General features: G+C 34.6%; 23 protein-coding genes across 31 annotated transcripts in view; 14 read left to right on the top strand and 9 right to left on the bottom strand.

Annotated features, from left to right (window-relative positions):
• Nucleotides 1-7,249: 7,249 nt before the first annotated feature.
• Nucleotides 7,250-13,273, top strand: LOC18043294 (sphingosine-1-phosphate lyase). 2 transcript variants are annotated; one of them, XM_006437921.2, is made up of 15 exons: nt 7,250-7,625; nt 7,732-7,777; nt 8,386-8,537; nt 8,668-8,727; nt 9,439-9,663; nt 9,757-9,898; nt 10,135-10,185; nt 10,289-10,380; nt 10,844-10,970; nt 11,726-11,741; nt 12,097-12,204; nt 12,299-12,353; nt 12,431-12,577; nt 12,852-12,930; nt 13,068-13,273. In XM_006437921.2, exons 1-15 carry the CDS (start codon nt 7,423-7,425, stop codon nt 13,188-13,190), a joined length of 1,626 nt encoding a protein of 541 aa, XP_006437984.1. In that variant the 5' UTR covers nt 7,250-7,422; the 3' UTR covers nt 13,191-13,273. The 2 variants fall into 2 exon arrangements, with proteins under 2 accessions (XP_006437984.1, XP_024041678.1); XM_024185910.1 differs by lacking the exons at nt 7,250-7,625; nt 7,732-7,777 and having other exon boundaries at nt 8,440-8,530.
• A 1,668-nt stretch (nt 13,274-14,941) lies between these two features.
• On the bottom strand, nt 14,942-17,007 carry LOC18043293 (protein LAZY 1). Its single transcript, XM_024186498.1, has 3 exons — nt 16,116-17,007; nt 15,553-15,835; nt 14,942-15,172 (listed from the first exon to the last, which is right to left on the bottom strand). The coding sequence occupies exons 1-3, from the start codon at nt 16,995-16,997 to the stop codon at nt 15,153-15,155; spliced, it is 1,185 nt and encodes a 394-aa protein (XP_024042266.1). The 5' UTR covers nt 16,998-17,007; the 3' UTR covers nt 14,942-15,152.
• A 10,521-nt stretch (nt 17,008-27,528) lies between these two features.
• Nucleotides 27,529-28,573, bottom strand: LOC18043292. Its single transcript, XM_006437919.2, has one exon. It carries the CDS (start codon nt 28,460-28,462, stop codon nt 27,659-27,661), a length of 804 nt encoding a protein of 267 aa, XP_006437982.1. The 5' UTR covers nt 28,463-28,573; the 3' UTR covers nt 27,529-27,658.
• A 7,927-nt stretch (nt 28,574-36,500) lies between these two features.
• Nucleotides 36,501-38,313, bottom strand: LOC18043291. Of its 2 annotated transcripts, none has more exons than XM_024186483.1 (3): nt 38,198-38,313; nt 37,090-37,767; nt 36,501-37,000 (listed from the first exon to the last, which is right to left on the bottom strand). In XM_024186483.1, exons 2-3 carry the CDS (start codon nt 37,690-37,692, stop codon nt 36,782-36,784), a joined length of 822 nt encoding a protein of 273 aa, XP_024042251.1. In that variant the 5' UTR covers nt 37,693-37,767; nt 38,198-38,313; the 3' UTR covers nt 36,501-36,781. The 2 variants fall into 2 exon arrangements, with proteins under 2 accessions (XP_024042251.1, XP_006437981.1); XM_006437918.2 differs by lacking the exon at nt 38,198-38,313 and adding an exon at nt 38,032-38,071.
• A 3,828-nt stretch (nt 38,314-42,141) lies between these two features.
• LOC18043290 (heavy metal-associated isoprenylated plant protein 8) lies at nt 42,142-43,293 on the top strand. The gene is made up of 5 exons (XM_006437917.1): nt 42,142-42,150; nt 42,279-42,432; nt 42,574-42,752; nt 42,847-42,934; nt 43,031-43,293. Exons 1-5 carry the CDS (start codon nt 42,142-42,144, stop codon nt 43,291-43,293), a joined length of 693 nt encoding a protein of 230 aa, XP_006437980.1.
• Nucleotides 43,294-45,489: 2,196 nt separating this feature from the next.
• On the top strand, nt 45,490-48,863 carry LOC18044832. Its single transcript, XM_006437916.2, has 4 exons — nt 45,490-46,362; nt 46,840-47,080; nt 48,148-48,265; nt 48,355-48,863. The coding sequence occupies exons 1-4, from the start codon at nt 45,779-45,781 to the stop codon at nt 48,444-48,446; spliced, it is 1,035 nt and encodes a 344-aa protein (XP_006437979.1). The 5' UTR covers nt 45,490-45,778; the 3' UTR covers nt 48,447-48,863.
• A 465-nt stretch (nt 48,864-49,328) lies between these two features.
• LOC18044831 (50S ribosomal protein L18) lies at nt 49,329-50,827 on the top strand. The gene is given in 3 exon segments (XM_024186577.1): nt 49,329-49,475; nt 50,228-50,459; nt 50,462-50,827. Coding segments are annotated over 2 exon segments (342 nt in total). The 5' UTR covers nt 49,329-49,475; nt 50,228-50,413; the 3' UTR covers nt 50,758-50,827.
• A 5,638-nt stretch (nt 50,828-56,465) lies between these two features.
• Nucleotides 56,466-60,517, top strand: LOC112098971 (glucose-6-phosphate 1-dehydrogenase, chloroplastic). 2 transcript variants are annotated; one of them, XM_024185996.1, is made up of 10 exons: nt 56,466-56,863; nt 57,157-57,383; nt 57,476-57,570; nt 57,752-57,866; nt 58,432-58,637; nt 58,723-58,872; nt 58,946-59,066; nt 59,153-59,382; nt 59,486-59,686; nt 59,979-60,517. In XM_024185996.1, the coding sequence occupies exons 1-10, from the start codon at nt 56,689-56,691 to the stop codon at nt 60,226-60,228; spliced, it is 1,770 nt and encodes a 589-aa protein (XP_024041764.1). In that variant the 5' UTR covers nt 56,466-56,688; the 3' UTR covers nt 60,229-60,517. The 2 variants fall into 2 exon arrangements, with proteins under 2 accessions (XP_024041764.1, XP_024041763.1); XM_024185995.1 differs by having other exon boundaries at nt 56,467-56,863; nt 57,151-57,383.
• A 2,503-nt stretch (nt 60,518-63,020) lies between these two features.
• LOC18044829 (transcription factor TCP20) lies at nt 63,021-64,411 on the top strand. Its single transcript, XM_006437911.2, has one exon. It carries the CDS (start codon nt 63,214-63,216, stop codon nt 64,036-64,038), a length of 825 nt encoding a protein of 274 aa, XP_006437974.1. The 5' UTR covers nt 63,021-63,213; the 3' UTR covers nt 64,039-64,411.
• A 5,402-nt stretch (nt 64,412-69,813) lies between these two features.
• LOC18044828 (ACT domain-containing protein ACR4) lies at nt 69,814-73,429 on the top strand. Its single transcript, XM_006437910.2, has 7 exons — nt 69,814-69,980; nt 70,155-70,200; nt 70,328-70,442; nt 70,540-70,607; nt 71,319-71,918; nt 72,106-72,210; nt 72,294-73,429. Exons 1-7 carry the CDS (start codon nt 69,907-69,909, stop codon nt 72,636-72,638), a joined length of 1,353 nt encoding a protein of 450 aa, XP_006437973.1. The 5' UTR covers nt 69,814-69,906; the 3' UTR covers nt 72,639-73,429.
• A 1,431-nt stretch (nt 73,430-74,860) lies between these two features.
• Nucleotides 74,861-78,448, bottom strand: LOC18044826 (photosynthetic NDH subunit of lumenal location 5, chloroplastic). Its single transcript, XM_006437908.2, has 7 exons — nt 78,288-78,448; nt 77,989-78,207; nt 77,674-77,824; nt 77,461-77,549; nt 76,550-76,604; nt 76,152-76,237; nt 74,861-75,391 (listed from the first exon to the last, which is right to left on the bottom strand). The coding sequence occupies exons 1-7, from the start codon at nt 78,315-78,317 to the stop codon at nt 75,233-75,235; spliced, it is 789 nt and encodes a 262-aa protein (XP_006437971.1). The 5' UTR covers nt 78,318-78,448; the 3' UTR covers nt 74,861-75,232.
• Nucleotides 78,449-78,640: 192 nt separating this feature from the next.
• Nucleotides 78,641-81,805, top strand: LOC18044825 (4-sulfomuconolactone hydrolase). 2 transcript variants are annotated; one of them, XM_006437907.2, is made up of 10 exons: nt 78,642-78,926; nt 79,016-79,087; nt 79,280-79,359; nt 79,869-79,968; nt 80,069-80,122; nt 80,586-80,663; nt 80,873-80,970; nt 81,067-81,124; nt 81,207-81,328; nt 81,466-81,805. In XM_006437907.2, exons 1-10 carry the CDS (start codon nt 78,702-78,704, stop codon nt 81,614-81,616), a joined length of 1,038 nt encoding a protein of 345 aa, XP_006437970.1. In that variant the 5' UTR covers nt 78,642-78,701; the 3' UTR covers nt 81,617-81,805. The 2 variants fall into 2 exon arrangements, with proteins under 2 accessions (XP_024041096.1, XP_006437970.1); XM_024185328.1 differs by lacking the exon at nt 80,586-80,663 and having other exon boundaries at nt 78,641-78,926.
• Nucleotides 81,806-81,836: 31 nt separating this feature from the next.
• Nucleotides 81,837-90,624, bottom strand: LOC18044824. 2 transcript variants are annotated; one of them, XM_006437906.2, is made up of 11 exons: nt 90,137-90,624; nt 89,841-89,900; nt 89,677-89,747; nt 87,113-87,946; nt 86,896-86,989; nt 86,708-86,806; nt 85,807-86,583; nt 83,544-85,730; nt 83,416-83,467; nt 82,755-82,900; nt 81,837-82,507 (listed from the first exon to the last, which is right to left on the bottom strand). In XM_006437906.2, the coding sequence occupies exons 1-11, from the start codon at nt 90,210-90,212 to the stop codon at nt 82,176-82,178; spliced, it is 4,728 nt and encodes a 1,575-aa protein (XP_006437969.1). In that variant the 5' UTR covers nt 90,213-90,624; the 3' UTR covers nt 81,837-82,175. The 2 variants fall into 2 exon arrangements, with proteins under 2 accessions (XP_006437969.1, XP_006437968.1); XM_006437905.2 differs by having other exon boundaries at nt 85,807-86,577.
• A 2,484-nt stretch (nt 90,625-93,108) lies between these two features.
• On the bottom strand, nt 93,109-94,254 carry LOC18044242. The gene has a single exon (XM_006437904.2). It carries the CDS (start codon nt 94,252-94,254, stop codon nt 93,109-93,111), a length of 1,146 nt encoding a protein of 381 aa, XP_006437967.1.
• Nucleotides 94,255-97,795: 3,541 nt separating this feature from the next.
• On the bottom strand, nt 97,796-98,688 carry LOC18044241 (NAC domain-containing protein 2). Its single transcript, XM_006437902.2, has 3 exons — nt 98,421-98,688; nt 98,043-98,317; nt 97,796-97,924 (listed from the first exon to the last, which is right to left on the bottom strand). Exons 1-3 carry the CDS (start codon nt 98,686-98,688, stop codon nt 97,796-97,798), a joined length of 672 nt encoding a protein of 223 aa, XP_006437965.2.
• A 1,988-nt stretch (nt 98,689-100,676) lies between these two features.
• LOC112099183 (protein FAR1-RELATED SEQUENCE 5-like) lies at nt 100,677-102,895 on the top strand. Its single transcript, XM_024186301.1, has 4 exons — nt 100,677-101,180; nt 101,309-102,301; nt 102,395-102,466; nt 102,875-102,895. The coding sequence occupies exons 1-4, from the start codon at nt 100,677-100,679 to the stop codon at nt 102,893-102,895; spliced, it is 1,590 nt and encodes a 529-aa protein (XP_024042069.1).
• A 6,519-nt stretch (nt 102,896-109,414) lies between these two features.
• On the bottom strand, nt 109,415-110,694 carry LOC18044240 (NAC domain-containing protein 45). Its single transcript, XM_006437901.2, has 2 exons — nt 110,302-110,694; nt 109,415-109,927 (listed from the first exon to the last, which is right to left on the bottom strand). Exons 1-2 carry the CDS (start codon nt 110,576-110,578, stop codon nt 109,596-109,598), a joined length of 609 nt encoding a protein of 202 aa, XP_006437964.1. The 5' UTR covers nt 110,579-110,694; the 3' UTR covers nt 109,415-109,595.
• Nucleotides 110,695-112,524: 1,830 nt separating this feature from the next.
• LOC18044239 (expansin-A23) lies at nt 112,525-113,386 on the top strand. Its single transcript, XM_024186300.1, has 2 exons — nt 112,525-112,621; nt 112,745-113,386. Exons 1-2 carry the CDS (start codon nt 112,525-112,527, stop codon nt 113,359-113,361), a joined length of 714 nt encoding a protein of 237 aa, XP_024042068.1. The 3' UTR covers nt 113,362-113,386.
• A 1,737-nt stretch (nt 113,387-115,123) lies between these two features.
• On the bottom strand, nt 115,124-119,852 carry LOC18044238 (beta-glucosidase 40). Of its 2 annotated transcripts, none has more exons than XM_006437898.2 (13): nt 119,277-119,852; nt 117,909-117,975; nt 117,734-117,792; nt 117,543-117,618; nt 117,366-117,437; nt 117,192-117,279; nt 116,813-117,068; nt 116,578-116,693; nt 116,261-116,484; nt 116,100-116,131; nt 115,890-115,992; nt 115,682-115,790; nt 115,124-115,560 (listed from the first exon to the last, which is right to left on the bottom strand). In XM_006437898.2, exons 1-13 carry the CDS (start codon nt 119,415-119,417, stop codon nt 115,383-115,385), a joined length of 1,521 nt encoding a protein of 506 aa, XP_006437961.1. In that variant the 5' UTR covers nt 119,418-119,852; the 3' UTR covers nt 115,124-115,382. The 2 variants fall into 2 exon arrangements, with proteins under 2 accessions (XP_006437961.1, XP_006437962.2); XM_006437899.2 differs by lacking the exon at nt 119,277-119,852 and adding an exon at nt 118,099-118,242.
• Nucleotides 119,853-123,694: 3,842 nt separating this feature from the next.
• Nucleotides 123,695-127,116, top strand: LOC18044237 (COBW domain-containing protein 1). The gene is made up of 9 exons (XM_006437896.2): nt 123,695-123,944; nt 124,193-124,410; nt 124,563-124,677; nt 124,903-124,992; nt 125,186-125,359; nt 125,470-125,589; nt 125,869-125,979; nt 126,672-126,753; nt 126,876-127,116. Exons 1-9 carry the CDS (start codon nt 123,804-123,806, stop codon nt 126,938-126,940), a joined length of 1,116 nt encoding a protein of 371 aa, XP_006437959.1. The 5' UTR covers nt 123,695-123,803; the 3' UTR covers nt 126,941-127,116.
• Nucleotides 127,117-127,347: 231 nt separating this feature from the next.
• LOC18045073 (NAC domain-containing protein 83) lies at nt 127,348-128,799 on the top strand. The gene is made up of 3 exons (XM_024186509.1): nt 127,348-127,879; nt 127,992-128,278; nt 128,424-128,799. Exons 1-3 carry the CDS (start codon nt 127,681-127,683, stop codon nt 128,535-128,537), a joined length of 600 nt encoding a protein of 199 aa, XP_024042277.1. The 5' UTR covers nt 127,348-127,680; the 3' UTR covers nt 128,538-128,799.
• Nucleotides 128,800-130,093: 1,294 nt separating this feature from the next.
• LOC18045072 (protein KTI12 homolog) lies at nt 130,094-132,352 on the top strand. The gene is made up of 2 exons (XM_006437894.2): nt 130,094-130,355; nt 131,247-132,352. The coding sequence occupies exon 2, from the start codon at nt 131,265-131,267 to the stop codon at nt 132,174-132,176; it is 912 nt and encodes a 303-aa protein (XP_006437957.1). The 5' UTR covers nt 130,094-130,355; nt 131,247-131,264; the 3' UTR covers nt 132,177-132,352.
• Nucleotides 132,353-133,114: 762 nt separating this feature from the next.
• LOC18045071 (probable methyltransferase PMT5) overlaps nt 133,115-138,008 on the top strand; it is a 6,156-nt gene continuing 1,262 nt past the window's right edge. For 2 of the 3 annotated variants that reach the window (XM_024185925.1, XM_024185927.1), the window contains exons 1-7: nt 133,115-133,379; nt 133,659-134,639; nt 134,851-134,986; nt 135,223-135,463; nt 136,645-136,870; nt 137,131-137,288; nt 137,418-137,721. In XM_024185925.1, the coding sequence (XP_024041693.1) occupies nt 134,128-134,639; nt 134,851-134,986; nt 135,223-135,463; nt 136,645-136,870; nt 137,131-137,288; nt 137,418-137,721 (1,577 nt within the window). In that variant the 5' untranslated portion in view covers nt 133,115-133,379; nt 133,659-134,127. The remainder of the gene's footprint in view (nt 133,380-133,658; nt 134,640-134,850; nt 134,987-135,222; nt 135,464-136,644; nt 136,871-137,130; nt 137,289-137,417; nt 137,722-138,008) is intronic. The other variant, XM_024185926.1, reaches the window with a different exon arrangement.

Genomic DNA, 138,008 nt, shown 5'->3' with positions numbered 1-138,008 from the left:
TTTCTCATTATAAATATTAAGTAAAAAATTAAGAATCTTTTGCATTAAAGACAAAAATTCTAGTTTATTCAACCACGGTGGCCTAACTTCCAACTTTCATTTCTTGGCCAATAAAAACTCAGACATTATCTATCAAAATATGGGTGGGTAGTTTAATTAATTAGTTGAAGAGTGGGGTTTCAACAGTACAGTTAGTGGTCTTAATAAACGATGAACACGGGCACTAAAAAGTGTAAATCTCTAATTCAATAAATTATTTTTAGAGTCTTAACGTCAAAGAGTATTTGTCAGTAAATTGTGGAAACATCAGGAGTTATATTTGTATGTCTCAAATCAAAGTTGGTTGGTGTGAGTGATTCGACACTCTCACTCTTTAAGAGAGGTCAGGGGTTCAAACCCCGCTCTCGTATGGAGTCACCATTTTGGCCAGCACTTTACCCCTTACGGGCCGACCCGGTGCGAGCGGAGATTAGTCTGGATTGTGGTACGAGCTTAAAAGTGCCCCACAGTTGGGGCCCACTCAGGACCACCTCGTGGTTCAAACCAAAAAAAATATATGTATGTCTCACTTTCAAAAGTGTACGAGAAATCAATTAATTGTGCTTTCGTCAAATTTACCGAAAATTTATATCTATTTAAATTAATAATTTATTATGTTATTTAAGAACTTAATATTGCATCAAATATAAACTAATAATGCAACGCCCTAGATGGTGATGTGTGTGCTATATAAAGCTAGAAGAAAAATGTTTGGTCATCCCCCCTAAGCCAATGGTGAACGGAATTGAAGAGAAATGTTTCCAAATAGGGTGCAATTTGGGCTTTAAAGTTTCAACTCCGTCCATAAATATACTAGATAGAAAGCTAACATTCAAATCAGCTACGTGTGAGATGGGTAGTGAAATTTTCACCATATATTTTTCATAAAAGTTTGAGATCTGTAATTCTCAATTTCCGAGTTAGTTATTTTTATATGATTTAAGTCCGTGAGCTTTTTTTTAAGAGACTAAGAGGTTTTTTGAAATAAATTTTAAAACTGATTAAAGTATGTGTAGTAATATTTTCAATAACTTCTTAAACGATAATACTTTTATTGATTACTTATTGAGTTTTATGTAAGAGCGTCTCCATCACGTTATCATATAACCATTTAATTTCTATGCTGAATTAATGAGTTATTCATCAATATACACAGTAAAAGATAATTAATATGAACTCGATGAGCTATTTTTTTTTACCATTGTGTCATTGGCGGTGATTTGACAAGAAGTAGAACAACGACGATACTAATACTAATAAGTTGGTACAAATTTAGAATTTTAATACAACTTTTGAAAGTAAAAGACGCAATTATCTTAAGATTATCACAAACCAAACAAAACACCCTCATTTCTTTCAAGTTCAACACTGATGATGACAATGGCAATTGAATTAATGATCAATTTAAAAGAAAAAAAGAAAAAAATTCTCTGATTCTTTCTTTCTCCTGTTGGTTTGGCTTGGTTTGGTTTTACATAAGAGCGTCTCCGTCACGGTATCATATAACCATTTACTTTCTATGCTGAATCAATGGATTATTCATCAATACACGCAGTGAAAGACAATTAATATGGGGCTGCTCCCCGCCCCTATTATTAATTAATTTCTCCTTTGAATTGACTAAAGACACAACATCGGCAATTCTTTTACGTATGGAGTGTATCCATTAAAATTTCCAAGGGAGGTTGAAAGGAACATTCGAGCATACGTAGACAAAAGAGGATTCAAAGCTCGTTAATTTGTTTGTCATTTTTTGTTCAAATTGTCGCCAAATAAATTAAATGATCTACATTGCAACGTTCATGTCTAGATATTCCCTTGGTCCAAAGCACATGCTGCTTTAAGATAAAAAAAACAAACCTACGCACCCGCACGCTGTATGGCAAATTATTTGATCAGAACAAATCTATAATTTCAGGAGTCAAATTTAACGTGCTACAGCCCTGAATTCATCAGTTCAATTCAATGGACTGCTAAACAATGATAACATCAATGGGGGTCTGCCTATTCTTAATTACAAGAGCGATATATATAAATTGGCCGGTAACAGAGAAATGTGACATGATGGTGTGTTTACTTCATGGAATGAGGAATGGGAATGAAACTCATATTTACTTGGCAAAATGTAATTTGAGAATGAGAATAAAATGTGTGGGTCCCACATACTTTAGAAATAAGGTATAGGAATTTCATTCCCATGAGGGGTTGGGAATGAAAATGAGGGAATGAGAATGTAATATATATTTATTTTTGTATCCCTTTAATTTTTTCATATTTCCCAAATTACCATCATTCAAATCACAATTAATTTTATTATTTTAAATGTCATTAATAATAATAATTATTATTATTATAATTATAATAATAATTATTATTAAATTTTATTAACTTTATTATTTTAATTATTTTAATTAATATTATCATTATTAACAATAAAAATAATGATAAAAGTAATAATTAATAAAAATAATTAATTTATCATTATTAACAATATTATCATTATTGTTGTTATAAAAATAATAATAACAATAATTAATAATAACTAAAATAATAAAGTTAATAAAATTTAATAATAATAATAATGTAATTTTCATTATCTAGATACATGTATAAATATTATTATAAAAATGATATTAATTAAAATAACAGTAATAAATGTTAATAATGATAATATTAATAAAAATAAAAATAACAATAATTAATAGTAACTAAAATAATAAAGTCAATAAAATTTAATAGTAATAATAAATGTTAATATTAATAAAAATAATAATAACAATAATTAATAATAACTAAAATAATAAAGTTAATAAAATTTAATAATAATAAATGTTAATAATGATAATATTAATAAAAATTATATTAAAAATAATTAATAATAACTAAAATAATAAAGTTAATAAAATTTAATAATAATAAATGTTAATAATGATAATATTAATAAAAACAATATTAACAATAATTAATAATAACTAAAATAATAAAGTTAATAAAATTTAATAATAATAAATGTTAATAATGATAATATTAATAAAAACAATATTAACAATAATTAATAATAACTAAAATAATAAAGTTAATAAAATTTAATAACAATAATATTACTATTTATTTTTACCAAGTAAACATTGAAATCTCATTTTCATTCCTCATTTCCATTCCAACCAATTCTCATTCTCAACCCATTTTCATTCCATAAAGTAAACGCACCATGATTTCAATATTTACGGAAGCTATTTGATAATTTCGTTTATTTCGAGTCATCGACTTTACAGATACTGGTGGATTGCTACACTCAGTGAATCAATCTCCGTGATCCCTTGCTTACATCTGAAAAATGAAAAAAGGAGCAAAAATTGTCAAATATCAAATGGGGATGTTTTGAATTTTTGGTTTAGATTGATGTTGAAATTACATGAAAAGATTGGTGAAAGAGCATTTTCTTCTTCACATACATTACATCCATCGTCATCCGGAGCCATGGCTCACGTGTTTTTACGTAGCCAGTGACGATCTCTGATGTTTGACATCATCTTGTCATGCATAAAATTCAAACTTCCTAATTATTACAAATTTGTTGTTAAGGAGGGGGGGGGGGGGGGGTAGCAAAAATAATAATGTTAATTACACGCAGCCGCGTGTATGCATGCAATTGAGTTTTAATATTTCTGCTGATTCGATCTCCAATTAAGATAATTAATATTCACAAATAAATAAATAAATGGCCAATGAAGATAATGCGTTGCATAATTAACTAAGCTCGAAACCCCTCCATTTAGTAAAAGAAGTATTATTTAGCAATGTGTTCGTACTGAAATCGTAATTAAAATATCGGTACAAAATCTTTTTCTTGGAAGATGGAAATTTCAGATCTCTTAAGAATAATATTCAAGCCGAGGCAGTCAAATTTAATAATGCAAATAGAACACGTTATATACTATCTGTAGCAATCGATAATATTGGTTAATTAAGCGGTCAAGAGTTGAATATTTCCGTGGTGTCATCCTGTTCTAATTATAAATCATTCGTTCAAATTTCCTGAAGTTTCTGCGTTATGCAGCTCTCACTTTTATTGCCGCAAACATGGAACCCACATTCGTTAATTAATATTAATTCTGCATTAGGATTTTTGTATAATTATAGTTATCAATTATTTATCCAGACAAAAGCTCCGGGTTATTATTATTATTATTATTATTTTGAGGACAAGAGTAAAAATCTTGCACACATAAAGCTTGACAGAAGAAAGGTGAAAAGAAAGACACCTAATTCTGGCTATAATCGTTTGGTGTACTTTGACTAATATTGCCAAACTTGAGTTTACGTTTTTGTTTGTTTTTTTTTTTTTTTTTTGTCTTAACCACGAGGTATTCTGGGGAGGATACCAACTGTGGGAGGCACCTTTAAGTATGTACCATAACTCAGACTAAAAATTTCCACTCGAACCAAGAGACACGAGTTCTTCCAACAAATGCGACTTCCCTGCTACTCGAACTAGGGAGCAAACTCAATCAAATCATTTAATGAGACTCTATTACCAGTGGAATCAACACTTTGTTGGTCAATTTACGTTTCTTTATAATTTACTTCCAACAGACGTTTACATCTTACCAAATTTTTTGTTACAATTATAAAATTTTTAGTTATATACTTTGACTAAACAATGTATTATAATTTTAGTTTTTTCGTTACACGGCTTAAATTATAAGCACGAGAAAAACGTAACCCGTAACCAAAAATTCAAAAAAAAATATAACTACTAAAAGTTTAGTGAAATGTAACGTCCGGAGCCAAATTGCTTTTGGTCGCGGCATGGAAAGAAAAAGATACACCATCTTGACTCTCGAGAGGTAATTTTTGTTGTTTGAGGTTTAAAGCATTTTGCATGCCGTTGATAATGAAAACTTTTGATGCCGCCGTCAAGGCACGTGGATTGTGATTTTCGTTAATATTCGGTGAATAGAAATTTGTGGAATGAGAGTGAAGGGAATCAACGTGGCGAAATGACAGCTGACAATTAATTCAAGTGAACGAGAGCTTAGCTGAATTAGCTGCAAAGTATATTAATGTAACAGCACTAGACCCAAGCAGCACAGCAGTGTCAATTCAATTATTAGGCTGACCATATGGCCATGAACTCCACCTTTCCTATCAAAATCAATGCGTAAAAATCATCAGAAAAAAAAAAAAAAATCTAGTAATGCTGCTAAGGCCTAAAGCTCGAGCTTGTTGGCTGTTAGTATTTTCCAGTGAACTGACTAAGCATTGATGGGTGACTCAAAACACTTTTCAACTTAATCTGGATGTTTATAACATCGGCCTCGTTGCCCTGAATTTTTATTTTTAATCGCGTCCTGTCACTTATTTTACTTTTTATATTTTACTTTTTATACGCGGATATTATTTATTCACCTTTTTAAAGGCCGTGAAGGAACAAATTTTCTATGCAACATAGTTTTCTGGTAAGTTTAATTAACCTAGTTTCCGGGTTAGTTTAATCGAAATTTTGCTTTACTCAAAATCACGCCATAAACTACGTGACACACGTCTCTAATCTTTTCTGTTCGAATGTTTCCGAATATGGGCTCCGTTAAGGAGGCCCAGCTGTTTCCGGACACGACCCAATGGTCTTTGTTGCAATTGTCTGATTTCTGAATTCTGAACCTCTCTTCAAACCCAAACCCTCTTTTGGGTTTTATAATCATTTTGAAGAATCATGATTCGATGTCATGTGCTAATGCCTCATCTTTGGAGCTATTTATTTTAATATTTAAGTTTCATTTTGAGTTTTGATTGATGTGAAATTCATTCATTACATGGTTTTTAAGTAATTTTACAATTTACAAAATCCGTCATCCAATAAATAAAAGATACATGATATTGAAATATGACTCAAATATTAAAATCTCTAATATTAATGGTATCCTTTTAATCGGGACCGACTCGATAAGAGAAAAGAAACACATATGCTATTACTATATAATTGTCTAATAATTTTCTGAATAGTTTCAACTGTTGAAGCAATCATAAATTTCCCAAAAATTCCTAATGTGATCGGTTATTTGTAGAGCTTTGTTGCTTGAATAACCCTAACTTGAAACTACAACATCTCGTCATTTCTTAGAGTCAAGCCTAAATTTTAAAGTCGATTTGAATTCTCTTCCATTTATTAGTGTATACATTTTACTATTATTACTCAATTTAATAATCAATAGTCGACTTTAAAAAAAAAAAGAAGAAAAATATAGCATTATGGCCAATATTTTTATAGCGAAAAATTATTTAGTGCATACAAGTAACTTCTGATTTTATTTTTGTTTATAGGTCGTTGCACTTAACTACTTGATCTCAAGATAGCTATAGTAAAAGGGTCTGGTCAAGGGCCCACCCACTAATTTTTTATTTTAAATTAATTATTTTGTTATATTAAAGAAGGTAACTTCTATTAACCTACTTCATATTTATTAGTCCATCTCACCGCCTCAATATAAATTTGCATGTGATCTAAAAATATGTAATTTTTTTTTTTAAATACAAACTTATGTGGACATTTGCACCGATGAAGATTCTATATAACATTATCTTTCAAATAGAACTTATCCAAGGAAGGGTTTTACTAATAGATTTTTTCCTAATAGTTGTTAATGACAATATTTTTTTAAATTTATAAAATTATTTTAATAGACAAGGTTTTAAAGTTACGGTTTGAAATAATGAAATTTTAGACAATTGAAGTTTTAAAAGACCTCTACTTCCAAAAATAAAAAATTTGAATTTTTTTGTTAACAAATGCAAAATAACTTACTTAATCTTTAAAAGTTCTAATCAAAATAAAATAAAAAAACCATAAAAATTTTAAAAGAGTTTTTAGAATTAAATAAATACTTATAACTATTAGATAAATTATATTAACCAGTCACTTATTTGTATGGGTTTTCAAAAAAAAAATTATTATAGTTATTATTATGTTTTTTATTTGTTTAAAAGAAAACAAGAACATCTGAGCGTTTTTATAAAAAGAAAATGGATTTCTTACACGATGAGAAACGCTTGAAATAATTTATCGAGAAGGTTTTTTCTCGATATTTCAATTTTCTTTTTATAAAAAAAAAATTTTAATTAATAATTGGCCTCGTACGCCAAAATAGAAATCTGTTTCGTAATAACACCAATTTAACCAATCATAATTTTTACTTTTTTAGCAAAAAAAAGAAGAAAGAAAATTTACCCCGCCAAAAAAACCAATTCGACGTACCTTGCACGCGATAATAACGGAAACAAAAGATCAAAATTGACTCATCTATAAGTATATAAATACGAATCTCTTTGATATTCAAGAAGCTCTCTGTTATTGATCATTCTGTTCTCGTTTACTTTGACAAAATGGATTTTTCTTTTGCGAAATCGTCTTTGATTCGTTTCAGAGCTTCTGCCAATTCATTTTTGTCGCAGTACGAACCTGTCATTCTGCTTCTCGCCCCACTCCTCACTCTCCTCGTCGCGCGTGTACTTCAATCGTTCCTTGACGCCGTTCGCGAGAAAGGATTCAAGCAAACTTTCGTGGCGTTCTTCATGAGCTCAATCAAGTAATTCATCATCACACTGATTCAATTTCTTCATTATTTTTATATTTGTTACTTCTAAAAAAAAAACTTCAACGATAAAATTTTAATTCCATTTTGTGCATGGCAGGTTGGTTCCTGGTGTTAATAAATACATTGAAGCGGAGAAACAGAAGGTTTCTTGATTTTATATTTTTTAATTAATTGTTGTGAATGCACTTTTTGTTTAATTTAATTTCTTTGTTGGTAGAAATGTGCAGTTTGCGTGCTACATGCTTTATGATTTTCTCATTCTTGGTGGGGTGTTTTGATTTCAGATCAAACTTTTATGACCTGCTGTCATTTGATTATTGTCTTTATCTGAATGAAACCTACTATAAAATTGAGGGACTGAATTCAACAGTCTGATTAAAACTGATTTGTGGATAATGTGCATGGCTGAGTTTAACTTTTTTGAATTCAAAACAAGCAGAACTTAATTCTAATTATTACTTGATGTTAGCTGGTCAAATTCTTTGATGCTATCAGTCTCTATTTTAAGGTGATTTATCATTCACTAGAAAGTCATGAATGATTATGATCCCCCCATCCCACCCCCCCCCCCCCGCGGGGTTTATTTAATTTTACTTTATTATGATTCATGACTCTAATTCTGTGGCCTTTGGAGGTTAATGCTTATATTTGATCTATGCTTTTCATTTTTCATTTCTTTTTTTTTTCTGTTTGTTTCTGAATCTAGTATTTTGAATGGTGAATAAATCTAATTTGTAAATGTGTTCGTCAGGTTGTGGACAAGATGCAGTCTGGTGTTAAATCCAAAAGAGAGGGCTGGTGGACAGAGTTACCTAGGGCAGGGTTAGGAGTAGGAGTCATAGAGAAACTGAAAGAGGAAAAGGGAAAAGATGTTGTTTGGCAAGGAAAATGTTCTGGTACAGTGTATGTTTTTTTAACTATTAGCATGGTGACAGTTTATTAGTTTAGACGTGTTCTCATGCCCTAATAATGGACATTAGATTCTGCTTCAATTATGCTTGAGCTTGATATGCTCTGGTTGCTTTTATTGCAGCTATATTGGAGGAAGTGAAGCTGAAGGACATTTTTCCTTGATCAATGAGGCGTGTTCAATGTTAGTAAGATTCCAATATATATGATTTGCATTTAGTATTCCCTTGAGCATCTACTTGAAGTTGCTTGTATACAGCTGGGTCTTGAATTTATCTTCTTAAGATATAACTGGTGAAAATATATTTAAGTTGGGGATAATATGAATACAAACTTATATGTCCACTGATTAAAGCTTTCTCCCCTGTATGTGCTGTATTTGGGTTGAAACCTATAAGCCATGGAGGAGCTTGCTCCTACTATGTTTCATACTTCTCTCAGAAAGGAAATGATTTTTGGTTTATTTAGTTAATGCATACTTCAGTGGTGATAGCTTAAATATGTGACACTGCTGTTATGGTGTCCAAATTTTCTGAATGCTGTATCGAAGCTTGCAAATTTTAAATTTGGATGTTTCTAAAGTACAATAGTTCCACATTCAGCAAAAAGTTTCTCAAGTGTTTATTATTAAGAAAACTTCTGAATTTGCTGAGATGTTGCAAACAATGACCTTTGGGGTATTTCAATTCTATTAAGGATTGTGGCATATGTTGCCACCATCATGGTTAGGAATTGCTTGAGCAAATGTCTGTATGGTGCTTTTGTCACCCTCTTTAGCAGGGTTGCAATATAATAATTCAAGTTAATAATTTGATAATGTCAGATCAGCCACCCATCCTTGCAGTCAAAATCCTCTTTTTACCTCTTATCTATCTTTCTTTAAATCCATTTTCAGGTTTGCACATACCAATCCATTGCATTTAGATATATTCCAGAGTGTAGCTCGATTTGAGGCAGAAGTTATTGCAATGACAGCTGCTCTCCTTGGCAATAAAGAAAAGGCTTCTGGAGGACAAGTGTGTGGAAACATGACATCAGGAGGAACTGAAAGTATACTATTAGCTGTGAAATCATCACGTGACTATATGAGAAATAAGAGGGGGATTACGAGGCCTGAAATGTATGGAAAGTTTTCCAACTTTATACTTTCACTTTGTACTGTTCTCCAAATTAGATAATTATAACTCTCAAATGCTTCTTTTCCCAAGTACAGGATCATACCTGTTTCTGCACATTCAGCTTATGACAAAGCTGCTCAGTATTTTAATATCAAGCTGTGGCGTGTACCTGTTGATAAAGAATTTCGAGCTGATGTCAAAGCAATAAAGAAATATATAAACAGAAACACCGTTTTGGTATGGATTTCTACATCATCCTTTGGAGCAATACTTCATTTCTTTTACATTATCTTTTCTAAGTAGTCGGTGATTTCCTCTTAATCCAAACTAGCTTTCTTGTTCCAAACTATTTACTGAGAAGAAAAAATAAAATGAGATAGCCTCTTGTAAGGTTATATTTCCATGTTAAGGTTGCAATTTACAGCATGCTTTTTCTCAGCTAGTAGAGCTGACCTAATTTCATGATACTACAGATTGTTGGATCTGCACCTGGATTTCCTCATGGAATCATCGACCCTATTCAGGTGTGTGGTTGCCTTTATATTTTTTGCTAGTGATGATAACTAAGTTGAAAGTTTGGTATGCACGTGTGTTCACACCTCTATTTGAGGAAATCTTCTCTTGTAGGAGCTTGGTGAGCTGGCTTTAAGTCATGGAATGTGTCTCCATGTTGACCTTTGTCTTGGTGGCTTTGTGTTACCTTTCGCTAAAAAACTGGGGTATGTTTGACTTAGTTCGTTATTAGCAGTTCATCTCACAATTAATGGTTGGAGAATGTTTTGCCATGTCCTTGCAATCACTCATTTCACAACACCTCTTTTCTCTGTTTTTGAAAATTGTTACTTGCACTCATGTCTCATGTTTTGTGGATATATTTTCTGTCATTTTTCCAATTACTAAATAGGGCAGAATGTGTGACTTTTCAGGTACATTCCTTAGACTTACTCTTGCAAGCTGTAGGATTTTATTCTGAATTTGAAGCATACATTAAGTAGACAATATGATTGGCTCGTATATATCCCTCCTTCAAATCCATACTCATTTGCATGTGCACTTTATGATTTCTGAATTAAACAATACTGTGTGGAGGAGAAACTTTTAACAACGTTCTCTAGTTTGCCTGGCATCCTCATTTTCTGGCTCTGCTGCTTTGGCTATTGTTGGATTTCTTTTCCTTCTCAGGTATCCGATTCCACCATTTGACTTTTCTGTCCAAGGGGTAACCTCAATATCAGTGGATGTGCATAAATATGGATTGGCTCCAAAAGGAACAAGCGTAGTCCTGTACAGAAATCGCGAAATTAGAAAGGTAATGTTGAATATCTGATATTTTTAGATAATTCTGTTGGACTATGATTACAGGTTGGCTTGGAGAATTATCCTCTCTTTTATGAAATTAGAATCCTCAACCGTCTGTATCAATAATCATATTATTGTTTTCTTTCAGAAAAGAAAAGATAATCATGCTAATCAAGTGCTTGGTGCAGATGAGATCATTTTATAATGATTGAATGAAGTTTTATAGTGTGTTTCAAAGAGAAACTTTCTTAACGGAATTGATATCATCTTTATGTAGATAGGAATAATTTGCAACCTTTTCACATTGCATGTGTCTTCCAATATGAGTGTTCTTTCACATTATCACATATTTTTTTGGACTAGAGCACAATTCTGTGGTTTTGCTCCCCATAAAGTGAAATTATATAGGGAATTCTGGGAAGTATTGCCAAGTTGATCTTTCCATATCAACTTTTTGTAGATATTAAAACGCAGGGGAAAAATAAGGTCTTGGAAATATTCTACACATGCCTAGAAAGTAACGATTAGTTTAGCGTTTGCAGATTGATCATAAGATTCCAGCATTTCTGTTGTCACACTGGTTATTATATGTGGCCATGCATGCTAGTCGGCATTGTGAAGATGATGTCATGTATAATGTATGTTGATAATCATTTTATTGTTTCTTTCCTTTCATTCTTTCTGATGCTTTTACTGTCTTGGCTTCTTGTTGGGATGTGAATTTTACTTTGGATCCGGGTTCCTGGCTTCCCCATTTTCCTACAGCATCAATTTGTTGCTGGTAAGTTACTCGACCCAAATAGAAACACATGCAAACACGCATTCAAACACACGGAACCACAACTCCTTATAATAATTGAAGTCAAATCTTTATTTATTTATTTTTTCTGCCTTAGTTAATGCATTTATGGAAGCAACAAATTAAAAGGCTGTAGCCTGATCTCACAGATCCCTACATCCTTTCTCACCATTTTTCCAATTTTCAGATATTGCTTGACTGCTTGTGCGCGATCATCTTATTATATTTATCCACACGCATCCTAGTTTAAAAATTTTATTTTTTCCAACAAGCAGCCATGGTTTAAAAACTCATGATTTAAAAATTCTATGCTGTTTTGTTTGTGTCCTTGCGGCAGTTACTGAGTGGTCAGGTGGATTATATGTGTCTCCAACCGTAGCTGGAAGTAGGCCTGGGGGTTTGATTGCTGGGGCTTGGGCAGCACTGATGTCTCTGGGGCAAGAAGGTGTGAAAATGGAATTATCAGTCTGCATTCCCGAAATATATATATAAATAAAATATTCTTTTATGCTGATATAATCTTTTGTTACAAACTACAGGATACTTGGAAAACACCAAGGCTATCATGGAAGTGTCGGAGAGCATACAGAAGGGGTTAGTGTTGTTTCCAATGTTCTTGCCTCCCCTTTTTTGAAATTTTGAACAACCCGTAAGTGCTACTGTATGTGCAGAATAAAGGAGATTCCTGAGTTATTCATCATTGGAAGACCAGACATGACAATTGTGGCATTTGGATCTGATGTTGTCGATATATTTGAAGTCAACGATATCATGTCTTCCAAAGGCTGGCATTTGAATCCATTGCAAAGACCCAACAGGTGAGAATGACTCCGCATCTATCTCTTTCTTTCTTTTATCATTATTTTATCTTTTTCTATCTTTACCCCTGGAATGGTGGTCGCCTCAAATTGCCTGTGAAATCATTAACACTGATATTATTTATTTTTGACCATTCAAATAATCATTTCTCAATTTAAATTGATATTGTTTATATGAATTACTTTTGATTTTACTTGCATTTTACAAACATCTAGCCTTGATCTATTTTGGAGGCTGACATTATTTACTTTTTTTCAATTGTGCTTAAATCAGCATTCACATCTGTGTTACCCTTCAACATGTAGCTGTTGTTGACGTTTTCCTTAGAGATTTAAGGGAATCTGTTGAAACTGTAAGTTGTTCTTCATCAAACAAAGCAGCATTTTATCTCTGCTATTCGGTGGAGGGAATATTATATGTTGGTGCTGATGCTTAATCCAGTGCAATGACCTAATATATGTCAATACTCATTTCATTTATTCTTGTCAGGTAAAACAAAATCCCGGTCCTGCAAATGGTAGTCTAGCTCCCATATATGGTGCTGCAGGGAGAATGCCAGATCGAGGCATGGTTAATGAATTGTTGGTAAATTACATGGATAGTACATGCTAATGGAATCCTCTGCAACTTCTTAGTTTCATTCTATTGATTCGAATACTCCTGATTTTTATAAAATATTCTCTTTTGAGTTTGAATTGCAATGAACTACCATTTGATTAATGTTCGTCATTACTCGCACAATAGCTCTGACTGCGAATATTTAGGTTCAGAAAGTGGGACAATTTATGCATGTTCGCATCATTGTGAACCATTGTCTTATTGAAGCACAAATAGTTAGTTGACTTTTGCTGCGTTGTGTTGCTACTATTATTTAAAAGTTAAAACCATCGGCGGGTGGTAAAAAATTAATTAAAAAAAAAAATGGGTTGTAAAACTCGGCAATCGGGAAACCATGAAAATCATTTCTCTAGAAGAAAGGTGACTGAATATATATATATATATATATGTATGTATGGAGGAGGGTGAACGTCTAATAGTTGTATTTGTAAAGACAGTGCATTGTATACTCATTTTAAACCGACTCATTTGGTCCTCGCGTAACACGTCAGTTAGTCAACAGTTAGTTAGGGATGGTAATGGGCACCACCTGCAATGAATTTGTTATTATTAAATCTACACCGTATTAAATTTAAATTATTAAACTCACTTGTAACTCATTACAGGTTTTTTTTTTTTAAAAAAAAAATCACTCACTGTGTCTTTTGACAACTACCAAACTCACAATAGTATCTGGCGGATTTTTTGTGGGTTCTCACATTTAAAATCATAAATGGCAATATGTAAATTATAATAATAACTTCAAATTGAACATAATATACTCAAGTCTAAATTTAATCAATATAAATAAAAAATTAAAATTTCAACATTAATTCCATACAAATTCTTAAATTGAAGTATAAAATACACAAATAAAAAATAAATAAATAAATTACAAATTAGTATTTAAAAGTAACAATTATCATTTCATATTATCATTTAACACAAGCTCCAAGAGAAGATTTTCATTTCATTCACCACCATTAACACCCATCCAACACGATTCTTACAATAATAATTAAAATTAATATTTTATAAAGAATAATGCTCTTTGAATACTAATCCAAAGAACAAAATTATCATAATGAAATAATTCATGCATTAAGTTAAAGAAAATTCAATCCAAATTATAATCGGTATATAAGTATATTTTTAGATTTAAATATTTTTCAATTAAAATTAAATTAAAAAATAATTAAAAAAAGCTTAGGGTTGTACATTCGCCAGATATTTGACTAATACCAAACCCACTTGCAACCTAGTGGGGGTTTCAATTTATGATACTAAACATCCAAACTCGCCTGCAACCTAGAAAATTACCTTCAGCGGGTAGATTTTGACAGGTGGATTTGGGCAGGTTTGTGGGTTTGCAGATAACATTACCATCCCTACTGTTAGTGTCTTTACTGTATATTGATATATGCTTTTTTGTAGTTATTTAGTATAATTTTTATTTTTTAAATCCAATTTTAATAAATACGACAAATAGAAAATGAGGAAGAAAGATGGATTTCTTTTTTCTTTCTAATTGTAAAAAGTAAAAGGCAGAAGAAGATAATTGTTAGCCTCAGATGAGTGCACAATTTCCACTTCTGTTATTGATAAAGCCACTTGTCTGATCATTCATGAAGCTAAGATAATGAAATATTAGGCAGCTTGCAGGAACATACATTTTTTCTCTTATTCTAGTCTTCTGAATATATATGATGAGTTGCAACAAAATATAATTAAATATCAAAAATATGTTCAGCAAGCAAGTATATGCCTTTATTACATACATTTGTCTCACAAGGTACTTACTTATTGGTTCCATTCAAGCTTGTCATATAACTTATGCACTCACTCAAATATTACTACCAAATGCCAATAAGCCAATAACCACTCACAAGGAGTTGATACAAACACAATAATGCTGCTTATTTATCTTAGATGATTAAGAAGAGATTGTAGTTTGATCTTGACTGCTGATTCTGCCTCTTAGAGCTCCAACACCAGGTCTACAGTGTAAACATATAAAATACAATTGAATTATAATTAGTCACACTGAAAAATTATATAACTATTATAAACTAAGTATCGCAGTATGCATATGTTGAAATTTGAATCTATATTCACATTCTTCCTCATTGGGAAGAAGACTTGGTTTGTTGTTTTCAGAAATGCAATTTAAAAGCTCCACGTGAATAACGCTGAAACTATGGATTAGTCAAACAGTGTAAACATTGTCACGTAGCAGTGCCACTAACCATAATATCAGCAACATTGCCCATTGTATTATTACTGATTTTCCTTTGAATAAGCGAGCAGCAGAGAACAAGAAAGCGAAACTGTAAAGTTATCAATCATGGTGTACCGAATGCAAGTGTATGGTACTTACAGTCTGCGTCTGTTTTGATCCAGAACTCTCGGTTTCCATTGGAATCGCTGCCGCTAATCGTGAATTGGGGTGGGTTTGATTGGCTCTTGTAGCGTCTTATTTTCTCTTTTGAAAGGTTTGTCTGTGGGTCCTCATCTGCAGGAACCAATATCTGTCCTCCATTGTCCTGGACTGCTTCATGATGGCTGCTGCTCTTCCTGTTCTCCCTTTTCATGGGCTTTCCATTCTTTTTTGTTGCTGCTGAGCTTTCAGGGTGAACTTTTCTGTGGAACATGTGCAGGATCTACACATACCATGGACCGTGGACATTTACAGAAATGAGGAAACTCACAAAAATGTCAGAAACATAATGTCAGATTAAACCCGGATGTTCCTGGAAACTATAATCCTTTTCGAGACGGGTACATTATTAGACGACATATGTGTGGGCGGGGCCAAAGATTTACTTTTTCTTTTACTAAATATCAATCATATACCAATCACAGTTTAGAACCCGAGAGAATTCTGGTCCAAATTGAAATAACTTATCAGTCATACAATTTCACAGTAATTTTTCAACATACCTTGTGCAGTTTTGTTTCTGCTGAAGACGAATCAACAGTCCCACCAGCAGTTGCATTGGAGCTCCTGGAAGCATGGAGCATTTTCTTCTTCAGAATCTTTTTCATGATATGCAGACTAGATTTATCAGCTTCTTTGTCAATTCGCTTCTCCTGATCTCTCTCGCATTTACTGCCAGGATTCTCCTGATCTGATAGTTTTGTCCTCTGAAACAGCTCTCCAAGGGAGGTCCTGTGTTCCTTCTTTGCCACTGCTGTTGTCGTTTCAGACAACTCAATTGCTGACCCAAAAAGATAGCCCTGCAGTGGACACACTGTGAAGCCATTTCCATTTGTCTCAGGACCTTCAATTGGCTTTCCACTGAGTGTAATAGTGCTGCCATGGCTGCTTCTCCCATTGCTCACATGACTGTTTCTTCCAGACGAGTCATTGCAACCATCTTCTTTATTAGCTTCAGCCCCGAGAACCTTCTCCAACTCATCATTAATGAGCTTAAGTTCATTCTCCGTCACTTCAGTTTCCTGTTCAGTTATATTTTCAACTGATATGCCAAACGTTGGGGTTGAAGGATTGAGGATGTTGGTGTCCGAATTACCAAGAGTACCAATTGCAAGAAAGCCATGAAATAGCTCAGATATTGCAGATGATGAGTCTTCTTGATCATAGTCCAATTCTGAATCTTCTGCTCGAGCTGCTGCTTCTAGACCGGCAAAAGACTTTCGAAGGTATTGATCTTTCTGAGCTTGCTGCTGCTGCCTGAACGGTTTGTTACCATAGGTTGGCTTTGGGTAGCATTGCTGGTCATCCAGTGATGGCTGCCCTGTAAGACAGTTACAAGCATTCCCTGGCATAGAATATGTCAAGCAAACATTAAAAAAGTTCATTCATGCAGAAACGATAGTAAATATTATATTGTTTCTCCTATGCTAGTTAATTTGAAGTACAAACTCGTGTGAGCTTGTTATGTCATGCAACAGAAAGAGTATGGTTTGAAATAGAGGTCTTTTTCAAGTGACTCTATTATTATGAATGTAATAATATAACACATATAATGTGCTGATTCTTATCGTGAGCCAAACCCTCCAAATCTCCAATGATAGGAAAGCTTTCACGCAATAACATGTTCGCTTCTTGTAGTAACTAACGTGTGTATATTGGAAAGCTTTCATGCATGCAAGAACACGTTTGCTTCTTGCGGGCGATAACTAATGGCAGAGCAAGACTTACCAATTCCAAAGTCTTTGAGTGGTTCACTGCTATTTTGCCGAAACTTACGGTGCATCCAACCTAGTAACTGGAACATATAAAGAGAAGCAGGAAAAAAAAATGAACAAATTAAATATAGCACTGAGGAAGAAAAATTTCTCCAAATCAAACGAATAGCTAGCAATTATGGTCTGATGATCTTACCTTCATACTTTCTTCTCTCTTCAGGAAAACTCAACTTTGATCACTTAATTGGTTGTGTTGAAATGATCAATAAATGCTAGACTGTTTATTAGTTTGATATAAAACAGCTTTCCTTGAAGCCACCAATCCACCATGGTCTGAGATAATGCTGGGAAGAGAAAAACACGGAGATAGCTACAAGATTTTGGTTGGCAACCCATTCATTGTCAAGATCAAATCACGGGGCCAATTTGAAAGTGGGTCCTCAAATCCCTTGCTCGCCAGGATGCTAGCTAATTAAGCTATATCTATATGCATATATTCTTCTAAATACTCATGTGCGTGGTTGGCAGTGGCACTGAGCTTATGTACATGTACGTGGGAGGTTTGTACATTCATCGATCGGCATAATCATAATACGTATGCGGAAAGGTATACACGTCATGATTCCTTTAATTGGGTGTGTGTACAACTGATTTCTCGTTCTCTTAAAGTTATTAATTATTTTATCTTTTTAGATTATTTGGTTTCATAATTACAATTAAACAATCTTTTGACAAACACACACACACACACACACACACACACACACACACACACACACATATATACACATCATATTTATCACATGTCGATCGAATTATATATCTCTATATCTTAGATGCAGTATTTATATTTAAGGACGTTCAATATTTGTCCTTTTAATAAAAAATTATATTTGCTTTATTGCTGTGTATGTCCAAAAGTGCAAGTTGATATGTAATTAAGTGAATGTACATGCAGCTGATCATCAACTAAGTTCATATAACTAGGTATTTGGCTGGAAGATTTCACATCGAATAATAAAATAGTGTAGGAAATAAAGAGAATAATTTAGCCGACGCTAATAGATTCAAAGATAATGTGACAAAGAAGATCTCTTTCTAATCAACTGGGGAATTCAAAAAGTTGGATCATCCTGTGTGCTTTCTAGTTTTGTTGGTCCACTTCTACTTTGTGTATTTTTCAAGTGAATTCATCGAAGATCTTGTCTGATGGACAACGTCAGATTAATTAATGATTATTCCTTATCTGATAATCTGATAAAAATATCTTCTTAATATTCAGTGTATTATTATGATAGTTAAGCTCTGCTTTTTGTTGCTTCGGAATACTATTGCTTGGAGCCATGCACCTGCACCATTTTGGAATTTGGAATACAGCGAGCTCTGATGGGATTTCTTGCATGTTTAATTCTATATTTTACATGATAGCTTTCCTGTTCACATGTCTCTTTGTACCTCATGGGCAATATGGCATATTGCTCTGAGAAAATATGAGCCGTAATTTTCATTTTTATGACCCCTCGTTTCATGATAGTTCATTTCAATATGCATATGTACAGGTATTGGACAGACGCACTTGATGATATATACATATATACATAGATACATACATACATAAATATATATATATATAAATGTTCCAGTCATGAATTTTAAAGTATGGAAAAGTGCGGGAAACTTTTAAAATCGCATGGTTTTAAAGGCTTAAAACTGTAACCCTTTAAAACCGTGTGGTTTTAAAATATATAACTAATCACACTATTTAGCTAAACAAACTGAAAATATATATATATATATTCCATGATTTTATTCTCATTCATGAAATTATTTCCCTAACATAGATGATTATAACTTGGTAACATGAAATAAACGCTACTAAAATGGAAGATAAAACCGAAAAATAAATACAATATGTGATTAGAAAAAGAAATAATATGAAATTAATTAAAAACTAGAAATAGAGCAAGAAAAACCCCGATACCTATAATAGACAATGTTCTTAAAACATGTTTGCCTCTTAATGTTTGGCGCTCAAGGATGTATGGTGTCTGTCTCCTAGGATACAGTGAGAATAAATAGAAAAATTGCACCGCTAAACTATTTTCAGCGAAGTTCAATTGTATTTATACTTTATTACACTGAATAAACAAATTTCTAAACTCTATTACTCCACTATTCCAAAATTTAATTTTAGGTTACCGGTTAAAAATAAAACAACAAACCAAAGCCAATCTAAGTTGGAATTGCATTCTCAAGTAAGGGCATGCAAAAGAAAGCAATCGTGTTTACATTCTTACCTAACAACATTTGTAAAATCATATATATCCAACTCATGTCTTAGCTTAATTCCTCTCCCATGTTGACTAGTTATTTTTCCTTTGATTTTTGGATCCAATGGGGTGTACCTTAAGCATCAATTTCTCAATCACTCAAGTATCATTTTGAGTATACAAGTATATTGTTTTGAAGTACTCGCACAAGAGAATTCAAATCAATCATGACCTTTCACTTACATAAAGTCAGTCCCACTCAAAATAGCATTTACCGCTGTTTTCCAAAACTACTTTTAAAGTAATGTTTGTAGGCTCCGAGATAATTGACACAGGAGTATACTCTTCCTTCATTATTAGCCTGTCATGTTCATTTTTGCTATCATTTACAGAAGTATGTTCTTTCTCAGAAGAGCTCATCTGGACCAGGGTGCTGTTGGCCTTGACAAACCTGGTGGGGTGGCTGCCCTACAACTCACTTTTACATTCTAATGAATAAGACTCAGCTGGAAAACTAGAAACGGGGTTCATAGCTTAAAGACAAACAAGGTAATGGAGCCATTGTTGACGAGAACAAGTATCTTTCCATACTAGTCGTCGCAACACGGGAGCCGTTATCTGTATTATTGAATGATCTGTAATAATAAAGGATTTAGTCACGAAGTGGTGCAATAAAACAAGAGTACCTAAGTTATTTCTTCATTAAGAAAGTTTTAAGTGGTATGTATTTCTTTATTCATTTTTCATATCAAGAAATTTCTAAGTTATATTAGGATTTATTTACGAATTGTTTGATTGATTACCCCCGTCGATTAAATTGTGAGAAGGACCAAAAAATCTGAATTAGGCGGTCTTGACCATTACTCATCACTGCTAGTACCACCATCTACCCCATATTGAAAAATTATTCTCAGATATTGGTACGAGGAGGAAGAATGAAAATAATTGATCTTTCAACCACTTGCTTATACTATAACAAGACAAATCAAAAAGTTTAAGTTATCTTTTAAAAGCCTTGCATAATGTGCGTATTTATGCATAGAGTGTCTATTTGGTCCAGAATCTTAAACTTAAAAAAAAAAATTAAGGAAAACTGTTATGAGATAAGCTGTAAAAATGTGGTGTAACAATTTTTTTGAACTTTAATAATTTTGTTTGACGGTATGGGCTGTATTGGTCACGAACGAGAACAACCACGTTGTGCCAGCCGAGTGCCGACTAATAAACCAGCAACGTGGTCTATAAATGAAAAAGCTCAAGGCAAAATACAGACACGAACCAAACCGTATGTTTGAAAATTTTGATCCTTAAATATATTATCATAATTGTAGGGCCAGGTGAACTTTCGAGGCAAATCTCTTTTCGATAACCAACACGAAACTAGAATACGAACTTTTGGACAAGTTTGCTACCACAGATCATGATGGGAACTCACACTCTGGGAGACATAGTTTTAAAGGCAAAATTCATCCCAACACTCTCTATCATAAGTCAATGTCGATGAAAACTTGTTGTTGGCTTGTAGCCATCGCATATCAGTGGCCTTCGGTACAATATTGAAAACTGATGTAACTATCGGTCTCCATGTTTACATGTATAAACTTTAATCAAATTAATTGTGGGTCCTATCTTCACCCCTTTTGTTTAACTAAAATAAATTGAGGTCTTGTTTGGTACTGTAGTTAGACAGTTGTAGTGTAAAAGTTATAACAATAACTACTGTGTCTTGAAAGGTAAGTTAATTTTATTATACATTTGTATGATGAAAAATCTATAACATTTTTACTATTTTTATCAAACATATTATTTAAAAATTATATTTACAATAATATATCAATATTTATTTTATAACTGTAATTTTTTCTCTAAAATCACTGCAGTGTTTGTTTTAAGTCATATCATCTTAATATTAGACAAGAACTAAGAATTATTCTCGAGAGTCCCGAGTAATAATGGAGAACATAAAATAGGGCAAACAGAAAGAGACAAGTGCGTGCATGTGGTGACCTATTGTTCGGATTGATTAACAATATCTAAGTGAATGATCGATGCTGATTCTACAAACGTAAGCGAATGTTTCTCCACTAATCAATTAAACTTCGTTGATTGTAGGACACACAAGTATATCATCTCCAAGATGCATTTGCTTTGTGGATAAGAGGTGATGGCAATTTGATGCCTTACGCTTGTAAGGTCACGAATAGGCCTGCAAATGCGAGACTGAACATGAGTTTGGTGCTTGCTGCGTATCAAAACCTCATACAGGAACCCGCGCTAGACGTGTAAAGTGTGCAATATCTAATTGAATGATCGATTTGCTAGTTTTTCGAGTTTCTAACCTTGTTGCTAGTAATAACCTGCCTTAATTTCTTCTACACGGATTCTTTTATATAATCTTCACTTGTATCCGCAAAATCTCCGTTAACTTGCCATATTTCTCTGCCAATATCCGATAAAAATGTAAAAGCATTTGAGTCTTAACTGTACACATGCACGTGTGACCCGATATTTTTAGAAATTGAATACTCTTTAGATGCGTTTGGCAGCTTGTGTCATATTGTATTGCAACGCATTAAAACAATATTCTTATACTAACCTATATATGTTTTACTACAATTTTCATACCAATCAGTTAAGTTGCCAAATGTAGTAAAATAGATGATGAGCGGTTTCTCACCATGACGTTTGACGAATTTGAAGTTAACCTACATATCATTCAAATCCATCCAAAATTCACCCTGTTATAAAAAAAATATTACAAAAATTTGAATTTGTTTAATTTTCCACCCATTGTTTACAATTTATGTTAATTATTCATCAAAAGAACGAAATTACGCTTACAAAATAATTACCATTATAACTTGCGTTTACTTTTGTTTTGTCATTTTAAATGTAATCATGTGTTTTGAGTGTATGGTTAATACAAGTTGCATACATTGGGTGCAAAACTGAACAAATTAAAAATTTTGTAGTTTGTTTCTTACAATGGGGTAAACTTAGGATGGATGACTAATAGTTTTCCTTCAAAGTAATTAAGCCTTTGGAATTTCCCACTTACCATGGTGGAAATTGCAAAAGGGTACTTATAGACAATTAAAAAAAAAATTCCTTAATTGGAATTGTAATGAATAAACAACGTATCAAGATCAACTTGACAAAAAACTGGATACATATTGTCAGGAGTGGACAGCAACTCGCCTAACCAATGAAACTGACCTAACTCCCATGATTTTTTTAGGTTTGGGTTGTTAAATTCTCAACTCGTGCTATTATTCAACTCAACCCAGCCTGCCAACCAATATATATATATATATTTGTGTGTGTATAATTATTATGATATAAATTTCAATATTTGATAAATCAATAATGGAATGATCTTCATCAAACTCTTGCTACTACTATTATTTAGACTTTTGATGTTTTGTATTAAACATAATTTTAAAATTTTGAACTCGTTTTTTTTCTTCATTAACCATGAACTAACAATTTGATCGTTAGACTTAGCAATGTTGGATTTGTCCTAATGATGTTAATGTTTGTGTTTTTGTAGTTTTTTTTTCAATTAATTGATTTATTTTTTAAAATTTTATACAATAGTAAATTAGACTATAAAACTAGGTCTTTTTCAAAAACCCAACACAGTCAACCCAACTTGTTCCAGACTACGACGGTTCTGTGAGTAGGGTTGAGTTGTATACAAACCCAACACGATCAGACCCGTGCCCGTTCCCACATTTAGTCAAAATTTTATAACTCAATTTTCGATAAATTTCATTTTACCCCAATTAGAATAACAATTAACAAACCTCTATTTATCTTTATCTTTTGCCAAAATAATTTTTTTATAATATTGAATATAGTTCAGAGATTTTAGTCACGGGCTGCCTTTATTAAAAATAAAGAAATAAATAAATAAATCACGGACTGCTAGGTTCCCTTTTTCTTTCCGTCATTTTTAAGTGTATATAGCTCATGGCTCATCCTCCGATGCAATGCGTAATTTTATTACATTTTCGGCCACTCAATTTTGTAAGCCCAATTTTGGGAACAATGGACTACTGACAGTTTGATACCCATTTTTTGTAATCCTTAGACCACCCTTTTGAATTTTATTTCTTGAATAAATATTTTCTCTCCAAAAACATGTAGTTCTTTTAAGTTTCTATTTATAAAATACATATAAATCTTAAAACATTAAATGATTTTTTCTTATTACATAATTTCTATCTCCGTAACAGTAAATTCTTGTAATTTTTCTCAAAGAAATATTTTTAAATTAAAAATTAAAATATAAACACAAATTATGAGATGGGAGTGTAAAAAAAGGGTTAAAAAATCATTTATTTAAGTATTTAATTAAATTCTGTTGAAAATAAAAATGAATTAATTTGTCTTTCATTATTTAAGTAATTTTAATTTAAAATGAGTTTTGTGAGGAGTTTTAAGTGTTTCAAAAGGCTTACTCTTTTATAAATCTCTATCCCTTTTTCCTTTATTTATCTCATTTATCTTTTCTTTTCTCCAATTAAGAATAAGTTTTATTTTACTGATTCGACTTCAATACTTTTTCAATTTTGTTGTAGTGAATAACCTCGTTATTAAAATTTAAAAGAAAATGACATGTCTTTGAAAATATTTTGGTTATTAAATAGATCGAAAACATTTTGTTTGACCTTGAACTGAGCACCGAATCAATGGTCAATAATTTCTTAGAGCCCACATAAGATAATTACTGATCATTGATCATGTGCTCAGCACAAGCTCGGCTGAGCACCGGACCTGTTTCCCAAAAACAAAGGGGAGGGAAATTAAATAGCCTCCGAATCAACAATATTAAGTTTTTATAACCTTAGCATGGATGCTTGTTCTAATTATATCATACTTATCTTTACTTGGAAGTAGAATTTATTATATGCGTTCGCTAAAACTCACGCCAGGTAATGAGATTTTTTTTGGCTCGGATTTCAAATAAGAAGTAAAAGTAGAAACTACTCCTTTGCGAGATGGGAAGGCAAATCACTTCCCTCCTCACGTATTTTCATTTCATCAATTACTGATTTTGGGTGCTTCTGCTCAGACTGTTGTGCCAAGTATTTTGTCAGTCTCAAAGCAAACAAAAAGGAAGGAGACAATCAAAGTGCCCATGAATTTAATTGTTTGCGTTTGTTTACCAACTTTAGCCGAGGATCGATCCAAAAACACCCTATCACATTCAATGGGGATAAGGCAGGCACCAGAAGCTACTCACTTCTCAGTTCCCGGCAACTGTCTGTACTGTGACTTTTGCCAATGGCCTAGCTTCATTTGTCATTTGCTTGTTTGCTAGCCACCATCCAATCCATACATAAAGCACAAACGATAAGATATCATTACGTGTCCTTCACCTATGTAACCAGTGGCGGACCCAAAAACTAAAATGAGGGAGGGTTTAGTTCAAAAAATTTTATTTAATTTAAATTTTTTTAATATTTACTCAAATACATTTTAAGTCTTATAAACTCAAATTTTATTACTTTTTTTTAATTCTAAATAATAATAGTAATAAATTATTATTTTTAAATGCGTAAAAATATCATTTTTTGAAGTAGTATTTTAAATGCGTGAAAATATTATTTTTCGAAGTAGTTTCTACAAAATATTTAAAAAAATAAAATAATGTGGCAAATGGGATTTGAACTAAGATTTTAAAATCATTAAATAACACTCTTACCATTGAACCACAAGTCTTTCAATATATGAAAAATGTGTTCAAATTCTTTTATTTAACTTTTTCAGAAGGGCCTTGGGGTACATTTAAAAGAAAATTTAACGGTCCAGGGGGGGGCCGAAGTCCCTCCTGAACCTTAATTGGGTCCGCCCATGTATGTAACCCAAACTACCATGGTGAAACTGTTTGCTTGTGGTTCTATTTGGGATTGAGATACTGTAACTTTTAAATTATAATTGTTGTAGAAAAAAATTATAATTATAAAATAAATATTAATAATATATAGTAAATATAAAATTTAAATAATATTTTTGACAAGATTACTAAAAATATAAAAGATTTTTCATCATACAAGTGAAAAATCATATCTACATATCTTTCAAACTACAAAAACTACCGTTTACCAAACACTTTAATACTGTAACTTTTAAGGTACAGCTGAGTAACCTAGTTGCGTTTATCATGAGTTTACGAGTATTACAAGCAAATTATTGTTCCAAACTAACTGCATGCTTATAATATTACAATGCACAACGTCTCACCTCATCTCTTGATAGAATTTTTTTTTTTTAAAAAAAAAATTACATTATAGTATACTTATATTTATGATAAATAAAAAAAATTCAATAGGACTTTGTCTAAATAGCAACACTATTATGGCCAAGTTGGAGTGGCTGGACCTATGAAATAGGAGAATCCGCCCCCAAGTAGTTAGTAGAAAATAAACTCACGTATGAGGAGAGAGATGTGACTTGTGCTCTTATAGACGTATACTAATTAATGGGTGGTTCCCAGTTTCTTATGAGGTTAACCAATCATCTTCGGTTGGTATTTCTTTGATTCAGGGGGATCGGTCGCCATTAATTCTGGGGGTCACATTCGCGTGTAAGTTAAGAACAAATGGGAATATATATGGTCAAGCCACAAAAGCAGGTACACTATTATATTATCTTCATCGAAGGATACTCGATGCAAACTACCAAAATAAAAAAAAAAAAATCCGATATGCTTTGGGTCCCCAATCGGGTACGCTGTCATGATAACACAAAAAAGATATGAATGCGAACTTTAATAATTGCTTTTAGAATTTGACTCCCATGCGACATGTTTACTGATTACATGTTATACGTGACATTTTAGATTATATATGATTCTGATTTATTAGATTCTAAGTTTAGCACATCAACCATAAAAATTGATAAATATTTGTTAGTACTTATATTTTAAATTTTTTTTTTTATATTTTAAAAAAATACCCCTATTATTAAACATATTACACTCTCATCCTTGTTTTATTTGCCATAATTTGTTTTTTACATAATATTCTAAGAAAAATAATAAGAAAATAATAATTTTTTTAAAAAAATAATTATTAATAAAATTATTGTAAGGATATTAAATATTACTTTAAGTTGATTAATATTAATTTACTTATATGTAAATATTAGTAAGATAGTTGTACATGCAAAAAAAAAAAAAATTTATTTCTACACTGATATTTATTGTTAATTTATAAATTAAAAATATTGTTAAAAAGTATAATTACAATAAAAAATATAAAAATTAAATAAATATTATAAGGCGAAACGAACGTTGACTCAAACAAGGCACAAGGAGAAAAAGGGTATTTAAGGGAATTCAAGCTTGCTATTCCTGTCGGCTAATAATCATAGGCGCCCTCGATGCCATCCACATAGGGCACCTAAACCCCAAATTAGAGGTCTTAAAGAAAGCATAAAATAAATTTGAACACAAAATATTTATCACTTGAAAGAGGGTTCGGGGTTCCAGATCCTCCACCCAAAACATAGAGAATCGCATCCATTGACAATTTTTTTTTTTTCAAAAGGAGAATCGAATAAAATAAAGTAAATATTTTGCACCGAATAATAATAAATTCCCAGGTTAGTAAATAATATCGAACACCTTGTCCATAAAAAATAATCTTTCCACTAACAAGCAAAACTCACGTTTCAATTTGCCCCCACCCCACCCCAGATACTATCTCCACCTAATCACGATACTTTATAGCTAAGCTAGTATTAAATCATCCCCAAAGTATTTGTTTTAATTTTATATACATTTTTCTAAAGCGACCTCCTGCCGGCAAAGCACATATTATCCAGCCAATAAATTAAAATGATAAAAAAAAAAAAAGGAAAAAAGAGGGAAATAAAATTTAAAAAAGAAAAGAGTAAAATACTTGCTATATTCGGGCACGGAATTTGATTAACCAAGGATTAAAATTAGAATTTCTTCATTTTTTTTTTTTCAAATAAGCTGGGAAAATTACATGAGAGGGAACCAAAAAATAAAAAAGAAAAAGAAATTTTTTTTGGTAATTTCCCTTCGCCCTAAGCGTTTGGACTCCAAAGAGACCACAAACGAGAATTGAATAAACCTAACACGTCCGGCAGCACCTTCCTAGCCAAACCCTTGTGCGGAGAGCTGGTCGCCGGCGGCGAAGACGCTGTCTGCCCCTCCTCCACCACCGCAGAGGACTCAGCGGAGACCTCCACCACCACCTCATTCTCCTCAAGCCGTTGAGCCTCGTTCTCAGGAGAAGTCAGCGGTGCAGGAGGCACGACATTTTCAGGCGAAGACTCAACAGGAGAGGGAGCAGCAGGGCCCGATGACCATTCATTGGTTTCTTCAACCAGAAGTTGTTTGTTGTTGTCTGAAGAACGACGTGCCGTTTTGTCTCTCCTCTTGGCTTTGCCATTCTTCTTATTGGACAGCTTGTCAGAAGCCTCGCCGTTGGCCAAATGGTCCTCAAAGGCTTCAATGGCTTGGTGAATGAGCTCGCGGTTGGGAGAGGAGTCCCATCTGAACCAGTAACTCGTGTAACAGTCGAAGCAATCGCAGTCAAACACCGGGGGCCTATGATTGTTGTTACTATTACTATTACTGCCTCCGGTCGCTGCTTTCTTGGACGCCTTTCTCTGGATGTTGGAAGACGACGAGGCTGTGGCAGTCGTCGTTTTGATGGACCTGGTGATGAGGTAAGCAAGCACTTCACGGTCCTCCAGAGAGAGGACTGAGGCGAGAGCGAGAATCCCAGCTGGCAAAAGCTTCAACACAGAGAGATAGTCTCCGTTTGAAGAAGAAGAAGAAGAAGAAGGAGAAGGATAGACTTTACCTTTGTTCTTAATCTTCATATTTGATGAAGATGAAAATGAAAATGAAAATGACAATCAATGGACTTGGAGTTCTTTAATTTCTTTTCTTTGTACTTCTTTCTGCTTTTGCTTTATCTTTAGGTTTTGTATTTGTGCGGTGCTTTTCTTATTATTATTATTATTATTTTTATATATATATTGGAATTTCCAAAATTAATTAATTTAATAAAAAAAAAAGAAAAAATTGGCGAGGGTTGGATTTTGAGAGAGTGGCGGAACAGTTGGTAGGGTTTGGTTGTGATGTTTTGGGGAGAGTAAATATTTTACTTGAAAAACAAGGAAATAATGGTGTACGACGGGCAGAGAGGTGAGGTCAGGTCTGGTCACCGTTCCTTGTTTCGCAGTTTATGTCGCTTCACTTTCTTTTCCGGGCGCGTGTGCACGACTATCCGTCGTGTATTTTTTAATTAAAAAACACTTTTCGACCAAATTTTCTAATATTTTAAGATTGTTCATTTTTTAAGTCTAGGTCCGGTTAATTTAAATATTTTCACTCGCACAACTAGTTTTACTTTTGAATTTATCTCATTTATTATACTATAAATGTTAAAAAACGCCACAGTCTGGATACCATCAAATAATTAAATTTTATTAATTTTTTATACCATCTAATAGTGTTAAGATATAAGACACAATATTTTTAGAATACCATAATTCAATCACAAGTTAAATGGTTTATATTTATTTAGTTGCGTCTTATATTATAAAATTAATGTGTGGGCTTTTGTTGACTAAAAGGAATATTACGAGTATTATTTATCAATTTATTATCTCTAGAAGCAAGCATTTAAATGTTTATGCTTTCATAAATTTATGAGTATTGTTATTCTATCTAGTAAATTTATTAGTCATTGTTTTTTTTTTGGTGATGTTTTTTGAGTCAAGAACAAAATATAATTTTTGAAGATTTAAACCAAGGTCTCATTGACTCTAAAAATGGAATCTTCTCAATATCAAACTTTCTTTGTAAAATTCGGTCAATCAAAACTCGTTAAATACTTTATTCACGGTAACTATTTTCGAATTCATTTCCTGAAACTAGAACGTTTGATAAATATTATACTTCAAAATCTGTGCAAAAACAATAGGTTTAATCAGTTATGCACCGGCCAACAATGCACTTTTGAATTACCATGAGGCGCACGTAATTATTCGCGCGTGGGCAGAGAACTGTTCAGGCGATGAGGAACCCACGACCGTTGCAACTAGCCTGCGACTCTACGGCCTACGCCAAGTAGTGGTCCTGAGAGACACGAACAGGTGTTATCAAACAACACCACCCTCTCTGGGCGATTGGATTACACCTGTAGACAACAAAGATGAAGGATGTCAAGACAGCTCAGAAAAAGGACCAAAAAAAAAAAAAAAAAAGACAAGACAGGTCAGTACTGTCACATCATTAGAGTTCGTTAAGCAACTTGATAGCTCGGAATTAGTCACAATCTGTTTTACATGTTTTGTGCATTGATCTAAAGTTTAACTAACTTAAATTTAGTTTTTAACTTAATAGTGAATTAGTTATAGATTAATCAAGCTCAAGAATTGTCTATAAATAAGGATGTATGTGCACATTTTTATTTTTGAACAATAAAAAAATCCCAGATCCACAATATTTTCTCTGAGATTTTCTCAGTGTCCAAACAGCTGAGCTTTTGTTTTCTTTCAAAAGGTTTAACACTAAAGAAGAGATAATGGAGAGCAAAAAACCAACTCTCACAGCCACGGCAACAGAGCGAAGGCAGCACAACCTTCCTCAGAACATGCTTCAATGGACTCAATGTCGTTTCAGGCCTTTATCTCACGGTCGCTCTCAAGTAACAATTAATTAAACAAACTTCATGTCTAAGCTTTTTAGAAGAATCTTATTGAAAGCAATCTATCAGTATCCTCTCTTACAAGCATTTGAATTGAACTTTCTGTTGTTGCAGTATCTTGTCATTCATAAATCAACTCGCCGTTCAGGTTTTTAAGAAAGTAGTGATGCCTCTATTTTTTTTTTTTTTTTCCATGATCACGACGATTCCATTACTGGATTAGCGATCGAGTATCTTCTTCCAGTCGCGTAAGTCAGAAACTTCTGCTTCAAGCGAAGCCTTTTTTGATCCATCAACTTCATTTTTGGACTCATATTTGTCTTCGTAAAAGTAATCTGCTTTTGCTAACATGTACGTAGGACATCGATCTTATGCTTTTCCTTCTATGTTGTAGAATCTGAAACAACTGAAAATTATACTTGGTTGCTTACTTTTTTTAAGTCCAACACCAAGTTGATCAAAGATTATCTGACTTTCTAATTAAGGAATTGCACGAAATTCATATTTTTTCGTGTTAAAGATTCACAAGATTGGCACGGTGAAAATAATGAAGGACAAATAAATTGGTTTCCATATTTGCCAGGTGTTGGGGATACTATCAATTCCCTGTGCATTTTTTTTTTTTTTTTTTTTGGGGGGGCAAGAAAGACGAGCCTAGCACAAGCTAAGGGTTAACAATAAGAGGGAAAGCAGTCCCTAAAACAGTCCATATCAGTGATGATCTACCAAAACTTTTCCAAAAATTCAAACCATCTAGTTAAAGAAGAAATCATACATGGCACTGATACTACATATTACACACACACACAGATATATATATATATATAAAGATAATTAACAAACAAACAAACAAACATCAATACGTACCTACACAGATATTTCAGGTATCAAATAATAAGCTTTATTTAATTGATAACATACAAATTTATGATTTTAATACATTGGAAATTATTTTTTGGTTAATTGTAGCATTCTCACTTTATTAAAATGAGGATATCGTCATACTCTCTCTCTATATATATAGTCGAATATCTAGTGAAAGTATCATCACTTTGTTAAAATGAGTTGTGTTTTAACTGACCTAAATTTGACACAACAAAAACACAACCCATGACCGATTTTACCAGATCTAATTATGAGAAATTTTATTTTTATTTTTATTGGACTTTAGTTCATACTTTAAATTTTGGCATGTTGGATTATATTGAATTTTAATTGTAGATTGATAATTTAGCTGTGGTTGCTATTAGATATAATATTAAAAAAAAAAAACTGACATTATATTTATTTGTCTTCGGTCTGATTCATTTACTGCCCTATGTAACACGCTTTTGCATATCGCATGTATAACTTGTGAATATATTTAGATTTATAATAGATTCAAATATCAGAATACACCTAGTTCGTTCGGTGTTTCAATAATTCATTTTGTAATCATACATCATAGAATCTTTGACCCATTTGCAACTTTAAATTTTGTGACATTAACATTATAGCAAACGGCCGGCGGTTCTTCTTCCTGGCAAATTGCAGTAATAAATGTCATTTTCCTAAAATCATAGAAGTAGGCTACAGCAAGTTTGGCCATTTATTGTGTTCAAACTAATCGAAAGATCCCCAGAAAACTTCTTATGTTCAAACACTTTGTTCAAATTTTGGTCCAATTACGTCAAAACTGCTCACTGTCAATGAGGAAGACTAGTAACCTGAGAGGTTATTATTGGATAGAATTCATTTAACAGCCAAATCTACGCCTACCTCTTGGGTTAGGTATTCTGAAATTTGTTTTGTAGTGAAATTGCTGTTAGATTTTAGCCAATGAAAAGAAAAAAAACTATTCGTTATGCCAAATTTAAACATTTTGTATTCTATTCAACAACTCCTTGATTGGTTAGATAGGTATTTTTTTCTCCTTAACTATTAAGGTAAAATGTTTTGAGTCTCCCTGCTACGAACTGTAAGAGTGTTTTCTTTGAATTTGATATGCTGGCTTTTGATTGAACATGTATACTATGTTGGGATTTGATTTTATTATATGTAATATTAAAAATATTTTATATCTTTTTTTTTTTAGACTGGTTAATCATCAGAGTACTCCATTAAAAATATTTTGTATCCTGCTATTAGATAAGAGTGTTTTGTTACAATAGATCCTCGTAAATAGAAAATGAGGATGATTTAGTTTATTTTTTAAAAATTTATTATAAAGATCTGATCATATTTCTATGTTGTAATATATCTTCGCAAACATAGAAATGAGATACTTATTTTTCTTTTTTAAATTTAGTGTAATGATACGATGAGACTGTCGTGTTATGGTGGATCCACGTGAATACAAAATAATGGTATTTTATTATTATTTTTAATTAATTATAGTGATTTGACAAGACTGTCTTGTCAAATCACAATAGATCATAAAAAATAAAAGTGTGTGATTGATTTTTTTTAACGACTATCATGACTCAAATAATAAACTGCAACACTAAAGTCAAAAGTAGATCATCATAAACAAAGAAATTATTAAAGTTATCCATAATATTAGGGAATGGACATGTTATTGGAAAGTGAGTGCCAACTGGTTAAGTTGGTAGAATCTGGCATGTTAAAAACACAAGGACTGAAATTTGAATAAGTCTCCATGTGGTTCATTAAACAACAGTCGTAGAATATATATCCTGGAGTTCTGCAATTTGTATCTTGAATAACAAAGATAAAAAAACTTAAAGAAAGAAAAGTGGTCGAAAATTATCATATAGTATTATTAAATTTGTTTGCACAGGATAGGCGGCATGAGATTCAAGTGCGGAAAAACTGCAAAAAAGCGGTGACAAGAGGACTAAACACTCGGTGATTAAGACTATAGGGGGCTCGGTTAATTACTCAGTTCCTTAAGTTTTATTGGAATAAATATGTTTTTATGTGGCTGGTAGATTGAGATGCTGATAAAAATCCTAAATAGTGCAAAAGGGTTGGTCGTTTTCCGGCGTAAAGAACTTGGTATGTTGAAACTTTACAGACGCGCCAGGCCAGATCCTTAACAAATACTTTCTTAGCATATTCTAAGTTATATACAAATGTCAATTTCATTTAGGGTCAGTTTTATTGTAACTTTAAAAATAATTGTTGTTGTTACCTGTGTTTTTTTTTTAAAAATAATTAATTATGAAGAGAATCAATTAAACGTTGGATATAATTTATTTTTAAAAGTGTCATGAGTTTTAAAAGCAGTCGTATTTATTTGATAAATGTTGTTGTTAAAATATCAAAAAAATATAAATAATTGATTGGACATAATATTGAATAAAATTTATTTACTAATTTATAAATATGTATATAAATATTTTTAATTGTGTATATATAAAAATTAATAATTAAAATAAATATTTTATATCATTAAATTTATTTTTTATTTTGATATCTCAATTAATAATAATAATAATATTTTGAAGTAAATCATTTTATTTTCTAATTAATAAGTATACTTTTGGAGTTTTATAATATATATGAGAATATATATAGAATTATATTAAATATAAAATTATTTCTCATAATTATATTTTAAATAATTATTTATTCCCTGTTATTCAAAATCTATTGGATGATAGAGTGATTTCAGTGAAAGTAATTTTTTATAAAAAAAATTAAATATTAAAAATAACCTATTAACTTTTCAAAACCTGTATTAAAGCTTTGTGACATGTGAGTAGTTTCCCATTCGAAAATTGAATTGTAATAAAATTTTATAGACCATGCCTCCCATTTTATTAGTAGGATCAATAGTAGAGATTCATTGTCATACACGCACACACAAACTAAATCTACCTCCTCCAGCCTTGGCCGAAGTGGTGGGCTGCTGCCCTCACAATCTTGTGAGGGCAGCGGTTCTGGCCCCCACAAAAGCATTGTGAGGGTTAAATGTTCTTTATATTTAAAAATCTTTCTTTCTTGCGAAATACAAATGTAGTATGGACATTCTTCTCCTGTGAGGGATTATTTGTCTGGACATGTACTTTATAGAATTTATTGTAATAATATAAGTCCCAATCATGTATATCTGATTGTAAATATCAGTGTAATATCTCTGCTACACTAAGTAGTTGTTGTAAATATCTGTGTAATGCAGTAATCTGATGATTAATCAGTATTCAAAAAAAAATCTACCTCCTCCGTACGTACTTTTTCTTGTTAAAAAATGTATTCAGTCTTCTCCTGTTAATATCCGTCATTTCGTAAATTCTAAAAAAGGTCAGCACAGCCGACCAAAAGCACAGAGAACGGTGTGAAAATGGAGTCAGTGAGCCGAATGCATGTCAACATGCCATTGGACGGACGGCAAAATTGTGTTTACTTTTTTCAACAACCACAGTTTTATGCTTCATTTGCGCTTTTGCATGAATTCGCGTTTTATTTTATTTTTCTTTCTTTCTTTCTCAAATGTACTGATCAGACCTCTTTCAAGTTCTTACTTTCAGAAAAGATCAACAATTCATACATCTTTTGAACTAAAATAGTAAAATACCCGTAAAAATTAAAACAAAGAAGACTCAAAACCCCAAATTAGCACAAATTGATCGCCCACTTCGCGCAATTGCACGCAACTAATAGCTTGACCTCCGACGGCGGCTTCCTCCACTTCCGGTAATGATTTAGTGCAACCTGCACATATGACGGCTTCCTTCGTTCAATGGCTGTCGACTGGACTTCAAGATCGCACAAACCCGACTGATCAGGACTTCCCTCGTTCAATGGTAGCTTCACTTCCTTAAAGGGCTTTGTGTTCAATTCGTAGTTATGCTCCGCTTTGTGTTGAATAAATTGTTTGTTTGATGTACTATTGCTGATTGTTAAGCATTAATATATGTATTGGATATGAAAATTTTGAAATTTTCTTAAGATTAAGGTTTATAAAATATGATACATCAGATGCTTGTTAACATGCCTGAGAAATTTTTACTATAAAATGACTATAGTAAAATGAGTTTAAAGAGAAGATTGGCGTCAGTGTTGCCTTCGATGGTGTCAGCATTTGCCCACGGGCGTCCCCATGCCATTGCTCATTGCAATGTGGGCGGCAATATGCTGTCTCCCGTTATTTATTTATTTATTTATTTTTTTTAACATTTTTAAGGGGAAAAAAGTGTAGCAACATTATGTGGGAGAGGCTTATTAGGCCTCAAAATAAATTTTAGAATCATAAAAGCACAAAACACACGGGAAAAAGGGGATGACTTATAGCAAAAATGAAGCGAATGAGAAAATCAAACAAAATAACAACTCAAAAAAAAAAAAAAAGGCCACGCTCCCACTGCTTGGATGACATCAATTGTTGTCCGGATCAAAGCACTTGTTAATTTGAGCGACAAGTACTAATTGCCCATATCATAGGTGCCTGTGAGTCTGAGCAATATATGTTAGATACCAGACGATAGACACTAATCGCTTAGATCACAGGTGCTTCTAAGTCTATGCAAGAAACCTGTCTGAACAACGAATACTGACCGTCTAAATTGTGAGTTTCATCTTTAAAATCGTGGAATAACTAATTTTACCATATATTTAGTAATTTATGAATCTTTTAATTAATATCAACTATTAAATATATTATTTACACTGTAGTAAAATCAACAGATATGGCCTTTTGTGTTAAACTGACCCCAAAAAAATTAAAAAATTGAACAAACACTAACCTTAATATTTCTTCTTATTTTTTTAAAATTTATTAATGATTTTTAACGTGACTGCTTGGATAAAAATGATTATTTAATGAAGGCGAGACGGGTAAAATAGAAAGTGCATTTTTTAAAGTGTGAAGATCAGATTTGACTATTGCGCGAAAGTTTAGTCACATGTGTAAGGAATATTTTAATCCAAAAGACTTGTAAATGTTGATATTATTCGACAATCGAACCAATCCCTGTTATTATTCGGAAGGAGATGGAAATCACTTCAAGCACTTCTAACGGAATGAAAAAAAGAACCGAAACATACGCAAAATATCAAGAATGAGTGCAAAGATATCAGTCCCCCTTCCCTCCCTTCTCAGTTGCCATCCTTAAATGTATCAGGATCCTTATAACTAGTGTGTGTGAATTCCCACCACGAGACACCAGTTTCTTTTTCCGATCACGGCAATGATACATGGCCATGTTAATTTAAAATATAACTTTTTTCACCGTCATCCATGCATCATGATTAGTGGTAACATGAACTTTTATGATTAATGAACCTAATGATTAAAGAAATTCGTCAACAGTCTTCATTACATTAATTATGCCAGAAAACTACCTCAAATCTATCAGAAGATGAGAGAATACGCAGAAACGAAAAATTAAAATCTCCAAGTCCGCCTGAAATCAGGATTTTGCGGCAAAGATAGAAAGTTTCTTGGTAAGTGGGATTTAAAAGCAGTGGAACAACAAGTGTTTAGGACGCGTCGTTCTCATTCCCACATGTATCCGCTCAATAGCTGTAACAAAGCAGCAAATCAATCAGCTTTCTTAGCCATGGATTTGGATTCAGATTTGCTTGCAGCCGCAGACCGTTTATCCTCTGCCATCTTTCCTTGAATTTCATCCCTCTCCTTGAAGTACCTTTCGAAGGCCCGAGGAAGGAATAATGGAATCAGAAAGCAAAATAGATTACTAGCAAAGTAGGCAAGATTGGCAACTGCAAGAACCCTCCCGAACCAATACCATGCCGCATCCTGCACCGCAAACATTAACCCAATTCTAAGGAGCATGACATGTCGGATTACGTGAATGACAAGAAAAAGATTGCCCAAGAATGAATTACCTTGACTTCCGCATTTGCGGGCAGAGTTTTGTTAAACCACGCATCATTTATCCAATCAATGATAAGAAAGAGCCTCTTCACTGTATAGAGCAACGGTACCAGCGCCCTCACTGGAGGTGAAAACATAGATAACCCGCTGATAACATTCTCCGTTAGTATTTGAAATGACAGCAAGAACAAGTGAGGTGTTGTACAGCGAACCGCATCCTCATCACCCCTTGCAAAGCCTCCCAAGACATATGCTAGTGGCAAGAAGAGCCCAATTGTGGTGCCTACAACCACATAGAACCTGAAGAATTTGCCTCCGCGGAATAGCTCCTGCGAACCAGAGGAAGAATTACCGTGCGCAGGGAAGGCCAAGCGCGATAGAGCTATAAGGTAAGCCGAGGCAAAGGCAGGAAAGACTAAATCTAGGAGAGGGACAAGGCCACTGGCTGAGAAAACTGTAATGAACGCCACTAACTGGAGTTCTATGACACGCAATGATCCCATGACGTCCCCGCCAACTGCCTGTTGCTGCCGGGCATTGGGAGGGGGATTCTCGTCGGTAGTTGTGGTTTTGTCCTGCTCATTGCGAGGAACAGCAAGCGATACACCAGACATTTGTCCTTTCACTTTATGGTCCTTGAGGTTAAGGTGGAAATAATAAACTGCTTGCGTTTTGGTGCTATTCAAAACCTGAAGAGAAACATTACGACAGTATGAAATTCACAATAAATGGGCCAGAAAATTAAACAGTAGTACTGTAAATTTAATTCAAAGTTATCATTGGACTGGTTTCCTAATTAGGTATCCAATTTCACATTTTTGGAAGAGAGGCTCCATGAGAAGTGGTCACAAAATCTTGTTACGAACAAGCCACAACAGATGCAGTGAAACCCTAAGGAAGGTTCAATTCAATTTAAAACAAAATATATATCAACAATTTTCATGAACAATTACCAGATGTTCTGAAAAACGATGAATCTAAATCACAGGGCTCAGAAGGAGAAGCTTTACATAAATATTAAGCAGTGTATATGTTAAGCAACAAAGTAATTTGAAAAAGTAATAAGAGAGAGAGAGAGAGAGAATTGATGGAGAAAGAGAGAGAAAGAACAGATCTTACTGAGGAAAATGAGTGAGTGCAAGTGATAATGAATCATTCAAAACCAGAGCGTAGGAATAGAGAGGGCCAACTTGTCTCGTGGGAAGATTTCATTTGCTTTACAAAATTATACCGAGCGGGCGGCCACGCCCCTGGAAACAATCTTTTGTTCGGACGTGTAGTCTTTGCATTTGCGACACGTGGTTTTTGGGGTCAGCCGTGTGGCCGGGATCTGCCACCTGTCTCTCTGTTTAAGCGGCGCTTTTGCTTATCGTTCTGCTCTCCCGTTTTGAAAACCAAGGGATGGACCGGTTAAGTTTAACCCGATCCAAATATGTGAAACCGAAGCTAAACCCAACCGTTTACTCAAACCCAAAGTTCAAACTTTAAGCACCCGTATCCAGATGTATAAAATATTAAAATGGTCCAGGCCGACACAAAACACGGCATGAAAGTCCAAATAGATGTGTGCGACTGCGAGCTCATTTATTAATAGTGATTTACCCATACTCTCTTGCTTCGCCATTGAAGTCTTGGATTATATACAGCATTGCCTATTAACAATTATTATTATTATTAATGAGAATTGAAGCCGCTTCTAATCACATTAATTATCTTAAAAAATAATCTTGAGAATGTATGCTCTCACAGCTCAGTCGATTATGCCATTAATTTGTGTAGCACGCTCCATGTTCATGATCACCTGACTGCATATTTGCATAGGCAGAAGAGAGAGAGAGAGAAAAAAAAGAAAAAGAAAAAAGAAACTGATCAAGACAGCCACCATCCAATGAAGAATATTTTGAAGAAACTTCGGAGCTTATCTTTAAGGGATGCTAAGCGCGAAGAACCTTCAATGGAAGGACCGGTTTGTACTTGTCAACATCCCTATTAATTTATATATATATTATCTTGAACTCATGAACTGTATACATGTTGGCCTCAGGAAACGATTGTGGTCTTGAAGTTTAATGCCCACTGTCCTCAGTGTTGTAAGAAGCAAGTAAGGAATTGCATCAAGAAGGCTAGAGGTGGCATGTGTCTGTTAACACAATTTTCATCAGCTGAATGGAAGAATTAAATCAATTTGAATTAATATATTTTTCCTCTAATTTCTACCTTATTATTATTTTTTACTCTTTTTTTTTTTTTTAATTTAAGGAGTTGTAAGCGTACGGAAAGAGAACAAGCCGAAGTTACGGGCACCTTCCGTGTTGAAAATCTGAAAGCACACATATTCAAAGATCTTCATAAGCATGTGGAGATTGTGAGCCAAACTTTTGCAACCGGCGAAGGGTCCAATGACAGGGACGACAAGGAGAGAGACAGTAGCAGCGATGATGAACTGCATGTTGAAGATTGAACGTGAAATTTTCATAGGAATAATTGAGAAGATGGATAAGATAAGAAGATATAAATAACATCAATTATTCATTATTTTTTTTTCAAATGACAAAATTACCAGGCGCTATTTTTCAAATTTGTACATGTCTTCTTCTTTAATTTATATTAAATAAATAAATAAATTAGAAGGATTCTTTCGTTAGATGCTGCTTGTATATTTATATATTGCTCTTGCAAATACAACCATGATAGGTACTTTAGGAGTTGAGTTCATCAAATCATGAATGAATATCCACATTGTTGACCGAATTAACAGAACATTGGAGAATGAAATACTTAACGATATTATATTAAGGCCTTAACAATATTAACACTTAACAGAACATCGGAGGGTGAAAACATTGTTTTTTTTTTTTAAATAATAAAAATATAAAAGTGACGTGTATCTTTTTTTTAATTTAATAAATAAAACAAAAAATTAATTGATTGGGTTGGTTTATATTGAATTCGAACACATATATAAAATATATAAATCAATCCAAAGACATTGGATTTTCCATTTGGGAATCCAATCAAATCCAATAAAGTCAAATTGACAACATTTGAATTAGTTTGGATTGGATCTTGAATACACCAATTTCTAGCTTGGAGTTTTTATTTATTTATTTATTTTTCATCTTTTACCTAGTAAATTCATGATATTATGTTGAAGTTATAGATTGATTTGACGACGTGTCATATGATGAGTTTTGCAAGGACAACTTCTTGTCAAAATGTTATATATGACATATCCTAAAAGGCATCGATGCATAATCTTTACTAGGTGTCATATGAGAATTCTATGGAAAATGATTTGTCGTCTGATAATGTTTTACATAGATGCGATATTGTTTACTAATATTCAATTTCAAAGGCAGTCGTTAAACGTTTCTGACTTATTACTCTTTAAGTTGAAATATTAAAAGATTTCATTTAAACTTCTGTTCTAATCACCAATTTCTAGTTACACGGACGGTAGATCAAAATTCTGCAAATTTAAGTTACCATCTCCCTTCCTCCTTATACATAAAAAAAAATTGTTGAAACATATCAGTGGTTGCTCAATTAATGAAAAATTTTAATTTGCAATAATTTTGATTGTAAGTTGTTAATTACAAGTTGAACCCCACAAATTTAAGGGGCTACCTGTTTTGCCGAAGCAGCTTCTTTGCGCTTGTGAAGTGTTACTGCTGCTTGGACCAATATATTAAGTGTGGATGCCCTCAACTTTTTTTTTAATACAAACATATTGTTAAACCATATTATTTAATAAAATTAATTTTTAATGTAATATAAAATCGTATAGTTAATAGCATGTTTTCATTGACTTTTCTAAATCACATAGTTTAACAGCGTGTCCGCATAATGTTGAAAACCAAGGAAGACTAAACTGCTCAAAAATGACATTATTTGAGCAACAAAAGAATTTTACTAAACTCAACGACTTTATTGCTATTTTGCAAGAAATACTAATACACAACTTACGGCTCACACTTCTTATTTCCCCTTTTATTATTCACTCTTCACTTGATGCATAACCAAATGATATAAGGGGATATTATAGTACATAAGAGCACATCTAAACGATTCAAATAAAAAATTATAAAAAATTAATAACCATTAATTTTCACCTGCCACTAATAATTTTACCTACCACACTTACCATTAATAATTCAAACCTCACCAATTATATATACTCATAGAACCTTTATGAATTGGTCGTATTAATTTGGGCTTTATGAAAGGTACTGTTAGGCTTATTTTTAACACATAAAAAATGAGGGCACCTGAAGGAGATAAAGTAGTATATAATCATTTTAGGGATAATCTAAAAGATAAAAAAACACAAATTTTAATACATTATAAGATAAAATACACTCTATATAATTTTTTTTTTCTTTTTTATCTGTTAACTTATTCTTGACTTTAATACCATCATCACAAATCCCGCATTGGACTAGAGCAGTAAGTTGGTTAATTCTTCTTCTTTTGCTTTGCCCAGGCAGGCTGCGTTACCACCAAAATGATAAAATTGATTAATATCCGTGACCGTAAGCAGCTAATTCGAAGAAGTGTTAAACCAATTGACTTGTTACAAATTGAGCAAGCAGTATCAAAAAGGATTCCAAAACCGTAGACAATAAATCAGTAGCCAATGAATTTCATTATGTATATCAGGAACTTGAATTAGCTGTAATCTCACGGGAAAAAAGAAACTATTTATGAAGCTCATTTGAGAAAGTTCAATTCAATTACTTACTAGATTCGGCCGACGCCATATCTCGTTTTTCATTTAGTATTTCAAGATTATATGAAACAGTAACATATGCTGATGTTTCATGTTCGGTATAATCCATTGTGGCTAATTAACCCAAAACATTTTATAACCGAAAAGAATCATTTTGCATTCAAAATATTTCTCTTCTTATGTAGTAGCAATAATTCCCTAATTATTGATGATAATAAAAACTCATACTAGCTATGTACCGGCAACATTGAACTATTTATTTATATCCTGTTAACCTTTCTTCATTCAACTCCCAATCATACTTGCAATTTCAAATCAAGCCACAAACAGAACAATGGGAGAGGTAATCCACACTATACATTTATAATTTCAGGCGTCGTGTTCTTTTTTTTTTTTTTTAAAAAAACGTTTTAATTAAGGATTTATTTTTTTATATTAGTTGTTTACTATGTAAATTCATATTGTTTTTAGAGAAAAAATAGAAGAAAAAAGATAAATGTGCCACAAAATCAAGGCGACGAAGATAAACAGTCACAAGAGAGAGTTGAGGATATTGTTTTGCAAGTTTACATGCATTGCGATGGATGTGCTACTAAAGTTGCTCACTGCCTCCATGGTTTTGATGGTAATCTTTTCCTTTTTAATCTCTTCTATTAAATATAAATGAATACATGGTTTTTTTTTTTTTAACCTCACTTATATTATGCGATGAACTTTATGATTTATTTTACGTTGCATAACTAAATTTTGTCTTATCATATTTTAGGTGTGGAAAAAGTTAAGCTTGATAGAGCAAACAATAAGGTGATTGTAAGTGGAGAAAAAGCCGAACCATCCAAAGTTATCGAGAGAATTCGTAAAAAATACAGTACAAATGCAGAGCTCATTTCTCCAAAACCAAAAACTAATAATGGCGAAGACAAGAAAGAGCCGCAAAAAAAACAAGTGTGTTTTTCATTAAACCCTTTTTTTTTCAACTGTACTGTGTTGTCTAGAAATTTTTATATTTTCTTATTAATTTTCTATTCTATCCATGCAGCCTCAAGTGAAGGTCGTGATCCTCAAAATGTACATGCACTGTGAAGGTTGTGCTCGTGATATTAAGAAAAATATAGCGAGAATCGATGGTAATTTTGACATCTAAATTTATTTATATAACTCATTGTTCATTATTAGTTACTATTCTTTTTTTTTTACTCATTATTTATCTTCATAATTTTCAGGAGTTTTAACTGTGGAACCAGATATGAGTAAATCTCAAGTGACAGTAAAGGGAGAATTTGATCCACCAAAGTTGGCTGAAGCAATCACAAAACGACTAGGAAAGTTTGTAGAGATTGTGAAAGAAGAGGCAGCGAAGAGCAAGAAGAACCATAAAAATGATAATGAAAATAATATGATGCATTATCCTCCTCAACATCCCTTTAATAAGAATTTTTATAGCTGTCTCAGTGATGAAGCTATTCATTCATGCTTCGTGATGTAAATTAAGCTATTTGAGTGAGCCAATCTGGAAACAAGAATAAAATAATGAGGAGGGTGACTTTTTATTTTTGTGTATAACTAAAGATGATTATGAATGATCCCCACTAAACACATCATTTGGGAGGGGTAAAGAGTCTTAACCGTGACTACACCCCGAATCCGGATTAGTCGGGGCCTAATGCGGTTGCCAGAAATCGGGTGGTTTAAACAAAAAAAAAAAAAAGATGATTATGAATAACCAAAAAAATATAATCTTAAAAATGGCAAGACTCATGAGGTTTTCAAGTTTATGACTCTCTTATCGTTTAATAATTATACGATATTATTTAATTACATAGATAATACAGGTGATATAATGTTGATATTTTAATGTAGGGATGATTTTAAACAGAAAATGAAAATATAGCATGTAATGCACACCTCTTTAGACTGATCTAATTGGAAATATAATTAAGTACATGTTAGTTATATTCATAGATATTAAAAATTAATATTCTTCTTAAAAAATATTAAGATATAATATTATATCTGTGTTAATAAATTAAAACTTTTACCAATAGAAAGGACGGCATTGTAAATTAATTAATTTTGTCTTCATCAGACCTCTTCTATTTTATTTTTTTAAATGAGAAATTAAACATAAATAATACAATTCCATCTTTAATCTATTATCAATGTGATCAATAACACTAATAAAAAGATCTATATTTCAACTAATAGTATGACATCAATTAGTGACAAACATATGTTAAGCAATTGTTTTTATATGATCGTTAATGTGATAATTATGTGCATTAATTAATGAGTAATATATCAAATATATGACATGCTGTAGTCAATGGAAAATGTGAATTCCTTATATGTGAAAATGGCTTTTCTTTTATCGGATTGTTTTTATTTTCTAGCAGCATTATTTCTTCTTCCCCGACAACGAATATTTCTTGACGTCGTTAAAATTTTCAATAAATTCAATTATTTAGGTCATGATGAAAGTTAGTCTTTTCAAAGGAAGCGATCCGGTGAACATCAAGCCGCGTGGGCAACTCTAATTCGGAGAATTGTGGTTGAAATTTTCCCAATGAACACTGGACATGTGTAGATAAAAAATCCTTCTCTTAAAATTGTGATTTTTGAAGGATTTGACTCTATACTTGTCAGCATTTTGTAAATGCTTAGCTAAATATATGACAAATTTTTTTTAAAAAGTTGTGCGACTTTTCCAATGAGTTTGCAAAGTCTAAGAGATGTTCTTTCTTGAGATGTTATCTTCTAAGTTTGGTTTGAGAAAAACAAAGAAAAAAAAAAAGAAAAAGAAGAAGAAATGGGTCTTGGGGAAAAAAATAAATCAAAGGTTATTTTTGAGATGTAATATGGTGTAAATAGAAAAGTTTGATTTTTAAATTTTACAAGAGAGTATTCTTAGTAATTGAGTGTTTTAAGTAGTTTTTAAGGGGTCCAACTCGGTACCACAGCTGTACCAAACCATTAGATTCAGTTATGGTGACAATTGTAGACTGATTCAATGGTTAGGTGCAGCTGTGGTACGGTACTACAATTGTACCATAGTTTTGCCCGTTTTAAAGTAGGTTTTCTAAATCATTTATTTATTTTCTAAAAATTATAAAGAATGAGTGAATAGAAAAAATTACATTGACTAAATTTTACTACTTAAATAATGAAAAATGATCCATTAAGTACTAGTACCTAACATAGAATAAGTACTTAAATATTTAGTAAAATTCAATAATTAATTATAAATAATTCTATAAATTACAGCATCACATAACATCTGTCATTTAATAGAAGGTGAACGCAATGAACCACTAAATCATCACCCTTGTCAAATGTAGCCGTTGAGATTTCATTTATTTATTTAAAATAGCCGTTGAGAGACTAGTATCCTCATTGCACGAGTATTCCCATTGGATAGTTCGAAACATGTGGTCCCACATAACTGACGTGTTTTGATTCTATTGGGTATCAAGCAAAACTCTACGCATCGTGGCTCACCTACCAAAACCAAAGCATGTTCCCAACAGAGCGAAGGACTAGAACTTAAAAAGCCAAAAAAAAAAAAAAACTAATAACGTCTTTTTTTTATTTAAAGAAACTAATAACGTCTTTTTTTTTTTTTATAAAAACTTATAACGTCTTATTTCCAAAGAAATATTTTATAAAAAAAAGTAATAAAATAAAACTCTGGCTCAGGTTTAGTGGTCATGGTCCACAGGCTTGCGTTAGCATCTCAAACAGTCTTATTTCTTGAGACCCTAAACACCCCCAGATATTAACACGTGTCATATAACTCTCCCGCGTTGACATCTATCCGTTAACCCCACTCCCTCCCCTCTCTCTCTCTTTCTCTCTCTTCTTTCTGCAATCCTCTTTCTTTGAATCAAAGAAGAGAAGAGAAATCTTGAAAATTTAAAAAACAAAAAAGAGGTTAAATTGCAAGATAAATTCAAAAGAAAGGTTGTAAATTTCAAATGGGTAAATTGTTGTGCGACTCCACGACCGTTGCTGCGGAGACATTTCAAACTGCATCACCAACCGTAAGTTGGAGAGACCCGTCGCCGACCGTCGATCTTGTTGACCAGTCAGCCGACGTAACGGCCTCCACGACATCAATTGGGGTCGCCGCGTGGGGGGAAGTGATAGGTCTAGAGGAGCAGCAGAGGCGGCATTTGGAGAGGCTCCACTCAAAGGGGGTTCTTTGGAAGCACCCGGAGGACCAGTCGCGGTCGATCGTGTTTAAGCTTTCCCACGGAGGGGAGGTGTCGGCGGATGGGAACTGTCTTTTCACGGCTTCTCAGAAGGCGATGACGGCGCGTGATGTGGACGCGCGGGAGTTACGGAGACGGACGGTGAGGAGGTTCTTGGAAGATCTCGGATCTGTGGGTGAAGGGCAGAGAGAAATGATAAATGACGCGATTAGGCACATGTACTCACCGGATCTGAAGAACGGGTGGGGAATCCACGTAGTCCAAGAAGTGAAATTGTTGGCCAAGAAAGAAGATCGGGTCGGGTTAGATTCCGCAATCGATGAGCTCGTTCAGCTCGGCATGCAAAGGTACTATTTTATTTTTATTTTTATTCAAAAAAAATAGAAATATTATATTTTCTTTACATGCGAGTTGGTCTGTTTTTTGGGTTAGATTTGGGGCTTAGGCTGTCTGTTTGTTTGACAGGAAAATCTTGGAAAAGGAAGTTACTGTAAAATTGATTTTTTATTTTTGGGGATTTATTAACCTTTTTTCTCCTGTTATTTTAAATGGATTAATTATAAATATTTATTTCTAGAAACAAAAAATAAATAATCATTATTTTTGGTCAGCAAAAACTGAAAAATTCAACTGGAAATGGATTCATTTGTATTATTTTTCTTTGTTTTCTTAGCAATCAGAAATGAGTTTTATTCTCTCCTATTGGTTATCTTGTTGATAATTTACGCACTTATGGTTCTTTTAATATTGCGAATGTTATTTTGATTGTTGTAGCAGCTAGTTATTATCTGTTTTTTTTTATTATTTACTTTTTCTGATTGAAGAGAAATGGCGGCTGAATCTATATACAAAGAGAGATGTATGCTTGTGAGTGATGGTCCGAGTTGGGCCAAGTACATGTTGATCTCTGGTTCACATGATGATGAATATGATATCATCACTTTGCAGTATACTGAGGACGGTTTATTGTCCGTAGATGAGAACAGAGAAGGTCACGCTGCAGCCTTTGGAGATGATATAGCTATTGAATGTCTTGCTACAGAGTTCAATCGAGAGATATATGTGGTGAGGAATTTGTTGCTAGCTCTGAAATTTTCTTCCCCAAATCTTTTGATTTTTGGAAGTTCATGTTTTTCATATCGATTGCAAGCTGCTTTCACGAATTTGGTTTCACTTTGTTGGTTAACTCAAGTTTGACTCTGGGCCTACTGAATGTTTATTGGTGCATACTGTATCAATATATGTTTCAGTAATGTACATGCGACTGGATTAAGATGTGATATTAATTTGAAGGAATAGATTCGAACTACATGCACAAGTCATGTTAACCCAAATGACTTTTGCTGCTGGAATTCAGTATCTACAAGTTCAATCAGTTTGTAATCGATTGTTGCTTTGACATTTGGGCCATATCTTGTTTGTATTTTTATGGAACCTGTTCTGACGTACTTAGCAAGAAAGAAATGCTTTTCAGTGTTCTTTTCTCACACTGCACAGTTTGTTGCAATGTCCACTTCTCTTGTTATTGGGCCTCTTTTATGAAGTTCATGGTCATTGCATCTTTTCTTTTCCCATAAGAATCTCTTTACTCTCTCAATTATGTAGCAGTTCCTTCCTGTTTAGTTTGGATTACTTTGGCATGTTTCTGTTACCACCATCGACTGTAATGATTGATAGCTTGTTTCAGACTCAAAACCTTTTTTCTCTTGGTGTCAACTTAAAACTGCCTCCCCTCCTTTTGAGTCTTTCCCATTTTTCTATGTTATAATATTCAGTAAAGCACTCACTTACAGCTTGTTTCACTTTCCCTCTTGTGTTGAATTTTCTAAGATACTATAGTGTATTGATGTGAACTTATGCATTTCACTGGGAAGTTTAACCCTCTTGCTTTGCATTTATGAGCTATAGGTGAAAAGAAAATTATTTTTATCTCATTAAAAGAGTTGTCATTTTCTGTGGAATCTGGAATATGTAGTTTGTGCTTTTGCTCTACATTGTTGAATCAGTTGGGTTCTTTTACTTTATTCAGTAATATATTTTCGCATGGGAAGAGTTCCTGCTTTTGCTGAACTTGGCAACGAGAGGCACAGTTATGTGAATCAAGTTTTCTTGTCTTACTTGTGTGATTGCAGGTGCAAGCACATGGATCTGATGCGATGGTTGATGAAGAAAATTGTGTCTTTTTCCTCCCGCATCGTCCAAGGAGCGACATTTGTGAACCTCCAATTTTCCTATTCATGAAAGGAACAGGTAACTTAAGTTTTTTGGTCTTTAACATCTCCACTCTGTTGATTCTTGAACATCCCCATTCACAGCTTGAAGTATTTCCTCACACACAGGTTGGTGTGGTGCTGGAGCTGATCACTATGAACCATTGATAGCCAATGCTTGTTCAGTTATCTCCCATGAGAAGGTTGCTATGGTACTTTAGGGGAGAATAATCATAAATTTTTGTGGCTTAGATTAGAAGTAGAGCTATTCTTTTTCCCCCCCATCCATGGCTTGCAGTTTAGTTCTCCTGATTCTTTATGGAGTCACAATGAGAGCTTCATTGCTTAAGAGTTAAATTTTTGTGTCAACATTTTTTAGAGTTGGTCATCAATGACTCTGACTTGCAGATTCCGTGCCTGCTCTTAAGCCTGTAGTGCTTCTGTAGTTTTTTTCTTCTTTTTTTCCCCTTTTTTTGTGCCGGATTCTTTTGTTCTTTTTGAGTAATTTTCTCTTGGGGGAGGGGTGCTTGTACTGTCTTGGTGCTATTGTGTGGAAGCTAGAATAGTACCGTTTCTGTTGTATTCTATGCTGCACTTGGATTAAGTCTATGAGAGAAATGTCTATTTTAGTTGGCTAAGTTTGTGTAAAGAGAAGGAAGAGGCATCTCTTATTGTTGTTTTGTTTTTGAACAACAAACTTGTATGTTTGCCATGCCGATCAGCCCGGTCCCCTATTTTCAAGCATTTTCTCAAATCTCAGTTCCATCTTGCCTGTGTCGCAAAATTCCGCCAAGACCCGAGAGAGTAATCAATCCAACTCGCTGAAAAATCGCTCATCAAGCGCACTCGTCGTGTGTTATATTATGCCACAAAATTACCGCCACAGTTGTAGCATATACAGAGAACAAACAGCGGTCTAAATAACTTGACTACGTAACTTCTAAGGGTCGACCGATTATTTTTGTAATTTTATTTGAAAAGTGACACGTGACATAATATATGAGGTAGGGTACATTTTATTGTGATAAACATAATCACACAGTAACATTACAAGTACACGCAGAAATAAACACACACCAACATTACAAGTATACATGCGGTCCAAATCTAACAAGACCCAACTCAAAAATTAAAACCATACGAAACACCTAAAATCAAAGATTGGAAAACCCTAAACACCCCTCATTTCACCTGCCCCTGCTCGCCGCCTGTACTACGTCGGACTGCCGCCTCACTTTTCCGGATAAAAGGTTTGAGTTGCTTCTGTTTCTGCTTCTGCTTCTGCTTCTTCTTCTTTCACTGTTGATTTATGCGCTGACTCAGAAACTTGGAGATTAAAATATTATACGATTAAAGATTTCAAATTTCTCTCTTTTAGATTTTGTGTAGAGTGAAATACTTACATTGATTAATTGATGGCCAACCATCTTATGTCAAATGTAAAAAGGTCAGGGTCATGATTAACTTGGTCTGATAGCATAGGTTTCTTCATTTTTAGTTACGTGAACTACATTTTGCCCTCTACTTAAAATGACAATCTTTAATATATCCATTCAGAATCTGAAAAAATTAATTTACTTTCATTTATTGATAAGATAAAAATAGAATAAATTGAGGTTTTAACACTTTTTAGGATAGATCAAAGATTGACGTTTTATTGAGTAAACTGAAATTTATTTTTTTACTTAGGTCTTGTCTAGGGGATTGAGGTTGGGTAAAAGGTACACTACTAAAAGTGTTTAGCAAATACTAGCTATTATAGCCTGAAAGCTAAGTTGATTTAATTTTACATGTATAATATGAAAATTTTATTATATCTTTACTAATTTTATCAAAATTATTATATAAGAACTATTTTTATTGCATACTATTAATTTTTATTTTACAGTTACATTTTTTTTCTACAATAGATGTAGTTTAAAAGTTACAACACCATAATACCAGATAACCTTTAATTGTGGAAGTTAGAATATATAACCTTATCTTATCTTGTCTGCTGCAGAAAAAGACAATTAAATCAAGTCGCATACGAAGAATTGCTTTTCTCACAATTATGTCTTGATTTGAATAATAATCACGAAATGTGATTCTTCTCCACTAATTCAAGCATTAGATGCTGAAACTATATTTGTACTGAACGTTCTTCATTCAATGTGTAATAATAAAGTATATTTGGCCAAACAGAGATATGGTTGTTCCTCCACCTCGTAGGCCACTCAAACTTACCAACCTTCTGAGCCATATGTACTGAAGATGCACCTCACTAACAAGTATGTGAGTGCGCAAGTGGTCCACTCACCAACGGCCACGGTAGCTTCTTCTGCAAGCTCCCATGAAAAGGCCCTGAGGTCTACAATCGGCTGTACTCGGGATGTGGCAGCTGCTTCCAAGATTGGGAAACTACTGGGTGAGCGTCTCCTTCTCAAGGATATACCTGCTGTTTCTGTTTTCCTTAAGAGAGAACAAAGATATCATGGTAAAGTGAAAGCCATTATCGATTCTCTGAGGGAAGCTGGTGTCAAATTGCTTTAGATTCACTTTCCCTAAAGAATTATAGTAGTTCCTGCCAATCATTTCTGTGAATAGTTCCTTGTGGTGATGATCTGTGGAATGATTATCTAGGAACTTGTATAGTTGTTTGTTTTCATTTGAAATAATTCTTTTCCTTTCAAGATTAAAAATAACGGCAGTTCGTTATTTTCTCTTCCAATTCCTATCTTCTTTGTACCCTTTGCTGCATGCAAGTTAAATTATACTTGTGCTGCTTTTTGTTTCCTTGCGTTAAATTATTATAACTTGAAAGAGCGACTTAAATTTTCATCATTCAATTCACTAGTAGATTAATAAGAACTTAAAATAGTAATTTTTTTTTTTGTTTTTAAGCTTTAAATCCATATCATTAGATTGAATAAATTCGGTGGATGAAATTTTAAGTGAAAAATAAGAAGGAATCCCACCCATATTTAGCTTGATATTGCCCACTATTTGCGTGTAATGGTGATTGTGTTGGGACTTGGGTGGTTTTGAAGACAGCCTAACCCTATGATAAAATTGAATAATTGAATTTGATTTTTACATGCCATAAAAAAGGAAAGAGGATAAATATCAAGATATTTTTATCGTATCTTAGTACCATAAACGCCTTTTAAACCAAACACATGGCAGAAATGTAGTTCTCAATTGACGAAAATGTAACCTTTTCTAATGCTTAAAAAATTTCCCCTTCCTTTTAAGGACCTTCTTTTCTATGTAGTTCCATTTACTTCCAAACACATGTACTCCATCCCTTTCTCTCTTACATTAAGTAAAGGATCTTTTCATAAAGGGGAATAAAAAAGATTCCTTCATTTTACAAAAGCAATATACCCATTCACTGAACCTTCATTTTCAACATTGCATTTTTTCATTTGGGTTTACTTTGCTTTTGATGAATCCGTTGTCATGTTTATGTGGGGTTTTAACTAAGTGACCAAATCGTTCTACAATGTTTTAATGAATGTAAATGTAATGATTCATGCAGTAGTGCATTTCCTTTTCAATCACCTTTTTTCTCTATTCAACAAACGTGCTATACCTAATGCTGCAATAATGGAAGAAAAAAGCAAAGCAAGTTAATAGAAAAAGAATGGCTTATTGGCAATCCCAACCGCCATTTTTTCACCAAGACTACCAGCCTCTTCCAATGTGCACCCATTGAAGGCAAGATAATTTATGGCACAATTCATGGTATCACTACATTTCTTTTAATTATAAAAATCATAATTTAACAGCTAAGTTGTCACAAATAGATTTTATTTTACACTAATTTGAGAATTAGCTTCTCCCATACGTATTATAAACAAAATTCAAAATAGAAAACCATCAACAACAAATTTAGAATCAGATGGAGGCTAGTTAGAGAATGATTACACCACAACATTAAATATATTGAAAATGCTTCCACCCATACTCTTTCTTTTTAATTATTAAATTTATTTAAGTTCTCATTTCTGTCTCTTAACTTATGATATATTATGTACATTATTATAAAATTTAAAATGTCAAAAAAATTTTGAACAAAAAGTGGGCGGATGTTGTACCAAATAATGTTGCATTGAAAATGTACCCCGGCTAAATTTAATTTAATGTTTTAAAAAATAAAAAATAAATGGACACATATTCTCAGCCAGCCATGACTTTTCATAAAGTAATTAACAAAAGCAGCAAGAATACGCCAAAGTGAATCTCAAAAAAAATATCCCACAAACTTTTTTCGCAACTATATAATTCGCATTTGCCTTCCACTTCTATGTTCAGTCAGCTGATGTGTGAATCCTCATCTATAACCATAAGCTGCAGCTTTAACCAAGTACCCCTTTCAAAGTTTCCAAAAATCGCCCGTAAAGTAAATATTAGTGACAATGGATTCGATGAAGAAGATTCAGAAAAAGGGTTGCTATCTTTACAATATGATGTTTTATTCTCTGACAGGATTGGCTTGCAGTGTGTTTTGCTGCCATGCTTATAGGTTTTGTTCTTTGAGTTGTACTTATTGTTCCGTGGAGCAGTTCTTGTTTATGCATGTTCCTCATATTTGGTCTTCGTTTTCTAGCCCCAAGTGCATATTCATAATAGCCAATGTCATCATTGCCTTTCTTGTTGGGGAATCAAATTTTATGGGCTCTTCTGGAAATTCATCATCTCCAGCTACTGACCTTTATGATGAGTACGTTCGGAGAAGCAGAACAAGGCTCCGAGCCAGAGTAGCTGCCCAGAAAATAGACGAGAAAAAACCTCATGAACAGATTGTTGAGCGGAGCGTGAAAAGGGTTCATCAAGTTAAAGACGTGGACAAAGGAAAGCAGACAAAAGTTGAACAAGAGAAAGAAAAAGATGATGAAGATCAAGAAGAGTCTGGATTGCCGGCTGAGGAGCTCAAAAAGAGGGTTGAAGAGTTCATCGCAAGGGTTAACAAGCAAAGGTGGCTTGAAGAAAGAAAATTAATTTGCTGTAAAGCATGAACTAAATACTGATAATGAGTAAATTAATTAATCAAATTATATACGCATATATATAAATTTTCAGTTTGTAGAAATTATTTGTAGGTTTTGTATAATTATGTAGCGACTGTATTTCTTTTCGTTGTTTTTGTAAGATGAAGAAATTAAGATCTTTCTCTGAGTACAGATTGGGATTATATGTTTGTAACCGTTAATTAATATTCTAATAAAAATATTTAAATTCAATTGACTTCCGCTTTCTCCTGCTATATTGGTTTATTTCAAGCAAAGAGAGAATTGATCTTTTGGTGAAATGAATTACAAATTCAATAGTAATACTTGACCCCTCAATTTATCTTAGTAACTTTTTATTTTTCACGTATTTATAAAATGAAGTACATATTTGTTATAACTTATTTAATAGTAATAAATATTTATTTAATCTCATAAGCTCTTATTATAATTTTTATTATTGTTTCATTATTTTTTTAGTAGAGCTTTTAGAGCTTAAATAATCTATTTAACTCTACTAGTAAAAACCCAAATTTTGGGTTTTTGGTAGTAGAGGTTGAAAATTTTTTTTAAATATTAAAATATCCAAAATATACTCTACTTACTTGACAATCTTATTTTATTCTTTTCATAATATAACTTAAAAAAACTTGTCTATTAAAATAATTTCATAAATTTTTAATAAAAACTCTTATTGACAACCAAACAACTAAAATTTTTTAAGTAAAAACTCTATTTAAATAAGTTCTACTTAAAAAATTGTATCAAACGGAGCCTAAGAGATTAAATATCATTACTCTTATAAATTATAGTCTATCGTGAGTTTTCTCGATGATAAAATAGTTAAAGGCCGAACAAGGGCTCAAAATCATGAAAAAGGCCTGAGACCAAAGCTCAGTTGGCCAAAATTTCCAGGCCTGTCAATTATATTGCAACTTTAATATTTACAATTTATTTTATTTATGGGGTCATATATATTATTACTTCTTAGGGTGCGTTTGGGATTGAGGTGCTGTAGCTTTTAAGCTACAGTTGCTGTGAAAAAAAACTGTAATTATGAAACAAAAGTTAATAATATATAGTAAATATAAATTTTAAATAATAATTTTGATAAAATTATTAAAGATATAATAAATTTTATATTATACAAGTGAAAAATCATATCAACATAGCTTAAAAGCTACAGCAGCTAGTGTTTACCAAACACTTTAGTGCTGTAGCTTTTAAGCTACAGCTGCCCAACCTCAATCCCAAACGCACCCTTAGTCTTGCTTGGCTATTCAACAAATATAAGTACTAAATTGTGCACAATGGTTTCATTATTAGTTTATTACTTTTAAGAACCACACACATTTACGATGTAATATATAATACAATCTTGATATTTGTGAATAAACTTTTTATATTTTCCCATTTATCCAACCAAAAAAAAAAAGGGTCCTAGCTTGGGGGAGGGAAAGTAAACCCTTCAATCAATTATGCATCGATTGTCTTTTGATTTATAACCAGCGGTTTAATAAATTTTATTTGGCATGAGTTATAAAAATAATTAATCGATAATTGAATTTAGATATTTCTTAATCTCTCATATCTAAGTGTAAGTGTTTATTTAATTCTATAAACTCTTTTCAATTTTTTTTAAAATTTTTGTTTAGTTGTTTTTTTGAGTAAATGTTTTGAATATTAAATAAATTATTTTAACTATGCTAGTAAAAGTTTAAAATTTTTGAGTTTTTGGGAGTAGAGGTTGAAAAATATTTTTAAAATGTTAAGATATCCTTTAGTTATTTTACAATCTTATTTCATTTCAAACAAAACCTAACATGCATCACTTTCAACGTATAATATTTTAATTATGATAGACTAAAATATAGAATCAACCGTAAAACTGTAAAAATTTAACGATGGCATTAATCATAAAGAAAAATAAAAAGCAACATGATATTGTAATTTTGTTTTTCATAAGAACTTAATGGTTTTATATAAGTGGCATTGATCGCATGAGGATCTAAGGGAGGTGACATCGAGTGTAATATGACAAAAATAAATAAATAAAAAAAGAGTCATTTGAACAAACATTTCATGAAGGCCCAATATTGTATGGAATGGCCAACAAGTGGACTAAAAGGCGTCCAACTCAATTTACCTATAGCCAAACAATTCCACCCATTACATGCATGAATTATTAATACAAAAAATGGGGTGATGTATATACGTTTTTAATATTAGGTATAGTACAAATAGGTGAGGGGCAGTGTGTGTGTGTAAACTTAATAGAAATTCATAATTTAAAAATTTAAAATCGAAATCACATGAAAATTAACTCTCATACTCGCATGTGAAGACTCGAATCTTCGATCAACTCAATTAAAAAGTTATAGGTAATAGATAGGGATTAAAATTCTCTTATAATCTGATCATGCTCTACCAAATAACTCAATTATTGATTAATTATTAATAAATAAATTAATTAAATTAAATCAAATCTTATCCATACACTACTATTAAAAAACACATGACAAAAGATCTTTAAAAACTCAGTAAAATTCAGATCAAGAAAGAATCATATTCCAATAGATAATATTATTTAATTAGTAAAATTCATGTTCAATTTGATTTTATATTGTAGTTATATGGATTCTGGGATTTAGCGAAAACTACTTTGAAATAGAAATTTTTATTGCTTAAAGATTTGAATTTAGTGTTAATATGATTTTAATCGTAAGTACATTACTATAAATACACGTGTAATTGAAGATTAAAGAGTAAAAACTGAAACATATTATCTACAAAAACACGAACAAACTAAAGCACCAGTTATTACATACACATTCAACTCGTGCGTTATGTTCTATTTCCTAAAGTCAGCAATTGCGTTCCAGATTCAAAACAGTTCAGTAAATGCTTCAACAATAGACAAATTGCTATTTTTAAAATATATTGATGAGATTGGCAATTTGGCTTATATTAGTAGTAGTATCTGATTGAACTTTAATTATAATTTATAAGAGAAATATTATTGACACAAAACGTAATTAGAAATTCATTCGTTACTTTTTTTTATTAATTTTAACATATTTATGTTGTATATAATATGATTATATGAATACGATTAATCAAATAATCATTAATTTAATAAGCCTTTGAGTTTGGGGTTTGGGTTAAGGCCCATTGTTCTAGTGAACCTAATTAACATCTAATTACTCAATTAATAATAAAAAAAGAAAAGAAGCGCAAACGCCATCTCTGATTTGTCTTTCGCTGCTGACCCTGTCAGCCTGTCTTGAGTCCGAACGTGGTTTGGTGGCAGCCTTTCGGATATCTCAAGGGCCTACCCCTCGGTGTCTCCGAAGTAGTCTATTTGTGTCTTCAAAAACCCAATCGAGGTTTTTGCAGCTTGTGCAGCTTTACTCACATCGCTTGTTATCATCTCTGATTGTCGAATTCAGATACATAATAGAAGTGTAAAGAGATGGCAGCTCTGTCTTCTTCGACCACTTTGTCGTCTTCATCTGTAAATGGGCTTCATCAACGTATTGCATTCTCTTCTCCTCCTTCTTTTTTATTGCCACAACGGTTTCTCTCTGCTAAGCTCTCTCTTCAATGCCGCAGAAATTCTCATCCCAATATGGTTCTCATGGAAGATGGTAATTTTATTTTATATTCTTTTGCTTCGAGCCTTGTATTACTATAGTTCACATAATGGATGCAGTGGACAAATTAGTAGGATGGCTTGCATTTGTAAAGAGATTTAATATTTCGTTATTTTGGTCAATGTATTGAAAGCTGATGCAATATGGAACATTAGAGTTGCAAATTTCATTGTTTTTAGATGCTCGTGCATATCTACATATTGAGATGTTGCTTTGATTCTACTTTGTCCCTTTTGTGGTTTGTATCTTTTTATTATATATAAACTGGTACTGTTGTATAGGTGCAGCGGTCACAACGCCCACCCATGTCAAAAATGAAACCCCTCTGAATGAATTGAATGAAAGGTTGGTGTTGGGTACATCTTTGGAGGAATCTAATGATGCAGCTGGTTTTGATATGAACGGAGATGAGTCCACTGTCAGTATTACCGTAGTTGGAGCTTCTGGAGACCTTGCCAAGAAGAAGATATTTCCTGCTCTTTTCGCTCTTTATTACGAGGGCTTTCTTCCTAAGGTTTTATATCAGTTTCTTATTTGTTTTAATCCAAGAAAGTGTAATTCGTTTATTATGATTAGCTCACAAGTGGTGTAACTTTTATAATGCAGCACTTCACTATTTTTGGTTATGCTCGGAGTAAAATGACTGATGCAGAACTTAGAAACATGGTTAGCAGGACTCTTACTTGCAGAATTGATAAGAGGTCAGTTTGGCTTTATCCTTCTCTGTGATTTCAATGTTTCATTTTTCTCTGTAGGAAGTAGCAATATCAATAGTCTGATATATTGTGTCGCACAAGTTTTCAAAATATTTTGTGTTCTAATTTTGTTTTTGTGGTGCCAGTTCATTTAGATGTGATATGAGTTCTTTTCTTTGGGTTTTAGGGAGAACTGTGATGAAAAGATGGACGAATTTCTTAAAAGGTGTTTCTACCATTCTGGTCAGTATGATTCTCAGGAAAATTTTGCTGCTCTTGACAAGAAGCTTATGGCACATGAGGTGATTAGAACTTTGCCTGAAAATATTTACCGTATTAGAAAAGTCACTTGCAAGAAAATGCATTAGTTGGGGATTCTTACAATGTTGGTCTAGAGTTGAATCAAAATGTTTGCTTCCTATTTGTTGACTGAATATCCAATATCTAGTCCTGATATATTAGTCTTAGAATGTCTTGTAAATTTCTAGTTTAGTTGGTTGAATCTCTAGGATGGTCTTACCATTTTTGGCTGATTGCTGGAGGATTTAATGCAATTATGAGCACAGAGTCTGCTAGTAGGTTGCTTGTTGGAATCTGATGCAATATAATTTTGAGGCATCTGGTGGTAACCTGATACTGTATATTATTTCTCTCTCACATTATCCTCAGATGCAGTCATATAGACATACACTGTTTTATGCTTTCTTGGGTAGCATGCTGCTGTCAGTGGGTTTGCTTCTTCTTTAACATTGAGATAACCTTAAAAAAAAAAAAAAAATTGTCTATTCCTAGTTTCATCTGATATATATAAACTCTTCTCAGCACAACTTGAGGTTGTATTATGCTTGACATTGTTCACTTATGCAGGGTGGGAGGCTTTCTAATCGCCTCTTTTATCTGTCCATCCCTCCTAATATATTCATAGATGCTGTAAGATGTGCAAGCTCTTCTGCATCATCTGGTAACGGCTGGACAAGGGTCATTGTTGAGAAGCCCTTTGGACGAGATTCAGAATCCTCAGCTGCAATGACAAAATCCCTGAAGCAGTACCTAAAAGAAGATCAAATATTTCGGTGAATTTTTTCTAACCATTGTTGGTTCTTATGATGGAAAATAATATGGACCATAATCTGATTGGATGGGTTATTATTTCTACAGGATCGACCACTACCTGGGAAAGGAGCTTGTGGAAAACCTATCTGTTCTCCGGTTCTCCAATCTCATTTTTGAGCCACTGTGGTCAAGGCAGTATATCAGAAATGTGCAGTTGATATTCTCTGAAGATTTTGGCACTGAAGGACGTGGAGGGTATTTTTCTTTCTTATATAGACATCTCAGTTTCTAATAGCGTATGATTGATTGTTTTCCTGTTGGCCCATAGGTATTTTGATCATTATGGGATAATAAGAGATATAATGCAGAACCACCTGCTTCAAATTCTTGCCTTATTTGCAATGGAAACGCCTGTCAGTTTGGATGCTGAAGATACCAGAAACGAAAAGGTTTTCACTAAAATACTGAAGTTTGCTATATTAAGATTTTACTGTTGGATTGACTAATAAATTTGTGGTTGTCTTTTGGGTGCCAGGTCAAAGTTTTGCGTTCCATGAGACCTTTACGACTTGAAGATGTGGTTACAGGGCAGTACAAGAGCCACACAAAAGGAGGAGTTAGTTATCCAGCCTATACTGATGATAAGACTGTGTCAAAAGACAGCTTGACTCCAACTTTTGCGGCAGCTGCCCTCTTCATAGACAATGCGAGATGGGATGGAGTGCCTTTTCTAATGAAAGCTGGCAAAGCATTGCATACTAGGAGGTACGTGGAATTAACGATATCTTAATTCACCTATTTACTGTCTTAACTTTATTAACTAATATCTGCTTGTCCTTAACTTTATTAATTTTTCCTTCCTTTCCAGGACTGAGATAAGAGTTCAGTTCAGGCATGTGCCTGGCAATTTGTATAACCGAAATTTTGGAACAGATCTTGATCGAGCAACAAATGAGCTTGTTATCAGAGTTCAGCCTGATGAAGCTATTTATTTGAAGATCAATAACAAGGTGCCTGGGTTGGGAATGAGATTAGACCGTAGCCATCTAAACCTTCACTATGCAGCAAGGTAAATTGTTAAAAATTCCTTGTAAAATGATGTATTCTTCCTGCAAAACATCTTCATAGATTTTTCCGGGATCCACGTTATGGCTTGCATCGTGGATGGCTTTCCTTGGCTGTTTAAGCTTGTTGAAAAATAACCATTCTAACTGTTAGTTTAATAGTAGTGGTTAGGCATGTAAAAATCTTTTTTTGCCTTCCTTCTTGGCTGCTCTGACAACAATCAATATTGGCCTTTGATTTATATACAGGTTTCATTATTGGTACTGAATCTGAATTGGTTGTCATGTGCTTTGTAGATACTCAAAGGAGATTCCAGATGCATATGAGAGGCTTCTGCTGGATGCTATAGAAGGGGAAAGAAGACTATTTATCCGAAGTGATGAACTAGATGCTGCATGGGCGCTCTTCACTCCTCTTTTGAAGGAACTAGAAGAGAAAAAGATCATCCCTGAATACTATCCTTACGGAAGTCGTGGCCCTGTTGGGGCTCACTACCTTGCCGCCAGATACAATGTCCGATGGGGTGACCTCGGTGTAGAGCAATAACTGCTATCAGTGATATTAGAAGAGCTAAAAGCTTATATTTATCATCCTAATTATTAGGCTGCATTAAGTTTGTATTTTGCCATATCGATAGATGAAGATAGCACATTAAGTTTATGATCTTGTGAGATTTATTCTTTGCATTAAAAATCTGCTTCTGTAATATTTTCTTCGTCCTACCATCTTTCCTGTTCCTTTTCTTCTATCTTTTTGGTTCCAAAGTTTTAAGAGCAAATAGATTGAGTTTCTTATGTTGTCAATAAAATCCCGGACTCACATCCTTTGTGCACTACCTTTACTTGTTTTCTGAGAATTCATTCATAAAAAGCTTAGAAAATGGGATCAGGATCCTCTCCTGATATGAACATTCTTTATCTTTTATAGATCTTGTGCCATCTGTATTTTAATGTTAGTAGATAATTATCATTTAACTACTTTTTCTTTTTAATTTATTAACCATCAATCATATTAACATAATTTGTTCAAATGAAGATTAGATCAAGAGAGAATCTTGATTCTTGAAAATGTGGCTGTGCTACCTTTTCTAAATGCACATTTGACTATAGTTAATCAAAAGGTTGTTTTAGATAAGAGTAATTATTCCCAAATTTAAGATTAAAGGTACTGCAAGATAAAAACTGTTAGCTCGGGTGATTGAGTTTGATAAGTATTGCTCCCTAAAAATATCACGCATTCACAAGATCATAAACAACTTGTCTTGTAGAGACAACAAACTAACCGAAACAAGCAAATGTGGTGTAAGTTGTAACAGATTGACTTCGTTTGCATACATTAAAGCCTTCTGGTTCTACTAGATTTTCTTGTACACGGTAAATCTTCTTCTTAGGCTATATACGTACAATTTCTCTCAAGAACAAGAAAGAGTCAGAAGCTCCTCATGGATTATAGAGTGACTATGAATTGGGTCAAGCTGTTATTTCTTGTTGGCTTAATCATCATGACGACTTGCCCTAACACAGCTGAGGCAGTATTCGGCATTGTAATGGATCCGTGCACTATAGATAAATGCACAGCTGCCTGCAAGGCAATCTTAAAGGACAAGTTCATCAGTGCTTCTTGCTACCATGGAACTGCTTGTTTGTGCTTTGGGTGAACGTCATCAAACTAGCCAATTTGGTCGTAAAATTAAAGCGCTTCCGTACATCTAGATACAACTATTTCTACATTTTGCAACCGCATTTTCACGTTGTGTCCATCTATTATAATTAATATATCTAAATAAAGTTGATGAGTAACAGCTAACAAATGATGGACGAAGTGGTTTCATATGCAACTTTGATGCATGAGTGTTTTATTACTATTCTCTGATCCAGTGTCAGCATTTTGTCCAATTTCATAACCGTAGAAGAAGATTAAAGCAGTTACAATCAATAATTAGCCACTTGCCATCAAGCCGAGACAATCTTTATGTGCTGTGCGTGTGATCGATGTCATATTTTTGTGACGCAGAAACAAATCATTTTCTTGCTCAGGGCCAAATCATTTTCTTGCTCTGGGTATTTTGCATCAATGAAAAGGATGAAGTTTTTTTTTTTTTTTTTTTCAAATTCTAAAGAGGAAAGGCAGTCTTGGCTATTAATTACACAGCAAACAAATATTGACTTGAGAAACCATTAAGCTGTTAAAAGTACAGGTTCCGATCGCAAACACATAGGCAAAGGTTGAAACTTTTGCCATCATGATTCATGATTCAAGAAAGCGTGTGAAGAAATAGAGGCGGTGTGGTTATTTGATTAGCATCACACTAACTAATTAAAGAATTTAAAGGACTTTGGTTGTGTAAAAGCAATAACTTTTTGGCTGAAAGCTTCAAATTCAAGTGATAGAGGGTGGTGATATGTCAATGGCAAACTTGTCAAGGGACCCAATAATGTCTCCTAGAATGGCAAACACATTTGAAAACTAAAGAAATGCAATGACTAAACACAAAGCTCTCACCTACCCATTATGACAAGTCATTCTAACCAGTGCTATGCAGCTCACATGCACATCCTCAAAAGTTGTTTTGGCAGGCAAAATTAGAGAGATTTTACAGTAGCTAAGCTGGACATAAAAAATAGCACAAGTAAACTTCCCATAGACTTTGTGATGGCAGAAGAAAAAAAAACTAATGTTTTGTTTTTGTTTTTCTCACTCTGCCTTACCCATTTCACAAGATTTCCAATCTTTACTTTCGTTTATCAAGAAGATGGGACGGTCTGAATGACCCATGTTTCATGATTGGCTGCAAAAAACAAAAATAAATAAATAAAATAAAATAAAATAAAGAAAGAAAGAAAAGAAAGAAGTGTATGTAATGTGATGTAATCCCTCAATTTAAGGACCCACTTGCTCTCCGAAACAATCCCATGGCCGTGACTCTCATATCTCATGGTCACTATACCCATTATCTGTAGCATGATATAAAATAGTGAACCCAAATGCTTCGTTAATGGAGACAAGCGTGAAAATCCCAAAGGAAAAAACTAATTTCAGGCACAATAGACGCCTGATTGGAATAAGTTAACTTTTCGAGGGGAAATAGCTGAGGATTATTTGACTGTAGGATATGACATTTATTAATGGATAAGTTACCAATTTATAACATATATATATATATATATATATATATATATATAATTTGACATTGCAACATGAGAAAATAAAAAATTATAGATTTGGATTGAATGATAAGATATATCACTTTTTTTTTTTTGGGTATGTGTATATATATAGCAACATGTTAGCACTGACAAATCTTTATTTAAATTAAATCATTTAGTAATAACTTTAAATTGAAACTTTGTGGTTCCAAACTTTGAAATGTTGACGCTACATTGAAAGGTCAAGAAAGCATGTCTTTTTGAGGTGGCCTTTGCCAATCAAAAACAGGCCATTATTTTCCACTGTTCTCATGGAATCCAAGGCTTAAATCACCATCAAAGAAGAAGTAAACCCACCTTCTCCAATCTTCCCTTGAAAGAAATCATGGCAGAGAATAACAAGCCTGGTGAGATCAAAGATTTCCAAATCATGATTGCAAACAAAGATGATAGTACCAAGAAGTTGGCACCAAAAAGAAGCTCTAACAAAGATAGACACAAAAAAGTAGATGGCAGAGGAAGAAGAATCAGGATGCCAGCTTTATGTGCTGCCAGGATTTTTCAATTGACCAGGGAATTGGGTCATAAATCGGATGGAGAGACAATTCAATGGCTGTTACAGCAAGCTGAACCATCTATCATCGCTGCTACAGGAACTGGGACTATTCCAGCCTCTATGCTTGCTGCTGCAGGGGCCTCTGTTTCCGAACAGGGGAACTCTGTTTCAGCAGGCTTGCATGCAAAAATAGAAGGGTTGGGACCAGGTGTTGGGTCCATTAATAGGGCCAACTGGACAATGATGAGTGCAAATTTTGGAAGGTCTCAAATTCCAAGTGGAGTTTGGCCAACTATAAATGGAACTGGGTCTGGGTTTATTCAAAATTCTGGCCAGTTGACTTCAAATTTTGGAAGTGAAAATTTGAGTGCAAATCCAAAATTTGGGTTCCACGGGATTGAATTTCCAAATATGAATATGGGTTTGATGAGTTTCTCCTCTATGTTGAGCGGTGCTAGCCATCAAATTCCTGGCTTGGAGCTTGGTCTCTCACAGGATGCGCATGTGGGGGTGATGAATTCTCAAGCTATAAGCCAGTTCTATCAACAGATGGGGCATCACAGAAGCGCTTCAGGATCCTTGAATCAGCAGCATCAGCATCAGCAGCAAATTTCTGATAAGGATGATTCTCAGGGATCAGGATCAAAGCAGTAGATGGAGTAAAACAGAAGAAATGGTAATGAAAATTTTGGTCAGAGATGTGTAGCATAGTTCAGAAGCTAATGAGCCTCTCATGTTTCCTGGATTTTGAAGTGAGATTGGAGTTAAAACACCTCAAAAGAAGTTGGAATTTTTTTGACTTCAATTGAATTAGATTACTTGATAATGATTTGATTTTGTTCTTGTAAGAAACTTTATCATATGCATGTGCAGGATGATCTATTCATGTCTCAAGAGAAGAAAGGCCCAGAGGCAGGGTTTGATTTTGGTTACTAGAATATTTCGAGGTGTGTTGTTATATTAAATACCCAGAGTGGCATAATTATGCATATTTGAATAGAGTGGTGATTTTGTTTCTCGAAGTGAACCCCTGCGAATTCTTCATACATGTTTATTATTCTATGTACATGAAGAGAAATATGGTAAGTTTTCAAACACAAACAATTTTCCCATCAAAGAGATGCATACGCATTTCATGTAGGAATACCAATTGCCATTCGATGTTAATCTGGATTTTATGTGTTTCAATTAATCACATTGACTCTTGGATATCTCAATAGGTTTTTTTTGTCTTTCGTTTCTTTTCTTTCTCAATTCCTTGAGTGAATGGCTTCTCTACCATCTTTGAGACCCTTTCTTTGCCGTAATGATTTCTACCATCTTTGCCACTCTTTCGTTGCCCTGATGACATCCAGAGAAGAAAATCTCTAGATTCTCTACATACCAAGTGACATTGCTTTGTTATGTATAAAGCATGCTCGATTCTTTAGACTCTTTCAGACTATGTCGTTGGCTGTCGTAGTGAAAACTCTTAACAGTGTAGGACAGTAGTGCGTATCGGCGCATAAAGACTCCAAAGAGATTAAAATATATAGACTCTTCTCACAGATTTGGTGAAATGGCTCTGAAACTTTACAAAGGATAGGTGGAGTTTGGTGAGTGAATATTGGCTCAGCAAATCCTTATCCCTTCGAGGGCAAGCAGACTCAAAAACAAGAGTCCAAAACCCAAAAAAAAAAAAGAAAAAAAAAGTTGACATCTTTTCTTTCTATTCCCAGGTTTTCAGCCTTGATAAATGCTCTATTGAAGGTCAAACATTCACATAGAAACGTTTCTACATATTGCTTCCATCTTGCTCCCATCCAGCACTGTGAACTTAAAACGGTTGCCACTCTTGACGGGTTTCTTTCACCCTGTGAAATGAAAAGGGGAAATGATATCAAGATTCAAAAGATTAGTCCTCACGTACGTTTTAGGAATGAACACACAGACCTTTTTCTTTTCTTATTTTTCATGTATTTGAGAACATTGGATATCATTGTTGGTCTCTATATTTCAAGATCAGTGTGATGGTGAGATCAGTTTTGCATTTAAATAATAATAATAATAATAATAATAAATAACAGAGAGGCTGCACATGCAGTGTTGGTAGTGATGGTACAAACTAGAAAGGGGTTTATTCTGAGTCCATTCCTTACAATGTTGTTGAAGGTCTGCCTGCACCACCAAGGCAAACCTTCTACATTGCTGCTGGTGTCATTTTTCCTGAAATACAATGCAGCGACCTGTAACTCTGTAATTGCAAAGAGTCCCTGTGGCCAGCTCAGATCACAAAAATAAATCATTCACTCCTGTCTGGGCTAGGAATTGCCAATCAACTGGACTGGGCTTCACTTCTAAAAACTTGTCAACCTGGCCCAAAACTTCAAATGGAATTGGAGCAGGCTCTCTGACGCCCTATAAAATTCTTCTTAAAATCCATTTTTAATTGAAACTACTTAACAACCTGACACAAATTAATTCATTTCTTGTTTTGAATGAAAATTAATTAAACATTTAGATAAATTATTCTTATAAAATTTTTTTTGCACCCACCCATTTTATACTTTTATAATTTATATTTTATATTTTAATTGAAAAATAGTTTTTTTGGTGCAAATTATAAGAGTTTAAAGTTATGAAGATATAAATTATACAATAATAAAAAAAAAGTATAAGATAAATTTAATTTTTTAATATGTTTACGCAATTTAAGAATAAATATTTCTTTAGGGTAGGAATTTATGGGAAGATGATTAATTTTAATACATGAACTTATATTTTATTAACTAAATTGAGGATATTTTTTAAAATAAGTTCGAAAGGAAAGTTATAAAGCTCCATCCACGAAAATATGCCAATAAATCGATCCCAGACAAGCTGAGTTTATTTCTTCCACAGTTTTGGTAAGCTAAGGCTAGAACCGTCCAGGCAAAGAATCAAGTAGAAATATAGGCAGCGTTTGGTTACGTGGGGGTGCGATTTTAAATGGTCAGAAGGTGGCCATATTGCTCGTAGGGTTTTGGACCACACTAAACATAAAAAGCTGAATTTGGATTGCACCCAATTTCGGTAAATTTTTTTTTAAAAAAATAATAATAACAACAATTGTAAAGCTTTCCTTTCCCTTGAAAGAATTCATGATCCCCTCTTCGTTTTCACACCATCGGTGATTCCCAACCAAAGTTGGGTTCCTAATATCTCAATTTGTACTGATTTTGTTGTTTTTTTTTTTTTTAATTTTTTCAACAAACAAAATATTACAACCAAAGTCAAGCATTAATATATGTGAATTGGCATTGACGGCCATTGATGTTTGCACGAGTGAGGAAGTTTGCTTTTTGCAGGCCCACGACTGACAATTCACTTTGAAGAAGAAGCATTCGACGGTCCATTTGGGGCGCAGCTGCGCAAACGAGTCCTTCACTCTGCATTGTCTGTTGAGTATTTATTGTGCACTAAATTAATAATTAAAATTATTTTAAATTTTTGTTTATTTATTTATTTAACAACTATTAATTTAATACTTGACAAAAATTCATCCTATCACTGAATCATTATCGTGGAAATTGTAGCATACTAATTTATGTGTAATTTTAGTTCTCGTGCCATCATGGGCAGCCTTTGAAACCATTTACAGTCAATCTTTGCATGTGCAAGACACGAAATTATGGCAGGTGGCATTTATTGCGCTGCAGCTCTGGCACTTGTCCTACAACTACAACTGCACTTGACGCTCTTCAAATTGAATTCATCATTCTCTCGCATTACTGATTGTTTTATTTTTTGGTCAAACTCCCTTGGTTGACTCTCACCGGTTTCGTTTCTCTGTACATTGCCGTGCTTAGATGTGATGGACGGTCGGTCGAGATCGTCTAATCAGAACCGCTCTTATGGGTACCTCAGCCTCAGCGATGATTATCAAATCATTGTCTGAAAAGAACTTGATCCGACGGTGTGGAAACTTTAAGAATTTTTTACAGAAAATTAGCCTTCATTATTCAATGTATAAACCCCATCGGATGAGCATTGGTTTTTGTTCACATGCTTGTCTTCCCAACCCATTTCTAAGTAAAATGTTGTGGGTATTTTGTTACCATCAACCAATTCCACACACACACACACACACATTATATACATATACATATATGTATATATATATTTTTAACTGTGGACGTCTTCTTTTTTTTTTTTAATGTGAACATATTATTAAACCTGGTAGCTTAATAACGTATCTGTAAAAGAAAAAAAAAAGATGTCCACTCTAAAAAAATATAATTTGATGCACAATATGTCACGCACTCTCTCTCTCTCTCTCTCTCTCTCTCTCTCTGTTTTTCATAACAATATTGATAGTTTGCTTTACAAAAATATGTATTCAATACATACTTGCCTAAATACACTAAGTTATACAATAAGTGAAAAACAAAATTTTTATTATTTATAAAGGAAAACAGAATTGATGTAATTCAGAGATGATCCAACATAACAACACCCCTAATAATTTTCGGTATTTTCATAACTTCTCCCTTAAAATAAAAGCACTAAAAATCCTTTTCAAGAATGGAACAACTTTTATTTTTAAAACCACCAACTCTTCGGTGTAGAAATGAGTGGTACACTAACTCCTGTGTAAAAATGGGGCTTATAATTACAAGATATATATTACAGCCGCAGTAATTTTGAAATTAAGCCAATACATCAAAGTTCCAATATATATACCTTGGGTAATATATAAAAAAAAATACCTCACCCTCACAGCACAATAATGGATTCCCACACACACACTCACTCTCTCTCTTCCTTTTTATTTTATTATTTAAGATGGATATCTCTATAAGTAGAAGTATAATAAAAAATTTACTGCTCTATTGAATCTAAGTCAAAACACACTAATTTGGTAATAAAAACATATTACTATGAATGTGATGCATGGCTGATATATAGTAAAAAATGGGTTTTGATAGGAAGATAGGGGGAATAAAGGCGCGCGCGTAGGAGAGTAATGGTGGATTCTATGCCGCAATTAGCCAAACAAATAAAATCTGGAGATAACTGATAACACGTGATTTTGGTAAGAGAGTAAAACTGAAAAAAAATAAATAAAATAAGAGAGTCAAATAGAGAGGCACATGATCCTTTACAGCTGAGCAAAATCCTTCTAGATTTGGAAAGCTCATGAATGATGATAATCTATGGCTTCCTTCAAAAAGTTCAACCCATAGGATAAAGGGGCGGCTGCCCTAAAGCTCCCCACTCCCCCTCCCCAAACAAAATCCAATCAGATCTCATTTGATCAGGAGATAGGGTTCCCTAAAGCACAGCAAAGTCTGATTAAAAATTTTGAGAGCAATCTTGTAATTGTGCCTTCAGGGTAGCCGACTTCAACCTTGAGGCCTCTCTCTGGTATATGGAAGTTACCCTTGTTACAACCCCGCCTACACCGGCAGGCAAGCAAGACTCCTCTTTGCTTGATTAATTCCCTCTTGATTTTATTAGTCATCATCAAACAATTCTTAGAAGAACTAATTATATTTATTATTGTCATTAATTATTAATATTATTAAATACATCATGCGCTTGAAAATAAATAAATAAATAAAGTCCAAAACATACATCGAGGCGACTGACCCTTGTAGTTTGTTTGGGTTTGGTCGTCGAGGGCATAGACAACGAAAACGAGGAGCTACGGGCTCATTAGGATGTGTTGTGTTACCACGTACTAAGTAGGCCTGTAAAGGAGACCAGACCTAAAATTAAAGGGATGCAGTCAACACACTGTACCCAAAAAAAAAAATAAAGAAGGAAGGGAACATGGGCATTTGATTTGAACAAGAATAACAATAAAACACGGAGCCACCTTGTGAATCAGCACCCAAAGCAAAATGCCGCGAGCCCCAAAGTGGAGAGGACCGAGTGGTAGGAACTAGGAAGGGCGACCCAGGTGGGCCCCGCTTCACCTACGACAACTACGGCTGGCTGATGGGCCCACGCGCTCCTCTGATCCTCTATATATATATATATATATATATATTTATTTTATTTTATTTTTTATTTTTTTATATTTATAACACCACGGCACTCATATTTGTTAGCTTTTGATGATAGATAGATAAACTGTAGTAGGATTATTAGTAGTAGAAGAATCATCATTATCATATTTTATTAGAGGAGAATTTGTAGCAGGCATAACACAATACAAACGAGTTCACTTTGGTTGTTTAAATGTAATGTGACCGTATAATACGAAACTCTTCGTTCAACTAAAGAGCCACCACCCCCACAGCAAAACACAAACCACAACAGAAATTAGAATCCACACTGGTACAACAACAACAAGTCCCAGAAACAAATAACAAATAACAAAAAAAAAAAATCACCTCTTATCACCAATACGAAACTCAGGATATATATATATATATATATATATATATATATATATATATATATATATATACAGATATAATAAGTTCGAAAGCTGCTGCTGTTTCTGCCTCTGCTCATTTCTGTTATAAAGACTGAAATCTTTCTTCGCAAGCAAAAATGGATTGCTGGTCTTCTTCTTTCGCTGTTGTTGACGAGTTTGAGAAGCTCGTTCTCCGAATGAACCCTCCAAGGTATTTCGTTTGATTTTCTTTAGTGTTAGTTATTTGGGGAGTCCATTTTCCCAACTGGGGCTCTTTTGTTTTCTTGAAATTCCTATTTTTCTTTAGCTGAAATGGTGGTGTTTGAAAGGTTTTGACTTTATGGATTTATGATTTTAATTTCTTGTTGATGTGGGATACTTGCAGGGTTACTGTTGATAATACCTCCAGCAGGAAAGCCACTTTGATTAAGGTGTTTGATTGAATTATATCGGATTTCTTTTTTTTTTTCTTTTTCTTTTTTGGGTTTTAGTACGAAGTATTCTTGCGAATATGTTGTAAAGTTTCTTTCTTGGAATTTTTTTTTTTTTCATTTTCAGGTTGATAGTGCTAACAAGCGTGGGAGTTTGCTGGAGCTTGTTCAGGTTTTGAATGATTTGGATCTTATAATTCGTCGAGCTTACATTTCTTCAGATGGGGAATGGTTCATGGATGGTTAGCTTTTGATTCTCAAAAGGCTTTACTTTGTGTATTTTGTTCTTTAGTTGTATGCTTTGTGATTGATTTTCTTGTTCTCTATGCTCCTTTGCAGTGTTTCATGTAACAGATCAGAATGGGAATAAGCTTTCTGAGGATGATGTGTCTGAAAGAATTCAACAGGTAGATCTGTAACACCATTCTCCATTTTCACTTTTGATTTCTCTTAAATTTGGAAAATAATTGTGTGGAGATCCAATGGTGCATTGGAATTGAGAGATGGATTTTCAGTTGATTTTTATTTTTTATTTTTATAGACACTCTGTCAGAGTATATTACATTGGTTCTAACCATTTTCTGCAATTATTATGGAATCAATTGTTGTATAGTTTTTTGTATGGTTTTACTACAAACCTTTCCTACCTAATTTTTCAAATGAATCCTAGAAATAGTCATGATTCTGATAAATTCATCCTAGAAAATATAATTCACATTGTTCTAACTTCTAAGTTGATGAATGACTCTTCTCCTTTAAAGAAAAGGAAAAATAAAAAGAAATTCATTAATAGGGTACAAACAGTATCAATAAATTTTCGTTGGATTTTAGATGTCATGGAAGGAACACAGTGTGTCCAATTGTTGATAGGTACAAATAAGGTAATAAAAGAAGTCATGTTAGACGTATTTGGTAGTAGGCTTCAATGTCTCGCTAGCAAGGTCTTAAACTTCAATTGCATTCCTTAATTAAGGACCTGAATGAGAGATAATGAAAAGACCTGACTAAGGTGAAGCAATGTTTGCTGTTTAATTGCACCACAACTAATTAGCTTCATTTGGTGTGGACCCATAAGCATTCAAATTCATGTTAATCATTAAATTTACATGTGTGTGCAGTCACTGGGACCAAGAGCACGTAGCTTTCGGTCCTTAAGAAGGTCTGTGGGTGTCCAAGCTGCCCTGGAGCACACAACTATTGAATTGACAGGAAGAGACCGACCAGGTTTACTTTCAGAGGTTTTTGCTGTTCTTTCTGACCTCAAATGTAATGTGATGGGCGCAGAAGTCTGGACCCATAATTCAAGAATGGCATCAGTCGTTTATATTACCAGTGAAGCTACTGGATTGCCGATTGATGATCCTGATACACTTGCTAAGATCAAACAGCTTCTTTTATATGTTCTGAAAGGTGACAGAGATAAGCGGAGTGCCAATACTGCTGTTTCTGTGGATTCCACCCATAAGGAAAGGAGGCTGCATCAAATGATGTATGCTGATCGTGATTATGATATGAATTATGCAGAAAGTGGGTCAGCAAGTGGTCGATCCAAACCTCTTGTAACTGTAGAAAGTTGTACGGATAAGGGATACACTGTTGTGAACTTAAGGTGCCCTGACCGGCCTAAATTACTCTTTGATGCAGTATGCACATTGACAGATATGCAATACGTGGTATACCATGCAACTGTCATAGCTGAAAGTCCAGAGGCTTATCAGGTCAGTCCTTGAAATCTCAAGTTGCTCTTTTCGATTGCTGGTTGACTCAGTTTATTTTCATTTGAATTAAAACTTTGGTTCTGGTTCCCCTAGTATTCAGTAGTGAGCTGAATCATTGAGAATTAGCATTTGGTATCTGTTTCGTGGTGTCTTATATTTTCTATCTGCTTTCCAATTTGTTTAACAGGAGTATTATATTAGGCATGTAGATGGGAACCCTATTAGTTCTGAAGCAGAGAGACAGAGGGTAATTAATTGCTTGGAAGCTGCAATTAAGCGGCGAACTTCCGAGGTAAAAACAAGGGAACCTTTGCTTTTTTTATTTTAGTTTCAGTTGATTCATGTTTTTGATGTCATTGCTTGTCTGTTAAACAGGGCATAAGCTTGGAACTTTGTTGTGAAGACAGAGCTGGCCTTTTGTCCGATGTGACGCGGATATTTAGAGAAAATGGTCTTTCAGTGACTCGAGCTGAGGTTACTACCAGGGGTTCCCAAGCTGTGAATGTTTTCTATGTGGTTGATGCATCAGGAAATCCAGTGAAGAGTGAAACAATTGAATCAGTTCGTAAAGAGATTGGCCTTACAATACTTCGCGTGAAGGATGATGCTTACTCAAAATCCCCTCCGCAAGAAAGTGGGAGATTCTCTCTGGGAAATCTCTTCAGATCAAGATCTGAGAAGTTCCTTTACAACTTGGGTTTGATCAAGTCATGTTCTTGAGAAGTTCACTAAGTGAACCTGATCTCATTCAGAACATGTGCTTATGTTGGTTTAGACTGCCTTTAGTTGTCGGATGTGACTCGGAATCAAATTGCATAGCATTTTAGGTCAATCCCTTGTTGATCTTGGGTTTGACCCATAAACTTGCTTCAACTTGTACAGCTTCATGTACATAGATTTTCGCCTTTGCATCGTCGTCTTGAAGGATATTGTAAATACTTACATTTCCTACTCTTCAACTCCTGTAGAATCTTATTTTCAGATTATTTCTTATTTGTAGCTTTATAAATACTCGTTGGCATACAGACAACAAGAAGATAAAGGAAATGCGGCCGCGATGCCCATAATTTGCATAGGGATTAAGATTCCCTAAGCATATGAGCTATGAAAGAAATATGATGGGTTCAAAGGGCACAAGAACATTTTGAACCGGAGAAAATGACGTGAAGGTCCTTTTCGAGTTATGCCTCTGATGGGTGGATGGACAATCTTTAACAACACCAGAATTTGTCACGATTTCAAATTGTGGAAAAGTTTGCGTGTAAGAATGTCACGGCAAAGCTTTTACTTTGGCCTTAATATTATAATTTCTCTGTGCCTGCCTGATGTGTATAGCATTGGAAAGTATCTGCCATGTAACGCCTCAGCCTCCATAAATAGCCATGGATGATTATTGCGTACCAGATGACTTGACACTTGACAGCAGCATAGCAGAATAGACAACAATGCTTTTCCAGACAGGATCGGGTTTGATTTGCTTCCATAAACTGCACCAACCGTGACAATTGAGTTTTTGGCAGCCTACTGTTACAATATAATACAATACATTGTTTTCAGAAATCTCCTATGAGGTGATTGATGATCATTCTAATATTTTAATCAAGCCGTCTAGATTGACTGATTGCAAATATTGATTTAAAAAGTGCTTGGTGACAAAAAAAAAAAAAGGGTTAGGCTCCGACCTGGGAGTGGATTTTGAACCGGATTTGAAAAAAAAAAAAAAAAAATTCACATGTTTCGGGTCAGGACATTTCTTCATGTGCTCGAGTTAGGTGAAGCTCACTAAAATACACAAACACTACATCTCATCAAACTACTCTCTCCCCTCAATTCATCATACAGCATTAAAAACGTGGGAACGTTTCAGCAGAAAGAACAATAATTAAACTAGAACATAAACAAATAAATATGGATATTCATTTTTTCTTTTTGAGACTGATAATAAATAAATATTGAAATAGTGAGATATGAATGGGGAAGGCGACAAGAATGAACATCAGATGCAAAATCATTGCAAATAATTAATTAAATAAGGGGCAATTTGTAAGCCAATGATGATGACAAATAACAATAATTAACTAATCATGATAACTTTTTTTGGGGGGGGGGGGGGGGGGGGGGAACAAAATGAATCCACGAAAAATTCAGGAAATGTTCACCGACAGAATCTTAACGGGGTTGAAAGTGGCCCAGATGCAACTCCACGCGCGCCAATGACCCGTCGTTTTCCATTCTCTCTGTAATTTTTGCGTCCTATGTACACGTGGCGAGACAGGGATCACACGTGGAAAGAGCCGCCAGCACAGGCTGGGACCACTGCAGCAGGGGCCAGAAATAAGTGGAGATGACTTTCGAGCCCCCGTCATCCGTCAGATGGAATCCCCACATTGTACCATCTTATCATGATTGTTTCGCTGCGCATTACGTAAGTATACAGGAATCGGATGCCTTTGCCGTGTTTTATTACCATGACCGTACGAATTGAAGGGACGTTGAATTGCTCCATCGTGATTTTGTCTCTGTGCCCTTTTCATAGCAAAACGCACCGTTTCAGTTATCTCATATTACTCTTGATTTTTATCTCAAGGGAAAGGGTGGAAAATGGAAGTGGATCGGAAGACCCCAACTTGGCGTGCAAGTGGAACAAATACAATGGCGTGCTCCCACTTGGACTTTGCGGCTGAAACTTTCACTCCCACAATTTATTTGAAGTGGAAAATGATCTTCGCCTGACTTCATCTCCTATCTATCTGGTACGTTTTGCTTTGTTTCACAACACAACTCTTCCCAGAACATTTCCCAATAACCCGTTCAGGCCCATTAAGTTGTACAATTATCACTTTTCAGCCCTTACCCCTTTTAGGTTATTCAACCCAAGCTAAAGTCTCAGCTCGATTTGGGCCACACATTTGCAAGTAGCCACTGCCCATGTCATATGCATTCCGTACGATGCCACTACAAAACTCTTTTATTTAATCTTAATGCCACTACAAAACTCTTTATCTAATCTTCATGCCACTACAATAATTATAGAGCTTCCTCATGCTTGTGTGAAATTCAAAATCATGCATCATGCAATCTGATAAAGGATCTGCTAAAAATTACAGCAAGCTTCACTGCAGTTCATGGTACAAATCAACAGCATGAAATTCCACTCTTGCTATAACTCCAAGTATTTAAACTTCTATGCTGAAATGGGGGACTGAAATAACTACCAAGTAGGTAAGAGATAACTCATTCAACAAAAGCCTGCTAACCTTGGCAAACTAGTCCAAAATTTAGAAAGAGCAGCAAAAGAACTAGAATTGACCAGCTCAGGCTTCAGACATTGGAAGCTCACCGCAATCACTAATGACCACCTTCTTTCCAGGACGGTCGCCCCTGTCAGTTTCCTGTGACTCAATAAGCTTAACAATGTCCATGCCCTCCAAAACTTGCCCAAAGACAACATGCCTCTGATCTAGCCATGGTGTCTGCCATTTGCCAAAAGAAGAGAAAACACACCAGTGTCATCCATTGACCAGTGAAAATTACTCACAAACGCAATGTCAAAAAACTTGTTCAAATCATCCAGTTAAATGACAATCTGAAGGTACTTCCACTATCATAATACAACTTAAGTAGTCAAATTCATGACAGCCACAAAAGAAAATGGTAAGTTTCATTTTTACTTTTTGAAGCTATAGTAAATGGTAGTTAATTGGACAGAAATTCAACCATGGTCCAGTGCTGGTAAAGTCACTTAAAACATGATGACATTCTTAAGAATGTGGACCTGTACACATGACATTTTAATTCATCACCATGCAAGCCATTGTTTCAATTGAAAAACTACTTGTATTCCTATGCAAGGGAGTCTTCCAGAAAGTTTGTTAATTTGGACAATGGAAGAACCTTAACATACATGATGAGATCAAGTTTGACACCAATTATTCAACAGGCAAATGAGACAATGTCCACGTCCTCAAAACTTGCCCAAAGACAATGTTGTCCAATACAGTAAGAAAGATGACCAGTCAAAGAGATCAAAAGAATCAATGAATTATCTTTTTTCTTCTCTTTCTTCACTAGGCTGAAACAGGAAGCATTTTCAGCCTATTTTCAACAAAAAATTCGTCTAAGCAGAAAATAAAAATGCTACAGTACCACAAATAAACCATTAAATGTGAGATATAAGTATCTCCAAAACATTAACTGTAACTTTTCCTTCTACAAGCAAAGGCATTAACATACCTTGACAGTGCAAATGAAAAATTGGCTGCCATTAGTGTTGGGACCTGCATTTGCCATACTAACTACTCCTGGTCCAATATGCGACACTGCAAGACATTTTACATTTCAGAACCACACATGCTAATATAATGGTAGATAAATGATAAAACTAGTTTAACAACAAAACAAAATTGACCATAACAAGAAATATTGAAGCACCCATCAGTATTCCCCTCTGAATTTATATATACTTGTTTAATCAACAAGAGGTGAATGGCATAATTTTTCAATCAACTAGAAAAATTACAATTAAACATTGTCCTTATCAATTAGCTTCTCATCCATGCCCCACCCACTCAAAAGGCAAATATATAGGCTCTCTTGAGATGCAACAGCTACAGCCTACAGGAATAACTTACATTTGAAGTTCTCATCTTTGAATGTACGGCCGTATATACTTTTACCTCCAGTTCCCTACAAAAAGAGGTTAAGTAAATAAAATTTAGTCGAACAATATGCCAAATCAAGCATATCTGACAACTATTTAATCTAATAAAGTGACTGAACTGAAGGCAAAAAAATAGAAGTTGTGCAGGTTTAAAACATGCTTAGAGTTGATAAACCATAAACATATCTGTAGGCATATAGATCAATTATATTGCCACTCATAGGATGGGGAAATTGATAAGGCTTTGAGGACCCGGAAACAGCTGGACAGAAAGAAAAAGCTCCAGGTCCTAACAAATCTATTGAGAACATCAAAAGATGAGCTTAAAACACAACAACAGATGTTTTCAATAGTTATTTAACACAACAACATTTCTTTCTGTTCTTTCTGTTTTGGCCCTACAGAGTCAACTTGAAGCAAAGCTAACAGATCCTGCTCGTGCTGCTATATTTAGCTTGTCATACACTTCACACCAGATAAGAGATCTATTCAAGCTGAGATCTGTCCAGATACCAAGTAAATCTGGTAGTAGCTTTCAATGAGAGTGTAATACAAAGGGGAGCAACAACAGCTGTCCTTTTTAAAGGTTTCTACATTCATAACTAACTCTTGCCGCCTTTTCATTGCAGATAATTCAAAATTTGCAAAAGGAAGAGAACAAAGGCAGCATGTCTCTTACACTGCTAAAAAAAATAAAATAAAATAAATCTTGCTATGAAGCCATTAATAGCTCCATGTGGTAACCTAGCCAGAGAAGCATGTGACTTCTCAATTCAATTAATTAGTTCATAAATAAATTCTTAAAGAAGCAAATAGCTGCAATAGTTACACTAAACAATGAACAAGACACTGAAGTATCTAAATGTGTGTGAAAGCTCATACATTGCCTTTATCAAAGTCTCCTCCTTGGATCATGAAATCTTTGATAACACGATGGAACGTGGAACCTTTGTAACCAAAGCCCTTCTCTCCTGGTCAGATACAAAATTGATATCAATTATAACAGACTCCAAAACTAGATCAATCAAACAAAAAATGGAAACAAGAACATCATATTAGTGATTGATATTAAAGTGAAAAAGTGAATAAGAAAACCTGTGCATAAAGCACGGAAGTTCTCTGCCGTTTGGGGCACATCATCACCGTACAATCCAATCACGATTCTTCCAGCAAGCTTTCCTACTGGATTCCCAATGCTCACATCGAAATAAACTTTATTGGTAACTTTCGATTGTAAATCAGCTACCTGAAATTAAAACAGAAAGGTACTATCCCATTGGAAACCATACTAGAGCTACCATATCTCAGCGTAAGAAGCAGTTGGCTGCTTCCATTATATGCCATTACTCAACAAGATGTATAAAGTCACCTTCATTTCATACGCATTCAAATTCAAATGAAATTGCTAACCTCAGCACTGGCCCAAACAAGGCTACGCGTACCCATTTTCCTGGTGGGAAAATGAGTGAGAGGGGGAACGGGAGTCAACGGACGGGAGAAGAAGCTGGAGCAGGATGATGAAGCATTTGATAGGAATGAAGAAGATTTTCTGGGTATCTCGATTGCATTACGCGAGGGACTGAGAGCTTTGTTCAGTTGAAGTGGGCCTGAGACCGAGCCTACATTTATCTGCCAAAAACAAAAACAAAAATGAATAAATCAAAATTTGACCCAGAAGGACAAAGGATTGAATGGAGATGAGAAAGTACCTGGGCTGCGAATGAAGCCGCTGCCGCCATTGATGGAATGGACAAGTGCCTCAGAGTCGGTGTGTTGAGAGATTCAGATAAAAGATTGTTACTACCGATAGATAAGAGCTAAGAAGTGTGGGTTTTTGGTGGGTTTGGTTTTGGTAGCATAAAAAATTCAAGTGAATGTTGCGCGAGATGGTGGTGATCTTAAATGACATCTTTGCCCTCCTATACCAAAAAGGTAATTTCATATATAGATATTTATGAGATTTCTTTTATTGCTTATTTCTTTAATTTTTATTGAAAGTCGAATTTTTTTAACAAAAAGTAATTTTAGAAAATAAAAATAAAACTTTATTTATTTACGAAAAGTCCCCAACTTACTTTTCTTGGTAGCCTGCTCCGTTACTTTATATACAAAGTAAGCTGCCAATGGCTGTGACAGCGGCGAAGTTATTGAAGCCACTGATTCCAGCTTCGGTCCTCTCTCGATGTTCAAACCCAGCTTCATTGTTGTTCAATCATAAACCATCATTTAGATCCTCAGCTGCTGCTAAAATGGCGACCACCAGCACCAGTGAAGCTGACATCAAACCAACTCCTTCGAAAGTGAAAATCATTGATTCTCATCTGCACGTGTGGGCATCTCCTGAAGAGGTGCGATATAGTTGTTGCATAATTCTGCCTGTTTGTTTACAGGAACAAAGTGATTTCAGATTGCTGACAAACTGTTGAATTTTGTGAAGGCTGCTGACAAATTTCCTTACTTTCCTGGCCAAGAACCCACCTTGCCCGGACATGTCGATTTCTTGCTGCAGGTCTTATCTCCATTTAATTCCCCCACCCCCACCCCAATCTTCTATGGGTGTTTTCGTTGATTGGAACTGCAATCTGCATGATTGTTTATTGTATATTTCGATTTGGAAGGATGAGTAGATTCTTGTTATAGTATATTGAATACTTGGACTGATTCCTTATCTCCTTTTCAAATTCGTTTATGATCTGTGCAGTGCATGGAAGAAGCCGGTGTGGATGGTGCACTCATTGTGCAGCCCATTAATCACAAGTTTGATCATTCTTTAGTGACAAGGTCTGTTGACATTACATTTTTAGCAAAATGTTCAGTCTTTGTTCTTTTTTCCATGTGTGATGGCTACAAATCCACAGGAGTGAGGAGATTGCATGATGCAGGTGTGTGTCCATAGGGGTGCATCATATAACATGATAGAACTCACATAGGGTCTAGCATCTCAAGTTATCAGTCTTTTGTTGACCTTGTGAGGTGGATAGCTTATTAATCTTACTCATTCTGAAGTTCTTATTCCTCTACATTACACTTGTATTTTTGTTATAGATTAAGAATTGAAGAACAAAGCTCATATGTTGACAAATAAGAAGGTTGTGGTTATGCTTTCCCTCTTGCTGCTTTCAGGATTTATAACTAATTTCCTCATGAGAAGTTGTCTTTAGATCATACTGTCCTGACAGTGCTGGTCAAATGGTGTATGAACATGATTAAGAACTTCAAAGATAAATACAGTTATTATTGTTTACTTTCTACATCTTGGCATTGCCCAATGCCAATATTGTTATTGACAGTGTCCTGAAAAAGTACCCTTCCAAATTTGTTGGTTGTTGCCTTGCAAATCCTGCAGAAGATGGCATAGGGATCAAGCAGCTAGAACAGCTCATCTTGAAGGTTTTTTTATGTTTCTAATTTTATAATTATGTTCGTTATCTCACTATCAATAATTCTTTCAGGGAAATCATTCTGATACATTTTTTTTTTTTTGTGATAGGATGGTTTTCGGGCTGTTCGTTTTAATCCGTACTTGTGGCCATCTGGGCAACAGGTAATTTGTTGTTAAAATGGTTAATTTTGGTCGTCATGACTTGATAATTTTTTACTCAATTTTGTTTCATCGTGTTGTGTTTCTCGAAACTTTGCTCATTTATAAATTTTTAATAGGAGAAACTAATTTAACTTTCTTGGATTAAGCAACAATATTTGTCATCTTATCACTTACACTGAACTGATAAATGACAACTACTATTTCTGGCCCAAACATTCCTCTTGCAGCCAATTAATTCTTTGAAGAATCAATATATGCAATGACTTAACTGTTAATCTCTAATTTGAAAATTCTCATTCTAGTAGAAGATAAAAAATTCCATATGCATGGATTGAAGAGGGTGATATAAAAAGAAATTTGTGTAGCTCCAATTGAGCCAGTGTTGGTATTTTATAATAATTCATTTAGAATCTCATATTGGTGAGATTCTCATCAACTGATGGATTCTCATTAATTTATGTAGATGACAAATGAAGTTGGTAAGGCAATGTTTTCTAAAGCAGGAGAACTTGGAGTGCCAGTGGGTTTCATGTGTATGAAGGTATACAAATCTTCCTGGACTCCATTTGACCAGAAAGGAAAAAAGAAAAGTCAGTTTACTTTGTAATATTTGTATTTAGCTTGATCACCACCAGGTCTTGATCTTCTTTATACGGAGCTATAACTTCAAGTACACTTGATTAAATTTATCTTGACCCTCTTGATAAATGCCACTTCAGTTTGATCAGTTGAAGTGTTGTAAAATTTCAGGGTCTTAATCTACACATTTCTGAAATTGAGGAACTTTGCACTGAATTTCCTTCAACAACAGTGTTGCTTGATCATTTGGCTTTCTGCAAACCACCATCGTGAGCTCTCTCATCATTTAACTTTGTTTCAGAAGCCTTGTAATGTTTTCTTGAGCGGCTGTGGCAAAGATAATATGTCCATGTGTCATCTTGCAGAAATGATGAAGAAAGTCTTGCCTTCTCAAATCTCTTAAAGCTATCCAGATTCCCACAGGTAGAGTGCCCTGTATAAATCTGAGTGAGTGTAAAATTGTCAAGAATCTGAGGTGTCAATTGTGATACGGAAACTTTTACAGGTATATGTCAAATTCAGTGCTCTGTTTAGGGTGTCCAGAATGCCATTCCCTTACCAGGATCTGTCCTCTCCACTCTCCCAAGTTGTCTCAAGCTTTGGCGCAAACCGAGTCATGTGGGGCAGGTAAATACTTGCCCTTTTGTTTCTTTACACATGCAAAGTGAACTTGCAGATATGAATTTACCCTTTTGTTTCTTTACATATTCAAATAAGTGACCATGCGGATCAAATGGTGATATCATTGAGCATTATTTTTGCAGTGATTTCCCATACGTTGTTCCAGAATGTGGCTATAAAGGTGGAAGAGAGGCAGCATCTCTGATCGCCAATGAAGTACCTTTGTCTCCTTCTGAGTTGGAGTGGATCATGGGTGGAACAATCATGCAACTTTTCCAAGATCAACGGCTTTGATAAAATATAATCCTTGTAAATGCCCTTTTATATCATTGCATAGCAACAAACCGTCCGTCCCTAAGAGGGTAACCAGTTTATTGACCTTTTAGACGGACCGAATAATGCTTCATATTGCAGTTTTTCCAAAATCCTGCGTCTGCACTTTTTCATTTCTCTTGAGCGTTGAAATTAAAAATTATTGATTGATCCTCCTGCCTCCACGTAATGGCTCTTACAATTTACAAAAGACCTAAACGATCATATATGGCCGTCGATAGAGAATCAGTTTGTTAAAGTTGCGTACAATAATTATACAACGCAGCCACAATGCTGAGGTCAATTCTAAACTAACTCAGCCTTCCAAAGAATAACACATTTTCTACATAATTCTATGATGTAATGACCTTTCCTCGTAAAGATTGTTAGTCTGTACAAAAGACTACCCTGTAAAAATTCCTACACCGTCGCTTCCCACATTGCGAAGTAAAAAAAGAAAACAGATGAGCAATTACGCTCGTCTGGACCTATACAAGTGGTTGGCTACAAATGGGCAAAACACAAAAATCCGAGAAGTGGGCTAATCATCTAGTCGCTGTATTTCACCCATCATTATCCGATTGCTTGTGACTTTAAAACCAAGGAGAGCAGGATCAATTTGCCTTCCTTTCTTTCCTTTCTTTTTGCCACCCCGGCCACCCTGCATTCCATCTGTTGAGTCTGTCATCCCCACAGTTGTGTGAGTCTCTGGCATGAAATTCTTCTTGGTATTGCTCTTCAACATGTCTATGAACAATGGCTCCGACGAATCAGAATCACTGCATGATGAGGTACGCCGGAAGCTTATTTCTTTCTTTCCAGATGCCATGTCCGAAACTTGGCTCACTGAATTACCCCCTGGATCTTGGCTACCTAAAATTTCATGTGTTCCAACATCAGCAAAGATTTGTTGTGGAAACAAAACTACTTTTAGACTCTCAATTGTCTTCTCAACCCAATAACAATTCAACATAAGTTACAATCACAAGGCACCATTAAAAAATTCATAGACAGAATAAAAGTATTAAAGGATCGGCATTCAAAGTCATCACCTCCCTCCTGCCCTGTCCTATCCCTTGGAAAAATGAACGAAAAAGAGAAGTTATAGACATATAAATACCATCAGCAGAACTTGAAGAATGTTTCCCCCTGATAACTGGATTAGAGTTCACATCATGCAATCCTTCTTGAGATGACAAAGTCCGTGAGACAGATGGGCGTCTCAGCAAGACACTGTCTTGAATCCTCCTGGATGCAACTGCTGACCTGTTAAAAGGATCTCAATAAGATAAATACAACATAAACTATAAAAATTAAACTACTGTCACACAACCAAACAGTAATATATAAACATCTAAACTGATGTGACTGAGCATGAACAAGAGCAATAGGGTTGCCAAACAGTGTATTGCCCTTTTGAATCATAGTGTAAAATTACACACACGAAGTTTCCCCAACTTCAAATTTGTACATCAATTTCTATCCCAAAATTGACATGGCAGCACATTTGGCATCCATAGGAAAACACCCATGGATAATGTCACATCTTATACCACATCAATTGGGATAGACACTTTGTATCTCAACACTAAAAGCTAGAACAGGGGAACCAATATGGTGAGAAATAACGCAATTATTAAATATTGATGGCAATAGAAGAATAATTCAAAAAAGAGATCTTTTGTGCGAAAACACAATGGTCAATCGGTACTTGTTTTTAAGTCCTGAACCAGAGGCTTGAATGTGATAACTTATGTAGAACCCAAAGAAAAGAAACTTACTGATTCTTCACAAAATCTTCTGCAAATGAATCGTAGAAACCAGCTTCACTACCTGAGAGGGAAAAAAAAAAAAGTCAATGTGACGTGTACAAAATGCAAAACTTCTAAAGAAATGGAGAAATACTTACTGGCAGCTTCTGAAGTATGTCTGCCAAGTGTATCCACCCGATCTAAAGCAGCCAACCCTGCTTGCTTTGCTATGCCATCCTGTACCTCAAAAACCGAACCCTTTGTCATATCTTCACTTTTTGACCCACGCTTCCTCCCCTCCAACTCAGATAACTCTTTGGTCAGGAATGACTGATGGATCATGTTAGATTCTTTATAAACTGACTGAGCACTCTCATTGATGTTTCGAAAGAGCAATTCTGCCTCAGAAAAAACTCCAGATTCAGATCTTAGTCGTAATTTTTCATTGCTTTCAAGACTGCCAGCCTGCTTGTCAGCTACATAAGCCTGCTGTGGTTCAGATGAATTAGAACCATAAGATCCTACAGCAAATGAGCTGTTTGGACCTGCTTCTCGGTCTGAAAGCATACTGAATGGGTGATCGGAAGAGGTTGATCCAGAGTAGACACCAGATGGTGACCTCCTCCCAAGGGATACTCCATTCATATTCATGTCCAATGACTCAGAAGGTTGATGACCTGATTTTTTATGGAGTAATTCCATCAACAATTGCCTTGACTTCTCATCATGAGATCCATCTGACATCCATAAACTTGGATTTTCAGAAGTCATTTTAACTTCCGGCTCCCTTCTCTGCTGCTCAGCATTAATATGTAACTGCTGAATCCTAGATTCCATCCACTCATTTGCTAGCTGCCCATTGCTCTCAGACCAGTGACAATCTATTGCATCCAAGTGTGAAATATTGGGCTGGTTGGGAACTAAAGGGTGATGATGATTGTGGGGATGGATGCCAGAATTAAAAGAACCCACTTGCCCAGCAGGTTGCATATGGGGGTTCAACACCTGTAAATCCAGACCATGAGGATGCGACATAGCATTAGCAGTATCCAGATTCATCCTCGGCGCGCCAGCAGGCAAAGATATGGACCGCTCAAATGGCAGTGAACCGGGCTCAAAAATCCCTTGTCTGAGTTGCTCTTGCAACGAAAGATTTCGTTCAAGGTTAACCAGCTGCTCCTCGTGAGGCGGCCTCTGTTGCTGCTGGTAAACATCTAGTGGGCTAAATCCTGAGGAGTGAGCACCAGAATGAGTACGAAGCAACTGATCAGATTCATCAACCTGCCAAAGAGGATCAATATGTCTATCTGCCGGCACATTGGCTCGCTGTCTTAATCCCATTGATAATTGTCTTGCCCGCATCTGCTCCTGAAGGAGAATCTGATGCTCCAAAGCTTGCATTTGTCCATGTGGTGAACGTGACATTAGTTCCATTAAATCTCTATGATGCTCTTGTTGTATTGCCTGACCGAACTTCATTTGAATGAGCTGATCCAAAGATGGAACAAAATGTTTTTGAGGATGATGAGACCGTTGTTGCAGCTCATGTAGAAGGTGCTGCTCTAGTAAAGCCTGATCAAGAGCATTATTTGCCCTGATAGGATCAATATGCGACTGTCCAAGGCCAGGATCAGGCATTTGATTATGCAGCAACTGCTCGAGAAGTACCTGTCGAGCTTGAGATTGCTGTCGCTCCAACAAAAGCTTTTGTTGATGCAACTGCTGCTGCTGCTGCATTTGATGATGCTGAAGCTGAAGTTGCTGCTGCTGCTGTTGCTGTTGCAGATGAAGTGTCAGAAGATGTTCCAAATCTGCTGCTGGATGGTTTGCCAACTGTTGTTGATGAATCACATTCTGATTTGGCACTTGTTCTAGAACTGATTCATTCAAATGTGCATGAGAAGAAAACATATTCCGCTGTTGGAGCTGCTGTTGCTGCAATTGTTTTGACAAAAGCTGCTCTGCTAGATCGAAATTGTTGGATTCCTGTTCCACATGTCGCATATGGTGAGCAGCCATGGGATCTTGATACACATTAGGGTCAGCAAGTGTATTTTTCCTGTAAATATCTGACCATGTGTCAGCAGCAAGTGCTGGATCAGCCATAGCACTGAACGGGGTAGCTCTTCCAGCGCTGGAAGGCACACTGGTAGGCCTTGTTTGAGTTGCTTCAAGCTCAGACCACAACAAGCCGATAGGGTGCATCCTATTATCGTTCTGATTTTGCATGCCAGATTCTGTCAAATCCATTGGTTGAGAGGGCTGGACAACAGGCTCGTGAAAGCTCCCGGAAGATTTTACAATGGGATAGCCAGCATTTCCAGGTCTTCCAGGAAACAAAATTTCTACACAAGCACAATAAAAAATTAGTATAAAATCTGGGAAAAAGAACAACTCAAAACTGTTAATTAAAATATCAACCTTCATCTTGTGCCAAAAGATCTTGAATGCTTTGCCCCTCAGAACGAGGCAGCTGCAAAGGAGCTTCAGGCTCTGACAACCTTGTCTGAATATTCTGAGCTGAGATGCCATTAAATTCGGAAAATGGCTGGGACATGCCATTATTAACAGCTGAAGCAGTAGGTAAACTAGCCTCCATACTTCCTCCAAAAGCACCAAGCTCCAGCTCAGAATTTGGATCACTAGTACTGACATTCATGTCCTTAGCTTTAAGATGTGGCATCACCTCAACCAAATCTTGGAATGGAGTTCCTTCAGGAGCATCTGCCAGGCGGACTGGCAAGTCAATCCCAAAAAAGCCTTGCTCAAACCATGAAATGATATCAGCACCAAGAAATGGTCCCTGAGTTGCCCCTTGAGGATCGATGTAGTACAGAACTAGTTGTTCAGGTGGGGCAGCCCTTTCTAATTCTTTCATAGTTACATTGCTCCCCAACTGCGGTGCATCAGTACCTTGTTTTTGCTCAGAAGAGGCTGTAACCAACAGAGAGCTTGATTCATCATGAAGCTTGGGCCTGATGTCAAATGAAGCAGCAGACTCAGTGTTTTCAAACTGATGATATTTATTAAAAGCAGAATCCAGCATTTGCCAATCCTCCCCAATATTATGACTAGAAGCATCAAAATCTTTGGCAGTTCTGACACCATTGCTTTTTGCAAGAGTTAAGGCTTTTCCATTCGATTCCAATCCAAGGTTCTTTGTTGTAATTTTATGTTCTTCATGAATAGGCTCTGTTCCTGAGAAAAAAGAAGAACATTCAATTTCTTTCAGACATAAAACAGGTGCAAGCAACTGTATACCCAATTTGATAGTGGTAACTCTATGTTCGAACACCATACAAAATGATTTATTATTACTCACCCTGACATGCATCAAAGTTTCCAGCTTCTTGGAAGGTGTCTACAATTTCATCGGGGAGAACCTTCTGTTTTATCTCAGTGGATTCCAAGCCTTCAGAACCTACACAATGCATACATTGGCAGACTGAGGGAATTGGATAGCAAAAGAACACAAAAATCAGGGAATAATTACTGAGAATATTTCAATACCTGAGACATAATCAGTTGATCTTCCCTGTCTAAATGAATTGTATACCACCCCGCTACTGGTAATCTTTCCCTGCCATACATCACTAAGGACAACCTGTTTGCATCCAATGAACCCGATTTCAGGCAGAAAATGACTTAATCAATTAAAGGGCAAAAGAAAAAAATATCTTTGCCAATCAACAAAGGGCATTTTAGACAAGTGATGCTCAGGTTTTACCTCCTCTTCAGGATCAGGAGTAACAAAAGCCATTGGTTTAATAACATGTGCATGGGTTAAAGGGGACAACTCCTCCATCCCATCAGGCATAGTAGTAAAAGAGGGATCATTTTTCTGCCTACGATAGATGTCAAGAAGCTTTGCCCTTGGATAGCAAAAAGTATCAGCTGAGAGGGTAGGTTTCCCAGGGATGCTTTCACTTTGCAAAGCACCAATGGGACCTGCAGATGTCCCCCTCCCAATAACATTGGACCTTCCTCGTCCCATGGTAAATCCCAAATTTGAACTCTCTACCCGCCCTCTCTCAATTCCAAATCCAGGCGCAGCACGGTAGGAAGTCGAACCACCAGAATGAACCTCCATTCTGTGGCGTGGTCTCCATTTATCACGAGTATCTGGATCACGCTCAGAAGCTGACCGGTTGCTACTTACAAAAGACTGACTGTCAGTGTGAGCATCGTCCTTGTCCTTCTCGACATCTATCCTCTTCTCATTTCGGGATTCCTTCTCTTTGTCTTCAGGACCCCACCTAGAAGACCACTTGCTATCACGGCGTGGGTTATCATGCCACCGATCAGAAGAAGGTAAAGTTCTGCTGTCAATTGAGTCTCTTGCTAGAACATTGTCAACACGACGATCTGTTTTCCTGCGATCTCGTCTACCACCAAGCAAGCCAGTTTCTCTTTCCTCTTCGCGCCAGCGGCGGCTAATTTCACCATCAGCAGCACTCCTCCTCCAATCTTTTTTTTCCTCAGAACCTTCGACACGCCAACTCTCCTTCTGGTTGGGATCACTGGAGCTTCCAAGAGAAACAGAAGTGGGACCACGCACATCCTACCGTACATGTAAGAACATTTAGAAAACAGCTCCATCAAAAAGTAGCGCCTCCTAACAGCAACTGAGATACAAAGTATTCAAACCTATATTTACGGAGCTACAAACTTCCAAACAGATTTCAGTACCATTTCCTAGCCTAGTTCACTCTAGAATTAGTGTTTCAAGCTAATGCTGAGCAAACAAAATACTTAATAACACAGCACACTTTCATTAAGGGTTTGGATGGGGATGATAAACCTCACCAAATACCAACCCTTGCCCCCCATTCTTACTCGAACTAGGGTGAGCATGGGTCTGCCAAATGGAACACTATTCTTATATTTCTTCTTGTGAACCGAGATTGAGTATAAAAATAAATGTAAGGGTACTCACACACACCAAAAAAAGATAAAAGACAGAGCACTAAATAGGAAAAGCTTGAGAAGAAAGGGTTTGCAGCTCAGTGGCATATGATAGCCTCTACCATCAGTGTCCCGTGCCATCAAGTAATTCTAACAGCAGAAAATGAGACAAGAGAATTTTAAGAAACAAAAAACATGGTGTCTTAGCCTAACAGCCCATTAAACATTACCAGATCAAAGACAGATAAAGTTTGACAAAGAGAAGGCATCAAGCATTCCTGACCGGTATTTGGCTATAATCATTTACCAATACCATGAAAAGTTTAGAAAACAGGTTTTCCCATGTCTTCATATTCCACAGTTCTCAAGGGAGAAAAATCTGATTAGGAAATAATAGAGAGAATAAGTGGCATTCAATTCTAAACATGCAGTAATTACCTAGAATGGCCTATTACTAATCCTAACTCAGAAAAGTAACTTTCCAGCATAATCCAAGTTAGTCTGTATCAACTAATCAGTGAAATAAAACATGGAGGGGAAAAAGATAAAGAGGCTTACTCCTTGAAATTTCCCCTAGACAAGCCTTACAAATCTCTTGTAAGTTTAAGATATTTCACCTACATTTTGTGGTCTTACACCCTCACCCAACTTCCAAAAACAAAAAGAAAAATAAAATAGAGAGGACCAAAGCTCTCCCTCAGTGGCTATTCTAACAATCCAACTTCCAGTTACCAGAGGATCTAACACCAAAAAGAAAGCGCATGAAAATATCTGAGATACTCAGGCTAAAAAAGGGATCCTATTGTAAGGAATATCACTAGGCATACTGACATATTGAAGCCTCTACATTGCCCACAAATGAGGGACGTAAAAAGAAATTTATTTTTTAGCAGCCTTGAAGCACTTTCAAAAGTGACATGCAACCATAATCTGATTAATTTAGGTGCTGGGAGATCCTAGCTAACACATAAATTAGCGAGCAAGTCCAGAATACAAAAAACGAGTATCACGATCCACAAGATAATAAGATACAATATCTCAAGCATGTGAATGACCAGACGACCTAACACCTATTCATGCAATTTTCCAGCCTACAAACCCTTGTGGCAACAGAGCACATGCACATTTCCCCAACAGCTAAACAAGTGAAATCCACATGATATGATTGAATGAGTTCATTCGATGCGATTACAAAGAAAATGATAGTTGAACAACTGACTTCAGAAACATAAACGGACTTTAATATTAATATGTTTCATCCAGGTTCATTAGATTTTATAGCACCAATATGCCAGCCCTACGAGATGGGATTGATATAGCAGCGAATGCAAAGTGATGGCATGGAAATCCACAACGGAATTCCAACAAATAGTTAGAATTTACCACCTTACTCTCACTTGGTTTGGCATAAAGCCACTGGGGAGATAACGGTATGCTGCTCTCAGATACTAATTGATCTGCAACCATTAACGAATCAACAGTATAACTTAAACGGCACCCCAGGCACAAAAATAGAAAGTATTTAAACAGGTAAGAAATCATTTTTCCACCTTTTGTCACGTCAAGTGACCCCAGATGAACCTTATCCTCATTTCTCCCCGAAGCATCCCCTGCAATAACATTCACCAATTAAACTAAACACTAGGAGCTAACATTCTACATAAAAAACAAAAAAAAAAAAACAAAAACAAAAATCAATTGACTAAAATCTCCTCAAAAATGGATCAGCCACGTCAAAATAAAAACCCTAATTGGCCAACTGGAAATGCTGGGCGAGTTCAGATCAATAAACGAAACCCTCGCATTGACTCTGATTCAATGGAATCAAATAAATTTAAATTAATACCTTTGGGCGTCCACGGATGATCGGACGGTTTAGATGGGAGGAGATCGTCAGGTAGATCGAACTTGCCTTCAGCCATCGGCCGGTGGAGAACTAACGGAGTTAGAGAGAGATTAGATAGGCAGATAAGATCGAAAGAGGGCACAGTAATTACAGTAACAACAACAACAACAACAAATACACGAGAGCTGTTTAACGGCGAGCGAGCGAGCTAGCGAACAACAAAAGCCAGAACGGCGATAATAAGAAAAAGAGACGTGATTTGATACGGAGTTTTTTTCTTCTTTTTTTTTTCTTTTCTTTAAAATCGTTTGGGAGTTTCGGCGATCTTCGGCGTTTCGAAACGTACGTGTTTGGGAGAGAGACAGACAAGAGAGGGATAAAGGGGCTCGCTTTGCTTGTGATATGATTGATATGTTTGATGTGAGGAAGAGAAAGGGTAAAGAGGGTTTATTTTTTTGGGTGGTCAGAACAGCTAAACAAATCTACTTCTAATCAAGCTCTTTATTTTATCATAATTGCAGCTTGCTTGCATTGCTTTTTAAATAATTGCACTTGTTTGTTTTGGGTTTGAATTTGATTTAAATATTTACATGTACGCTTATCCATATGAATTATGAAGTGTATTTTGAAATAGTTTTATACATAAAACTTCTAAGTTCTAATAATTGCACTTGAATATATTTTTAATGGAAAGGTAAGCGTGAGGGGGAAACTATTTAAAATAAATAAATAAATAATTTTTTTTACATAAAATAACTTTCAAATTTTCTTTCCAAATAGTTTCAAATATCCTTGTAGAAGAGTTCTTTTTTATTTTTTTTCCCCTCCCTAAAATTATTAGGAATTTTTTTAAAAAAAAACATGGTAAGGATAAAATGAAGACCCAAAAATTATACAATGTAAGTTCAAATCTCAAGCCTCTTATTTAATAGATTTTTTTTCATTATATTTTAATAACTGAGTCAACTAACATCTACAATATAATAATTTAATTGATCAACACCAACTCGACAATAATAATTAAAAAAAAAACACATCTTGTATTTCTCATATTCTCTAAAGGTGGAACATTAATAGTCTAATACATAATTAATATAATCTATCGTGCGATAATAAAATTGCAATAATTTTTTAATCATAATATAATCTAGATTTCTACATTCATGAATTATTGGAGAAAAAACGTAGTCCGCCCAATTGGGAGGGGAGAAGTGTGTGTGCTAGAACTCCAATAGGGCATATGTTACCAGTGGGTTATAAGCCCATTGAGTGAAGTTAAAACTAAAATATGGATATCTAATGATTATCTCAATGAAATAATCACATAATTTATTCAAAATAAAATAGAGGTATTATATAATAAACATGATCACATGCTTGCAATCGTGTAATTTATAAGAATGCTTAATAAGCTCGCATTTAAAAAGCTATGTTGTAGACAAATAACTCCCTACTAAATGCTTTATATTGCATTAACCGAAACTCATTGTATAAATAGAAAATTAGTGTTTTTAATTCATTAAAAATTTACTTTTAAATCAGATAAAGTTTTTTAAAAAATCAGATAAGACAACTTTAGATAATTTAAATGAATTCACAAATAAATTTTTAATAGTTTTCTCATTTGGATGATTCATGTTATGTAAAAGATAAATATATTTAGAATACAGATGAAGGCCCTTGAATTTATCACTTGTGGCTGGTATGACTCGCGCGATCTTAAGAGTCGAGCCATAACCATGACTCCAAAATATCCCAATTCATCAGAAAAAAAATGGAAAAATGAGGGGGGAGAAAAAAATGTCCCATACAACGTCCACAGTAGACAACAGGCCGCAGATCAGCCGGCCCATGTTTACTCGCTCCAGTTATGTCTCGTTTCTACTGCTGCATCTTCCACCCTACATTCTTGAACACACCCAGTTTATGCTGATATAATTGGGGTGTGCTCAGTGAGTCAAGAATTTCACGAAGGAAGTTACGAACCTCACTAATAACCAAACCACATACATCTACACCCCTTCCTTCTAGAGGTTTCTTCACGTGTGTCTGGGGTGGCAAAACGAATAAATGAATTAAATTCGTATTGAATCGTAAATAAATTGGGTCAAAACTATACGGATTCGAATTCGATTCGTTTATTAAACGAATTGAAATTTCAAGATTCGAATTCAATTTATTTATTAAACGAATATTTAATTTGATTCGTTTAATTTGCTTAGTAAAATTAATAAATGAATCGAATCTAAATTTGTTTATTATTCGTTTATCATATTACGAATTCATAACAAATCGAATCAAATCAAGATTCGTTTACAATTCATTTTAAAAAATATAATTAATAAACAAAATTAAATATAAAAAAAGTCACGAATTTAACATCCCACAATAAAATACAAATAACCAAAATCATATTCTCGAATTAAATATATAGTCATCTAAATTACAATATTAACATTCAAATTTAAAAAAAATTCATATAAATTTAAGGACAAAAAATAATAAGTTAATTAAATGAATATTAAACAAATTGACATGTATTCAATTCGTTTATAACCCATTCATTAAACGAATCATAAATAAATAAACGAATTAATATCTTCAAACCCGAATTTAATTTATTTAATTAACAAATTAAATCGAATTCACTCGTTTATTAAACATATTATTTTTTTCTAATTCAAACCCATTTAATTCACATCCAATCAAATAAACAAATCGTGACCCATATTCTCATCCCCTACTGATGTGAAGCGCTCAAAATGACACTATCGCTCATTAGGGAGAGTTTTAGAGGATGCTGAGTGATTGAATGACTGTAATGATTAATAACTAAGATTAACACACGGGCATTGCCAATTAACACACACAATCTCTCAAATCACCATTACCACCAACAGCAAGTTTGAATTGAAATTACAAACATAAAAACGTGTTAAACAAAAGACATTTGAGAGACAAATCTCAAATCACTATCTCTTTCCGCATTTCTTGTTATCCCGCGACGTTTCACAACCATCAGCAGCGCCAGCAGCGTTCTTCTTTTTCTTCCTCCTCAACCTCTCACGCATGAAAGCCTTCTCCAGCTGCTCAACCCTATGAGACAGAGCACTCAACAACCTCGTCTGCATTTCATTCCTCTCAAATAATTGCGCCATCATTTCCATCATTCTCCCATGATCCTCCATCATCCTCTCCAACAGCTCTTTGTTCTTCGAGTTCTCGTCTCTTGCTCCTTCGCCCCCACTCTGTTGCACATTCTCTTCGACCTCTCCTTCGCCCCCGCTCTCTTTCACATTCTCTTCGACCTCTCCAGCTCCAGCTGCATTGTTTTCTTGTTTCGGTGATGAATTCTCATCCTCTTCGGGATTTGCCGAGGAATCGGCTTCACTCTCACTTTGACTTGTTCCTACATTCTCTTCCGGTGCCGGACCATTACTCACCGATGGCATCACATCGTCGCACTCCTCAACAACCTCCCGAGCTTCTCCGTCGTCGCCTTGATTTTCGACAGTCTCTTCGTCTCCGACCTCGTTTTGATTTTCAACGGTCTCTTTTTCATCAAATGCGTCAGTTCTTTCACCATTCTCCTCCGTGCACTCCACCTGCGCCGACTGATTCTGCTCGTCAACAGCTTCCACGACATTTTCATCCTCACCGTTCTGATCGTTCCTGCTATTATTGGAAGAAAAGGCGGCATCCAGAAATTCTTGCAACGCAATCGCCTTCTTAATAACCGCCTTTCTGCAATCCCTAACTCCAGAATCAACGCCTCTAACAGAATCCAACCTGAAAAGCAAACTCATCAACATCTCATTCAATTTCAATCTCTCTTGTGAATCCCTCGCAATCAAATCAATAGTATCCCCCGTCGAGATCCGCTTCTCGATCTCCTCCACTTCGCCTCTTATCTCCTTGATCTTCTTCACGCTTTTCCTCACCAGGAATGCTCTGAAAACCTTCTGGATCTTCACCGCCGAATTGGATTCCCTCGACTGCTTCTCCTCCGAGCCGACGTACTGGACCGGAATCTCTCTCACGCTCGGCGCGTAGGAAGAGCGCGGCCGACCGCGAGACGGTATGCTCCGGTAACTTCTCCCGTGGGGCAGATTATCCATCGTATCGTCGGAAAATATTCTTTCTGAAACTGTTTTTTAAGGTTTCTGTAATTGCGTTTACAATAGAAAATGTTAGGGGTTTGTGGGATCATATATAGAAATTGATTTTCCTCTGCTTGAAAGTTCGAGAAGTTTCAGGGCCAGACCCGATAGGAAAGATATTTGAGGGATACATGTTACGTTTTAGGTTCTAGATTACTGGAGATTCCTCTTCCTTAATTTATAGCGCGGGAGTAGGGCCGCGCGGTTAGCATCTTTTGGCTCTTGGATTCCGCGGGGCCGCATCCAACTTCTTTAACTTGCTTCCTTAACTTATCGTTTGACACGTGGATCTCGCTCATCCGACATATGACGACAATACCAGTGCACTTTACCCATTTCCGCTCTCTCCATACTTTACTTTGTGCTATAACGACAAAGTAAATCAACTTTCTCGGGGAGATTATCATAACGGGGGGAAAAACAAAAGAATAATTGAAGATTGTATATTCCAATGAATTTTAGGGCCTGTTTGATACCATTTCCAAGTCTCTATTTTCGTTTTTGTTTTATAAATACAATTGAAAAACATGTTTGGTGGGCTAAACTCATAAACAAATTATAAAACAAAAAATTCGGATTTAGCTTTCCAGTTGTAAAGTTGAAAACGTCTTTAATGCGTTTTCAAATGAATTACAGTTCACACTCAAGAACAAACTACAGAACAAATCTCGGCTCGTGTTCTCTTCATCAACAGCTCCCAAAGTCCCCGATCTAAACTCTCCGTACTCACTATCACTCTCTTCTTCCTCTTTCTCTAGATCCACAACACATATCTCTCCCTCTAACTCAATCTGCCAGTCCGTTGCTGCTGCTGCTCGATCTCGGCTGTTGCAGCTGCTGTCTTCACTTGGTATTTGCTCCAGCTACTTCTAGTTCGTTGCTGCTGTTGCTGCTCTTCCAGTTCGTTGCTGCTGCTGGTAGATCCTGCTGCTGCTGCTCTTCCACTCGCGTGCTGCTGCTGTTAGATCCTGCTGCTGCTAGATCCTCCACCGCTTTGATTATTATCGTTTTTTGGTTTTGCGTTTTCTGCCGCGTACGAAAACAATGCTTCATTCGCTGCTGCCGCGGTGTTTTCATCACCTCACCGTCATTACAAATTTAGACAAATTTTACAAATCCGCGTTTAATTAATTACACGCATATTACTTCCTCACCGCGTTCGCCGACTAGTTGTCCCATCCACAATTCCATTAATTCCCTTTGCTTCTGGTAATGTTTGTAAATTACTGCCTGCCCAGTTTTTTTTTCTTTTTTCTTTCTTTCTTTTTTTTAAATGTAAATATTTTATTAATTCTTTAGGATAAAGTTATGATACAACAATGATGTTTATTATTCTATTTGATTCCTTACAAAAAAAGTTACAAAAAAACGTTCCTTGTCCTCTCGTTAACCTAGATCCTGCAAAACCAAAAAACGATAATAATTATAGTTTGCGTAAGCAACGTCTAATTTCAATTGCATGTTGCGCTTTGCATAATTTTATTCGACGAGAAAATGCAAGTGATAGGTTATTTGGGGACTTTGATGTGTAAGATTTGGTTACCAACGATGAAGGAGACACTAGTAGGCCACTTACTAATATTGATTTGTCTCCAGCAAGTGTCGCAGAGATGAATGCTACAAGAGATGAAATTGCAGCTTTTATGTGACATGATTACATACGTAATGCATAATGTGTGTCATGTATTTTTTTATAATTATTTTGTTTAAATCATGTGTTGTAATGTATATCTTAATTATATAGTGTAAAAACAATGACAATGTCAAACTTTTTTTAATTAATGTTAATTCTTAAACTTTATTATCATGTAATTTTTTTATATTAAATTTGGTTAAATTATTTTGTTGTATTTGTGTGTATTAGCTAAATAATTATTTTATAACTATAAATATAATGTAAATGATTAGTAAAAACTGTTTTTGAAAAAAGCACTACCAAACGCATATTCTCTGTTTTTAATAATTTTCAACTGTGTCTACCAAACGCATATTACTGTTTTCAGTTTTAAAATATAAGATACAGAAAATGATACCAGACGCATATTTAAATTCGAAATACAGTAACTGCAAAACACCATTTTCATTTTCGTTATTATTCTCATAAAATACAGATTCAAAAACAATACCAAACATGCCCTTAGTGTTCCTTGTCGTTTCTTTTTAGTAAGATAATTCTAAAGTTAATAGCATCTCTAAAAGGCTCTATAAATTGTACTTTTCAAATATTCATTTACTTACCTATGTAGTAAATAGATGAGTGAAAAATGATATTGTTCTCCAAAAGACTCTTCAAATATAAATGAGTTAATATTATTTTAATTAAATAACTATTTTTTAAAGGAAAAGTCAATAGTAATTAAAGCATATTTCTATTTTTCTTCAATAAAAAGTAATAAAATATAAATTGAAGAGGGAGAAAGTAACTCTTCAAATTTGAAGAGAGAGAATCATTTCTTATTTGAAGAATCTTAATTGAAGTGTCTTTTGGAGCCTTAAATGTTGATGTAGCTCTTCAAATAAGTAATAAAATATTATTTGAAGAGTTTTTTGGTGATGCTCTAAGATAATTTAGTAATATTTTTAGATGTGTAACGATAATATTCATAGTTATATTTTGTTGCAAATGCCTCTTGGTCGATTTGTTAGTAGTTTTTAAGAAGTGTTACGGATAATAACCGCACAAGTTCAGTGAGAATGTGTGATGCGACTTAAAAGAAGAAGAAGATAGGTTAAGCACGGTTGGTTGAACAAGGAATATATTATTATATTAGAAGCTTTTGGCTATATTTAGGTTCTTGTAATTTGCAAAGGCTTTCCGTGCTGACTTTCAGCAAATATTAAAATTATATAATAGGAATCTCGTATATATCCAAATTTAAGTTTAGAATAATGCTAAAGTCTTCAATTAATCTTGGGATATCATTTAGGAACTTTAGCTCTTTCTTATATTTGCTATTTAAAGTATAAAATTCTTGTTAATTTATTTTTTTTATATCTCCTATAATCTTAAAGACAAATTATTTTATTTTATTTTATTTTTAATCAACTCACGCACTTATTAAAATTCAAATCTAAGATCTGAATTTTAGAAGGATCATTTATTGTTGCCGAAGCTAAACCTAATGCTTCACAAACTTTATATGAAAGAGTCCAAAAATAAATCATGAGAATTGCGCATCCAAAGCGAGATGAACATAATACGGGCAAAACTTGAAATCCAAAGCGACATGCTAATTTTTAAATTGACCAATTTTCGCAATTCAAAAGCATACACAATATACATAAAATTAGAATGTCGTTTTTTTTTTAAATATTTATTTTAAGGAATCTTTCCGTAAAAATTAATTAAACTGAATTCTAAGTAATTTTAGTATTTTAGGGAACATGTTAAAAACTGAATAAAAAGGAAAATTAATCGAATTCAATTGCTTGAATTCGATTAATTTTCCTTTTTATTCAGAGGGGATTCTGCTGCTGACTGATTTCCTTTTTATTCAAATTACACAGTCTCCTTCAGAGGGGATTCTGCTGCTGACTGATTTGCTTTCTGTGTTTTTGAACTTGTGCCGCATTTATCGCTTTGTCTCTGTCGTTTGTGCCGAATTTTGCATACGATATAACTCTCTACCTGAAATTATATAATTGCAGGTACGGCGTTAACTAAATTGAATACAACTGAACTATAATAAATGTAATTTGAAAGATGAAGCTGAAGTGAACGACTACTGCATATATACGCGAGTCACCTTGGCATTCACGTCTTCATCCAGCTTGTTTCTTCTGATAGCCGAAAAATACAAGGGATTTACTCTAAATTCATGCACGACCCAGGGAGTCTTGATCCCTCTAGGCGCCTTTCCCTCGTAGAAGATCAAAATTCTCTTGAATCCAACAATCGCTTTCCCACTCAGGATTGGCAAATCTCGACCAGTAGGCTTCCAGTAACCACTACTTGTCCGTCTCCGCTTTCCTGGTCGGGTGAAGAAATACGCCTCATCTGGTTTCCCATACTTGAATTCACCTGCATCCACACATCTCTAAATTAGCTATACACATTTTACCATAAAATTAATTTAGCTTTCTTTTTTTCAACTAAAAGTGAGCAAACTCTAACTCCAACTTACTGATTGGAAGTTGATGGGGATCAAAAGCATACAAATCAATTTCTCTAATAATATTGGCAGGAAGCTGTTGGCCAGATATCTTCTTAATAAGGTAATGGGTAATTAGCTCGTTACCACGCGGTGAAAACCGATATCCCAAAGGTAAATTATACTCTTCATCATCTTGGTTACTTCCGCGACCCCCTGAAATTGAATACGCTAACAAATTATTGTTACTAGTGGCGCCTGAAGTTTGCTGCGAGTAGGAGACAATGTCTAGCAAAGCCATGAAGACGAGCTTATCAGTAACAGTAAGCTAGTGTTTTCTAGATCTCAATGTCTCTAATCTTACATACATTTATATACTAAGCGAGATTCTCGGAATTTTTTTCTTGTCTTAACTCTAAAGAATCCGAATCCCCCTAGGATTCTGATTTCTTCTTCGGGAAAATCGTATTACTCTTTGTCTCTCAAGGATTTGAATTTCTGTGATTAAAATAATTAAATAAATAGATCTACTGCATACTTTGACTTGACCCCTTTGTAAATTCCTAATTTTAATGTTATGACATACGTTATCAAGTGGTTGGATTTCTAAGCAGGAAACGTAGGTTATTACGTGACGCAGGTATTAAGGCTGATTGCTAATTTATGAGGTCTATTTTGCAACTATATACAAAGATTGAAAAGGGGGAGGGGGGGGGGGGGGGGGGGGGGGGGGGGGGTGGTGTATGATAAATTAACAGTAGTGCCGCTTGACTAGGATCTCTTGTTATTCTCTTATTCAATACCTCCAAACTATCCCAATCCCAAGTTTTGGATACATATATGAAGAACACTATTAGATATACATATATTTTCATGCATGTATGTTGGTTTAGGAGTAGTATGTTAAAAAAATTTTAGCTCATCAAAGGCCCTAACTAAGCTGTGTCAGTAAGGTATATATATATATATAGGAAAAAGCTATTTGCCCCGAAATCGCACCCCGAAATTAAAACGCACCGTTTGCTCTGAGTTAATCACGTGTCTTGCTTTATAAAGGAAAAAGTTGGGGAAAGAAAAAGCAAAAGCTGTTTCTTCACGTTTCTTCAGTCAAACACGTGGGCCTAACTTGCTAAAAAGTTGGGGAAAGAAAAAGCAAAAGCAACGTTTCTTTGTTATTTCCTTCTTCTTTGTTACTCATTTCCTTCTTCGCTATTTACTTTGCATTCGGGCAGATCTGAAAGAGAGGGGAGTTCATTGCTTTACAAAACTCTACATTACGAAACTTGTAAGTATTTATTCTTTCTACATTAATTTATTGAGTTGTTTCATTTTAATTTATGAATCTTGAGATGTTTTATTTTAATTTGTGAGCTCAACCATGAGTATATATATTTAAATTTACTTAACCGTGAGCATTTGTATGCAAATTATTGTATTTTATTTATTTCAATTTGTTGAGTCGTGATAAGTAATTAATAATGATTAATTTGCTGAATCGTTAATTAAAAATATCTATTTATATTTTTATTTGTTTGTAAACTTAATGAATTAGGGATAAGTAATTAATAATAATTAATTTGTTGAATCGTTAACTAAAAAAATCTATTTATATTTTTATTTGTTTGTAAACTTAATGAATTAGGGATAAGTAATTAATAATAATTAATTTGCTGAATCGTTAATTAATAATATTTATTTATTTTTTTATTTGTTTATAAACTTAATAAATTAGGGATAAGTAATTAATAATAATCAATTTTGGTACAATTTATTAAATTTGCAGCAATAATGGACGAGATTGATGAATTAGAGGTTGATGAAGTGGAGGTTGATGAAGTAGAGGAATTTCAAGATTTACAGGAGGCTAATTTTGAAGGAAATAATGAAAATTTGGTGGAAGAGCCTACGGTTGGGATGTGTTTTAATAGTCCAGATGAAATGTTTGAATATTACAAAGCTTATGGCCAACAAGAGGGATTTCCAGTGATGCGGAGATCTTGTAAAAAAGGGGATGACGGGAATATGAGATATGTGACATTTAGTTGCGGGCGAAACGGCAAGTCCAAAGGCAAATCCAATCAGGTTTTGCGGCTTCAACCTAATCAGAAAATTGGATGCAATGCTAAAATTGGATGACGTTTTGTTGGTGGAAAATGGATAATTGGAAATTTTGTCCTTGAACACAACCATGCTATAAGTCCGAGCAAGAGTAGGTATTATCGATGCAACCGTACCATTAGTCCTTATGTAAAAAAGCAACTGGAAATAAATGAAGAAGAAGGAATTAGAATGGCTCAAAGTTTCAAGTCTATTGTCGTTGAGGCTGGTGGCTATGAAAATGTCGCATTCTTAGAAAAAGATGCTAGAAATTATGTTAATAAAGCAAGGCGATTAAGGCTTAGAGAAGGGGATGCGGCTGCAATTCAGAAATATTTTCAGAAAATGCAAGCAGAAAATGATGGATTTTTCTTCAGTCTTGACTTGGATGAGGAGGGTCGGTTAAACAATGTATTTTGGGCAGATCCAAGAAGTAGGGCAGCCTACAAAGACTTTGGAGATGTTGTTACATTTGACACCACGTACCTTATGAATAAATATGACATGCCATTTGCTCCTTTTGTTGGAGTTAATCATCACGGTCAGTCTATTTTGTTAGGATGTGGGTTGATTTCGCATGAGGATACAGAGACGTTTACGTGGTTATTTCACACATGGCTATCATGTATGTCCGGCTCTCCTCCCCTTGGAATCATCACAGACCAAGACAGAGCGATGCAAAATGCAATTGAGATTGTTTTTCCAAATACTAGGCATCGATGGTGTTTGTGGCATATTTTGAAAAGGTGCCCGAGAAGTTGGGAAGGTATGCAGAATATCATGCCATTAGATTTTCATTGCATGCTGTTGTTTATGATTCACAGACTCCTATTGAATTTGAGGAAGCTTGGCATGACATGTTAGATAAATATGATATTGCTGATAATCAATGGTTAAATGGTTTATATGAGGAAAGATATCGTTGGATTCCATGTTTTGTGAAAACAACTTTTTGGGCTGGCATGTCAACCACTCAACGTAGTGAGAGTATGAATGCTTTTTTTGATGGGTATGTTAATTCAAAAACAACTTTGAAGCAATTTGTGGAGAAATACGAGAAAGCAATGGAAAGTAAAATTGAAAAAGAGCGGCAAGCAGATGCTAGGTGCTTCAGCCAACGGATGCCATGCCGTACTAATTTCGCAATGGAAAAACAAGTTGAGGAAGTATATACTATTTCCAAGTTTCAAGAATTTCAACAGCAGCTGATGGATAAGATGTACTGTGAGGTTTTCAGTTGTGGGGGATCAAAATATGAAGTCATCGAAAATGATGGAAAGAGTAAAGAGAAGACTTTTCAAGTTATTTTTGAAAGGGACGACGGTGAAATTCGTTGTGCGTGTGCAATGTTTGAATGTAGAGGAATTGTTTGTAGACACGCCATTGCAGTGATGATACGTACCCGTGTAACATTTCTTCCTGAGAAGTATATTATACGGAGATGGAGGAAAGATGTGCGGAGATGTTATAGTCGAGTGAAAGTCAGTTATGATGTGAGAAGCTCGAGCATTGAACACCAGCGATATAAAGAAGAGTGTGCTGCTTTTTATGATGTTGCTGATGTTGCTTCAAAACATGAAGAAAGTCATAAAAGTGTTTTGACTTGGATTGAAAAGGCAATTAAGGATGTATCGTTGAATGTTCGATGTCAAAGCGAAGATGTAACTGCTGCTGGTGGGTCAGGAAGTTGTGCGGAAATCATTCAGGATCCAGTAGTATCTCGTCGTAAAGGTCGGCCACCTTCTCAAAGAAAGCAAAAACAATTTAAAAAGCCAAAACATAAGTCGAACAATACTTCATTGAGTACAACTGCAGAGGTAATTCTATTGCATTCATTTTTAATTAATTCAATGCAAATTAATTTCATATAAATTGAATAAAATTTAAATGTTTCTTGCTTACTTTCGTAGCATTTGGAGGCACATGATTCATCTTCTCAGGCGGCTACTGCAATCCCAACACAATCAGACAATATGGCTATGGTAAATTTTTTTTTATATATACATGTTAGTGTTGTTTTATTGTCATTTGTTTATTAATTTAATGGACATTTTCTTTTAACAGCCACTCCCACAACATGTTTTTTCCCCCCTTACTATCAGCCTTGGATAAATTATGGAAGAGTTCCTCATGTAAACTTCCAACAATTTTTACAACAAGATTTCGAGGATGCCAATCAGACGGAATTTTCAGCAAATGATCCCAACACATGATTAAAACTAGCTTGTGTTTTGATGTATTATTTTGCCCCACAGAAGGCTGAAATTTTAATTGGTGCCAAAACTAAGAATGGTTGTATGATTTTGATCCTATTTAGTTGTGCTGGACAAAGACTCATTTATTCTACAGCATTTTAAATTGACAATTTTTCTTCTTTTGCTCTATTTCAGAATCAGTTGAAAAGACCATGAAAGCATGAATAAATGAAGCCAAAATGTGATTTTTTTTTTTTTGCTTTCTTGAATATCACGATTTCAAGTATGAAGATTTTGCCATGCAAGAACGTTATGTTCAAATTCCGCATGTACATTATGTCAATAAATTTCTTAGCTAGTTCCAAAATAAACAAGTGAAAACACGAAGGAAATTTCTTGGAAATTCACAAAACTAGAAATTGCCATGGGATAAAGAAACAATTGACATCAACTAATCAATTAATCAATTGCAAATTAATACATAGTACAAAATAATAAAACTTAAAAATAACACTTGAATAGATAACATATCACAACAATTACAAGTATTTTAATGTAATCATATTTTGGTGTCTGTCTCCTTCGAAGTTCGTTATCATACAATAATTGGAATTTAACGGACAAACACTCAATCTCTAATGCTAACTTTCTAACCTCCTCCACTAACAAATCAACTTTCTCTTCGCTTGGTTTACGATCTTCAGCCCATTGAAAATTATTACATCTTTTACAAAGCCAAAATTTACGATTTGGATTCTTTGTTGTACGTGACGTTAATAACTCCATGTAATTACCGCATCCGTTACATAGCTGCTGTGAGTTTCGAATTTCACTTGTGCTAGTTGACATTGTGGTTAATTGATTTCTGAAACTACGAAACAGAAAAAAAATCGAAAATAAATTAGAACATACAACAATTACAGCACCAGTTACACACAAATAAAACAGAAATTAAATTCCCAGGGTGTCAAAGTGTCCAATTCCTAGGGCTGGAGGAAAATAAAATAGAAACATGAGAAAAGCTCTCTCGAGATTGGTTGCTCATGTTGCTAAACAAGCATGGTATCTGTTGCCCATAATGATTCATGTACTGAAGCAATATTCGTCCATTCAAATATAACTACATCAAGTTCCTACAATAATAACAAACTATCATCAAATTTTCAATTCCTTGCTTCCACCATTTATTTAGCATTTTAATCAAACTCAAATAAGCCAATCAATTCAGGCATACATAAAAAACATACTAATCTAAACATTTTTAACTAATAAAAAATTAATAAAAAATAGAAGAAGTAAGAGTAAGTCAAACAAAAAATCACTATGTTCATAACCAAACACCAAGCAACCCTCTGTTTCAACCCTGAAGAAACAGAACACCACCTCCCCAGAAGAAATGACCAAAACAAGCATAACACAGATAATTAAGGATCTAAGCACAGTAGCAGCAAAGCACAACCGATATTCATTATTCCAAACATCCAAATCCAGTATCCGACTTGATAGCAAGCGAAATATGTAAAATCTGTCCAATTTAATTTTTGTAATTTACAAAATGTTATAGCAACCACACCCACAGTATCCGACTCGATAACTAATTCAATTAACCAAAAATAATTAAATAAATAAAGCTACCTCTACCACAAGAAGCCAGCATAAAAACCACCCATCAGATGATGATACATGCATCAAACACAATAACGAAAATTGAACGAGAGCAAGAGAACGAACCATCGAACAAGAGTTGAGTTCAGATCTAAATGACTTAAGTGACGAATCTGCCTGAAGAAAAAGAGTGCTGCTAACTGGAAAGAGAAATGAAAAGTGAAAGCAAAATGTTTACCTTGCTTTACGGGAAAGTGAAATGGAAAGTGAAAGCTCAGAGTGCTGCTAACTAGAGAAGTGAAATGGAAAGTGAAGACAAAATTTGACAACAGGAAAGTGAAATGGAAAGTGAAAGCTCAGAGTACTGCTAACTAGAGAAGTGAAATGGAAAGTGAAGACAAAATTGGACAACACGTGTGGAGACAAAATTTCAAAGGAAATAACAAAGAAACGTTGTTTTTGCTTTTTCTTTCCCCAACTTTTTAACAAGTTAGGCCCACGTGTTTGACTGAAGAAACGTGAAGAAACAACTTTTGCTTTTTCTTTCCCCAACTTTTTCCTTTATAAAGCAAGACACGTGATTAACTCAGAACAAACGGTGCGTTTTAATTTCGGGGTGCGATTTCGGGGCAAATAGCAGCACTCATATATATATATATATATATATATATATATATATATATATATATATATATATATATATATATATATATATATATATCTGAAAATTTTAATCCAAATCATTGCATTAAATCACTAACACAACTTTTTCCGGAAATTGATGGAGGTTGTATCATAGTTCCATATAAATATAATATCAATCATTCAGCTTATGATACATTTTCAGTTACTAAATTTAAGTCGTGAGAAGATAATAATTACTAAATTTAACTCCCAAAAAGATAATAAAGATATGTGCATGGTTCTTGTTAAGTGGTATTGGGAGGGGTAAGGCCCCCCTCCCCCCAACCAACAATCTCTGTCTCACATATTTGGCCTTGGGGTCAAAAGTATAGAGACACTCGTTCTCCTTATTAGATTGTTAGTGAACTTGAGCTCTAATACCTTATAGATTGTTGGTGAACCTGAACTTTAATACCGATATTAGGTGGTCTTAAACCTCTCTCTCTCAATTGAAAAATTAGTTCAAGAATTGAGATTTTTTTTCACTCTTATAAACTCACTAACGGTCCCTTCCTAAATTGATGCGGGATAACTTCATCTATTCTATTTCTACAAAATCAAGACTCTGTGGTGCAATGGCACCCACAAAACATATAAAGAAATCAAAACAGTAAAATTATCCTTAAATCGATTCTGCTGGAAGTGTTTGTTAGAATTTACGGATATGTGTTTGTCATCCTCATACATGACGGTGGTCCTTTAACCCTGCTACATGCTATAAATTTGGGCACCATCTCATTCAAAGGTCAGAACTGGCCCTGTTTCTGATTTCTTTGTTTCTTGGCTTTCATATGCTTGTTGTTATCTTGCTTGTAATGAATTTTACCTACCATATAAGTCTCAATCTGCAACATATATATTAAACCAAAACAATACTGTCAAGTAAACTACCACAAAGCTGCTTCCAAAAATCCTAATAATCAATTAAAGCTTATACTTCATTTCAACTTTCGTGCTAATAATTACTACTTTGATTCAGGGTTGTGACTCGTTAATTAGATTGCTTTGAATGGATTTGTTCATTGCATTAGCAAGAATATACAAGGGATTAGCTATAAATTCATGTATAATCCAAGCATCCAGCTACTTCTTATCCCTCTCGATGAGTTCCCAGATAGAAGATGGAAAATTTCTTAACCCAACTCTTGTTTAGCCACAAAATATCTTTTTATATTTACCAGTAGCCTTCTAAAAACCATTGTGTAGTCCGTTTAGTCTGGCTTGACACAACATATATATCAAAACAGTATTATGTATCATTGCAAACAGAAAAATAACATACTGATGGGGAGTTGATGAAAATCATAGGAGTACATATTGATCTCTCTAATAATATTCATTTGGAATTGGTGGCCCTATCATCTTGTTAGCTGGCAGTTGAATGCATGATTAGCTCGTCCTTGTGCAGCGAAAAAGCGACACTTGATCAATGGTAAATCCAACTTGTTTTTTTGATTGCTTTTGATAAAAACTTAAAAGTGTACATGCAATAAGGATAAAATTATTAGTTTTTCACTTAAAATGTTGATTAATGTTCTCATAACTTATAAATTATATGAATGCTCGTCTAATAAATTTTTATGTTAAATTAATTTGCAATATGTTAATTTTTATCTTGTAAATATTTTTCAGGAATAAAGATGAAATTGGAATTTAAAGCAAAAACAAAGAAGAATTGCTAGAGCAATTTGAAATGTATGTAATTAATAAATATTTTTTTAAAATAAAAATAATAAAATAATAAAAAAGGTGAGCAACCATGCTCGTGATGGTCAAGCGGCCATCTTGCCACCTGACCATCATACCTCTCAATGTATATATATATTTATAAAATAATAATAATAATAATAATAATAAAGACAGGGGATGCAAGCGGGAGAGGAGAAGTTGAGAGAGACGGAGTGAAGTTGAGTAAATCTTTCTTTCTTTCTTTCTTATTTCTGGTGTAATTAATTTTATTGTAATATATTTTAAAAGTTTGTCAAATAAAAAGAGTGTTTTATTTTCTTTCAATATAAGTAGTTAATTTTATTAAGTTGAGGCGAAATGTAAAGCTCAATGTTTCAAATTATAAAATTAATTACTTTCTCAAGTGAGTTTTAAGTTTATTTAATTCTTTTTTGATTATTTTTATGTCATGTTAATTTATAGATTTCCTTTGATTTGTATGGTATTTTGAAATAATGTCGATACATTAATAGAGTTATGGCATATTAGGTACTTGATTCCATATTTATCCACACACATAGTTAGTTAGGAATTAAATGATATAATAATTAACTGATAAAAGTGAAGCAAAATATAAAAATGAAAGAGTATTAAAAATATAGTTTGAATACTGAGAGTGAATCTCATAACCTTAGCATAATTTTAAATTGATTTCATGTAATTTATCTTCCTGCAATTAATTTTATTTATTTAACAAATTGACTACTAGATTTTCAATTCTTTATGGTTCGACATCGGACTCACTGGATTATATTATAAGTAAACACTCTTATACTTATAAGTAGTAACACTTTTGAGTCGTGTCAATTTTCATAAATAACTTGTTGAGTAAGCTAACAATTGCTTTCTTCTTCCTCATCTCATTGTGATTGTCTCTGTAGATTCTCTGAAGACGACAAGTCTTAGTGACGCCGATGTTGTTGTCTTACCGTTGACTTGTTTCTTTTATATTTAAAATAAAAATCAGAATTGAATTTTAGTTCTACTAAGATTATGTATATTGTAAATAAATAATGAAAAATGTTAAAAGAAGATAGGGTACAAATTTTATATTCCAACTTTGCAATAATTTTGTGGTTGCATTAAGTGAGTAAACCAGTATCAATTTTAGATGAAAGGCACTTTTGATTTAATTTAAAATAGAAAAATTTCTATGATATTGTATTAATTTTTACAGTATCAATAATCTATTTTTTTAAATTGTCCATTCGATGTAAGGATGAAGATCTCCACCCTTAATTTTAATGAATTAAAACTAACATTCGAATGTACGAAATGATCCGACAGAGTGCGAAGGGTGACGTGCCACGCTTGTTCTCACCACTGACAACACAAGTGACAAGGTTAGTTTCTTTTAAAGATTAAAATTATTTCTTTAATTATTTGTAGTTTTTTTTTTTTTTTGAAGTTCATTGTAAGAAAGAAATACCAATCTAGTGGAGATACTAATCTTAATTATTATACTAATCTTAATTATTTTTCATGCTCGTCAGCAGAGATAGCAAATTAAGTATATTAATTATAATAATTATAATAATCTAGCAAATTAATTAAGATTCAAAACATCTTCTAATTGTTTTTGTTTTTGTTGTTGCCCTAAAGAAGCCATGTGCTGTTACAGGAGTGTTGAATGAGGGACTTACTGCATATATTTATAGGACGCGGCAAATGGATGTTTTTGTATTGGAGACAAAGATACCTTCTAACTGTTTGTCTACGCGGAGACTTTCTGCCGAAATTGAATCCTTTGTTGGATACCTAAGGTGTCTTCTAAAAAGTGTTTTCAGTACGTGGACCAACATTTCATTAAGCTGAATTTTAACACATTTAGAGAAATAAGTGCCAACTAACAGCTGCTATAATGACTAATTATAACTACCATCATATCATCTTTGATGGAAAAATAAAATATAAAGGAAATGGTAAACAATTACTTGGCCCCTGAGATTATGTAATGTAACAAAATACACTATCAGAAGATTACAGAAGGCTCAGAAGAATCAAACAATCGCATAGGACACATCAATAGCTGGAGGACAATTCTAAACTTCCGCTATTGTTTTTTGTGGCCATGTTGTGCTATTTTTTCATATTTAAGTTTTCTTCCATCCTTTTCATGGTCGAATTCGGATTTTTCATTTTTGTTTTTAATTTTGGAATCCTCTCTTTCCAATTTAAGAAGAGACGACTCTGTGACTGTGGGTCACACTTAAAAATAGCGGATTTTGGTTGACTTCTGAATGGGATGAGCTGGGTTTGGATCAAAATATTCAGTAGATTCGGACGAATTACACCGGTATTCTGGATCACTTCATGATCACTAGCCTTTTACTAGTGTTTTTCAAAACTGTTTTCATTTCTGATCTTCAAAATATAGGTCTGTCAGGAGTATACTCGTTGATTTAACTGTCGCAATCTTTCGTATTACATAATCTCTTGTAATAATAATCTCTTGCATGTCATATTATAGGCAGTAAAATGTCCACTTCTGATAGCTGGGACGGGACAAAAAGAGGTTTTGAGGTTCCAGTTAGGCATTTTGCTAGTAGATGAGAGGATTTGGAGTTCAAATCGCTATTTGTTGTAGTGATAAAAGGTTTGGAGTTCAAATCGTTATTTGTTGCAGTGATAAGGGGTTTGGATTTTGAATTCTCTGTTAAAACCCCGTTAGGATTTTACTTTGAATTCGTCGTGATGAGAAAACATTGGCCATGTAGATTGATTCTTTATTGAAGTAAATCATATCACATACTGGGCATCCATGGAAACTCATCAAGAGAGATGGAGAATTCATCCAAGAAATTGCTTGCTTTATTAAATTCTTTCATCATCATCCTTGCATCCGAAGAAAGAAAACGTAAAACGAAATCAAACTTGTGTAGTCTAATCTGCTTAGCTTTTAGGCTTTTGTTATTTTGCATACAGCGTAACTCACAATTCTGGTCTTGACATCGTCATTCATTTGATCCGCAGGAATTAAACGGGGATTGACTCTGTACTCGGTCATAGACCAGGCGCTCTTTTGCCCTTCGGGCTCTGTCCCCAAATAAAAAGTCCAATTTTTCTTAAACCCCACCATCACCTTCATTTCCCTGTCAGAATATACAGGCACATCGACACCATCAGCCTCCCAGTACCCGCGCTTCGTAACCACCCTCTGCACCATTCCCTTTCCACGTTTATTAACTAACCACGCATAAAAATAAGTCTCATTTGCCCTGCATCTCTCGTCTGCAAAACAAACAAGATAAATGGTGTGTTATTATTTGATAGAAAAATAATATTATCACCGTACTGATTAGTTCGGATACTAGCGGCTTTAGTGCTAAGCTTGGCAATTCCTCAAAGTAAGCCTAAAACACCCTAACAATCGCATAGCAAAGGAAGCTTTTTAATGAACTTATGAATGTTTGGCTTAAATGAGACCAGCTCTTCATACATGATCTTCAAGCACATGTATCTCGAGATACAAAAATAATTGCTTCTCACTTTTCCTCCAACGTGCGACATTAGTGTTCTAAAAATTAAAATATCCATGTAATTTCAACAAATACTGAAAAAAGAATTTAAACCGTAATCAAGAAAAATTAAAGCGGCTGGCCTACCGAATACGACGTCGTTAGGATCAAACGTAGACAAATCCATGTCTTTAATGGGATACAGCGGAGTATGCTTAGTGCCCAAGATCTTGCTTAGAAGATAAGGCTGAATTACTTGATGATCACGCGGAAAGAAACGAATCCCTACCGGCACATATCCATCTTCAAAATCAATACGTCCCCGATTTTTTGAATTAAAAGATTTCAACGCACTTGATCTTTGTTCTTCTAATTCTAATATTTTATTAGACGAAGACGAAGCAGGAGGAAGAGAAGAAGACATGAGTTATGGTTGTAACGAAGGCGTTTGAGGAAATGCCTAGACGAGAGGGTACGTAACCAATTGGAGCAACATACTACAAGTTTGTAGGAAGCGGTAAAGGATTTCTTTTTTTTTTTTTCTTCAATTGTAGATTCACGCGGAAACTTCCGGTTCTGACGAATTTAAATCCTCTTATGATAAGGATTTCTATTTAAAGATTAAAAAAAAAAAGAAAAAGAAAAATGGACCAATCATCCTAACTTTGTCGGTGGGATGAGTTTTGGTTCACTTTTGATGGGCTTCGTTTGTGTCATGGACAGGATCTAGTGTTGTTGACTTGGCCCATAATGAGGTTCATGCTCTGCCAAACACTGTAACAATGCAAGATGGGTAGGTTTGGTTTCCGACTTTCTTCAATTGGGTTGGGCAATGAAGAATTGGTCTAAATTGAATTTTATTTAGGATTATCTTGTGTAATTTAACATAACATTATATTGGTTTTGTCTTATGTTTGATGTAATATAAGATTGGACAAAGTTTTATATATAATTTTGACATTGAATTATTGGTGTTGTCTCATGTTTGATGCAACGTTAGATTGGATAAAGTTTAATGTATAATTTTAACATTGAATTAATTGAAAATAAATAAATACAACCAGATATGATTGTTGGGACCTAAACCCAATCTAAAAATCTGAAAACAACAAAAAGAGTAAATAAACAAATTCTTACAGCTACAAAAAGACCTCGACCTCGATGATGAGACTAAGGAGGTGCTAACTCCATAGTTTCAGTTGTTGAATTTTAATTATTTCATTTAATTTTTATAAAATTGCTAAACTCTATCGAGATGAAATCATGAGACAATTATCAGTTAAGACAGGATAAATAGCATTTAAATATAATCATATTTATTCATCAAAGCATGAAATAATTAGTGTCATTGAGGTTGTAAGTTGTTCAAATACATTAATCGTATGCCAGTTTTACTTCCTGTTTCATCATTTTTAATGATTAATCAATTTGTTGAAGAAATTAAATCAAGATAAAGGAAGCAAAGATAACACAGTGACGTAAAACTCGGATGAAGAATGCCCTCCTCCTTAAGTTATAAGTAAAAATCAAATCAAAACCTGTGATTAGTAGATTAATGAGAAAAAGAATCTAGTAGACAAAATTTTAAAAAATTTCTTAATTGTCATAAAATTCTAATATTAGATTCGTATGTGGTTTAACTAGTAAACCAGTTAAAGATTTCTCAAAAGTAAAATACATTTATTATTGATGATTAATTACTTATTATTACTTTTTACAAATTACAACTTCATAATTAATTGAATTTCCACTAAGGCTGGCTCATTGCATTGAAAAGAAAGCACACAACCAACAAAGTGTTGGCTCCACTGGCAATGGAGTCCCCTTAAGTGGCTTGACTGGGTTTGCTCCCCAGTTCGAGTCGCAGGGAAGTCGCCTTTGTTGGGAGAACCTGTGCCTCCCGGTTCGAGCGGGGACTTCTAGTCTGGGTTGTGGTACGGGCTTAAAGGTGCCTCCCACAGTTGGGGCCCTTCCCAGGATACCTCGTGGATAAGACCAAAAAAAAAAAAAAAAGAAAGCACACATGCTAAATCTCCTATCCAGCAATTAGTTGCATACAATAAATGCAAAAGCAAAAAAATAGAAAATCCAGCTCTTGTGTAATTACTTGCATTATTCTTAACAACTCATAATTAACTAGATTCTGTAAACAACTTGCATCAGTACATATAATTCATTAACTTCAATATAATTAACCATGTATAGGCTTCCTTTTTCTTTCTTGTTCATTTCATACATTGTCCTATATAAACGTACCATTGCCTCCACCATTTTCCAAGCATGCAGGTGATTTAAGAATTGAGTGTATATTATCACATAGAGAGCTAATAAATGGCCGGCCGTGAGGGGCCTATTCTTTTATTAATGGCTATGGCGCTGAACCTCTTTAGCTCAGCTTCAACGTTAACTGAGTGGAGTCCCGCACATGCAACGTTTTACGGTGACATGGCTGGCAATGAAACAATGTGTAAATTACTTCAACCTCGATGTCGAGATTTTTCTTTCCTTTTCTTTTTCAGAAACATAGCATGCAATCCTGAGAAATTGAACCATTAATTTCGTTTTCATTTTGCACGTAACATCCATGCAGACGGAGCTTGTGGCTACGGAGACCTATTTAAACAAGGGTATGGCCTCGAGACAACAGCTTTAAGCACAGCTCTTTTCAACAACGGCCGAACTTGCGGCGCCTGTTATCAAATCGTGTGCTATAACTCCAAATGGTGCCTGAAGGGGGCGGGTGCTATTGGCGTAACTGCGACAAATTTTTGCCCTCCGAATTACAGCAAACCCCATGAAAATTGGTGCAATCCTCCCCTGAAACACTTTGATTTGTCACAACCCATGTTCCGAAAAATTGCAGAGTACAAAGGTGGCATTGTCCCTGTCTTGTACCGAAGAGTGTCTTGCGTTAAATCTGGAGGGGTTATGTTTGAAATGCATGGGAATCCTTATTGGATACTTGTTTTAGTGTACAATGTTGGGGGTGCTGGTGAGGTGATTGATGTGAAGATTAAAGGATCAAGCACGGGTTGGATACAAATGTCGCGAAACTGGGGCCAGAACTGGCAAACTTCTGCACAATTACTAGGGCAAAGCTTGTCATTTCAAGTCACTACCAGTGATGGCAAAATGGTTCAATTTGATGATGTTGCACCGCCGCATTGGCAATTTGGTGATGTGTTTGAGGGCAAACAGAATTTTTAAGCAGCACCATATAACTAAGTTTAAGACCCTAAAAGCTAGCTGCTTCTGCTAATTAGTTGTATGTAATGTAGTCCAATTTGGATCCTAATAATAACATGCTTATTTGAGTAAATGAGAAATTAAGAACGACTTTCGGGACTCAAATTAATGATTTTAGTTTTATCTATCTTTTCTTTATAATGAAGAATTAACTTTAATTTTCATATTGCCTTGAAAGCTTTCATGTCTCATATAAAGACGAGGTGTGTCCTAATAGAGTTAATTGGTAACTTGTTTGATGAACACAAAAATCTGTGCATACAGAAAATCAATAGGTTCTGTTATTGATATTAGATTTATCTGAGTAGCTTGAGTGAAGCTGTAGGACTACCCTTAGTATTCCTACTTCAATTTGTCACCAATTTTCAATATGAGAAAAAAGTTAATTCATTAGCTCTCCTAGTAACATGTGGGAAAGCCAACTTAATACAGCTTATGCTAACTTAAGGTAATTTTCAGTTTCATCCCTTGAGGTTTTGGGTCCCTTCACTTAGATAGAATGTATAAGGGTATTTTCACTTTACACCCCTATCGTTAGTATAAAGTTTAGTTGACTGATAATTGATTGTATAAATGACTAAATACCCTTGCGTATGTAAAACAATATTCTAGATGTGTACTGGGCACTGGATCATTCACAAATTTAGTCCCAAATTATATTAAAATCTCAATAAAACTCATGAGAAATATACTTATCAGTATCACCACCCAAAAAGAAATAAATACATGCATTTGTCATATTACTACTCTAAATCTTGCCTGAAATATCCATCTTCAACAAAATGTTAACCAACCTAACAACTGTTTATGCAATGAATATTCACAATTTAGAGACCAAAACATATAACCCAACTAAAATTAGTCATGACAAGTTCTTAATTCTAGTAGCAGTCAACCTCCAAAATCAACCAACGAAGAAATAACAAACTAAAACAACAATTTTTATCATGGGTTTTCATGATTTGAAGGAAAAAAAAAAAAAACAACACATGCACCAACTCTGCAGACCCACATCAGCATTATTGTTCAACCTCAACTTCACTTTTAGCTCATCCCAACACTGTAAAAAGGAAAAAAAAAGTATAACAAAAAAGGAAAGTTTCAGTTACTTGGCATGCGACTCCATCGTAAGTGGGTGGGTTCTTGGTCGTTGCCAGTATTTACTCAAGGTCGTCGAATTTGTTTGAACTCTTACATCAGTTCCCGTCAAACTTGATTCTGATTGCTTTCCCGACATCTTGTTCGTCACAACAACGAATTCGCTTAATGCGTTAATGATGATATGAATTTGCTTTTTCAATTTGTAAAGATAAAAATTAAACAAATCATTGTTTTTGATTTGGTGTAAAATCCATTGAACACTAACATGCTTATGTTATTACCCAACAAACATTTGATATAAAACCCATTGAACACTGACATGATTCTGTTATTACTCAACGGACATAACAATGTTTTTGACATGTTCCAGTTTCAAAAGTGTAAAAATTCAAAATGTTTTTACTATTTAATCAAGTTAGCATGTAATTACTTAAATGCCCTCACATATTAAATATATACTAAACTTTATACTAACGGTGGGGTGTAAAGTGGAGATACCTTTATACATTCTATCTAAGTGAAGGGACCCAAAACCTTAGGGGATGAAACTGAAAATTACCCTGCTAACTTATTTAGGACACAGGGGTATTAAGGACAATGCTTTATATTATATATTCTTCAATTTCATCACAACTTGCAAACATCATATTATAAATTGTTTCTTTACACTCTTAACTTTAAAGTTCAATTCTATATCTCCATGCTTGTATATCGAACATAATTTCACCTAATACATCAATATAATTCTATCAAATCAATGCAGCAAGGTTACAGTATAAAACTTAATGAATTCAAAGCCGCCCCCCCCCAACCAAAAAAAAAAAAAACACAACCATATAAGTACATTAAAAACCAATTTCCTTATAAAAGAATAAACTCTTTCATTTTGTTGAATTTAGGAAGTTCTTGAACCACTGAACAGAGTTCTTAGGGTATCTCTTCTGATTGTCCTTATAATCCACAAAATATAGACCGAATCTTGAAGTGTAACCAGCTGCCCACTCCCAGTTATCCAATAATGACCATACAAAATACCCTTTCACATTGCATCCATCTTCCCTGCATCATTAATCAAAATATATCATTTTAGCTTTTGTTTAGCCAACACTTTAGAAGTCACTAAATACTGAAAATTGTATGTACAAGTACACTTATATGTGAAGTAGTATGTATTACATACTTGATTGCAGCTAGCAAGTTTGTTAAATAGTCGTTATGGTATTTGATTCTTTTATCATCCTTCAGAGCTTCTTTAATTGGGGTGAATCGATTATTTGGATCATCCATCCCTGTGATGAACATGAAAAATGAATATTCATCAGCTCAATAATTACTTTCTTTTTAGATGAAATAAATGGTTATAGTTGGAAAAAGAAAAAAAAGATCACCATTTTCAGTGATAATGACAGTGGGGTTCCTATACTTCTGCTTGATGTAATTCATTAAGCTTCTCATTCCACGAGGCACTATGTACAGCCATATTGAATTTGCCTGCAATGAGATGGAAAATAAATTTGCATGATTAGCCATATGAACTAAACAATATTTGAAGAAAAATAAATAAATAAATACTAATTAACTCATATGGTTACACATACCCTGTCTGCAATAGGTTTCCCATTTTTGAATGCTGAAAAACATGTGAAAACAATAGCTTAGCGGTTAGCACCCTTGTTTCTGATGTTTTTAGAACAAAACTTATAAGCTTCCTGTACGTTGGATGCCTTAAAATCTCAAATGGGAGGTTCTTTTGACTTACGGATGGTAAGGGCGCCAGCATCTGCAAGGGAGTCATTAAGCACAACCCCGATTAAATTAGTTGCATTACGTTGAGCATAGAAAGTAGTGTAGTGATTGATTCCCACGAAATCCAAAGATCCCTTGAGGAGAGCAGCCTCAGAGCTGGTGAATCTTGGCAGCCGGCTTCCTACTCTATTCCTCATTGAACTTGGATAATCTCCAAACATCAAAGGGTCTAGAAACCTGTAATAACTCTACAAATTAGAATTTCAACCTTTGTGTTGGTTTCCGGAAACTCTTGACAAATCAGAAAGATAAAGGTGTAATTATATTTACCAGCCAAGTTGGAAATCTTGGGCTCTTTGAGTTGCTTCAGCGTCTTCTGTGGAGTTTGATGCAGATTCATACCAAATAACATCAAACGCTATCCCAAGTGATCCACCCTGTTTTGCCTGTATGGATTGAGGACCAACCAAGTGAGATCCTAATTCCAGCTCCAGTTGTTTAACATAATGAAAATTGTTGGTGATGTGATGCCTCTCAATTTTAACATTAACGTACTAAACTTCACCTTGTATTTTTTTCTGTATATATCTGCCACTTTTGCATGAGTAAGGAGAGCGTTGTGGGCGACAATGTAGGGCTCAGTAGCAGAGTTCCCAGCCCTGCAGAATAGATGAAGAAGGATTGAGCACCTTCCAGGTGCCTGCAGCCCCACATCATAGCCTTGTATGGTAAATGTATGTGGCTCATTGAATGTAATCCAGTGCTTCACCCTGTCACCAAATTTCTGGAAGCATGTCTCGGCATATGTAGCAAAGTCATTGCTGTAAATGAGACACAGCATATGAACCAATTGAATCATTTTAATGATCTGTAATTGGATATTTTTACCAAAAGGAACTATACTATACAGTTGGAGTTGGAGTGTAAGAGCATTCTAATTTTACATGATTTGGCGGTCAAGCCATCCTTTGTATTTGTCATCCAAGGCTTGAGGTAGGTCCCAGTGATAAAGAGTCACATATGGTTCAATTCCTGCGCATGTTTTGAGCAGTTAGAATCTCTTTTTTTTTTCCTTCTTCCTTACATTCCTCACAAAGCTGAAAAATTTTGGAGGATACCTTTAGCAAGTAAAGCATCAATGAGTTTGTTGTAATGATCAACACCTGCCTGATTTATTTGCCCCGTTCCATCTACAAACAAGAACAATATGAGAAATTGTCTTAATTTCATCTCTAATTAATCAACAATGATCAATAGAAGTGCAGCAATTAACGAGTTTGGTGCTAAAAGCTTACTGGGGAAAATCCGAGACCAAGCAATAGAAAACCGGTAAGCATCCATGCCCATGTCCTTCATAAGTTGTACATCTTCCTGAACTCAAACACCAAAGTCCATTATAATAAATTATCAATTATTTAGCTGATGAAAACAATTTTGATCAAAATAAAGCCATTCTTTGATTGGGGGTCAGTATTTCTAGACTCACAGGGTAGCGGTGGTACTGATCCACGGCAACATCAGCATTACTATTATCCAGTATCTTACCTGTAGCAGAATTTGAAGAGATTCATGAAATAAAGAGGCCTACTCAAGCGATATTAGATGTGTTATAGTTGTTCATGGCATTTTTAAAATATTTTGAGCAAATTATGATGTGTTACCAAAAGTATGTGAAAATGTGTCCCAGACAGTCGGTCCCCTTCCATCCTCTTTCACTGCTCCTTCATACTGCCCAAAAAAAAAAAAAATTAATAAATAAATAAAAAAGGACATTATCCAGCAGCATTATTACTTTCACCAAGAATCTAATCAATCGAATTTTTTTTTTTTGGAAAAAATGGGATCCAATACCATAGAATTAAGATTTCGAAGCTTTGTGTTAGACTCTTCAAAGTCTTGTTGTTTCTACGGATTGTGATGTTATCTGTACATATAATTTCAACCATGGAATCTTTGCTTTGCTACGTTATCTTGATTGGAGAGCGGTTCATTTTTATCTCATTCTCCTTTTCACATACAAAAAATATAAAACAGTCTAATAAAAATTTAATACATGAATCTCAAAAGTCAGCCATCAAAGAAATCAGTTCGATTGTAGCCGACAGATGCCTTCGCCAGCTCACTTCCAGAACATATCTTAATTAAAATAAATCTATTATTCCCCATTTCAAAAAGACAAAAACTTTACACTCGACAGCTCCAGCTCCGTAGGGATGGTATTTTTTTTTATGCGACATATTTTTGGGACGAGATCGCGTATATTTTTGTCCCATAAAAAAAATATAAAAATAAGAGTGAGATATTTTTTTATCCCATTTGTATATACAGAATGAGATTAAAATTATTAAATTTTATTCTATCCCATCTCATTACCGATTAAAGATGAGAATTTTTTTAATTAGGATGTAATCCCGCATGATCTCATCTCTTTTAGAACTAAATTGAAATATATTTTTATTCTAAAAAAAATATAAGGATGAGAGTAAAATATTTTTTTATCCCACTTGTGTATTATATCTCATCACATCCCGTTACATTGACAATTCTACCGCGCGGTGGTGTCTATGAAAACAAGAAGAATAACTGGGGGTAAATTCATAAAATCATAGAATGCGAAGGTCTTTGACAAGGAATAAAAACTTTAAGAAAGCGACCGCAAATCCGGAATGTGAATGTCCCGACTTTCTAGACGAATTCGCTGGCTATATTAAAAAGAAAAAAGAAAAACCGCCGTTTTCCAACAGAAATTATGTTTGAATTGACAAAATTACCCTTCACACACTCTCGAGTCAGTGGAACAACAGCACGGCGCAAAAGCAAAAAGTTTTATCTCTTCAACACTCTTATCGTCAACTGGAATCCGAAACAACTCAGATCACACACTGAAGATGGAAAAAGACTTGGTGCTCTTAAAAGCACCGTTCATTTCCCATTTATTTATATCTGAATTTTAGACCTCATTTTTAACCCCCCCACCCCCAAAAAACAAAAAGATTAATTAAATTAAAATGGCAATGATTGATACCAACCTGGAAAGCAGAGGATGCAGTCCCAAAAACAAAACCCTTTGGGAAGCTAGCTCTGTTAATTTGTGAAGAGCAAGTCTGGATCCCAAACGCAACCAGTAGTAGTGATACGACCAAATTAGCAATGCCGCTTTTAAACAGCATGGTGTAACTTCACAATCCCCACAGAGAAATTAATGATAAAATGATACGTAAAAAGAGGTGATGCGGATGTGAAGAATAAAAGCCAAGACTCAAGAGAGGGAGTTCATTCATGTAAAGTTGCAGCAAAGCAAAAGTGGTTTTGGAATTATATAGAAAAGAGGAAAGGGATAAGGTTTAAGGAAAGAAATTAAAATATTGCGAAATAATAACTATTGGGGTCGTTAAGAAAGCCAGAAATGGCAGTGAGTTTGGGAATGATAAAATACGCCCCACGCAATTAAAATGGCAGTGAGTTTGGACAGTCTGAAATTCACTTGTATTTCAGGGTTGTTGGCGTGGGGTTTGCGTATCATTTCCCACTGAGTTTAATGGTGTGCACACGGTATCAAGCCTTATAAGTTATAATGTCTTCTAGATTGAACATGATATATGGTGGTAACGGGTCAAATGGTGGCGATGATGGCCATGGATTATATATATATATATATATATATAAAGTAGTTTTTTGGTGAAGGATTTTAAAGTACGGGAAAGTCAGGAAAAACTTTAAAACTACACGGTTTTAAAGGCTTATAGTTTTAAGTTTTTAAAATCATACGGTTTTAAATCCCATATATATATATACACACACACACGTACGAATGTATGTATAAAAAATAAGAACCAATCGATTGCTTTGCAGTATACGTATTTCTTTTTATGCCTTGTTTTTTTTTGTATTTAACTCTTCTTTTTCTTGTTTGAGATACCCTGCTCGACGCGTTTTTGATTGCTTTTTTAGTATATTTGTTGTTATGCTTTTCTTCTTTCTATATTTTACTATTTTTTTTCCTTGTTTGAGATACCTTTTACTCTAACGTGATATACTAAAATACAGTAGAGACAACACATCATTTGAGGAATGTATACATTTACTGGCAAAATGTCAACTGATGATGCAAAAGGTTTCAATCAATGAGAGGTGGACTGAACCAAAACACCTATTCTAACAAGATATGTAACAAATAGAAAAGAAGACGTGTGCACAATAATAATCATTCATGTTATTACTAGATTAGATGATTGTTGTAGTGCCTTTTTATCTTTTCTTTGTTGTGTTGCATTGTAGACTTTCTCTTGATATATCACAGACCAGGTCCAAATTCCTACTGGGGAGTTTGTTTTTCATTCCTATTTTCCGTGATAATGAAGCACGGAATGTCTGTTTTGGCGTGAAAAGCTTGATTTTCATTTTGTCATATGTACGCACCACGTGCAAGATCGGATGTGTCTTTTGGTTTCTTTTTTCTTCGACCGAATAGATTGGTTCTAATGTCAATACCAAGAAATATGCGTTCAAGTCGATGCGTAAGTAATTTTCATTTGATGATTTTTTTATGATTAGAATTTTCTCACCGTGATCATCAAATTTTTTATGATTAGAATTGGATTTCTTCAGGTAGATAATATACAAAAGTTCAAATTACAACATGTAATTAATCTGCAAGAAGTTAATCAATCAAAAACTATCTAACCGGTCCACTCATATTACACTATTTCCAAAGAAGAAGAATATTCCTTCTCGAAATATTCCAAGAGAAACTAAATAGACAAAATAGAAAAGCTTATTTATTTCCAAAAAAAAAAAAAAAGCATCTTTGTTTCTCGATAACACCCAACCCCATACTCGCTGTGTCGGCAACTTCCAATAAGGTCAGATACAGGCAGCAATTTTCTGTTTTTTTAATTTTTGTCTTTTGTTAAATCCTTATCATAATTATGATTCGGGTCACGTCATGCCTCTATTTGGTTCATAGGGCCGAGAATAAAGGAGTTAATTCTTTGCGTGTCCGGAAGAAATGGATATAGATGACGGGACACATAATGCCTCAACACCCCTTTGGTATATAAAAGTTTATTTGCTTTCTTGCTTCGCTGGCCATGCATTGATATGAAGACTACAATCCACAGTGTGTGCTAACTATGATGACAAAATTAATTAAAGATTACTCAACAAAATCCCACCTCAGTAGCATATACGCGTGGGTCAATAATAGTGGATCTGCCTTTCCCCTCGCCGAAATCAGCTCACTTTTCTATCCCCAGCAGTCTCAGAGTTAGATCATTGATCATTTGGTTATGATGGGCGGGATGAAAAACTGATCCTTTGAATATTAAGTCCGGTTTTTGAAAGTTTTCTTGTCCGGAGAGGTTTGCCTAAACTTCCAAGAAACGAAAATGTTAAAGACGGATTTATCTTCATAATTAATTTGTAACGAGAGGATTGTCATTTTCTGCAAAATTGATCGGGATTCAGAGGATTATATACGTAAACGTAATGGTTAAAAAATTCGACAACAAACAAGATAGATTTTGCTGATTGAGTTTAATGGGGCCATAACAGTTGGACAAAGTTCGCGAACAGCTAATATAAAAACCCCATTTGATTAATTCTTGTATACGCCAACTATTTCGGGAAAGTGCAAGTGTGAAGGCAAAGGAGTCGGCATACGTGCAAGTTGTTTATACAGTAGGGCATGTATAGTAACATTTGCTCTTGCTCTAGTTGATGGCTCGATGTATATTCTATGGTATTCTGGTTAGGTAGAGTTCATGTTCAGACCATAGTTTTTGGATTAATTTATTATTGTTCAAAAGTTATTTTATGGATTTCGTACTATTCCATTGTCGAATTGTAATCATAGATTTTTGACACCTTTTCTTGTTGACTTGTGTTCTTAGTTCAATTAGACCATGAAAAGTTTTTTTTATTTTTAATTTCTCCCCCAATTATGCACGTTTAACGCTTATATTATATATAAATATGAATATATTTTGAAATTAATTGTACGAAATAGGTGAGGACTTCGGTACTTCTTTCAAATAAAAAAACTAAAATAAATTAATTAATTAATTATCTAGTTGTTAACTTGACCGACAATGAATGCACACTCTACTTTCTGTTTAGGTGGGGTTATATGCTATTTACTCTTAATACTCTTATTTTTATAAATATTTTTATTATAAAAATGCTCATGATATAAATTACTATTAAGGATATTTTATTATGAGCACATTTAATATTATTACTTTGGACATTCATTTAGGGCACTGTAATTAATGTTTAATTTTTTTACTATTTTAAATCTTAAGTTTTTTCTTCTAAATATCTTAAATAAATATTTAGAAAGGAAACTCAATATGTGAAGATTTTAACTTTAATAAAGTATGTGTGATCCTTTTAATTTTCTAGTTTACAGTACAAATAATCTTCCTTGTTATTCCCCGATGGTTAGGTAGGTGATAATATTAGAATAACATTGATTTTTTTTTTTTTGGCTCCAAAAGATACGTGTCATTCCACAATATTAGAATAACATTGACAATTATTCATATTATTATAAGCTAGTTTGCAACACTAAGATATTACAAACCCGCAAGCATGTTTGCGACATTATCTTCAACCAAATCCAAAGGGAAAAAAAAAAATCCAAAAATAAGTTACCAATTGCATGCCCCTTACGTCCAAATCCAACAATCAACACCTCATCATTTTCTTCAATATAGTTCAAGCAAACCATGATTTGGAACAAAAGTTACAATATTCTTTCCATGGGAAGAACCAGCAAATAGTTTCTTCCACTTGTTGCCTAGGTGAAACCTTTTGTATGACTTATCAGCCCACCTTTGAATCCTATGGTGAGACTTCAGCTTGCGACCAGCTTCCGTATCACGTGTCTTGGCCGTGATGTTGAGTGTAGTTAATCAACTACTACGATTAAGAATTTCATCTTCACTTCTCTTCCTGATTCTAAACTCTGAATTTGCGAAGTAGAACAAACATCGTCCTTAATTTGGCCAAAGGATATATTGTTTAATTGATTTATTTGTTTGAGTGTATATAACATTTTCATGAGTGTGTAGAGTAACTAAGATGATTAATTTAAAGAGGATTAACTGAGGATTATTTTGACATTTTAAAGAGTTTACAAAATATAATTTATTTTTTTTAAATTAATGGATGAGTATACGTAGTAATAGAGTGTTGAGAGAAATTTTTAGAGTGCATATAACTTTACCTTTTCTATTTTTAACTCATAAGCAGTTTAAGTTGTAAGGAATCTTAAGATTGAATATTTGCTTCGCTTGCATCAGTATTGGGCCTTGGGTCCTGTTTCGTTCAACGAGGCCGAGCGGTCGGCGTGGGCCTTGCTGGCCGGCCCGCTGGCCAACTCACTGGCAAACGATCGGATCAATGAACCAATTGACTATTGGTTTCGGGTTTTGACTTTTTTTCAAGTCTTATGGCCGCCCACTTTTAGTTGCTAAAAGAATCAATCTTCTTCGAGGGAGAAAAACTAAAAAAAAAAAAAATTTGAAGTTTAATCCTTTTTTATTCTATTGAAAATGGAGGACGAAGAAGAAGATCCACCTCTAGCTGTTCGAATTGACGAAACTACTCATGAATTCTCCAACTCTCATGAAAACGACGACGTTTCAGTTGGCGTAACCGTTATCACTGGCTTTCTTGGAGCTGGCAAATCCACTGTAACTAAAACCCTTGTTTTTGCTTTTTTTTTTTAAATAATTTATTTATGTAATTCTGCTCCCGTTGTTCGTGAAAATAGTGTTTTATTGTGCTTAATTTTGCTGGGTTTGTTTGCTTCTTCTGTTAATAACATTTAACGAAATGGTGTTGAAGTTTGAGAAACTTTTGAAGAAGTATTAAAATATGTGGGATTAGTGTTATAGTTTGTGCCAAATTGTGAACTTTCAAATGGGGTTATTAATTTCAGCTTGTTAATTACATCTTGAATGGGAAACATGGAAAGAGAATTGCTGTCATCTTGAATGAGTTTGGTGAAGAGATTGGAGTTGAGAGAGCAATGATAAATGAAGGAGAAGGAGGTGCACTAGTTGAAGAGTGGGTGGAGTTGGCAAATGGGTGCATTTGTTGCACTGTTAAACATAGTTTAGTTCAAGCACTCGAGCAACTTGTACAGAGAAAAGAAAGGTAATGATTTTTTTTCTTTTCAAGCCATTAAGCATACAACTTATGGGGAATCTGATAGTTAAGTTTATCAGTGTTTATGACTTCTGAAATTTTGCAATAGACATGTTAGTTTCAGAAACTAATGGGATGAATTGTTGCTTTGTGACTTGTAGACTTGATCATATTTTGCTCGAGACCACTGGGTTAGCAAACCCTGCTCCTCTGGCATCTGTTCTTTGGTTGGATGACCAGCTGGAATCAGCTGTCAGGCTTGATTCTATTATCACTGTATGCAAACTTATTTCTCATTTCTGTATGGTTTAGACTTTGCATTGTCGTTTTCTCAGGATTATCTTGATTATGCAAACTGTTTATTTTATTGATATAGTATGTAGTAGTCTATTTTATGAGCTTGTGATGAATTTTATATCTTCCAAGTTTTTATATGCTATATCCGGAGTTTCTACTTCTTTTATCTGCTACCTTTTACCATATAATTTGGTTTTCAAATAGGTTGTGGATGCCAAAAATCTTCTTTTCCAGATTGATAAGTATCGTCACTTGTCTTCGTATCCTGAAGCAATTCATCAAATAGCATTTGCTGTAAGTCTTATGCCATTCTACTTTTATGATGTAGTTCCACAATAGCTTTGTATTTTCAGAAAAAGTGTTTGCTTCTTCTTCTTCTTCTTTATTTTATTTTTCTTACTTTTTTATTTGGATATTTTGTGGAGTGTAATGAATATTGGATAAGTTGAGCATCTTAGAGGCTTATGAATGTCACTTATTCTTGTAGGATGTTGTAATTCTTAACAAGGTCGATTTAGTTTCTCCAGAGTGTTCTGGAGATGCTCTTGATGAATTGGAGAAGGAAATACATGAAATTAACTCCCTTGCCCGTGTCATCCGCTCTGTTCGATGTCAAGTTGACCTGTCTGAAGTATTGAATTGTCGAGCATATGATGCCACAGTAAATCCTATAAAACTCTGTTCAGACTCATCATGATAGGTACATTAGTAGATTATACTGACCTACATTTGAACTGATGTTATTTGATTTTTACCCCTACTGGCTCACAGCATGTCACTCGTCTAGAAGGACTGTTGGAGGAACACCAGTATAAATCTTCTCAGAATCTTCACGACAATAATGTGCGAACCTTGTCCATTTGTGAACCACTGGCAGTTAATCTTGATAAGGTAATTCTCCAAATTGGTAGCTGAAGTCATGCTCTACTTAGTTGGTGCACCTTGTTATTATTATGTTTCTCACTAGTGTATATGGACGATTATTTGGATTATGTCTTCTAACTGATCAGTCAGATGACCGAATCCTTCTTGCTTATATGACTTGAAATTTGACAACAGTATATGTTCTGTTTATATAGTGTTTTAAACACCTCTCTTGTTAAAGTGCATTCTTTTGTGTGTAAATAAATATTTTGTGTTTAATAATGCCTGCGATTATGTTTTATGTAGGTTCGCTTATGGCTTGAGGAGATTCTTTGGGATAAAAAAGATGGCATGGATGTGTACCGTTGCAAAGGGGTTTTAAGTGTTAAACACTCCGATCAACTGCATACTTTGCAGGTAATATTTTGCAATGATTGATAATGACATGAAAATTTCAGTTATGGTATTGTTTTTTAATTAGACAAAGTGTTTTTCCATTTGTTGTCTCTGATGCTTTGTCGCTTTATGCCTTCTTAGTCTTCTCTCTTGTGCTTTCTTCTAGATTCTCAGCTGTTTTTATGATAATATTCATAATACTCTTAATTGTCTTTTGAGTTTCTCTTTTAGAGAATGTTAAAAATCTGGCAACAAGACATATTGTAGTAGCAAGAGGAAATGCCAACATTTTCAAGAATTTAATTCATCCTGTGGTTAGCTCTATTGTGAAATGGTTAATGGTATTCAGGGAACCTCCTGTACCACTCAATTAATGTATAGATAGATTTGGATGGTTTCAGATCAATGTAAAAAGTTTGCTAAATTCTCGAAATCTTCACCGAAATTCATGGGAAGCTACCTTAGAATCAGCAGAGAGCTCTCTTAGTTCTACGTAGAAATCAAGTTTCTAATCATATTAGTTAAGCTTACTGTAAACAAATTTCAGTTGGAAGGAGCGTCTGATTTAATTGAAAATTCTTCATCATTGGTTATTGGCACCGGTGTTCACCATTGTATGCAAATTTATCTTTATTCTAATCACTGGCCTTGCCTCAGCTGATTAGATGAATGCTGTCTCATTTCTAAGTTGTTTGTCGCTGAACATTTGGTAGGCTGTGAGGGAGATTTATGAGATTGTTCCTGCTCGAAAATGGAGAACAGAGGAGAAACAGATGAATAAGATAGTTTTTATAGGTAATCCTCTAATGGTGTTGCTGCTTTTTTTTTCAGTAAAATCCTTAAAAAAAAGAATTTAGTTTGAGCTCTTTCCCTCCCTGCTGCCCTCATTTATTTTTTTGTTGTAATTTCTCTGGCAGGTCATCACCTGAATCAAGACATTCTTCAAGATTCCTTCAGAACTTGCACATTAGCAACTACTTAGCTTGTAGTGAGAAGCATTTTGAAGAGATTTGCCATCTTGAAGCTTCAATTTTCTAAAGATTGTTTTTGAATCCAATTATTTTGAATGGAGCTCGAGCAGTTAGGCAATACAGTATATACCAATTTTACTTGTTGAATAGACTTTTTCTCGTAATTGAAATTTTATTTGTTTAAGCAGCAGCATGTATATTATATAAATTATCAGTGATCACCGCTTCCCCTTTAATTCTATTTTTATTTTTTATTTTTTTTCACCTTAAAAAATGGAGAACCAGTGAATACTTAAATCTTGAAAAATTGAGAGTAGTGAATAGGAAAGGTATTGCACTGGGAGTTGGAGGCATCAAACTGCTCTGAATCTCGATAATCATAAGTTGCCCAAAGGAGACGCAAGAAGAGTTTATTATTCCCTGTTTCCGTTAGCAAACATGAAAGCTAATCTTATTTCCTGTTAAAAAGATTGCACAGGAGCTCAACGGAAACAGCAGGATCCTTTTTCCAATTTTATACAAGTGAAAACTGGAAACTTGTGGATCATAGTTCAAGTGGGAATCAAATTCAACTTTGGGAAACGATTAGGACGAGATATTGACTTTTTGTAGACCTAAACTGCGAAATCATTCTCTCTATGGTCTATGTATAAATGTGTCTTGTGACTACTGACTGGCACTAGAACATTGGGGCAGCAACTGGTAAGCAAGCAAGCAAAGCTAACGTATAAGCTCTCTCTGTGTCTTATTAATGGCCTCTCAAGGTGTTTTTGGCAGTATTAATCAAGAAGAAGAGTTTGATTTACCGTTGGGGTACCGATTTTCACCCAATGGTCAAGAGATTATCGTGCAATATCTTACTAAAAAGATCTTGAACCAACGGCTTCCTAGCAATATTATCAAAGACATTGATCTGTATGCTTATGATCATCCTCGTCAACTCCCAATCGGTGATGCATTCTTTTCATTATAGTTTTTAGATTTTGCTCCACTATACATAGTATTTTGATACATTCTGGTTTTTCTTGTTTAATTTATATATAATATGTATTGCCTGTTCAGGTGAATTTAAGAATTGTAAGCCGGAGGAGGGGTACTTCTTCACCCAGTTGGAAAACAGAGATGGCAAGGGACAGCCTAAGCGGACGACGAAGAGTGGTTACTGGAAGGATACCGGTAAAGTTGAACAAATAATTTGGAATAATTCAATTGTTGGGTTCAAGAAAATTCTCGTCTTCTACGAGGGGAAGCCGCCGACAGGAACGAGAAGTCGCTGGGTCATGCATGAATTTGGAGTTAATCCCTCGTATCTTTCGGCCTTTGCTCTTGACATAACCACTCAAACCGAGGTCCGTACTAACTAATTAGCAACACAGCTTCGTCACTTCTGCTTAATTATAGAGAAATCTGATTTAATCTTTAATTAAATTGCACTACTTATAATATAATTTTCTTTTACTAAATAATGTTCTGATTTCATCTTATTAACTTTAGGTAGTGAATTACGTGGCATGCAAAATTCATCACAAAAAAGAGAGTGGCAATAAACGTTCAGAAGCCGGGAAAAAGAAAAATTTACCAGTACGCAAAAAGACTAAAGCATGTTGATGACTTAGGAACAGTCACAGCCGATTACTTGGCCACCATCGGCCGAGTGGGGAGTCTCCGCTGGAGACTGATTTTTTTCTTTTTTCTTTTTTTCATGGAAAGATGGAGCATAATGATTTCTGTGCTGAAATAAAGAACTGGCAGAAGATTCATGGATGAATTTACCGTTTGAATTCTGAAATAGATAAAAAAAAGTATTGATTTGATTTATAATTCTAACCTCCCCTCTTAATATTGAATCTGTTTATGTCTTCTCACGCAAAAAGCCACCATGGTCTATCAATTTCAGTTTTATTTTGTTTTTGCTTTAATTTGTTTTTCAATTGTAATTCTAAACTCCCCTCCAAATAATGAATCCGTGTAAAAAGTACTGTTTCTATTTGAATGATGAACCTGATCCGTTCGGAAAAAAACAAAGTTTATGCTTTTGATAAAAATTGGGGAAATTAAAAAAACACAAAATGACAAATATCCCAACCGGATGGTTCGATTAAAGTTCGTTTGAAAGAGCTAATTCGGTTCTGTTAGGTTAGCTTTGAGCGAACGCTGGGCAGCTGTCGGTTTTATTCCGGTTCGAGTTGAGCTCAATTAGATAGTGTAATACGGCGAAAGCAATTTAATATTATAATTGCATTATATTATTAAATCTATCATACTATTAAACTACACAATTTAATTATTTTCTAAAATTTTAATAAAGTTAAGAATCTTAAACCAAACCAGTATTACGTATAAGGGTCCAACTACAATATAACTATAGTTTTATACACTATCCTTTGACTTTTTGTGATCCAACCATTAGATCTAACCCAAGTTGCAAAAGTTATTTCAACGACATGGATGCACTTACTTGATTATTAAAGATGTAGTCCATTCTGTTTATTAAAAAAGAAAAAAAGAAAAATTAAGTTTTAAAATTTTAACATATTAGTCCATTAAAATATTTTATTATATGGGTCAAAGGTGAACATATTTATATATTAAAAATATGGATGGATTATTTTAGTTTGCTAAAATATTCTCCACTCCCATTTACTTAAAATACCAATTGGATTATAATAATATTATCTTGTTTTTAGTGTAATACAAGATTGGACTAGGTTTTATAAAAATTTTGACAATATTAAAATAAATAAATAAATAATCATTAAATAAATACTTGATAGTCGTTTAAATTTCATTACAGAGTTTTAGTTTAAAATCTTATACTTTATTTAAGTTTAAACAAATTATTAAATCGCATGATTTAATAAAGTTCAAAATTTATATATAACACTCTTTTATTATAGACATCCTCATTTTTTTTTTAATGCGAACATGTTATTAATTATTTTTTTTAATGCGAACACGTTATTAACCTTTTTTTTAACACGGTCACGCTATTAATTTATAAAATTTAATAGAATCAATTTTTAAACCATTATTAAACTATATAATTTGATAAAATCGTTTTAATTAACTATTAGATATAATTTAAAAGTGTGTTGGTATAAAAAAAATTATTAAATTATATTATTTAATAGTGTATCCGCATCACAAAAAAACCAATGCTCGTATAAACAGTGACGACGCAGATAAATTTTACCATCCCTAATTCCCTAATCCCCTTTCTCTTTCTTTACTTCTTTGTATTGTGAAAGAGAGAGAACGACAAATTCACTCGCACACACCCACGCCCACGCTGCCGCCGCTCTCACTTTCGTTCAAGTGTGCCAGCGCTGCAGCTTCTAGCCGTTCTCGATTTGCTTCCTCGTTCCAGTTGCTGCCGCCTCTGCGGTCGCTGCCTCCGGCTTCGTTCGCTGCCGTCAGCGCCATAAGGTGAGGTTATACGTGCGATTCCAAATTGTGCATGAATGGATGTTTGAAATTCAATCTTATTTTGGGCTTTTTAAGAGGCGTTACAGGCACTGAAACTGTTCAATCTTCTTTGTATAATGGCTGTTTGTACTTGTTGCTGATTTAGTTTCTTAATATTGTAATTGTTCTTGTCTTGAGTGTTGATGGTGATGAAAGATCAATCTATTATATATGTTTGTCATTTGGAGTTGTAACTTCAGTAGCTTGCGGCCTTGGTACTGGATTGCGCGTTATTTTTTTTCTTTTTCGTCAGCTTTTTTTTTTAAAAAAATACTTGTTGTGGTTGCTTGGTAGTTGGTATTCATTTTTGTTTTCATTTTTGCATCATTGAGCTGGGCTGGTACTTGATTCATTTTGAAATTGAATTGAATTTTGGAATAGGTTGTAACCCGAATTGCAACCAAAACTGAAATTTATATCTGAATTTGCAATTCTAACCGATCCAAAACTCGAACCCAAACTCAACCGAGCCGAATTAAATTCGCTTTCGGTTTGGTTTGCGTTTTGAATTTGATTGGGTTGAATTCTCCCATCCGAACTGCTTGTAACCCAAACTGAAACCCGAACAACCCCCGAAACCTGATATGCCCATCCCTTAGTATCTATATTCCATTACTGTTGATCTGATTAGCCTGATCTTCAAAATTCTTCTATTCTGTAGCTGATCTTTTATTTTATTATCAAAATTTATTAGAATGGGATGAGAGCAAGAGTTCTATTCAATATTGTTGTTTTCAAATCTTTCTGTCTTTTTAATGATTTTGGACTTGGGATTGGGAATAAGTGTGATACACAGTGTATGAGTGATTAGAGGCAAAAAGGATCGTTACTGATGTTCTAGTCTAATCTCAGGGCCAACTGTTTTGACTGATGGCATTGGTTGTAATCTGTGGGCAACCGAGCAGTGGAAAGTCACTGGCAGCAACATGTCTAGCTGAAGCTCTAAAAGAATCAGAGGCAAAAGAGACTGTCAGGATTATTGATGAAGCTTCTTTTCATCTTGATCGCAATCAGAGCTATGCCAGTATGCCTGCAGAGAAGAATTTGCGTGGAGTTCTCAGGTCTGAAGTTGATAGATCTGTGTCCAAAGATAATATTATAATAGTAGATTCTTTGAACAGTATCAAGGGCTACAGATATGAGTTATGGTGCTTGGCTCGTGCTGCAGGGATTAGATACTGTGTTCTGTATTGCGACTTGGAAGAAGATCATTGTAGAAAATGGAATAAAGAGCGCCATGAGAAAGGAGAAGCCGCTTATGATGATAAGATATTTGAAGATTTGGTAAGAAGGTTCGAGAAGCCAGATAGAAGAAATCGGTGGGATTCCCCTTTGTTTGAACTGTGCCCATATAAAGATGGAATAGAAAATTCTTCCGCCGCCATTTTGGACGCCGTTGCTTATCTAACCAAAAAAGTGGATTCAAAATCACGGGATGTTAAGATCTTACAGCCAACAATTGCAACACAAAATACACGAGTCTCTGAGGCAAATTCATTGTATGAATTAGACAGAGCAACTCAAGAGGTGATTAATGCCGTTGTCGAAGCACAATCCAAGGCTCTTGGAGGGCCCATGAATGGGATATCTCTTGGGCAGGGTTTACCAAATATCAGTATTTCAAGGTCAGTTGGGCTGCCAGAGCTACGAAGGCTGCGAAGAACATTCATCAAATTGACAGGGCAAACAAGTTTGAGTGGACCACCACCTCCCTCAGATGCTGACAGTGCAAAGCGGATGTTTGTTGACTACTTGAATAGGGAACTAGAAACAACTGTTTGAAGGATGACGATGTTTTAGTAAGCTATTTGATACATCTCTGGGTTAATCCTCCTTTTGAGTTTTTGAATACTCTTCTAGGTTGTGTTGCAATATGAATGGCTTTGTACTAAGAAGTAATGTATTGCTTTCCGGGGAAAGAATTAAAAAAAAGAAAAAAGAATGTTGTGTTTTTCGCATCTATTGCATCAGAGAAAGCCTAATTATCATTTTTCATTTATCATTGGGCACCATTGTACCATTTCCTAGCAGACGTGCGATCAATAAATTTCTGTCAAGGATTCGTGTCGAGCAGAGCAGTACTTGAGAAATTAATAGCCCAAGGCTTCTACCAACAGTCGTGCCCCACGAGACAGAGAACTTGAAAACAAGGGGAGGGCGCATTTTTTATTACGGCCGAATAGTCAATCTAGAACCAAATCTAATCTACAGGTTGGCATCAGCGATTAAGTTAGGCTATCAAATTTCCATCAACCCAATTAAATTAGAATAAATTAAGTTGGTAAATGAGTAATGGGCAAAGAAACCCCCTGATTTTGACGGGATCAATTTTTCTGTTGAGAATGAAAATAAGAACCCAAAATAAACTTTCATGTTTCGCGTTGGTGTCATTCGACATGCTGAAATGCTTGAAAGCAAAAAATCAATGCAGAGTCCATTCTGATTCTGTTTTGACAAGTGGTACATTTTAACGCTGTCTCTGTTAATTAAATCCAGCTAATCGCAGACTTAAATAAAGGGTATTATACTCCATAATCAGATGACGGGCAAAATCACAACCGCCCATTCCACTTCTGTACCAAATCCAAGGCCAGAATCTGGCCAAGCCGCCCACTAGTGCAATACCACCTGTCATTCTAGCAAATGCCAGATGGGCTTGAATCTTTTTTTAAGGCTGGCGCAGCGTAGCTGCGTAATTGACAGAACAAACAAATTTAATAGTGGCACTAAAAGCAAAAGCTTGCAACATAAATTACAATTATTCCTTATTTGTGTTGTAGAGGAGAAATGATTTGCTGCCTGTTTGTTTTGTCTAAAAGTTAGAGCCTTTGATTGTTTTTCAGATCTGATTTAATCAAAGTATTAATTTCCAACCCAACACAATCCCCAAAAACTTGAGTTCGATATATAACTGGACGCTTAACAAAAGTAGCTCTGTTTGCTTTCAATCTTTGTTCTTCACTGATTCAACGACTCTTTGAATTGGTGCGCATTCAAAATCCCTAATTTTGTTTTCATTTTTCTTTTCTTTTCATCTCTTATTGTGCTCTTGATCTGATTTCTTTTTTGAGATCTGGGTTTCCTTTAGTTGATTATAGAAATGGGAACTTTTGCATTCTGGTCTTTTGGGTAGTTGAAGTTGTGTAAAGCAAATGATAGTTTTTCTTTTTTCTTTTTTTTGGGGAACATTCATGCCAGCCGTTACTGAATCTACATTAATTGTGTGATATTGATTCGGTGGATCTTTGACTTTTCTTATTGCAGATTGATCTGATTGGTTGGTTGATTACTTGCTGTTGCAGGGTGGTGTTTCTACAATTGGCATTACTCAGTAGTGTACAATCAGCATTACTATTCTGAGAGAACTTTATTCTTTTTTCGGTGTGATTTGGACTTTTGGTTCTGCTACACTGTTCAGTTTTTGTGAATTACTGATCTGTAATCAGGAACTCAAACTTGGGTGTGGTGATCTGGTTCGTGCGTTTTTAGTAATGTGAGTGTGTGTGATGCTCCAATCACACGTGAAATCTCTGTGCATTTTATTGGAGATTTAGTTTAAAAAGGAGTATCTCAATGCTTGTTTTAGTTGTACGGATTCATGGTAACATATATCGGAACTTATGTGTTATGATAGGTTATGGTTTTCGTTGTTCCTGGATTAATACATTAAAGGGATTTGCTATCTAGTGGACTTTGAAACTCTAGACTGTATAGGCGATCAGGCAATTTGGACATGAGAAGCCCCTGGTGCAATAAACTATCTGTTATTCTTGGCCGCGGACCCCCACTCAGCTGGTTGTTATTATGCTTTTTAAGCATTGTTGCGCTAATTGCTGTATTAGGATCATCAACCTCTAATACCTTAGACTTTGTAACTTCATCCTCGAAACCCAATATTTATTCAAGCTATAGGAGGCTAAAGGAGCAAGCTGCGGTTGATTATTTGGAGCTTAGAACTCTTTCATTGGGAACAACTAGGCCAAAGGAGCTTGATCTTTGTGGCAAAGAAAGAGAAAACTTTGTGCCTTGTTACAATGTGTCAGCAAATTTGTTGGCTGGGTTTAAAGAGGGAGAGGAGTTTGATCGGCATTGTGGAATGTCAGGACTAGGAGACCGGTGTTTGGTTCGGCCCCCAAAGGATTATAAGATCCCCTTGAGGTGGCCAGCTGGTAGAGATGTGATATGGAGTGCAAATGTGAAGATAACAAAAGACCAATTTCTTTCGTCTGGAAGCATGACAAAGAGGTACTCCTTAATTTATGCTAAACATGATTCTTCGGTGGTTGTAAGTGTTAAATTGAAACTTACATTGATCCTCTACAGTTGCATGATTTGCTCAAATCATTAGGATTGCATAGTTTCATTCAAAGTTTATTGTTCTCCTCTCTGTTTTTTGTTGGATTTGTGAGATATGATGATTTAGTCATGTCTTTGTCATCTGTAATAAATCTGCTAGGTTGATGTTACTGGAAGAGAATCAAATTGCATTTCATTCTGAAGATGGATTGGTATTTGACGGTGTCAAAGATTATTCTCGCCAGATTGCTGAGATGATAGGGCTAGGAACTGACTCTGAATTTCTTCAAGCTGGTGTAAGTTTTCTTTGCATATCATGGTTATTAATGCATATATTTTAACATTAACGTCAAAACTTGCCAAAAGAGCTTGCGTTTGTTGAATAGAAACTTTAGTATCATTTTATTCTAGCAGTAAAACCCAGGCATCTTTTGTGTCTATTTTGCAATTTTTCTTTTGCCCTTTTATCTTTTTGAAAGGAAAATAGAACTCTTCGCATTATGATTTTTAATCTTTGCTATGTCCCTTACAGGTTCAGTCTGTACTTGATGTTGGCTGTGGATTTGGAAGTTTTGGAGCTCATTTAGTATCATTGAAGCTGATGGCTGTTTGTGTTGCGGTGTATGAGGCAACTGGCAGCCAAGTTCAGTTGGCCCTTGAGAGAGGTCTTCCAGCTATGATTGGCAACTTCATCTCAAGACAACTTCCATATCCATCATTGTCGTTTGACATGGTTCATTGTGCTCAGTGTGGGATCATTTGGGATCAAAAAGGTACATCTGGACTTATTAAGCATTTTTCTTCTAGTCACTGGTGTGCTTTCTTTTGGTTGATTCAAAATATTATTTGGAGAAAGGAATGTGAGTGTAGCTGGAATCCTATATTTTGCTTTCTGTTGTTTGCTTAAAATTTATTGTGTTTGTTTCAGTGCTGAATTGTTCTTATCTGAAAGTGTTACAAATAGGGGTTCACTGTTTTAATCCATTGACTGACATCCATAGGTATTTTATTACTGCTTATTTAGTTTTAACCACAGCATATAGGTGCTGCTTGGCCATAAATGAAAGAATCATATGGTTATCGACCCTGAGTGAATTCCTGACTGATATGAGCCTACCTTCTTTAAATTTCTGTGCTGAAATTTAGTGGAATGATGTATCTCAAGAATAATATCAGGAAGGATAAGATGGCTGTATAGGGCAAGAAATCCATTTGCTGGTAAATTTTGGCAAGGACCAGATGGCATTCAAACTGGATGCTGTATTTTGAGCTGTTAGCAACTTAGCATGGCTGGCAGCAGCTGGATTGTTTGCTAAAATCTTATGAGCCTTTTTTTTTTTTAACCTGAACTGAAATTATATTTCCTGTCTATTAATATTCAAAATTGTCTAAAATTCTTTGTGTCCTCTGCCCCTCCATTGTTATAATTTTATTGACAAATAGCATGTATTGAACTGATTCTGAACTTCTATGCTGAAATGCCGTCTCTGCAGATCTCATCCCAATTGGATTGTTGGCATTAATAGGCCATTATACATAAGAAATTTTTTCCTTTGTGAAAATATTCCAATAATGCATATTCCACCAAATTACATTCTATGTTATTAGGTTGTCAGACACAGATATAGTCTTAACCAGACTTATATGGTCAATATTTTTTAGTTTGAATGATAAACAAAAAGGTGAGAGATAGAAACATTGGAAACCATAGAATACACATCTGATGTTGGAATTACTTAATTTTTTTAATTCTCAGGAATTATAAAACACTCGAGTTTTTTGTAATATACCACTGTATTCGTGTTGGACGTTTCAATGATCAAGTCTATGCTATTGTCGATGTGATTTGGTTAACTAATGCCATGATTTCTTTAATTTTTATTTTTAGTGTGTGCGTACTACTTTCTTCTGAGAATCTCATTGCTTAGCTTCTGACCATTACTACACAAAACAGAAGGCATATTTCTGATTGAAGCGGACCGGTTACTCAAGCCCGGAGGTTACTTTGTTTTAACCTCGCCTGAAAGCAAACCGCGGGGAAGTTCATCAAGTAGGAAGAATAAAAGCTTGCTAAAGGTAATGGAAGAATTCACTGAAAAAATATGTTGGAGTTTAATTGCTCAGCAGGACGAGACTTTCATTTGGCAAAAGACTGTTGATGCTCATTGCTACACATCTCGGTGAGATTCTATAACAATAAGCACTTTTCTATTACACTTTATTTTCTTTTTGAAAGGTTTATTTTCTGTTTTGAAAGGAATTACAACTTATTTTAGTTTTGCTGCTAGGTAGAAGGTTTTTTTAACTTTAGTAACTTCCATATTTCCATGTGCCTTGTTATACTGAATTATGTTTGTGAGAAATTATCATACTTCTTTCTCAAAGTAATGGCTCTAAGGGAAAACTCTTCTGATGCTTCTTTTTTTCTTCTATAACATAGCAAGCATGGTTTACCACTTTGCAAAGAAGAACATGATGCTGTACCATACTATCATCCCCTTGTTTCATGTATAAGTGCAACAAACAGCAAGCGCTGGATTTCCATCCAGAATAGGTCCTCTGGTTCCCAACTGAGCTCAGCTGAGCTTGAAGTTCACGGAAAGTATTGTTTCAAGATTATCTTCTCCCAATGTATTGTTTTGGTTGTGCTACATGCAGCTTGTGTATTAATTCCTTATTGGTGTGTTGTTCCTGTTCCAGTTTTTTGATGGAGTTTTGTCCTTACAGGAGTCCAGCCTGAAGATTTTTTTGAAGACTTACAGGTCTGGAGGTCAGCTCTGAAAAATTTCTGGTCGTTGCTCACTCCCCTAATTTTCTCAGACCATCCTAAGAGGCCAGGCGATGAAGATCCATTACCTCCATTTAACATGATACGCAATGTGATGGACATGAATGCTCATTATGGGGGTTTAAATGCTGCATTTTTGGAGGAGAAAAAATCTGTGTGGGTGATGAATGTTGTGCCTGTCAATGCTCGAAATACGCTTCCACTCATACTTCATCAAGGCTTTGCTGGTGTTTTGCATGATTGGTAAGTTAAGTTTTGGATTTGTTAAATAAAATTTGTGAGTGTGATGTTTGTAAGCATCTTAGAATTGAGCCGATTAAGAATCAGGATTGATCACTTGGTTTTGCAGAAAGAAAAATAAAAATAAAAATTCAATTTCTTCTGAGGTTTTCCTGATTGAATTTTCTGGCAAATTTGTTGATAAAAGTTTTTATTTTGAATGGTTTATGCTATTTGAATAATTTCTGATTTTGAAACCTGCTGAGATTAAGTTGCTAACAATTGTTCTGTAGCCTTTTTGTGTTGACTTC

This window comes from Citrus clementina, unplaced genomic scaffold, assembly GCF_000493195.1.
Source record: "Citrus clementina cultivar Clemenules unplaced genomic scaffold, Citrus_clementina_v1.0 scaffold_4, whole genome shotgun sequence".
Classification (NCBI taxonomy): Eukaryota; Viridiplantae; Streptophyta; class Magnoliopsida; order Sapindales; family Rutaceae; genus Citrus; species Citrus x clementina.
The sequence above is the reverse complement of the archived record's forward strand: the minus strand, read 5'-3'. Positions and strand labels throughout refer to the sequence as shown.

Bases quoted from the DNA above. Each gene is read 5' to 3' on its own strand.
- LOC18044238 (XM_006437898.2), bottom strand. From the start codon at position 119,417: ATGCTGTTTAAAAGCGGCATTGCTAATTTGGTCGTATCACTACTACTG. The intron at 117,069-117,191 runs GTAAAATTAGAA...TCTCATTTACAG, and splicing joins TGGCTTGACCGCCAAATCAT to CAATGACTTTGCTACATATG. The intron at 115,993-116,099 runs GTATGTGTAACC...ATCTCATTGCAG, and splicing joins GGAAACCTATTGCAGACAGG to GCAAATTCAATATGGCTGTA.
- LOC18044239 (XM_024186300.1), top strand. From the start codon at position 112,525: ATGGCGCTGAACCTCTTTAGCTCAGCTTCAACGTTAACTGAGTGGAGT. The intron at 112,622-112,744 runs GTAAATTACTTC...ACATCCATGCAG, and splicing joins GGCTGGCAATGAAACAATGT to ACGGAGCTTGTGGCTACGGA.
- LOC18044826 (XM_006437908.2), bottom strand. From the start codon at position 78,317: ATGGCGGCAGCGGCTTCATTCGCAGCCCAG. The intron at 78,208-78,287 runs GTACTTTCTCAT...TGTTTTTGGCAG, and splicing joins CGGCTTCATTCGCAGCCCAG to ATAAATGTAGGCTCGGTCTC. The intron at 76,605-77,460 runs GTATGAGCTTTC...CTCTTTTTGTAG, and splicing joins GAGACTTTGATAAAGGCAAT to GGAACTGGAGGTAAAAGTAT.
- LOC18043294 (XM_006437921.2), top strand. From the start codon at position 7,423: ATGGATTTTTCTTTTGCGAAATCGTCTTTGATTCGTTTCAGAGCTTCT. The intron at 9,899-10,134 runs GTATGGATTTCT...ATGATACTACAG, and splicing joins TAAACAGAAACACCGTTTTG to ATTGTTGGATCTGCACCTGG. The intron at 10,381-10,843 runs GTATGTTTGACT...TTTCCTTCTCAG, and splicing joins CCTTTCGCTAAAAAACTGGG to GTATCCGATTCCACCATTTG.
- LOC18043290 (XM_006437917.1), top strand. The intron at 42,433-42,573 runs GTAATCTTTTCC...ATCATATTTTAG, and splicing joins CTGCCTCCATGGTTTTGATG to GTGTGGAAAAAGTTAAGCTT. The intron at 42,935-43,030 runs GTAATTTTGACA...CATAATTTTCAG, and splicing joins AAATATAGCGAGAATCGATG to GAGTTTTAACTGTGGAACCA.
- LOC112098971 (XM_024185995.1), top strand. From the start codon at position 56,689: ATGGCAGCTCTGTCTTCTTCGACCACTTTGTCGTCTTCATCTGTAAAT. The intron at 57,384-57,475 runs GTTTTATATCAG...TTTATAATGCAG, and splicing joins ACGAGGGCTTTCTTCCTAAG to CACTTCACTATTTTTGGTTA. The intron at 59,383-59,485 runs GTACGTGGAATT...CTTCCTTTCCAG, and splicing joins AAAGCATTGCATACTAGGAG to GACTGAGATAAGAGTTCAGT.
- LOC18045073 (XM_024186509.1), top strand. From the start codon at position 127,681: ATGGCCTCTCAAGGTGTTTTTGGCAGTATTAATCAAGAAGAAGAGTTT. The intron at 127,880-127,991 runs GTGATGCATTCT...TTGCCTGTTCAG, and splicing joins TCCTCGTCAACTCCCAATCG to GTGAATTTAAGAATTGTAAG. The intron at 128,279-128,423 runs GTCCGTACTAAC...TATTAACTTTAG, and splicing joins ACATAACCACTCAAACCGAG to GTAGTGAATTACGTGGCATG.
- LOC18044828 (XM_006437910.2), top strand. From the start codon at position 69,907: ATGGATTGCTGGTCTTCTTCTTTCGCTGTTGTTGACGAGTTTGAGAAG. The intron at 69,981-70,154 runs GTATTTCGTTTG...GGATACTTGCAG, and splicing joins CTCCGAATGAACCCTCCAAG to GGTTACTGTTGATAATACCT. The intron at 70,443-70,539 runs GTTAGCTTTTGA...GCTCCTTTGCAG, and splicing joins TGGGGAATGGTTCATGGATG to TGTTTCATGTAACAGATCAG.
- LOC18043291 (XM_024186483.1), bottom strand. From the start codon at position 37,692: ATGTCTGGTGTATCGCTTGCTGTTCCTCGCAATGAGCAGGACAAAACC. The intron at 37,001-37,089 runs GTAATTCATTCT...TTTGCGGTGCAG, and splicing joins CCGCAAATGCGGAAGTCAAG to GATGCGGCATGGTATTGGTT.
- LOC18044240 (XM_006437901.2), bottom strand. From the start codon at position 110,578: ATGTCTTCTTCTCTTCCTCCTGCTTCGTCTTCGTCTAATAAAATATTA. The intron at 109,928-110,301 runs GTAGGCCAGCCG...TTTGTTTTGCAG, and splicing joins TCCTAACGACGTCGTATTCG to ACGAGAGATGCAGGGCAAAT.
- LOC112099183 (XM_024186301.1), top strand. From the start codon at position 100,677: ATGGCTCAAAGTTTCAAGTCTATTGTCGTTGAGGCTGGTGGCTATGAA. The intron at 101,181-101,308 runs GTTTTTCCAAAT...TATGATTCACAG, and splicing joins TGCAAAATGCAATTGAGATT to ACTCCTATTGAATTTGAGGA. The intron at 102,302-102,394 runs GTAATTCTATTG...TTACTTTCGTAG, and splicing joins CATTGAGTACAACTGCAGAG to CATTTGGAGGCACATGATTC.
- LOC18044832 (XM_006437916.2), top strand. From the start codon at position 45,779: ATGGGTAAATTGTTGTGCGACTCCACGACCGTTGCTGCGGAGACATTT. The intron at 46,363-46,839 runs GTACTATTTTAT...TTCTGATTGAAG, and splicing joins GTTCAGCTCGGCATGCAAAG to AGAAATGGCGGCTGAATCTA. The intron at 48,266-48,354 runs GTAACTTAAGTT...CCTCACACACAG, and splicing joins CCTATTCATGAAAGGAACAG to GTTGGTGTGGTGCTGGAGCT.
- LOC18044241 (XM_006437902.2), bottom strand. From the start codon at position 98,688: ATGGCTTTGCTAGACATTGTCTCCTACTCGCAGCAAACTTCAGGCGCC. The intron at 98,318-98,420 runs GTAAGTTGGAGT...GTGTGGATGCAG, and splicing joins TCCCCATCAACTTCCAATCA to GTGAATTCAAGTATGGGAAA. The intron at 97,925-98,042 runs GTGACTCGCGTA...ATATAATTTCAG, and splicing joins ATGAAGACGTGAATGCCAAG to GTAGAGAGTTATATCGTATG.
- LOC18044242 (XM_006437904.2), bottom strand. From the start codon at position 94,254: ATGGATAATCTGCCCCACGGGAGAAGTTACCGGAGCATACCGTCTCGC.
- LOC18044825 (XM_006437907.2), top strand. From the start codon at position 78,702: ATGGCTGTGACAGCGGCGAAGTTATTGAAGCCACTGATTCCAGCTTCG. The intron at 79,360-79,868 runs GTCTGTTGACAT...TGTTATTGACAG, and splicing joins GATCATTCTTTAGTGACAAG to TGTCCTGAAAAAGTACCCTT. The intron at 79,969-80,068 runs GTTTTTTTATGT...TTTTTGTGATAG, and splicing joins TAGAACAGCTCATCTTGAAG to GATGGTTTTCGGGCTGTTCG.
- LOC18045072 (XM_006437894.2), top strand. From the start codon at position 131,265: ATGGCATTGGTTGTAATCTGTGGGCAACCGAGCAGTGGAAAGTCACTG.
- LOC18043293 (XM_024186498.1), bottom strand. From the start codon at position 16,997: ATGAACTTTTTTAATGTTTGCTTGACATATTCTATGCCAGGGAATGCT. The intron at 15,836-16,115 runs GTATGTTGAAAA...TGGTATGTGTAG, and splicing joins CAGAAACAAAACTGCACAAG to ATCCTGCACATGTTCCACAG. The intron at 15,173-15,552 runs GTAAGTACCATA...TTTACACTGTAG, and splicing joins GATCAAAACAGACGCAGACT to ACCTGGTGTTGGAGCTCTAA.
- LOC18044237 (XM_006437896.2), top strand. From the start codon at position 123,804: ATGGAGGACGAAGAAGAAGATCCACCTCTAGCTGTTCGAATTGACGAA. The intron at 125,590-125,868 runs GTAATTCTCCAA...TGTTTTATGTAG, and splicing joins TGGCAGTTAATCTTGATAAG to GTTCGCTTATGGCTTGAGGA. The intron at 125,980-126,671 runs GTAATATTTTGC...AACATTTGGTAG, and splicing joins ATCAACTGCATACTTTGCAG to GCTGTGAGGGAGATTTATGA.
- LOC18044829 (XM_006437911.2), top strand. From the start codon at position 63,214: ATGGCAGAGAATAACAAGCCTGGTGAGATCAAAGATTTCCAAATCATG.
- LOC18043292 (XM_006437919.2), bottom strand. From the start codon at position 28,462: ATGAAGATTAAGAACAAAGGTAAAGTCTATCCTTCTCCTTCTTCTTCT.
- LOC18044824 (XM_006437906.2), bottom strand. From the start codon at position 90,212: ATGGCTGAAGGCAAGTTCGATCTACCTGACGATCTCCTCCCATCTAAA. The intron at 89,748-89,840 runs GTGGAAAAATGA...TAATGGTTGCAG, and splicing joins GTCACTTGACGTGACAAAAG to ATCAATTAGTATCTGAGAGC. The intron at 85,731-85,806 runs GTTGATATTTTA...GTGCTTGTGTAG, and splicing joins TCTTTTGGCACAAGATGAAG to AAATTTTGTTTCCTGGAAGA.